The sequence below is a fragment of the Mesoplodon bidens genome (genome assembly GCF_964165515.1).
Source record: "Mesoplodon bidens genome assembly, chromosome: 4".
NCBI lineage: Eukaryota > Metazoa > Chordata > Mammalia > Artiodactyla > Ziphiidae > Mesoplodon > Mesoplodon bidens.
Window position 1 is genome coordinate 37,022,542 of NC_138160.1, and position 124,082 is coordinate 37,146,623.

Genomic DNA, 124,082 nt, shown 5'->3' on the forward strand with positions numbered 1-124,082 from the left:
GGTACGTCCATCGTTAGAGAAATATTCCCAGGATAAAGATAAAAATGATAAGAAAGATTCACTTGACTGCTGTCAGTATCTCAAGTCTATAAGTGTAACTTAAGAATGGCAATAGGTACAAAAAATTTTTTTTAATTAAAAAAAGAATGATAGTAGTTAAAGAAATGTTCCAAATATGGTTGGGGACACATTTCCCCTTCCAGTGAACTTCACACCTTAATGGAGCCACGTCACACTGTGGATGCCTACAGACAGCAGTGTCCACCGCTGTCACCATATAGGCAAGAAGGAGTCACGAAGATATGATGCATGAAACTGCTGTGCCCAAATAAAGTTCTCCCAGAGACTTCTTGGAGCCCTGAGATAATGTTTGTGTAATGGAGAGTGAATGAGGGTTTTTCTTTAGTTAATCTGAACAGATTTGGTCACCAGTACTTCGTACATCATGGACACTGGAGTGCTCAGGGGGTAGTCTTGAAGGGGGTTAGATAATTTTTTGCCACAGAGACATGCTGACAGGCATTACTGCGCAGTCATTGGGTGTGTGGAGACAGACTACCAGGTTCAAGCCCGGGCTCTGCCACTTACTAGCTGATGTTGGGTGAGTTACTTAATACTCTGTGTCTCAGTTTCTTTTCTTTTTTTTTTTTTTCTGTACGCGGGCCTCTCACTGTTGTGGCCTCTCCCGTTGCGGAGCACAGGCTCCGGACGCGCAGGCTCAGCGGCCATGGATCACGGGCCCAGCTGCTCTGCGGCATGTGGGATCTTCCCAGACCGGGGCACGAACCCATGTCCCCTGCATCGGCAGGCGGACTCTCAACCACTGCGCCACCAGGGAAGCCCTGTCTCAGTTTCTTTATCTGCAATATGGAGATGGTAATACACCTACCTCATAGGGTTGTGAGGATTGTATGAGTTTATACATTTAAGTGCTTAGAACAGAAGTGACAAATAGTAAACAATAAATGGAAACAAAGACATCATCTGGAGGTCAATATACAGCACAGTGCCAGCTCCATAGTAGGTATCCAGGTGTCTGAGTGTTTGTGGAATGTGTCCATTGTCAATGTATTGCCCCTTAGCTTCAGATTCACCCTTAATTGCCTATTCTGTGAAATTAAGATGGGCCCCTGTAGTGTAAGTGCCTGAAAGTCACCTTTTTTGATGTAATGTAAGTGCCTGACATTAAGCTTTTGATTGCCAAGGCATCCATTTCAAAGGCATCCACAGAATAAACATATTGTCAGCTGCACAACTACAGAGCCAGACTGCCCCATCCTTGGCCCCCTCTCCCTCCAGTGAGACACCTCCCTGTGAAGAACTTTGCCCTGCAAACTGGAGGGCAGACCTGGTGATTTTTTTTGCCATTCAGTGAGCATGGCTGTGCCCTCTCCAACAAGGTCTTGGTCTCAGCTGGGCAGGGAAGGGGTGCAGGATCTCTTCCTTGAGTACTCTATTTTGTCCTGGGAAAATCTGCTATTCCTGTATGCTTTAGTGTCCTCTTTCTAGCCTATCTCTTGTTATAGTTGATAATTTGTTGTATTAAACTTTTGCTGTTCAAATTATTGTCTGGTTTCTGTCTCTTGATAGGACTCTTGATAGATAATGAATGAATGAAACTTTAATGTTCCAAGAAGTTTGTTGTCTGTTAAGATGAATGATGCAAACTTTTAAGAATGACTGTGTGTGTTGTACAGATATGCTGTTACCTATGATTAAGTGGAAAAAGAATATAAAGCAGTATGTAGATTGTGTTCTGTGATTTATAAGAAATATTTATATTTGGACATTCAGACAACCAAAATATAGGTCATTCACATGACCAAAATATATTTCTCAGAAATATTTGATCTTCAAATAGACGTGAGTTCCTGACTCACAACTCCCAAAACGCTTGGAATTGCCTTGTAATAAGAGCAATGGGAGCACCTTTTGTTAAAATATTTGGTTTTCTTGTCCTCAGTTCCCAAAAACGCTTCAAACCATAAAGGTAAAATGAGTGTCTGGTCATTATTGATAATAAGCCCTTTCCACCACAACTGGGTTCATGTTAATGAAGGTAACTTTTGCAAAGCACCTAAGGACGTGGGCTGGTTAGGGTTGTTCCACCCCGATTTACAGGGAGGAGAGAGGGGCTGGGGGTTGAATCAATCACCAATGGCTGGGAATTCCCTGGCAGTCCAGTGGTTAGGACTCCTCGCTTTCACTGCTGAGGGCTTGGGTTCGATCCCAGGTCGGAGAACTAAGATACCACAAGCTGCACAGCATGGCCAAGAATAAATAAATAAAAATCACCAATGGCCAGTGAGTTAATCAATCATGCCTAGGTCATAAAGCCTCCATAAAAGCAAAAAAAAGGAGGGGGTTTGGAGAGCTATGTTGGGGAACCAAAATGCTTCCATGTGCCGCCATGCTGGGCCCAAAGCTCCACAAGGACAGAAGCTCCTTTGTTCGGGACCTCACCCTATGTATCTCTTCATCCAGCTGTTGATTTGTATCCTTTGATATCCTTTGTAATAAATCAGTAATCTGGTGAGTAACCAGGTTTTCCTAAGTTCTGTGAGCCCTCTAACAAATTAATCAAACCCAAGGAGGGAGATCATTGGAACCACCCATTTGTAGCCAGTTGGTCAGGAGCACAGGTAACAATGTGGGCTTGCGATTGGCACCTGAAGTGCAGGGCAGCCTTGTGGGGCTGACCCCTTTGCCTGTGGAATCTGATTCTATCTCTGGGTACATAGTGTCAGAATTGAGAGGAGTTCAGTGTTGTTTGTTGGTCTGGGGAAACCTACACACATGTTGGAATTGGGTACAGGAACGTTTTCATGGTCCTATTTAATGTTTTTTAAAATCTGTGTGGCTGTGCATGGTTAAGCAATTCCCCAAATTCATGTAGTTAGAATTCTGACCTGGCATTTTGGAGTCCAAAGCTCACACTCTTCCCAGTATGCCAGCATTTCTTAAACTGGGTTTCATAGACCTCTGGGGATGTGTTCTCAGGGTCCGTGAGCTCTCCAGACAATGCCTAAATTTAATATTTCATCTCAATGATAATCTTTAAATAGACATGTTCCGGACCTTCTGGAAGACCATCTTAAAGGAGCGCTTGCAGGACATTTGAATTTTGCTTTAAGTTTATGCTAGTGTTGTTACCAAGTCAGATACTATCTTAATTGTCCCAGGCCAATAAGAAGAGAACAGAGTGGAATTTCAAAATGGGTTCATGCTAAGGGAGGGGCAAATTATACCATCAGGGTTCAAACAGAAAAAGATGGTGGGGAAAAAAACACTTCTTATTCTGAACAGGGTAGTTTATGCACATGAAACTCAAAACCTGCACCTCGAGTATCAGTGCTATATTCATGTTTGGAATAGCGATTTTCGTTTTGGCCAAACATTAACTATTACGTTAAATTAATATTGTTACATTTAAATCTTCTTGGCTTTGTAGTTGTGTTTTTATTTAAATTTTAAATTTATTTTGGTTTTACAATTGCAGAAGATACATATATGTACACATATATATGGGGTTTATACCTAGTTATATGTTTATACATCAAGTGATGTAGTAAAATAATTTAAAAGTCATCATTGAGAATAAAGAGAATGTTTTTCTTTAAAGGGGCCCATATGTGACTGAAATTTGAGAAGACTGCTATTATAAGAAGCCAGTCTGCTTCTCTAGATATAGAAAAGGACATTAAAAAAAAAAACAAACAAACCTGAACTACATTATAAAGATGATGATTGGATTTTTTTTAACCAAATCTAGATGCTAAATCCAATAAAGTTATTGAACTCAGGGAAATCAGGACCTATTGTTTTAACTAAAGGGCACACTTGGAGAGAAACTGAAGGGCAGATTTACTGGGCACGTCCTGTCTGGCTTCTCAGGAACCACTCCTGGTGAAACAGTCCCAACTGTTCAGAACAACTTTCAAGCACAAATGTATATTCTTCCAACCCTCCTTAGTGAGTCTTCTATGATTAAAACAAACAAAAGATAAAGTTTTCCTTTAGGATGCAAGCAGCAAGTCCCTAGCAAGTATCTCTAATCAGGAGCCATCCTACACTGAGAAAGTAGGTTGTCACAGGAAATTGGAAGAAAGCCAATTTGGGACTTAAGCAAAATCCCCCAACTTGTGTCTGCTGGACAAAGTGGACCCTTAGTCTTTAACGCACAATAAAGGCCCACAAAGCCCTAGATTGTGGCTTTAAATAATCTGGCTCTTGGCCACTGGATGATAGACATTTTTATGGAGTCGGAATTGAGTTCTGGGAGCCGGCAGCCATGTCAGCAGGTGTGGAGTATGCCCATTCTTTTTTTTTTTTTTTTTTTTTTTTGCGGTACGCGGGCCTCTCACTGTTGTGGCCTCTCCCGTTGTGGAGCACAGGCTCCGGACGCGCAGGCTCAGAGGCCATGGCTCACGGGCCCAGCCGCTCCGCGGCATGTGGGATCTTCCCGGACCGGGGCACGAACCCATGTCCCCTGCATCGGCAGGCGGACTCTCAACCACTGCGCCACCAGGGAAGCCCTATGCCCTATCTTTGAGGAGAATCCAGGGCTTCTAATTATGGGTAAGTCAACTGCTCCCTGATTTATGCAGAATATTTTGGGGATGCCAGTTACTGAGCCATCACATCAAGATGGACACTTCAGGCACCATTAAGATGATGGAACATTTAATGCCTCAAAAAACAAAATGTATTTCCCAAAGTCCCACACTGGCACGGGCCACTTCCCTATCCCCTCCCTCAGCCTGAGACACTTGCCAGGGCCACGTATACCTCCTTCCCTGCGCTGCTCAGCATTCACTTTCCTCCCTCCCTCCCCGCCTCCCTCTCTCCCTCCCAGCCTGACCTTCCTCCCAGCCTGAATTCATTACAACCTCCCACAGGGCAACCTGAGACACACAGACACTTGAATGGACGTTTGGCACGGAAAGCAGTGGGCTTGCCCCTCAGTTCCACAACTGTTCTCAGGCCTACTCTCATGTATTTAAACCCCGACATCACTTATTTTTAAATTGCAGAAAGCTGGAGCTTCTCAGACAATGTGATTTTCCTGTGACCCAAACTGCCTTAGGAAAAAGCCCCAAGACTAACCCAGAAAGTTACCGTTGGGTCTCCTCAGCTCTTTCTTATCATCACCAACTGTTCCTTTTCAAACACCTCTGTGTTTTGTGGTCCCACCCTCTCTGCCAGAGCTCAGTCCCATGCAGACCTTGGCCTTGGGTCTGGCAGGGCTTCCCTCATTTACCCTGCCCCCTCCGCCGGCCCCTCCCTCCCTCCTCTCCTGGAGGAGGGCTGCTGCTGCTCCTGCGGCTGGGGGGAAGCTAGAAACAGGCCCGGAAGCCGAAGGGGGAGTTGTATACACTTTTATTTCAAAGCTTTATGTGAGAAAAAAAATTTGCATTGCCAAGACTAGGAATAAAGCCTTAGCTGGTAGACTTTTGTTTAACAATGGGGGTGAGTCCTAAAATTTCAATGGTGAAATTTTCTGAAAAACTAACAGAAACATATAAAGTGAAAACCTTTTTGTTTTGCTAAGATAAGCGACTAGAGATGAAGAACTGCTCAGTAATAAAGCTCAGTAGCTTGGGGCACTCTATTGGGCGTCCCTAAGCAAATGCCTCCAGGAACCAGGCAGTTAATAGAGTGATAGCCAACTCCAGAGTAGGACAGAGGCTGGTCTGCTCTAGCTAGTTCTTGCCGGGGAATGTGGAACCATTGTTGGCAGATCTGATTTTTCAAGAGAAGCTCTAAAATCTAATTCGTATGTGTGTATATATGAGTATGTGTATTTGAAATCTGTCGGTTTAAAAACGTTGGCTCGGGACTTCCCTGGTGGTCCAGGGGTTAAGACTCCGCGCTTCCACTGCAGGGGGCACCCGCTCATCCCTGGTCAGGGAACTAAGATCCCACAGGCCGCCCGGTGCGGCCAAAATAAATAAATAAACTTTTTTTAAATTAAAAAGAATAATAAAAATGTTGGCTTAATTTTTCAAAAAGCAGACCAAACAAAACTTACATTTCACCTCTTCTGAACTTAGAGACTATTCAGGGTAAAATTTCAGAAAAGAAGACAGTGGAAAAGAGTCAAATCAGTCAAGTATTAAATACCTATATTGAGGGTTTCCTAAATACAGTAGAAACGATTGCCTCCAGTCCCGACACAGTTATAATCTCCATATATATGCTAACAAATCACAATAGAAGTCCTCTTTGATATAATTTGTGTGGTTCAATCATCTCCTTTATCCTGTGTCCCTTTTTAAAGATCAGACTGAAGTTTTGGTTTTCAGTAACCACAGGGCTGACTTTGATCAGAAAGCTTGCCGCTTACCAAAACATAAACCAGAGGTCAAGTCTATCTTTCTTCCAGGAATATGCACACTTGTATTCAGACAGTTCAGCAGGTCAGGGTAAGGGGGAAGAAGGTTGAATAACAGGGGCTTTCCTCCACCCTCTACCCAGGAATTCTCTTAAGATACTATCATCAGAAAAGAAAGCACTGCTCAAAGTTGCACTGGTGACAAATTACTGATTTTTAAGTGCAAATAAGGTTCCTTCCTGAAATTGCCTCTTGGAGATGAGGAATTTAAACCTATGCCACTCTCAGGTAGATAATTGGAAATCCGACCCCTAATTGCAGGAATACCTCACTCCTTCCAGCTCCATCTTGGAAGGCAGCCCCCCTCCTTCCCCTGGAGGCTTCGATAGCCAGCCGGCGGCCACTCACCTTCCGAAGGCTGAAGAGCCACCCAGGCAGCCAAGGCCACGAGAGCGAGTCCTGTCTGCTGCATTCCTGCCTGCCCCAGCAGCTCGGCAGCACTGCAGGTGAGCCTGTTAAGATCAGGAAATGAGGCCAAAAGTGCCCTTGGGTGCAGAGAAAGAGCGTGGAGGAAAGCAAGCCAGAAAGCTCCACCCTGGTAGGTGCTAGGGTACCTCTTTCTCATGTTTCTTTGAAACCAGGCTCTTTCTTAAGACCAGACCTGTGTTCAGCCACCCGAGGGATCAGGTGATGTCTGTGATGATCTGACCTCTGGTGAGATTGCTGTGAATTTGGAGGTGTGCATCAGAATTTAGGGACCATTAAAACTAGCTACCTCCATGAATTCCTACACAGTTAGAAATCCGAATTCTGGAGTAGAGGGCCAGTTATTTGAAGTTTTAAAAAGCTCCGTAGGTGATTCTGATGGACACCTCTGTTGAGAACCATCGCAGAAAGGAATCAGTTGTTTAGTAGCTTACTGAAACTGAGTTTCTAGGGACAAAGGTGGCAAGTCATAAAAAACATTATCTGGTGGAAAGATGGGAAAATTCAACCCCATTCTGGTCTTGGTCTGCAGCCAAAGTGTTTCCAGTGAGGTTGTTAGTTGATTTAGGAGAAAGGTAATAAGACAGGTAGAGGGGCTGTGCCTGGTAAGAAAGAGCCCCAGAGCAGGTGTGAGCAGGCATGAGGAGGTGTGGACTCTAGTCCAGCTTTGTCACTAATCAGCTTTGTGAATAAAACTATAGGGTAGGCTGAGGGTAGTTGGGTTCTAATCCTGCCTTTTCTACTAACTGGTTACATAACCTTAGCAAATGTTCTTAACTTTAAATAAGAAGTCAGGCTGGATGACCTCCAAAGTCCTGCCATGCTTCCTCTAACTGCACTGCCTCATGCAGGAGCTTCTTGTCCATACGTGGTCCTTTAGCATTTGAAATGTGCTAGTCCAAATTCACATGTGCTAAAAGTGTAAAATACACACCGAATTTCAAAGACTTGGTACAAAGAAATATAAAATATCTCGTTAATAATTTTTGTATTGATTATATGCTGAAATGATAATATTTGGATATATTGAGTTTCATAAGCTATATTATTAAAATTATTCACCTGCTTTTTAACTTTTTTTAATGTGACTACTCAGAAAATTCTAAATTACTTATGTAGCTTACACTATACTTGCATTGGGCAGCGCTACTTTATAAGGTCAAGAGCTCGAGGTCAGAACTGTCCCCCAGCTGTCAAGTTGTGGTACTTAACCAAGCTCTAGTTTCACTATCAAGAACTGGAGTTATAATAAAATAGGAAACGGGAGCTTTGTGGGCACAGGGCTAGGCCAAGAATGGGAAGACCTAGTCATGCAGAGCAGCCGTTCCAGACTCTGCCACTAAGCAAAGGTCTTAAGACTCTTGCCGAAGGTCTCGGAAATAGAGCATAGAGAGCCTGCAGAGGTGACTGTCAAGGCCCATGAAGCTATATGCGCCCACCACAACTGCACAGCCTCCAGACCTAGCAGAGGACCAAGTGCTCTGAAGGTGAGTCAGGGAAGCTGCACAAAAGTTATGTTCTGAAACAGCCACAGTTAAGAAATTCTTTTGATTTACAGAAACAACACAGGTACATAAACATTCAGTCACCAGCCTGCCGCTGTGCCTGAAGTTCCTGCCCTAAGAGGCCTTCTTGAGGGTGGCTTCTGTGCAGTAGAAAAAATCCTCTGTTCAGATGAAATGAAGGATGACTATTGGGTAATAGGAGTGATTTTAATCAAACAGGAAGGCTGGGCTCGGTTTTGATGAACCTGGGATTAGACAGACCCTGTGTACTTTTTCGAGAACTCTTACTTGTTTCTCTGTTTAACAGGAAAGCTTCCCCTTCACTGTGTTCCTGTCTCCTCTGCTAGGAAATGTCACCATGGGCCTTCCAGGGAAAAGGCCTAGGGACAGAATCCAGACTTGGAGAGCACAGGGGCCCCTCCTTGAGTGTCACAGGTTATTAGTACTTTCCCTCTCCTTCCTGGGGGTCACTGCTGAGATGGTGGCTTGGGTAGTGGTAACCTGAAGACAGTTGGAGTGGCTTGTGGAACCAAAAGCATTAAAGCTTGCACTTGTGAAATTACCACGTTTAGAATGGCAGCCTTGGGGCAAGGCATTAAGTCAGCCTGGTGTTAAAAAGCAAACCTGACATCTACCAGCAGATCAGTTTGACTGGGGTGAGGGCAAAATTGGGATGGGACTTTGTCTGGAGAGAACATGGTGCAAGCTGTAATTATGGGGTGTGTATGTCTGTGTGTGACAGGGTGTTCACTAGGCAGATGTGGACCAGAATTAACTGTGAAGGAGCTTCAAGAGTGGTATCAGGGCTTCCCTGGTGGCGCAGTGGTTGAGAGTCCGCCTGCCGATGCAGGGGACACGGGTTCGTGCCCTGGTCCGGGAAGTTCCCACATGCCGCGGAGTGGCTGGGTCCGTGAGCCATGGCCGCTGAGCCTGCGCATCCGGAGCCTGTGCTCTGCAGCGGGAGAGGCCACAACGGTGAGAGGCCCGCGTACTGCAAAAACAAAAACAAAAAACCGAGTGGTATCAGAACAACTTTGATTATTTAAATATTGTTATTTGGGCTCAGGGCTTCTACAAAACCAAATGAGGAGGAGCCTGGGAAACGTATGCCTTTAGGACCTAGGGGAAGGATAGTTGGAGGGTAGAGCAATAGAATGAAACAGTTTGAGTACAGTCTAAAACTGTATGGTTTTGTGTTTTCCATTGTCCTTGGCAAAGAATACCAGGCTGCAAACTTAAAAAAAAAAATTATATATACACTCACACACACACACACACACACACGCACATACATATATTTTACTTTACCCGGAAAAACCAAATCGTTTTCACTTTAAAGAGAAGTAAAGTGTGAACCTCCGACTGTCATAAAAATACTTGATGCCATCCAGGCCCTAGGTAAAATGGCCAGTTTGGGTTAGGGGGATGAAAATTTCTAAACAGTAGCTTTCACAAAATAAAATTAATTTCCCTTGAAGATTTGTCTTGAAATAAGTATATAGATTGATATTTTGAAAATCATGTCAACTTTTATTTTTGTTTTGTTTTTTATTTTTATTTTTTGGCCACGTCACATGGCGTGCAGGATCTTAGTTCCCTGACCAGGGATCGAACCCCTGTCCCCTGCAGTAGAAGCGTGGAGTTCTAACCACTGGACTGCCAGAGAAGTCCCCATGTCAACTTTTAAATGTCCTAGAAGAATTTACAATTTAATGGGCTCCTCCATTAATCTTTTGGTGATGAGAATAATCACCTTTTAACTTCTGTGATGTGAAGAGCCAAACAGGGGTCTCTGTTTCAAAACTGAGCTTCAAATACTTTATGGTAGGCTCTGAGTTACCATTTTTGAATATAGTATGTTGTTGTCTTCTGATTATAAAATTATATTGGGTCCACTGTAAAAAATTGGAATATGTAAAAAAATATAAAGGAAAATGTTTAAATATCCAGAAATAAAGTTTCTTAACTTTTGGTGCATATTCCTCCAGTCTTATTTCTGTGCATACTCATTCACTGAATAAACCTTTATTAGGGATCTACTCTTTTTTTTTTTTTTTTTTTTGCGGTACGCGGGCCTCTCACTGTTGTGGCCTTTCCCGTTGCGGAGCACAGGCTCCGGACGCACAGGCTCAGCGGCCATGGCTCACGGGCCTAGCCGCTCCGCGGCATGTGGGATCTTCCCGGACCGGGGAACGAACCCGTGTCCCCCTGCATCGGCAGGCGGACTCTCAACCACTGCGCCACCAGGGAAGCCCAACATTTGGATGTTTATCTTTTTGCTTTTTTATCTGTAAGTATAGTTTATTCTTACAAAAGTAGAGTCATATAACACTTTCTGTTTTGTGACTTTTTAAAAAAATTGAAGTGTAGTTGATTTAGAATATTATAGTAGTTTCAGGTATACAGTATAGTGATTCAGCATTTTTACAGATTACTCTCCATTAAAAGTTATTACTAGATAATGGCTATAATTCCCTGTGCTATGCAATATTCCCTTGTTGCTTATCTATTTTATACATAGTAGTTTGTATCTATTAATCCCACACCCCTATTTTGCCCCTCCCCACTCTGTTTTGTGACTTTATATTAATCAGGAATAGCTCTCCATAGCCAAACCTATGGATCTGTATTGTTGTTTTTTTAAAAAATAAATTTATTTATTTATTTATGTCTAAGCTGGGTCTTTGTTGCTGCACGCGGGCTTTCTCTCGTTGCAGAGAAAGGGGGCTACTCTTCGTTTCGGTGCGCAGGCTTCTCATTGAGGTGGCTTCTCATTGCAGAGCGTGGGCTATAGGCCCACGGACTTCAGTAGTTGTGGCTCGCGGGCTCTAGAGCGCAGGCTCAGTAGTTGTGGTGCACGGGCTTACTTGCTCCCCGGCATGTGGGATCTTCCCAGACCAGGGCTCGAACCCGTGTCCCCTGCATTGGCAGGTGGACTCCCAAGCACTGCACCACCAGGGAAGCCCTGTATTGTTTTTTTATCTTGCAAGGGTTTAATAGTATTCAATCGCATGGTTTTGCCATAGTTTATTTACTAGATTCTACTCAGTTGCTGGATATTTAGGTAGTTTGGTTTTTTCCTTTTCTGGTATTTATTACTATTACAGAAATGCTATGATAATCAGTTCTATACACTTTCTTCATTCATCTCAAAATTTTCTTAAATAAGTTCTTAGAAATGGAACTTCTCAAAGGGTATGCCCATTTAAGTCACTTTTTAATGTATATTGCCAACTTATCTCACACTGTCGTATATACGTGTGTGCCTCTGCCCTCCAATAGAGTGGGGCTCAGTGAGGACAGGGCCTGTATCTTACTCATCATTATACCCCCAGTGCCTCACTCGGTGCTCAGCAAATACTAGAGGCTTAGTGTTGAATGAACAAGAAATTGGATTATTCGAACAAGCCTTCACTATATGGGCAAAATCTTGCCAATGTCGTCACAGATGTCCACGGTTGGTACTTGTGGCCTCTTCTGAATATCTATAGTCTAATTGGTAATAATATTTCAAATGTTCATTTCTCAGAAGGAGTTGTTTTCTGTACCACACAGAAAACAAAAAAATTATGCATTGAGTTTTCCTTAAAGCATGGAGGACGGTTAGTTGTAAAAATATATATCACCAGGGAATTTGTAGGCTTGAAACAAGGGTCAAGGGTGGGTGATTGAGTGAGTGAGAGAGTGAGTGTGTGATATTTCAGAAATTTGTATTCTTTAGAAATGAGTTAGAACATCTTTCAGCTGAGATGGCTTTTAGGAGAGCCATGCTAGGTCTCCTTCAGTGCCACAGTTTCTGATTTATACTCTTAACTAAATGTTTGATGGGGCTGGGTATCAGGTATGCCAAAGTAAACAGAGCAAAGAATGCAGGACTAACTGGAAACAGTATAACCTGAGAGCCTCAGTAGGGAATTTCCCTCTCACTGGATTTCTTATTCCTGGTTAACACTGTAGTTTCTGTTCCAGACTTAAATTTATAACTTTTCTTTTTTAGCATTCATGCTTTCCATATATATAAATAATCCAGATTCAGTCCAGTATCATCAGTCTTTTATGATGGTGAGGTACAGAAATATAGTGACTTGCCTAAGATTAGTCAATAAATTGGGAATCAAAGCAGAATAGTACCTCAAGCTAATAAAAACAAAAAGAATCTCCTCAGGAAAATCTGAAAAAGAAGAGCTGTGAGTGATGACTAGTCTTTCTGGATGTTAAAATATATTGTAAATCTACTATCATTAAAAGAGTTACAGTAGACACAAGACACCAGTGCATAAATCCAGAAAATATAATGTGTGAATTTACTACATAGTAAAGTTAGCATTTTACATCAGGAAAAACTGGATTATTCAATGAATTGTTTGAAACAACTGGTTAACCATGTGAAAAAAAAAGTTGAGGCTTTGAATTCCAGATGTATTACATATTTAATGTAAATAAAATATAAAGGTATCCAAAGGAAATATGAACTTTAAAAAATAGAGCAGGAAACAACTTTTTAAGCAAAAAACAAGACTCAGAAGTCATAAGGAAAAGAATGAAAAATTTGACTGAAATTCTGTCATGGAAAAATAAAACTCTATAAAAGACAAATGGCATAAAGTTGCGTGTGGAGGGGGGTGACATTGGTAAGACCACAGACAAAGGGCTATTATATAATAAAGAGATCTTGTATATCAATAAGGACGAGGCCAGTGACTTAGTGGAAAATTTGGCTATGGATATGAACATGTAGTTCACAAAAATAAGGCTTACAAACATTATTCAACATTATTCAACATTCAAAACTATGTAAATAAATAAAAAGAAAACAAAGTGAGATACATTTTTCACCTATGAGAGTGGCAAAGGTCAAAGTGTGTTAGCAAGTATCTATTTATCACAAGTGGTTAGAAGGAGTGTGATTTGGTGCAAAGTCTTAGGACATTAGTTTGACAATACCTATCAATTTAAAGTGAAGACGTGGGACTTCCCTGGTGGCACAGTGGTTGGGAATCTGCCTGCCAATGCAGGGGACACGTGTTCAAGCCCTTGTCCGGGAAGATCCCACATGCCGCGGAGTGACTAAGCCCACTAGCCACAACTACTGAAGCCTGCACACCTGGAGCCCGTGCTCCACAACAAGAGATGCCACCACAATGAGAAGCGCATGCACCGCAACGAAGAGTGGCCCCCACTCGCCACAAGTAGAGAAAGGCCCAACTCAGCCAAAAATAAATAAATAAATTTATTTAAAATAATAATAAAAATAAAATAAAGTAAAATGAAGATGTAAGAGTTTGACTATTGGAGTTTATACTACAGACACATGTATGCAAAGATGTAAGCATAAGAATCTCATTGTAGCATTTTTTAATAGCAAACTATTAAAGACAACCTGCATACCTATCAGTAGGGTGCTAGAAAATAAATCATGGCACACAACACGATGGATTTTACTGTAGCAGTAAAGATAAGGTGTTGTAAGAAAAGCTCTCTGGTCTGTAAGCGAAAGGAAAAAAAAAAAGTGGAAAGCAGTGGTAAAATAGTCTTTCTTCTCTACTTTGGCACACTAATGCCCAACCCCATCACACGTTTAACTACAGAGTGTAAATCATGAAACCACCTAAGCACTTAAGAGGACCTATCCTGTCTCTCCTAAAAGCCATTTCAGCTGGAAGATGTTCTATATTGTTTCTAAAGAATACAGATTTCTGAGATAACACACTCACTGCCCTTGGCCCATGTTTCAAGATATATATCCATATTTTATATATATATGTACACTATATATATATCCTTGTGTGTGTGTGTATGAAGGAAATACAGATGCATGTAAATGTTTTCATATGCATAGAAAATTTCTGGAATGATGGGACACAGGTTTTTCCTAGTGGTTGCCTCTGAGGAGGGTGAACGTCTAGGGTGGTAGAAAAATCTACTTTTCATTGTATATACTTTTTTATGGTTTGAATTTTTACTAATTATATTTGTTTTTATTGCTGAATAACATTAGCACAAACTTAGTGACTTAAAACAACATCTGTTTATTTATTGGCTCACAGTTTCCACGGGTCAGGAGTCAAGTATGATTTCTGACCTGGATCCTCTGCTCAGCATCTCACCAGCTGCAGTCAAAGTGTCAGCCAGGGTTGCAGTTTCTCCTGAGGCTGGGGGTCCTTTCCAAGTTCCTGTGGTAGTTAGCTTTCATTTCCTCACAGTTGTTGAACTCCTGGTGGCTGGCTTCTTCAGGCCAGCAAGAGAGTCTGATCTCTAGATCCTCTTTTAAAGAGCTCTTTTTAAAGAGCTTACCTGATTAGGTGAGGTCCACCCAGGATAATCTCCCTTTTGATTCACTTAAAGTTAGTTTTAGGGACTTTAATTACATCTATTGACTAGAAGCAAGTGACAGTATTCCATGAAGCAGGAGTCACTGGGGTTTTAGAATTCTGCCGACCACACCAAGATTACCAACTATAAGACCACCATCACCACCACAGCAATATCCAATCCTTATGTAGAGCTTATTTCGTAGTGGGCACAGTTCCAAACACTTTGCACCTATTAAGTCACTTAATGATTAGCACCATCCTATGAAGTAGGAACTATTGTTACCTTCATTTTATAGATAAGGAAACAGGCATGAGGTTAAGTGATTTACCCAAGGTTGAAAGCTAGTGAGTATTGGAGCTAGCACTGGAACCCAGGCATTCTATGTTCAGAGTTCTGTGTTCCTTACTACACTATGTATACATTTTTCAAATACAGTGGTAAAAAATTTTTTTTGACTGAGGCTGCATAACAAATATGCCAACACTTGTGGCTTAAACAACCACAGCATTGGGGAATTCCCTGGTGGACCAGTGGTCAGGACTCCATGCTTCCACTGCAGGGGCACGGGTTCGATCCCTGGTCGGGAAACTAAGATCTCCTGCATGCCACGTGGGGTGGAAAAAAAAATCAGCGTTTATTTTGCTCATGAATCTGCACTTGAGGCAGTGGATGACTCACATCTGCTCCACTCAGCATCACCTGGAGTAATTTGAAGGCTGGGAGCCTGAATCATCTGGAGAGCTTATTCCCATGTCTGGCAGTTCATGCTGGCTGTCAGCTGGGGACCTCGGCTGGTCTCTGCATGGGCCTCTCCATGTGACTAGTTTGTCTTCCTCACAGCCTGGTGGCTGGCTTCCAAGGAGTAACCCATGAGCGAGAGAGTGAGCTAGGTATATGGCCTCCTATGACTTGCTTTGGAAACTTACGCAGGTTCATTTCTATTGCATTCGATTAGCTGGGGCAGTCACAAAGTTCTACACAGGTTGAAAGGAAGGGGAAATAGACTTTACCTCTCAATGGAAAGTGGCAAGGCTCTGGAAAAGCATGAGAACCTGAAATATTGCTGTGAACTGCCTCTAAACGGGTGATTAATGTATTCCTCTATCTCAGAGCTAGCTTGTACCCAAAGCACCTCAATAATTTAGCAGTTCTTTAAAAGCATCAAAACAAAGGCCCCACAATCTTAAATAATAAAACATCAAAGTAATGTCCATCTTTCTTTTTCCTGTGTTTGTGCTCCCAGTTCACCTTTCCCCTTGCATTTCCCTTAGGGTGGAGAACAAATGAAATGTGAAGCTCCCACCAGGTCTTTGCTGCTGGCTTTGAACCTGGATAATTATATTTTCCCTTTTATGGCTGACATTTCAGGAAAGAGTCCTGAGTTAGGACTGTCAAGGACATGTCAGCGCTTATCTTCTAAGAAAATAGGGAAGGGTGGAATAGATATAACCATTCAGTCATTCATTCAACAAAAATGTACAGGCATACCTTGGAGACACTGTGGGTTCTGTTCCAGACTCCACAATAGAGCAAATACAACAATAAGGTGAGTCAAGCGAATTCTTTGGTTTCCCAGTGCATATAAAAGTTATGTTTAAACTATACTATAGTCTGTTAAGTGTGCAATAGCATTATGTCTAAAAAAACAATGTACATACCTTAATTTTAAAATACTTTATTGCTAAAAAATGCGAACCATTATCGGAGTATTCAGGGAGTCATAGTAACAACAAAGATCACAGATCACAGGCCACCATAACATATAATAATGATGAAAAAGTTTGAAATATTGCGAGAATTACCAAAATGTGGCATAGAGACACATAGAGTGAGCAAATGCTTGTGGGAAAATGGCACCAATGGACATGCTCAACGCAGGGTTGCCAAAATCTTCAATCTGTAAAAAACGCAGTACACGTCTGCAAAGTGCAATAAAGGGAGGTGTGCCTGTATTGAGTCCCCACCTTGTGTTGAGCACAGCTTTAGGGAAAGAGTAAGAGGTGCAGACAGTGTGTTTGCCCTCAAGGAATCCTTGCTGGTGGAGGGAGAGTGAAAGAAAATAAAAAATTACAGTGTTAATTCCTGTGATAGGTTCTGTCCTATTCTGTTCCTCAGGGTGAGCCCTAGGTTACTCTGAAGTGGGGAAAATCAAAACAAGCACCCTTACAGGTCTTCGGTGAATCTTTGTCTTGTCTGGGATTGATGCTTCCTAGAACCCAAGTCCTCAAAAAGGAGGCTGCTGTTGCATTGGTAATGTAGTTCCCAAACTGTGTGCTGAGGTCCCCCCAGGTGCTGAAATGAACTCTTAGAGGTGCTGTGGGATATTCTAAATGATTGAGAGACATACAAGGACAACTGTCGGATGCCACACAACTACCAGTGTTAAGTCAAATAACAGGCATTATTTAGTATCTCTTTTGGCCTACTGGTATGTTGAAAAAAATTACTGAGACATTAAGAACATCAACTGTAAACCAAGAAAGTTTGGGAACCTCGAGTACCTCATCTATCAATTTTCCTGATACTTCCTGATATTTTTCTCCACAGTGAACACATTGTTTGAGCCATTCCTTCTCAGGGGCAAGGCTTATCACCTGGGCCTCCTTCAGGGCCTTCTCCCTGGGCCTTCAGAGGGCATCCTCATTTCCCACCTCAGTGCCCCGTTTCCCTCCCAGCAGCCCTCTCCTCTCAGCGCTCTGCCATTTCACGGTCCTCCGCACAGGCGCTGGCACCTCCCTATGGAAATAATAAGTCTCTGTCCTCACCAGTGCCTTGAGACTTGCAGATTTTGCATCCCTGTCCTTTCCTCCTCTGCCCAGTTACTGCTGCCCAGCAAAGGTGAGTGTGGGGGAGAAGTTGTGTAGGGTTAGGGTTGGTTCAACACCCCAAGATTAATTCCCATGCGAACCCCTGGTGAGATGAGAAAGTCCTAACCCTTTCATTAACCTATCTCTGAACTGGTTTCTTGTCAATTAATATCCTGGGCTGCTATACTAAGATAGCATTCGCCTTGCCAAGCATCCTGCATTGGTAACAAAGGGTGCACATCCGGATGTGTTCTAGTTACAAGACTTCTCCTTTGGACTTTGTAGTGGTGGTGGTGAGGGGAGTAGCTGAATAAGGGTAGGACAAGAAAAGCATTTAGCCTGCATCATAGTGTGATGGCCACAAAACAGAGGGATGCAGAACACCTTACTGAAGTGGAGCCCTAGCTGAACCTTGGAGGCTGAATTGAGAGGATTTAAATGATTTACTGACAGGACACACTTGTGGTGAGTCTTGAAGGGAGAGTAGGAGCTACCCTGACGCCTAAGTGGGGAAGGAAATGGCTTCCAGTCCAGCATGTGCACAGAGGTGCTGTGGAGCACGGTTCATTCCAGGCACCGCAGAGAGTCCGGTGTGCCACGTAAAGGGGCCAGACCCGAACCAAACAGCTGCAATCAGCGGGAGAGGGACCACATCCTGGTTTGCTTAAGGTAAGGGTGATTTTGCTTACATAGTATTTCTAGTGTTTTATTCTTAGATTATGAGCGGCCGGATTCAGAGGCAAGTGGCAGTGAGAACACAGGCTTCTTATTGCTGCTGTGCCTCTAACCTCCAGAGTTCTTCACGGGAAGGCCGCATGATTACGTGACAGCAGTTACAACGCAGGAGCTCTTGGACTGAGCCCCCAGTTAGAGTCTCCAGGAAAAAAGGCAAACCTGATCATGCCAACCTCAGGCTTAAACCTTTCAATGCTTCCACATTGCCCTCAGCAGAAATTCCCAACTTCTTAACAGGTAAACAAGGTTTTCCAGGCCCTAGTCATGGTCAGCTGACTGCCATCAACCCTCACCACTCTCCCACTTCAAACACCCTGCTCCAGCAATGCTGAATTACCTACAATCTGGAGTCTCTCCAGGCTTTTGTAAACACTGTGCCCTCTGCCTGTGGGGATCTTCTCACTCACCTCCCATCACCTCATTCTCACCTTCACTGGAGCTCTCCTGCTTTTCTTTTAGTTTCAGGGAACCCCCCCCCCCCCCGCTTTCTTCCATAGTGGGACCTCAGAGGCCCTGCGCTTGCTTATTGCAGCACTTACACGCTGTACTGAAATGTGCTGTCTCTTGTATGTCTCCACTACTAGCCTAGCTGTTCTTTTAATGTAGAGATTGTCATTTTCACCATTAGAACATCAGTTTTTAATTGAAAGCCTGCAACACAGCAGGAATACATTAAACATTTGTTTCAGAGCTGACTGAACCGATGTTATGTGAGGGTAGGTATTGTGTTCATTTTCACCCAAAGGAATGCTGAGTGTTTTACTGGCTAAGAATTTTATGAATTTAAATCTTATTTTTTTCCCACGGAGAATAGAGAAAGGGTATGTATGAAGATTCAGTAGTTCCACATGTAAAAAATAAAGAGAAATAACAACCAAAGGTGTTAAAAGCGGGGGAGAAAAGGACATTATTATCCCAAGGTTAAACTTAACTCTGACAAGTTGGAGATCATTTCCTCAGAAACTGAGGATCCCCATTACTAGGACAAGGAGATGAAGATTATAGAAAGAGCAGGAAGGGAGTCTTGGAAAGCACCTGGCTTATTCCTGATTGGCTTAAAAGAGACGAATGACTTGTTCAAAGACACCAGGGCTAGAATCAAAGGGTAAGCAGAATAATGGCCCCAAAGATCTCTACATCCTAATCCCCAGAACCTGTGAATGTTACCTTACACAGTAAAAGAGGCTTTGCAAATGTGATTAAGAACCTTGAGATGAGAAGTTTATCCTGTATTATTCAGATGGACCCAATCTAATCACATGGGCCCTTAGAGCGGAGAATCTTCCCCAGCTGTGGTCAGAGGGAGACGTGACTATGGATGGAGGATCAGAAAGATGCAATGTGAAAAGGAAGCTGACCTGCCATTGCTGGCTTTGAAGATGGAATAAGGGCACCACGAACCAAGGAGTGCAGGTGGCAACTAGAAGCTGAAAGAGGCAAGGAAGCTGATCCTCCCCTAGAGTCTCCACGTGGAAGGCATCCCTGCTGATGTCTTGATTTTAGCCCAGTGAGACCTGTGTGGGATTTCTGACATACACAACAGTAAGATAATACATTTGTTTCAAACCACTGAGTTACAGTAATTTGTTACAGCATCAAGAGAAGAGTAATGTAGGCTACACACATCATAAGCAGGTCAAATAGGCAGGCTTCTCATCTCTTGTCCGTAATTTCTTCTCACTCTTCTGTAGTGTTCTTACCCTTTAGAGATCTTGTGGGGGTTATCTAATCCCATCTCACTTGGGTTGATGTGTCGAGGTGAGAGCAGAGGGCTTGCGGAGTGATTTGCTCTGGGTCTCACACCCTAGAAATGGCAGAGCCCTTTCCAGAAAGATTGGCCTGGGGCTCGTGCAACCTTTTGTGAGTCCAGATTGACCAAAGGCAGCCTTGTGCCAATCAGTTTAGAATCTAGAGAAACGACACAGTCTTTGCTGGCCATGGAACAGGCCTAACACTGAGAGACTATTGTTATTGACTCTGGGCAAGCAGCCACGGAGCTCCAGGAAGAGGGAAGTATGGTATTTACACATGGCTTTCCAAGAGCAGGGCCTCTGCCGCATACATTGTGGTCCCAATAGGATCTCTTATGAAACTTTAAAAAGCTCCAATTACTCCCTGCGATTGCATGAAATAGCTCAGGGTAGCATATGCCGCCCCTGTATGTGGTCTGTTATGTAACCACTATACCACATTTTTACACTTTATTTAACATCACCCAGACATTTATGGAAAATTTTCTCTGACTTCCACTTTATGTGCATGGTATCAATATTGCTAATCTGAGAACCTGGACAGTGCTTAAATTAAGTCAAATGAATATTGAATGAGTAAGGATGTGTGAATTCAGATGGGTGCTTTCCTTGCGAGCTCACACAGGTATTTAAGGAATATCAGAGTGTTAGAGCCCTAATCTGACATTCCCCTCCTGTTCAGGCAATCATGGGGCCGATGGAATTGGAAGGCTGCCCAAACCTTGAAGCAGCGTTAATTAGTGCTGCTGGGTATATAAGCCAACTCCTTGCAAGGTCAGTCAAAAGGGTAATATGCTTCAGAAACCCTTTGATTATTATCGTGATCCCTGGGAAGTAAAGAAATGCCAAGGGACGCATGTGGCAATGCTTTGGATTTATGCAAAGTGCAAGGTAACTGTGGAGATTGATTATTAACAAGAGTTTCTCAGGTCAGTGGAATGCTGTGAGCTTCCTGGCTTGTGGCTGGATCTAACATGGGCAGATATTCTGAGGCTCGGCTTGTCTAGTACAATATTTGGGAAAAAATTGTTTGGCAGCGAGCAAAGTATTATTAAGTACCCAGTCAAAGTTAGATAGTATGAATTGTAGTAGGCCAAGTCAGCATGGATCCATAACTACTTAAAAGACATGTGATCTAAAGGAGAACTGGGGAAAGCAGGCTAGGGATTATTCTGGGTTGGCTAATTGGATAGCACACAAGGAAGTCTGGGGTATTAGGGTATTGACATAGTAACTTAACGCACTGCATATGTGGAGCCAGGACAGAATTAAATGTACCCAGCAGTGGGCTGGTGGACCTGCTGACAAAGGAAGGTTAAGAAAAATTAAACCTGTCAGTAAGGCAAAGAGTTGGCTCGGTGAAGAGAAGGGAGGGGAGAAAAATGAAGTTAAACAGGATGGGTCTAGAGCAGTAGCTCTTAAAGGATGGTTCCTGAACAGCAGCATCAATATCAATTGGGACCTTGCTGGAAATGCAAATTCTCAGGACGTACCAAGTCAAAATTCTGGGGTGGGCCTCAAACAATCTCTGTTTTAACAAGACTTATAGGTGATTCTGATGTATGTCACTGTGAGAACTACTGGTTTAGAAAAAGGAAACAAAGTTGGAGCTCTCCCAGATGAGCAGTGTCATCTAAAAAGGAGGTACAGAGGCCTACTGTGCTGGTGGATGGCTGATATGATGTGATGAGAGTTAGTGGTACAGAAGAAGAGGGGATACTGAAGTCCTGATTTCAGGTGAGTCATCTGATGACTGAGGATAAAATCAAGGGTTAGAATAAAAGGAAAAAAGTGATCCAGTTGCTCATATCATCAAAGAAGGTGAAACTGAGTCTTAGAGGGTAGTAAGTGAGGGTGAGGAGGATTTGGAATGAATAATGAGATATCAAAGGAAGAAGACAGAATTGTGATGGATAAATGGTTTAGCTGTGACAGTGGTGAGCAAGTACCAGAATAGCCCCTATTCCTCTCCCCTTCAGTTGGGAAAAACCAAGTAATTGTTCCACCAGCCAAAAGAGAAAGGAGCCAAGAAGTATGTGTCTGATTGGGAGAAAGAGGGTGGCTGCCTGGGAGAAGAGAGGTCTAAGTTAAAGAAAAGAGGTGAGGGTAAATGGAAGTTTTAACCCATACACAACTGGGGTTCTTAGCCCACCACTAAAAGAAAGTAGGCTTGGGATGAGTAGAAAATAGTTCAGTGGTGGAAGTTCTCCTGAGTAGCCAGCATAATGAACGTGGCTCAAGAAAACAGTAGATCGGGAGGTCAGAGCAGTGAAACAGCCAAGAGAGAACACTAAGTGAAAGGAGGACGTCTGGAAAATGAAGAAAACACACACGTGCAAAGAAGATACAATCCAACTTTCAACATAAGTTGTATTGAAGCAAACTTTCTCTAAGAAAAGGGACAAAATGGCAGCATGGGAAGTTGGTTACTATATCTCTAGAGGTTACAACTACAGCTTTCAGAGACCACTTAGAGGACAAGGAACATTTCTGATGAGGTAGGAACAAAGATAAAGATAAACCCATACTTAAAATTTGCAGTTATTGTTTAAGCAAGGACTCATGGTCAAAGTGAGTTCCCATTCTAATAAAGTTAGGACAACCCCCAAAATGTCAATGTGACATTCTTAAATAAGGCCTTATATTTTTATGATATTCATTTGTTTAATACAGAGAAAGAAAAAAGGGGAGAGTTTTGTGATTTAGTCAGAAAGAGTTACACAACATATATGCTTTATTTCCAGGGATTTCTAAAATCATATGCTTTTTAAAAATCTCTACCTTAATCAAATTTACCCCCACTATATAATGTTTACTATTAAACCAACTAAATTGACAATAATTGCTCTCAAAAGACAATAACACATTGTAAGAGCTGATAAATTATAAAATATAACAGATTGCAATCAGTTGGTTAACAACAAAAAGTAAAGAGGCCGACCCTTTATAACAATTTACAGAATTCTGTTTAACTTAATGAGAAAAATCTGCTTTGGATAAGGCACTGTTTCGTCACTTCTCAGAGATTAAGGCACACAATCACCAGCATTACAAACACAAATGTGTAAGAAAATCTGAAGACAGCGGCTGGTACAAATGCTACAAAAAAACAGGTGCCTTTGGGGCACTGATTGTTATATCAAAGTATATTAAACTGTGCAAATGTAAAACTTACAGCAACTCAATTTTCCTTCTCTAATAAAGGTTAATCATTTTTAACAGAAGATCAACCTGAAAAAGGAAAAAGCCAATTTCCTAAAATTACTTTTTTGAAAAAAAATTGTTTTGTCTCTTAGTATCAGGGAAATTTTTTAAAAATGATTTAATTGGTATAATATTTTAGAATAGTATGTAAACAAATTGATAGCAACTAAAACAATTTTAATGGCACATTCAGGAGTTTACATTTGAAATGACATTATTGGTTAGGTCCTTTTTTGTGAATTTTATGGTTATGAGTCAAGTCTCAATATTTTGTTAATGTTAATTTTAAACAAATATTTTGTTAAATTTAGTTACGTTTTTCAAAACAGTTAAAACTCCAACACATGAGATTTGAGGGCAAAGATAATGAAAAAATACTACTTTGATAGAATGTTACTACAGTCAACATATTATAATAATTATTTCCTAAAGTTATTTCTGAAACAATAACCTAGGTCTAATGTTACTGTCTTTTAAGAATATTATAACATAAGTGCACGAAAGCAGTTTCTGCCAGTAATCACAACTCACTAAAGCACTTGGCAAATTAAACTTCAGTCAGGATCAAAATATATGAAATAAATAAATGTTAGCATTCATTATATATCTTATAATTAAGTACCTAACATGTTTTTAAAATTCACTTTAATGTTGGCTGTCATTTTCTCAACCATTGGTTCTTTAAGACTGCCATATGGTTATCTCAGACATCAATATGAATTCCATGTTTTGAAGACATCACTTGGCTGGTCCCTGTGAAATACATAACGAATGAACAGATGTGAGGTAAAGATGATGTGATTATTACATAAAGCCAAAATGGCAAAGGAGAAGTTTCTCCAAATGGGCATATCCACAAGCCATGGCGAATTCCATCTCGAACATGGTGTGATGTCCAGGATATAAATAACATCCAGGGAAGAAAGCACCATGAATCTTTGAGCTTGAAAAGGTGCATCATAAACTTCAGGGTCAGAAGCACAGCGGGTATCACAGTAGAACAGTGAAGGAAAGGTCTTCGTGGAAGAGTCATAGCAGCCTGCACAGGGAAAGCGGTAGCTAGTATTTCCTTCTTGGCAAACAAAATTTTATAGCTGCTTCCTAATATTGTAACCATCTGTTTTCCTGCAGGCTATTGGAAATGCAATTTTAATTTATTTTAATTTTATTTTAATTTATATTAGCCTTGAATACTTTCAGAATTTATTTATAACAACATTTAGAGGCAGTATATTATTTTAAACAATTATTTGAAAGTTGAGTTAAATAAACCAACAGCATTTCTAAACCATTGTAAAAAATGTAATCAATGTCTAAACAAATGAAAATTTCAGGCTTAACACCTGAATGATCCATGAGTAAGGTTTCATTCTCACACATTCTAAAGGCTAATTTCCAACTAGATAATTTCTAATAAAAATAAAGCTAAAGATAGAGAAGATTGCCTGATTTGGAATCTCCCCACACATCTTCAAAAACACTACAGAACAACGACAAATAAAACTATACCAAGCCCCACTTAGCATAGCCAGAAGTCAGAGAATGCCTAAACTTCAGTTACTCTAAAGTATTAAACACCCAAGTCAGTGAGCGCTCTCTCACACTCCCCCCTCAAGCCAGAAAAAAACTGCATTGAAGAAAGATGAGGGGAAATCTAAGATTGATCTAAAGTTACCACTAGAAAGAGAAAGTTCAACCCTAGTGTGGGGTCCTGGTACATAAGAGCACTAACTACACAGAAAGGACTTAAAAGTGGGCATGATTCAAGGCTCTGAAAGGCATTAGTTTTCCAGGAGAAGATGGTACAGAGGAAGGGAGAGATAGCCTTTGGAGACTGGGGTGGTAAAGGGAAAAAAGAAGTAGTAAAGGGAAAAAAGAAGTAGTAAAGACAAAAAGGTTCCTATTTTTTTAAAAATAGAGGACACAACCTTCCCACCACATTAAAAAAAAATCATCCATTAAAGAGACTGTACCTTGCAACACTGTCAAATCAGACCAACCTTAAACTGGGTATCTTGTAAAGCCACTCCTTAAACCAGTATTCTTTAATTCCCACCTATCCCCTGAACATCAAAGAGTTTATTTATTCTACATTCCTAATTTCCTCTCTGTACTCCTCCACATTTTTAGTTGTTTTATTTTTACTTTGTCAGAACACATAACATTTCTGTATTATGCCATTTTAACCTCCATCTTTGTTTTTAAGTTATATACCCACAATATATCATGCTCCTCAATAGCAGCTTGGGATGTGGGGTGGGATGGGCTACAGTAGTCAGTACTTGGAGGAGAGCAATAGCCTCATGTTGACATGATTAGTAGTTGTGCTCTGGATGTGTGGAGGGATACTGACTCTTCACAATTTCATTTGTGAAGTCTATTTATAATAATAGTTGCTAAGGAAAAAACAAGACGTTTCTGTTGCTTGCCTAATTTCTAAAATATTCATGCAAATTTTTCATTCATACATAAATAATAAAGACATACCATAAAATTATACAAGTAAAAATAGATATCTTAAAAATAGAAGTAGCAACCCACCACCAGTCCCTCCCATCAGGAAGCTTGCACAAGCCTCTTAGATAGCATCATCCACCAGAGGGCAGACAGCAGAAGCAAGGAGAACTACAATTCTGCAGCCTGTGGAAGGAAAGCCACATTCACAGAAAGACAGACAAAATGAAAAGGCAGAGAACTTTGTACCAGGTGAAGGAACAACATGAAATGGCAGAAAAACAACTAAATGATACGGAGATAGGCAAACTCCCAGAAAAAGAATTCAGAATAATGACACTGAAGATGATCCAGGACCTCAGAAAAAGAATGGAGGCAAAGATTGAGAGGGTGCAAGAAATGTTTAACAAAGATCTAGAAGAATTAAACAATAAACACCTAGAAGAATTAAAGAACAAACAGAGATGAACAATACAATAACTGAAGTGAAAGATACACTAGAAGGAATCAATAGCAGCATAACTGAGGCAGAAGAACGGATAAGTGACCTGGAAGACAGAATGGTAGAATTCACTGCCGCAGAACAGAATAAAGAAAATAAGAATGAAAAGAAATGAAGACAGCCTAAGAGACCTCTGGGACAACATTAAATGCAACAACATTCACATTATAGGGGTCCCAGAGGAGAAGAGAGAGAGAAAGGACTTGAGAAAATATTTGAAGAGATTATTGTCAAAAACTTCCCTAACATGGGAAAGGAAATAGCCACCCAAGTCCAAGAAGCACAGAGAGTCCCAGGCAATATAAACCCAAGGAGAAACATGCTGAGACACATAGTAATCAAACTGACAAAAATTATTAAAAGCAAAAAGGGAAAAATGACAAATAACATACAAGGGAACTCCCATAAAGTTAACAGCTGATTTCTCAGCAGAAACTCTACAAGCCAGAAGGGAGTGGCACAATATATTTAAAGTGATGAAAGGGAAGAACCTACAACCAACAATACTCTAACTGGCAAGGATCTCATTCAGATTTGACAGAGAAATCAAAAGCTTTACAGACAAGCAAGAGCTAAGAGAATTCAACACCACCAAACCAGCTCTACAACAAATGCTAAAGGAACTTCTCTAAGTGGGAAACACAAGAGAAGAAAAGGACCTACAAAAACAAACCCATGACAATTAAGAAAATGGTAAAAGGAACATACATATCAATAATTACCTTAAACGTAAATGGATTAAATGCTCCAACCAAAAGACACAGGCTCGCTGAATGGATACAAAAACAAGACCCATATATATGCTGTCTACAAGAGACCCACTTCAGACCTAGGGACACATACAAACTGAAAGTGAGGGGATGGAAAAAGATATTCCATGCAAATAGAAATCAAAGGAAAGCTGAGTACAATACTCATATCAGATAAAATAGACTTTAAAATAAAGGATGTTACAAGAGACAAAGAAGGACACTACATAATGATCAAGGGATCAATCCAAGAAGAAGATATAACAATTATAAATATATATGCACCCAACATAGAAGCACCTCAATACATAAGGTAACTACTAACAGCTATAAAAGAGGAAATAGACAGTAACACAATAATAGTGGGGGACTTCAACATCTCACTTACACCAATGGACAGATCATCCAGACAGAAAATTAATAAGAAAACACAAGCTTTAAATGACACAATAGACCAGATAGATTTAATTGATATTTATAGGACATTCCATCCAAAAACAGCAGATTACACTTTCTTCTCAAGTGCACACAGAACATTCTCCAGGATTGATCACATCTTGGGTCACGAATCAAGCCTCAGTATATTTAAGAAAATTGAAATCATATCACGCATCTTTCTGACTACAACGCTATGAGATTAGAAATCAATTACAGGGGAAAAAAACGTAAAAAACACACACATATGGAGGCTAAACAATACGTTACTAAATAACCAAGAGATTACTGAAGAAATCAAAGAGGAAATCAAAAAATACCTAGAGACAAATGACAATGAAAACACGAGGATCCAAAACCTATGGGGTGCAGCAAAAGCTGTTCTAAGAGGTAAGTTTATAGCAATACAAGCCTACCTCAAGAAACAAGAAAAATCTCAGCTAAACAATCTAACCTTACACCTAAAGGAACTAGAGAAGGAAGAACAAACAAACAAATACATAAATAAATAAAAGAAATGAAATAGAAACAAAGAAAACAATACCAAAGATAAATAAAACTAAAAGCTGGTTCTTTGAGAATATAAACAAAATTTAAAACTTTTAGCCAGACTCATCAAGAAAAAGAGGGAGAGGATTCAAATCAATAAAATGAGAAATGAAAAAGAATTTACAACAGACACCGCAGAAATACAAAGCAGCATAAGAGACTACTACAAGCAACTCTATGCCAATAAAATGGACAATGTGGAAAAAATGGACAAATCCTTAGAAAGGTAAAACCTTCTAAGACTGACCCAGGAAGAAATAGAAAATATGAACAGATCAATCACAAGTAATGAAATTGAAACCGTGATTAAAATTCTTCCAACAAACAACATTCCAGGACCAGATGGCTTCACTGGTGAATTCTATCAAACACTTAGAGAAGAGCTAACACCCATCCTTCTCAAACCTTCCAAAAAATTGCAGAGAAAGGAACACTCCCAAACTCATTCTATGAGGCCACCATCACCCTGATAGCAAAACCAGACAGAGATACTACAAAAAAAGAAAATTACAGACCAATATCACTGATGAATATAGATGCAAAAATCCTCAACAGAATACTAGCAAACAGAATCCAACAACACATTAAAAGGATCATACACCATGATCAAGTAGGGTTTATCCCAGGAGTGCAAGGATTCTTCAATACACGCAAATCAATCAGTGTGATACACCATATTAACAAACTGAAGGATAAAAACCATATGATCATCTCAATAGATGCAGAAAAAGCTTTTGACAAAATGGAACACCGATTTATGATAAAAACCCTCCAGAAAGTGGGCATGGAGGGAAACTACCTCAACATAATAAAGGCCATATATGACAAACCCACAGCCAACATCATTCTCAATGGTGAGAAACTGAAAGCATTTCCTCTAATATCAGGAACAAGACAAGGATGTCCACTCTTGCCACTCTTATTCAACATAGTTTTGGAAGTCCTAGCCACGGCAATCAGAGAAGAAAAAGAAACAAAAGGAATCCAAATTGGAAAAGAAGAAGTAAAACTGTCACTGTTTGCAGATGACATGAAACTGTACCTAGAGAATCCTACAGATGCCACTAGAAAACTACTAGAGCTAATCAATGAATCTGGTAAAGTTGCAGGATGCAAAATTAATGCACAGAAATCTGTTGCATTCCTATACACTAACAATGAAGGATCAGAAAAAGAAATTAAGGAAACAATCCATTCACCATTGCAACAAAAAGAATAAAATACCTAGGAATAAACCTACCTAAGGAGGTAAAAGACCTGTTCTCAGAAAACTATAAGACACTGATGAAAGAAATTAAAGATGACACAAACAGATGGAGAGTTATACCATATTCTTGGATTGGAAGAATCAATATTGTGAAAATGACTATACTACCCGAAGCAATCTACAGATCTAATGCAATCCCTATCAAGTTACCAATGGCATATTTTACAGAACTAGAACAAAAAATCTTAAAATTTGTATGGAGACACAAAAGACCCCGAACGGCCAAAGCAGTCTTGAGGGAAAAAAAACAGAGCTGGAGGAATCAGACTCCCTGACTTCAGACTATACTACAAAGCTACAGTAATCAAGACAGTATGGTACTGGCACAAGAACAGAAATATAGATCAATGGAACAGGATAGAAAGCCCAGAGATAAACCCACGCACCTATGGTCAACTAATCTATGACAAAGGAGGCAAGGATATGAAATGGAGAAAAGACAGTCTCTTCAATAAGTGGTGCTGGGAAAACTGGACAGCTACATGTAAAAAAATGAAATTAGAACATTCCCTAACACCACACTCAAAAATAAACTCAAAATGGATTAGAGACCTAAATGTAAGAGTGGACACTATGAAACTCTTAGAGGAAAATATAGGAAGAACACTCTTTGACATAAATCACCTCAGGCTCTTTTTTTTTATCCACCTCCTAGAGTAATGGAAATAAAAACAAAAATAAACAAATGGGACCTAATGAAACTTAAAAGCTTTTGCAAAGCAAAGGAAACTACAAACAAGGGAAAAAGACAACCCTCAGAATGAGAGAAAGTATTTGCAAATGAATCAACGGACAAAGGATTATTCTCCAAAATATATAAACAGCTCATGCAGCTCAATATTAAAAAAAAACAATCAAAAAATGGGCAGAAGACCTAAATAGACATTTCTCCAAAGAAGACACACAGATGGCCAAGAAGCACATGAATATCTGCTCAACAGCACTAATTATTAGAGAAATGCAAATCAAAACTACAATGAGGTATTACTTCACACTGATCAGAATGGCCATCATCAGAAAATCTACAAACAATAAATGCTGGAGAGGGTGTGGAGAAAAGGGAACCCTCTTGCACTGTTGGTGGGAATGTAAAGTGATACAGCCTCTATGGAAAACAGTATGGATGTTCCTTTAAAAACTAAAAATAGAACTACCATACGACCCAGCAATCCCACTACTGGGCATATACCCTGAGAAAACCATAATTCAAAAAGAGACAGTAGCACAATGTTCATTGCAGCTCTATCTACAATAGCCAGGACATGGAAGCAAGCTAAGTGTCCATCAACAAATGAATGGATCAAGAAGATGTGGCGTATATATACAATGGAATATTACTCAACCATAAAAAGAAATGAAATTCAGTTATTTGTAGTGGGGTGGATGGACCTAGAGTCTGTCATACAGAGTGAAGTAAGTCAGAAAGAGAGAAACACATACCGTATGCTAACATATATATTTTGAATCTAAAAAAAAAAAAGTTCTGAAGAACCCTGGGGCAGGACAGGAATAAAGACGCAGATGTAGAGAATGGACTTGAGGACATGGGTAAGCTGGGACGAAGTGAGAGAGTAGCATTGACATATATACACTACGAAATGTAAAATAGATACCTAGTGGGAAGCAGCTGCATAGCACAGGGAGATCAGCACAGTGCTTTGTGACCACCTAGAGGGGTGGGATAGGGAGGGTGGGAGGGAGACACAGGAGGGAGGGGATATGGGGATATGTGTATACATATAGCTGATTCATTTTGTAATGCAACAGAAACTAACACAACATTGTAAAGCAATTATACTCCAATAAAGATGTTAAAAGAAAATATAAGGATCAATACATGCACTATGCTATACTTTATGTACAGTATCTCATTTAATCCTAGAAATAGCCCTATGAGTTAGGGATTATTTTATAGAGGAGGAAACTGGGACTTAGAGAGACTAAATAACTTCCCCACAGTGTGCAGTTATCAAGTGGCAGAGGTGGAATCTAATACTGGATCTGCCTGACTCTATGGCTCATATTCTTAACACTATTGCTTATCAATGAATCAGGGAATAAATACAGTATACAGCCTAAATGTTTTTTTAAGAATTACAATAGAAATACTTAAATTCTAGATGAATGCATTTATAAATTACACTTTTTCTTTTTTGTTTTTGTTTCTAATTGAAGTACAGTTGACTTATAATGTTGTGTTAGCTTCAGGTATACAGGAAAGAGATTCAGTTATACACATATATTTATTCATTTTCAGATTATTTTCCATTATAGTTTATTACAAGATATTGGATATAGTTCCCTGTGCTATACAGTAGGTCTTTGTTGTCTGTTTAATATTTTCTATATAGTAGTGTGTATCTGTTAATCCCAAACTCCTAATTTACCCCTTCCTCCCCCACCTTTCCCCTTTGCTAACCATAAGTTGGTTTTCTATGTCTGAGTCTATTTCTGTTTTGTAAATAAGATCATATCATTTTTTTAAGATTCCACATATAAGTGATGTCATATATTTGCCTTTCGCTGACTTCACTTAGTATGATAATCTCTAGGTCCATCCATACTGCTGCAAATGACATATTCCATTGTGTATATATATATATATACACACACACATATACATACACTGCATCTTCTTTACCCATTTTTCTGTCGACGGACACTTAGGTTGCTTCCATGTCTTGGCTCTTGTAAATACTGCTACTATGAACACTGAGGTGCATATATCTTTTCAAATTAGAGTTTTCATCTTTTCTGGATATATGCCCAGGAGTGGGATTGAAGGATCATGTGGTAGCTCTATTTTTAGTTTTTAATGGAACCTTCATACTGTTCTCCATAGTGGCTACACAATTTACATTCTCACCAACAGTGTATGAGGGTTCCCTTTTCTCCACATCATCGCCAACATTTGTTATTCGTAATCTTTTTCATGATATTCATTCTAACAGGTGTGAGGTGATATCTCACTGTGGTTTTGATTTGCATTTCCCTGATGGTTAGCCATGTTGAGCATCTTTTCATGTGCCTGTTGGCCATCTGCATTTCCTCTTTGGAAAAGTGTCTATTCAGTTCTTCTGCTCATGTTTTGATTGGGTTGTTTGTTTTTTTGATATTGAGCTATATGAGCTATTTGTACATTTTGGAAATTAATCCCTTGTCAGTTGCATCCTTTGCAAATATTTTCTCTTATTCCATAGGTTGTTTTTTCATTTTGTTTACAATTTCCTTTGCTGTCTGAAAGTTTTTAAGTTTAATTAGGTCCAATTTGTTTATCTTTGCTTTTATTTCCACTACTCTAGGAGACAGATCCAAAAAAATAGTGGTGTGATTTAATGTCAAAGAGTGTTCTGCCTATGTTTCCCTCTAGGAGTTTTATAGTATTTGGTCTTATATTTAGGTCTTTGATCCATTTTGGATTTATTTTTGTATATGGTGTTAGAAAATGTTCTAATTTCATTGTTTCACATGTACCTGCCAAGTTTTCCCAGCACCACTTACTGAAAAGACTGCCTTTTCTCCACTGTATATTCTTGTCTCCTTTGTGGTGGATTAATTGAGCATAAGTGCATGGGTTTATTTCTGGGCTTGCTATCCTGTTCCATTGATCTATGTGTTTGTTTTTGTGCCAGTACCATACTCTTTTGATTACTGTAGTTTGTAGTATAGGCCAAAGTCATGGAGCCTGATGCCTCCAGCTCTGTTCTTTCTCAAGACTGTCTTGGCTAATTGGGGTCTTTTGTGTTTCCAGACAAATTTTAAAATTATTTGTTCTAGTTATGTGAAAAATGCCATTGGTATTTTATAGGGATTGCATTGAATCTGTAGATTGCCTTGGATAGTACGGTCATTTTAACAATATTGATTTTGTAATCCAAGAACACGGCATATCTTTCCATCTGTTTGTGTCATCTTCAGTTTATTTCATCAGGGTCTCATAATTTTCTGAGTACAGGTCTTTTGCCTCTTTAGGTAGGTTTATTCCTAGGTATTTTATTCTTTTTGATGTGATGGTAAATGGAATTTTTTCTTTTATTTCTCTTTTTTATATTTCACTGTTAGTGTATAGAAATGCAACATATATTAATATTAATATATTAATAATTAGTATATTAATTTTGTATCCTGCAACTTTACTGAATTCATTGAAGAGCTTTAGTAGTTTTCTGGTGGCATGTTTAGGAATTTCTATATATAGTATCATGTCATCTGAAAACACTGACAGTTTTACTTCTTTCCAATTTGGATTCATTTTATTTCCTTTTCTTATCTGATTGCTGTGGTTAGGATTTCCAAAACTATGTTGAATAAAAGTAGCAAGAGTGGACATCCTTGTCTTGTTCCTGATCTTAAAGGAAATGCTTTCAGCTTTTCAGCATTGACTATGATGTTAGCTGTGGGTTTGTCATATATGGCCTTTATTATGTTGAGGTATGTTCCCTCCCACTTTCTGGAGAATTTTTTTATAATATATATAGAATTTTATCAAAAGCTTATTCTGCATCTATTGAGATGATCATATGGTTTTTATTTTTCAGTTTGTTAATGTGGTGTATCATACTCATTGATTTGTGGATATTGAAAAATCATTGCATCCCTAGGATAAATCCACTTGATCATGGTGTATGGTCCTTCTAATGTATTGTTGGAGTCAGTTTGCTAGTATTTTGTTGAGGATTTTTGCATCTATGTTCATCAGTGATACTGGCCTGTAATTTTCTTTTTTTGTGATATCTTTGTCTGGTTTTGGTATCAGGGTGATGGTGTCCTCATAGAATGAGTTTGTAAGTATTCCTTCCTCTCCAATTTTTTGGAACAGTTTCAGAAGGATAGGTGTTAACTTTTCTCTATTTGTTTGGTAGAATTAACCTGTGAAGCCAACTAATCCTGGACTTTTGTTTGTTGGGAGTTTTTTTTAAATTAATTAATTAATTTATTTAGGCTGCGCTGGGTCATAATTGCAGCACATGCGATCTTTACTGCAGCATGCGGGATCTTTAGTTGCAGCATGTGGGATATTTTAGTTGCAGCATGCAGGCTCGGGCTTCTTAGTTGTGGCATGCGGCCTTATTAGTTGCAGCATGTGGCCTTCTTAGTTGCAGCACACGGACTCTTAGTTGTGGCATGCAGACTTAGTTGCAGCATGCGAACTTTTAGTTGTGGCATGCATGCGGGGATCTAGTTCCCCTACTAGGGATCGAACCTGGGCCCCCTGCATTGGGAGTATGGGGACTTACCCACTGGACCACCAGGGAAGTCCCTTGTTGGGAGTTTTTAAATTACTGATTAAATTTCGGTACTGGTAATTGGTCTGTTCATAATTTCTATTTCTTCCTGGTTCAGTCTTGGGAGACTGTACCTATCCAAGAATTTGTCCATCTCTTAGAGGTTGTCCATTTTATTTGCATATAGTTCCTCATAGTAGTGTCTTATGATCCTTTGTATTTCTCTGGTGTCGGTTGTAACTTCTCATTTTTCATTTCTAATTTTATTGATTTGGGCCCTCTCTCTTTTTTTCTTGATGAGTCTGGCTAAAGGTTTGTCAATTTTGTTTACCTTTTCAAAGAACCAGCTTTTAGTTTCATTGATCATTTCTATTGTTTTCTTCATGTCTATTTCATTGATTTCTGCTCTGATCTTTATGATTTTTTCCCTTCTACTAACTTTGGGTTTTGTTTTTTCTTCTTTCTCTAGTTCCTTTAGGTGTAAAGTTAGGTTATTTGAGATTTTTCTTGTTTCCGAAGTAAAGCTTATATCGCTATAAACGTCCCTCTTAGAACAGCTTTTACTGCATCCTATAAGTTTTGGCTCATCATGTTTTTATCATTTGTTTCTAGGTATTGTTTAATTTCCTCTATTTCTTCAGTGATTCATTTGTTGTTTAGTAGCATACTGTTTAGCCTCCACATGTTTGTGTTTCTTGCAGTTTTTTTCCTTGTAGTTGATTTCTAGTCTCACAGTGCTTTGGTTGGAAAAGATGCTTGATATGATTTCAGTTTTCTTAAATTTACTGAGGCTTGTTTTGTGGCCTAGCATGTGATCTGTCCTGGAGAATGTTCCAACTTGAAAAGAATGTGTATTCTGCTGCTTTAGGATGGAATGCTCTCTATATATCAATTAAGTTCATTTGGTCTAACGTGTTATTTAAGGCTTTTTTCCTTATTGATTTCTGTCTGGATGATTTGTCCATTGATGTAAGTGGGGTGTTAAAGTCCCCTACTATTATTGTGTTATTGTTGATTTCTCCTTTTGTAGCTGTTAATATTTGCCTTATATATTGAGGTGCTTCTAAATTGGGTGCATATATTTATAATTGTTATATCTTCTTCTTGGATTCATCCCTTGATCATTGTGTAGTGTCCTTCTTCGTCTCTGGTAACGGTCTTTATTTTAACGTCTATTTTGTTTGATATAAGTATTGCTATTCTGGCTTTCTTTTGATTTCTATTTGCATGGAATACCCTTTTCTATACTCTTGCTTTCAGTCTGTATGTGTCTCTGGATCTGAAGTGAGTCACTTGTAGGCAGAATATATATAGGTCTTATTTTTGTATCCATTCAGCCACTCTATGTCTTTTGTTTGGAGCATTTAGTCCATTTACATTTAAGGTAATTATCTATATGTATGTTCTTATTCTCATTTTGTTAATTGTTTTGGATTTGTTTTTGTATGTGTTTTCCCCCCTTTCTTCTTTTGTTCCCTTGTGATTTGATGACTATCTTTGGTGTTATATTTGGATTCCTTTTTCTTTTTGTGTGTATATCTATTAGAGGTTTTTGGTTTGCAATTACCATGAGGTTTTTGTAACAGAGTCTCTCTCTCTCTCTCTCTCTCTCTCTCTCTATATATATATATATATATATATACATACATACATACATATATATATATGTATGTATATATATATGTATGTATGTATGTATATATATGATTGTTTTAAGTTGTTGATCTCTTAATTTCAAATGCATTTTAGATACCCTGCATTTGTACTCTCCTGCCCTCACAATTACTGCTTTTGATGTCATATTTTACATCTAATTGTTCTGTGTATCTCTTAACCGCTTATTATGGATACAGATGATTTTTACTACTTTTGTCTTTTAACCTCCCTACTAGCTTTATGTTTGGATGATTTCCTACCTTTACTGTAGGTTTGCCTTTACCATGAGTTTTTCCTTTCATAATTTTCTTGTTGTTAGTTGCAGACTTTTCTTTTTGGCCTAGAGAATTTCCTTTAACATTTGTTGTAAAGCTGGGTTGGTGGTGCTGAATTCTTTTAGCTTTTGCTTGTCTATAAAGCTTTTGCTTTCTCCCTGAAATCTGAACAAGAGCCTTGCTGGGTGGAGTGTTCTTGGTTATAGGTTTTCCCCTTTCATCACTTTAAATATATCCTGCCACTCCCTTCTGGTCTGCAGAATTTTCTGCTGAAAAATCAGCTGATAGCCTTACGGGAGTTCCTGTGTATGTTATTTGTTGCTTTTCCCTTGCTACTTTTAGTATTCTCTCTTTATCTTTAATTTTTGTCATTTTGATTACAGTGTGTCTTGGTGTCTTCCTCTTTGGGTTAATCCTGCATGGGACTCTGCAACTCCTGGACTTGGGTAACTATTTCTTTTCCCACGTTAGGGAAGTTTTCAGCTGTTATCTCTTCAATATTTTCTCAGGCCCTTTGTCTCTCTCTTCCCCTTCTGGGACCACTACAATGTGAATATTAGTGCATTTGATGTTGTCCCAGAGGTCTCTTAAACTGTCCTTATTTCTTTTCATTCTTTTTTTCTGTTCAGCAGCAGTGATTTCCAGTACTCTGTCTTTCAGCTCACTGATCCATTCTTCTGTATCATTTAGTCTACTATTGATCCCTTCTAGTGCATTTTTCATTTGTTATTGTATTCTTCATTTCTGTTTGGTTTTTCTTTATATTTTCTAACTCTGTTAAAAACTTCTAACTTTTCACTCTGTGCCTCCATTCTCCTTCTGAGTTCTTTGATCATCTTTACAATCATTACTCTGAACTTTCTCAGGTAGATAGCCTACTCCACTTCACTTAGTTCTTCTGGGTTTTTATCTTGTTCCTTCATCTGAAACATATTCCTCTGCTGCTTCATTCTGTCATAGGTTGCTATTTGTATTTTTGTGTATGTGGCAGGTTAGTTACATCTCTCAACTTTGGAGAAGTAGCCTTTTGTAGGAGACATCCTATGCGTCCCAGCAGTGCACTCCCCTCTCATCACCCAAGCTATATGGTCTAGGGATCCCCCTAAGAGGGCTGTGTGTGTCCTTCTTTTGTGTTGGGCTATGTGGGTGGCCTGGTAGGCTTGGTTGGCTCTTAGTCCAGTTGGTTGCCAGGCCCTGTCTTGTGCAGATGCTGCTGGCTGCTGTTTAGTGGGGCCTGGTCATGAGGCAGCTGGTTACAGAACTCTGGGGCCCCGCAGCTAGTGTTGGCTTACTGCTGAGCGGAGTCAGGGTCCCAAAGACTCTGGGGCTATTGCCTACCCACTGGCAGGTGAAGCTAGATCCTGGGGTTAGTGCTGGACTACTGGCAGGCAGAGCTCATTCCTGGTCTGACTGCAGGGCCCAGGGATCCCAAAGCTCGTTTCACATCACTGGCTGGCGGGGGTGTGGGGGGCAGTTCCTGACACAGTTGGGTATAGTGTGTGGAGTGTCCCAAAGATTGCGTTGGCATGCTAGTGGGCAGGGCCAGGGCCCAGCTTGTCTCAGGGTCAGGTCTGGCTTGCTGTTGACAGGCTTGGTCTGCAGGCTGAAGGACTGTATTTTTCTGCTACTGGCGTCTGCCCCCTGGTGGGTGAGGCTACTCTAGAGACTAGTATAGGCTTCCTGGTGGGAAGGGCTGGTGCCTGCCCACTTGTGGCTAAAGGTGGGTCTTGGCTCTCTGGTGGGAAGGGCCATGTCTAGCAGTGTGTCTGGGTCAGAAATCTTTAGGCAGACTTTCTACTAATGGGTGGGGCTATTCCCCACCCAGTTAGTTGTTTGGCCTGAGGCATCATTGGCGCCTACAGGCTGTTGGGTGGGGCCAGGTTTGGGCACTAATGAGCTAAGATCGCAGCCCCCAGCAGCAGTATTTATGCATTTGAATATTTCCCAATATCTCTGCCACCAATGTCTATGTCTCCAGGTTGAGCCATAGCTGTCCCAGCTCTCCAGGAGACTCTCTAAGACCAGCAAGTAGGTCTGGCCCAGGCTCCTATCAAATTAACGTTTTTGCTCTGGGTCCCAGTGTACATGGGATTTTGTGTGCACCCTTTAAGCATGAAGTCTCTTTCTCCCAGTCTTGTGAGGCTTCTGCAATTAAACCCTGCTGGCGTCAAAGCCAAATGCTCCGGGGGCTTGTCTTCCTGGTGCCAGACCTCCAGGCTGGGAAGCCTGCCATGGCGTTCAGAACTCTTACTCCTGTGGGAGAACCTCTGCAGTATAACTATTCTCCAGTTTGTGGGTCACCCACCCAGTAGGTATGGGATTTGATTGTATCACGAGTCTGCCCCTCCTGCCCACCTCGTTGTGGTTCCTTCTATATGTCTTTAGCCGTAGAAGATCTTTTCTGGTAAGTTCCAGTCTTTTTCGCTGATGGTTGTTCTGCAGATAGTTGTGATTTTGGTGTGCTCGTGAGAGGAGGTGAGCTCGGGGTCTTTCTACTCCACCATCTTGGCAGCTCTCCTAAATCACACTTTTTACCAACTATTTGCCAGGGTGTGTCACTTAACATACTCATTTAATCCTCACAACCCTATGAGGGAAGTAACGTTACAATCCACATTTTAGAGATGACAAAATTGAGACTTAAGGAAGAAAAGTGCTCTGCTGAGACCATATACTAGGATTTAAACTCTGGTCTTCTGATTCCAATCTTAAACAGCAATGTTATGCTATCTCCACTTATAGCAAAAAAAAAAAAAAGTTAAAATTTGTCTTTAATCAGGAATTACTGATTCCTTACTGATTAAATTTCTAAATAAGTGAGACAACCTCTGAGAAGTACCTGGTGTGGGACTTGACACATACTAGGAAGAACAAAAGATCATTTCTTATTCATTCAACACATGTTTACTGAACACCTACTAGGTAAGCCAGACAGTGTTCTAGCCAGTGGTGAACAAAGCTAAGTCCTTGCTCTACAAGTTTGTATTTCTTTCCTGAAGTGTTTATAGATCATAACTACACAAACAGTAGGTAAATCTGTTGACACTTAGAAAATATTATCTGAACTGCCATTTTAGGCTTAGTGCATTTTCAATACTAATAGGTCACTGTATAAGCTATACCCCTAAAGCTGCAATGAAATTCCTCAATTTTTCCACCAGGGACTGTGTCCTGATCAGCCTGCTGAAATGCACACCTTGGCCTCAAGAGGGACTTGAGGAATGAATGAATCCATTACAGTCATTCCCCAGGCCTAGGAATCATCTTAAAGCTATTCAGCTGTTATGGAGCACATAGGAGCTCCATATTAACTGTAAAACATGAAGAATAGGGGAAAATTTTAAGTGTGGTCCTAAAGAAAGAACCTTGATACAAAAAGGACTAGGATGGCCTTGAGAATGACTCCCATTACTTTAGAGCAGTTAGCTAATCTTTCCTTCAAGACGTGGGTAATGGATAAACAACAATATCCTACTATATAGCACAGGGAACTCTATTCAATATCCTATGATAAACCATAATGGAAAAAAATATTAGAAAAAAGAATGTATATATACATGTAACTGAACCACTTTGCTGTACAGCAGAAATTAACACAACACTGTAAATTAACTATACTTCAATTAAAAAAAAAAAAAGACTTGGCTAAACACATCCTCTGTAAAGCCAGAATGGAACTCCTTAGGTACAGTTAGTGAGCCCTTGCTCTGGGTGCATCCACGGCACTTTGTGATGCCATATAATGTGGTCAGCAACATGTCTGTGCCCTCAGGGAAGTACTCAGTGCTCAAAAAAGTTGGAAGAATGGGCTTTCCTGTTTTAAAATAAGGCTAATCTTCTCTAGCTCTAAGTAGAATGATGCTGTGAAGAAAAATAAAATGATGTTAAAAAAATGAAAGACCAGAAAAATTAAACATATAGGTTTCTTACCTTTAAAGATAGGGATCCAGCTAGAAAAAAGTGGTCTATATCAATAACAGAGGCTAAAAATCCAGCTAAAATGATTTCTCCAATGTCAATCTTCTTCTTGATTCCAATGACTATTGCCCATGACCACATGCCAATCACACAATGTACTGAATTATCTGAGAGTGCACGAAGCCAGTCATTTTGTTGAATTATGGAAAACTGAAGAAGTCTGTCAGCTACTAGGCAGAAAATGCCCAGACCAAGGCTGGAAATAAGAGATTCAGTGCTACAAGACTGGAGTAAAGCATGGGTCTTCTCAGTCTCGGATGCCATCACAAATGGTATGTCAGTATATGCTAAAAGCCATCAGGAAACAAACAGCTTATTCTTGTTTACATTCCCAGTCACCCTAAAATAGAAAGCAGAGAAAATGAAGATGATGGGCTGCCATATAATATATAAACAAAACAATATCGAGAATAATTTTACAAGTATAAAACCAAGTTGTAAAAACTGGTATTTCTTTTTTTCTTTAACTGTTATCAGTAATTTCCTTTTATTTTTTCCAGCTTTATTGAGATATAACTGGTACATAGCACTGTGTAAGTTTATCTAACACAACATGATGATTTGATATACATATGTATTGTGAAATGATCACCACAATAAGGTTAGTTAACACAGTCATGACTTTACATGGTTACCTTTGTGTGAGTGTGATGAGAACATTTACGATATACTCTCTTAGCAACTTTTGTATTAAAAGAAATGGTATTTCTTACATTTATATATAACATGCCATGTGGCCCAAAGAGAACAGATTAGCTTTGTAGGAACAACAGTTTAGATGGTAGCATGTGTCAAGGGAAATTTAAGAAAGCCCACTGACTAATCTACTACTTTGAGGTCATCAAATAGTTCTTTCTTTCAGCAATGTGTACTACACAGTAGTGGGGATCCATTGTGTCTGTGTACCCAGCAACGGCTTTCCATACTTTTTCTGATAACAGCATCCACTTCCTTTGGGAAAACTGCTCATCAAAATACCCAAACTCTGGAGCTGACCAATTAGAATTCCCTGTATCCCTTATTAATAGTAGTGATTAACAAGCAATTACTAATAAGTAATAATTTTATAGTAGTGATTAGTAATGATTACTCTGCTTATGAAGGTGACCCCAGCTGGGCCAATCAGACTCCTTTCCAGAATTTTTCCTAGTGGAGCTGATGGGGAAAGTTCTTTTTCTTCTTACAGACCATGGACTCCACTACATGGAACAGCCTAGGAAAAAAGAATCATAAGGACATCAAGTCCTCAGGTCCAATCTCTAAGGTTCTCAGAGCTGCCCTGGTTCCTGCAGATCACCTTTCACCTTCCATGAGCTACCTCAGGATTTTCCCAATAAGTCCCCTTTTCCTTTCTGTTACCTCTAACCAAAGAACCTTAACTGACATAAAAAGGCAATCATAATTCTGAGTGCTTGCCTGGCACAGAATATTGAAATCACTTATCTAGTTAAAGTTATCAACATTGTGTGATACCTGAAGTTTTTGTATTGTTTTGTTTTAGTTCTGAGACTTAAAGAATAACTAAATGATTTATTGAGAATGATTCAACCTCCATTCTGTAATAAAAACTATACATAGCTCATTGTATATATTCTAAAATTTATAGGGAAATGCAAAAGACCTAGAAGAGGAAAACATCTTTAAAAAAGAACTAAGTTGAAGGACTTACACCATCTGATTTCAAGTCTTATTATAAAGCTACAGTAATGAAGAATGTGGTATCGTTATGAAGATGGACAAATATATCAATGCAACAGAATAGAGAGTGGGATCACAAATAGATCCACACATAATGGTCAATTGATTATTTGACAAACATGCAAAGGAAAGTCAATGGAGAAAAGATATTCCTTTCAACAAATGGTGCTGGAAATATTGGATAGCCATATGCAAAAATAATGAACCTCAATCCATACCTTCCTCCCTATACAAAAATTAACTCAAAATGGATCACAGACCTAAAAGTAAAACAAAACTATAAAACTTCTGGAAGAAAACACAGGAGAATATTTTTGTCCTTGGGTTATACCAAGAGTTCTTAGTGTCAGTATCAAAAGCTCCATCTGTTTTAAAAAGTTGATATACTGAACTTCATCAAAGTTAAGAACTTCTGCTCTTTGAAAGACAATGTTAAGAGAGTGAAAAGACAAGACACAGACTGGGAGAAAATATTTGCATATCTCATATTTGATAAAGGATTTGTACACAGAACAAAGAATTCTCAAAACATGATAACAGAAAAACAGACTGATACAAAGTTGGGTGAAAGATCTGAAAAGGTACTTTACAAAGATGATATACAGGTGGTCAAGAAGCACATGAAATATGTTCAACATCATTCATGATTAGGGAAATGGAAACTAAAACCACAATGAGACTCCAAACATAAGTATTAGAACTGCTAAAATTTAAGACTGACCATTCCAAATGTTGACAAGATGTGGAGCAACCAGAACTCTCATACACTGCTGGTGGAAATGTAAAATGATACAACTTTCCAGTTTCTGAAAAAGTTGAACATACTCCTACCGTATGACTCAGTCATTCCATTCCTAGGTATTTACCTATGAGAAATGAGAGCAAACATCTGCACAGAGACTTGCACATCAAAGACGTGCACATCAATGCTCATAGCAGCTTTCTTTACATTAGCTCCAAACTGGAAAGAAACCAACTGGATAAACAAAATGTGGAAAAAAAGAAATAAAAAGAAACCAAAACGTGAATCATACAAAAACATGAATGAACCTTAAAATAACACTAAACCAGACCAAAAAACAAAAAAGATTACATAGTCAAAACCCATAGAACTGTATAACACAAAGAACGAACCCTAATGTAAACTATGGACTTTAGTCAATAATAATGTACCAATATTGGTTCATTAGTTGTAACAAATGTGCCACACTCATGCAAAAAGTTAATAGGGAGAAATGTATGCAGAGGTAGAAGGAATATACGGGAACACTCTCTACTCTGCTCCATTTTTCCGTAAACCTAAAACTGCTATATTAAAAAAAAAAGTCTATTTTTTTTTTTTTTTTTTTTGCTGTACGTGGGCCTCTCACTGTTGTGGCCTCTCCCGTTGCGGAGCACAGGCTCCGGACGCGCAGGCTCAACGGCCATGGCTCACGGGCCCAACCGCTCCGCGGCATGTGGGATCTTCCCAGACCGGGGCACGAACCCGTGTCCCCTGCATCGGCAGGCGGACTCTCAACCACTGCGCCACCAGGGAAGCCCCAAAAAAGTCTATTTTTAAAAAGTAAATAATTGAAGCAAGTATGTGAAAATGTTATAATTGTTAAATTTAGGTAATGGATATACTTTAGTTCATTATACTCCTTTTATGTTTGAAATTTTCATTTAGAAATATTTTTTTAAAAGAATACATAGTATGATTCCATTTATATACAATTCTAGAAAATACAAACTAATCTAAGTGACAGAAAGCAGATCAGTGATTGCATGGAGACCGGAGGGGCAGGAAGGATTAAAAAGGAGCATAAGGAAACTGGAGGGACAGATACATTCATTATCTTGATTGTGGTAACAGTTTCACGGTTCAGTCTCATACCCACATCAAAACATATCAAATCACACATTTTAAATATGTACAGTTTATTACATGTCAATTATACTCCAATAAAGATGTTAAAAAGTTAGGGAAAATATTTTATTGTCAGTAACAGTAGCAGCCTTTCATGTAAAAGGAGCATCTGAAAACAAGAAAGAGATTATGAGGATAAAAAACCTGATGGCCCAAATAAAAGTCAATAGAAGCAATGTATAGTAAAATGAATGCTTCAAAAAACACAATTAGTGAGTAAAAATACTTTCAAAGAGTTTTCCCAAAGCTTGAGGGAGAAAAAAAGGACAAAGATTTGGGCATTGAAAGAAAAAACAAATTCAAAAAATAAAGAGAGTTTTGAAATAGGAAAGCTGGCGCAGCTGCAGGATCCGATTCTGGAGACCCACTGTTGGCTGGTATCGCATTGTCTTACAAAATGGTAGAGGATGAACTGGCACTATTCGATAAAAGCATAAATGAATTTTGGAAAAAATTCAAAAGCACTGTCAGTGACACCTCCTGTCAGATGGTAGGCCTAAGAGATACCTACAAGGATTCCATTAAAGCATTTGCAGAAAAGCTGTCTGTTAAATTAAAGGAAGAAGAACGAATGGTTGAGATGTTTCTGGAATATCAAAATCAGATCTGCAGGCAGAATAAGCTCATTCAAGAAAAGAAAGAGAATTTGTTGAAGTTGATTGCTAAAGTAAAAGACAAAAGGCAGGAATTGGACACACTGACTGCAAATATCCAGGATCTTAAGGAAGAATATGCTAGGAAGAGGGAAACTATTTCCACTACTAACAAAGCTAATGAAGAGAGGTTGAAAAGGCTACAGAAATCTGCAGACCTGTATACAGATCGACTTGGACTAGAAATTCGAAAAATTTATGGTGATAAGTTGCAGTTTATATTCACTAATATTGACCCTAAGCATCCTGAGAGCCCATTTATGTTTTCCCTGAGCCTAAATGAAGCAAGGGACTATGAAGTGTCAGATAGTGCTCCTCATCTTGAGTGCCTAGCAGAATTTCAAGAAAATGTAAGGAAGACCAATAATTTTTCGGCTTTTCTTGCCAATGTTCAGAAAGCTTTTACTGCTATTGTTTATAATTAATGTATAAATAGTATATAAAAACCGTTAAAAAATGAAAATAAAAATAAAGAGAAAATCCTTAAGAGTTTCCACGTCCAAAAATAAACATCATCATCAACAACAATGGTTATCTGCAAAAGAAAGAGAATGTGATTAACACCAGCACCAAATATTGTGGGACAACAATTACAGAGCTCTGGGAGAACAGGACTATGACAATAGGGTTCTAAACAACTAAATTGTGGCCCCTATGTGACAACTGCAAATTTTAAGATTTTTGCCTTAGAAATTATAACACTTTTTTATATATGATTTCTGGGGAAAAAATAAGGAGCAGCACTTCTAAATTTCTAGGGGAAGGAGAGGAATACAGAAAACTTGCTCAATATAGCAAAACAGAAAAGGAAAAAAATGAAGAAGAAAATTTTACTCCCACCCCCACCCACCAAAAAAATAAAAAAGGAAACAAACACATTAAACACAAATACTATAATACATGTGAATGTATTAAATTTCTCTATAAAGAGACAGATTGGAACAGAAGTAAACATCTCTCAAGTTACTGTTCATAAGAAAATATCTCAAACAAAAAGTCTCAGCAATATAGAAAATAAAGAGATGAGAAAATACATACCTAGAAAACACAAACAAAATTAAGCAGCTGTGGTAATACTACCATCAAACACAATTTATGGCAAAAGACTTAGTGGGACTAAAAGGGATAAAATATTCAAGTCATAGTAAAGTTATATAAGAAGATGCTTACATGTCAAATCGTGCTTACATGAATTAGGTCAAGTAGCAAAAAAAAAAGATATAGATAGTCTGAATAATTTAATTATAAATTTTATTTCATATACAGGTCTAAAACTGTATATTACATAGAATACACACTATTTCCAAATGTCTCTGGCTCATTTATAAAATTTAATTACACATTTACTCATCCACTAGAAAAACTTCAACAAAATCTAAAAAGTGGGAATGTTCAGGCCAAATTCTCTGACCTCAATGCAATATATAATTCATCACTTTTAAACTGCTTAAAAGAAAAATAGTGACCTAATTAGCTCGAAGAAACTAAGCTTAAATGGTGGTGCAAATAATTCTGTTAGAGCCAAAAGACTTGCTTACTTTTCAAGTGTTTATGCTCTGTAAACATTTCAGGAAAGGAAACAAAAGCTCAGAGAGCAGACTTTGTCTATCTGTTCACCACTATCTTTTAGCACACAGTGGATGCTCAACAAGTATTTATTGAATGAATTAAATAAAAATCATCATACACTGTATCTGTTATCCACCAGATATTGCCTATTAAATGATTAAATGGCATTTAGTAAAATGTGGCATGTGTTCCTGGAAATCTCCATTTTTAGCAAGTGCAAATACCAGGTAATTCTTATGTTCACTAAACATTAAGAACTGCTAGGTTATAAGAAACCAAAATGAATGAAAACCAAGAAACATTACCTTTAAAGTCAAAAATAGTACAGCTATTATAATATTGTTTTGGCAGTTTTTTGTTTTGTTTTGTTTTGATTTGTGGTACGCGGGCCTGTCACTGTTGCGGCCTCTCCCGTTGCGGAGCACAGGCTCCGGATGCACAGGCTCAGCGGCCATGGCTCACGGGCCCAGCGGCCCCGCGGCACGTGGGATCTTCCCGGACAGGGGCACGAACCCATTTACCCTGCATCGACAGGCGGACTCCCAACCACTGCGCCACCAGGGAAGCCCACCAAATCCAGTTTTGATGCTGTGGGTGATCTGCAGGAGAGGCTGGCACTCTTTGACCTTGGGGCTGCACTTGCAGGCCCAGGATTTGGAGAAGCTGAAGGAAGATATGGTGAAGGCTGAAGGAGCTGCAGGCCTAGTTGCTTGCTCATGCCAGCAAGGTGAGCTGACAGATCAGCAGCAAGACGTGCGAGCTCCATGGTACGTCCGGCACCAAACTTTAGAGTTAAAAAATGGGGCTGCGGGGCTTCCCTGGCGGCGCAGTGGTTGAGAGTCCACCTGCCGATGCAGGGGACACGGGTTCGTGCCCTGGTCCGGGAAGATCCCACATGCTGCGGAGCGGCTGGGCCCGTGAGCCATGGCCGCTGAGCCTGCACGTCCGGAGCCTGTGCTCCGCAACGGGAGAGGCCGCAGCAGTGAGAGGCCCGCGTACCGCAAAAAAAAAAAAAAAAAAATACTGATAGACATGACTATATAAAAATGTAGACTTCTGCCTGTCAAAATTAAAGACTAATAAATGGAGGAAATTTTGAACATTTATGACGGAGAAAGATTCGAAGCCCTACTTTACTAAGGGCTTTTAAAACTAACAAGAAGAAAAAATACATATCCCAATAATAACATGGCAATGTCTATGAAAAGGGAATTTGGAAAAGGAATAAATACAAACGGTCAAAGAAAACTATTAAAAGATTTCAACTTTATTGGTAATCAATTGAATTTAAAACAATGAGATTTCAACATAAGATCGACGAAAGACTGCTAATGATTTGTTTGTGGTGGGGAAACAATTAGAGTGTTAGCAGTTGTATAAATTGGTATAACTCTTCTAGCAGACAATTTGACAATATGTATCAAAAATGATTAATAAATGAGCAAACACTTGACTCAGGATTTCCAATTCTAGGAAATTATCTTAAGAAACGAATTAGATAAATACAAAGAGTTACACATGGATGTTCAGCACAGCATTGTTTATAATAAGGAAAAATTAGAAACTATGTGTCCAAAATACAGGACTAGTGAAATAAATTCCATACAATTATGCAGTCATTAAAAAAATACTTATTCCCATATTTGTTGACATAGGAAATGCTCAATAGATATTAAAATTTAAAAGGTAGCCTAAAAATAATATGTAAAATATTACATTTTTGTTAAAAATATGTGCATATGCATAAAAAATCTGGAAAGCTGTTCATTTGGCTTGTCTCTCACTGGTGGGCTTACATGTGATCATTACTTTTTTCCCTTTTCTTTGATTTCATAAAAATTTTTAATGTATTACTATCATGAAAACAAAACCAATGAAGCTCCTTTGAAAAGTTAGAAATAATTAATAACTCAGACCATGATGCTAAACTCAGCTTCTTAAAAGTATAATTTTTAAAAATGTAGAAACATATTTATAACATTATAAATATTAATAAAATATTAGAATATATAACATTAATAAACATTAATAAAATTGTATGCAAATCTCACAAGTCAAATTTATAGTATAATATAAAAATAATGTATTTACATTTATGTATTGGTTGGTACATGAAAAGCCTGTATGAAAGATTTCTGTATCTCCAGATGAAATAAACTTATGCAGGTTCCTTTAAGTTTTTTTATTAGTGTGAAGAATACTTGCTTTGCAGAGAACAACTATTTTGTTAATGACAATGGAATCTAAAACCATCCTCAAATTCTTAGTCATTTGGAAAAATGAAAATTGTTCTCTAAAGCACTAAGATTGAGTTATAGTCCACAGATTCTTCCAGGATTAGGAAATAATGATTTCAAGATACTTTCAACCAAGAGATATGACCAAAATGCAAAAGAAACCTCCAAGGTTATGAATCCTTTCCATATACCTTAGGATTTATAGTTCCACACATCATGAATCAGGTCTCTGCTTTGCAAAGTAAACATCTGACACCTGAATGGATAAAGAAGTCAATGTGTTTAAAGGCTCAGTGCATATAATTTTAAAGTTTATAAAATATTCCTTTGAACCAAAGATAATATCATTATCCACTTAGCTGGATGGGAACTGGGACACAGAAAGCTGGAATTAATGACCAAGCCAGAGAGGTATAACCGCAGAGCAATATCCCCCTCCTTCGGTGAGCCGTGGCCTGTAAATTAGCCCTAAGAAGAAAGAAGGCCAGTCAGGTGGATGAGTTGTGAGGAGAACGTAGGCTGGGCACAGTATACACAGAGGCCTAACAGAAAAGCTCTTCTGCCGCTCAAACTATGCTTCTATATGCATTTAATTGCAAATTTATTGTCAAGTCTCATCCTAGAAAGCAGACAAAAGGTCATTATACACCTAATTGCAAATTGCATGATGTCTCTATAAAGCCATTTCATTACATCCATCTTCTTTTACTCACTAAACAATTTTTGTCATCACTAAATATATTTAAATGTACTCACCTAATGTTTTACTCGATGAGTTCAGATACAAAAAGGATCGAGTAGCTAATGAAGTGTCATGAGCAAAGTGAAACATGAGAAGACCACTTAAAGTATTTAAATGATGATCCAAATTTAAAGCAACGTGAAAAAGAAAAACTTACTGTTTTCCAAATGTCTATATACTGTAGTACTTTATGAATAGGAACAGATACACATAATGGGGCAGCACAAAATGCATTTTAAATGGAAAGCTTAAACAGCTTGCTTGATGAGAGAGGAACAAAAAGCTCACCGGAGCGAACTCAGAAGCAGATCCTTTCAGCCCTAGTCAAGCCTGCAGATGCCTGCAGCACTGCCAACATCTGGACTACAACTTCATGAGACCCTGAGCAGAACCTTCCAGCTAAGTCTCTTCCAAAAGTTCTGGCCCAAAGGTACAGTGAGATAATAACTGTTTACTGTTTTAAGCCTCTAAGTTTTGGGGTACAGTAATTTGTTATGCAGCATGGATAGCTAAAACAGTAGTTTCTCTTTTCAAGAAAGGTATAATTATTGTCCCAGAAACACACAGTTCCGACATCTATTCCACTCCAACTACTGGTGCAGATATTTAGAGTAGATTCTGAGTATGAGAAAGTAATTTAATAGGTGTACTTCCTCTTATTTATTGTCTCTGACTAGAACACCTAAGTGTCCCATTTTTCTTCTCTCTGCTTCCTTTTTCTACTTCCTGTTCCTTCCTCATAAATAGAATGGACTCCAGAACATCTTAAACTGTAAAATACCTTTATTTTACATATTCACTTTTGTTGGCAAGTTCATTAAGAGCAGTAATTATAATTTTCTTAAACTTGTCACGCATGAAGTTAATGTGCTCAAGGTGTTTAATATTTCATTATACTAATACAGGGGGTGAGCAGGTTAGCAATCCTCAGCCTGTGAACTGAAGATATTATGTGGAATGATTTCTGCCATAACAGCCAGTTACCCAGATCATAAATGTCTCTCTATGACTTGCGGGAGCCATTTTCGGCAATGGCCAAACTCTGCCATGCACCATTCCCATAAGAGTACTATGCCATCAACTATGGGGTCTTCAAAGTATACCTAGTAGTAATCCTCCCTTTCCTTAACTCGACAAACACATACTTAGCCAGTTACTTTACACACTGTTGTGCATTGTTTGTTAATAATCTCTGACGTTATTTCTACCAAAAAAAAATAAGAGGTAGCAAATTCCCAACAGAAATGTCCTTTTCTGCTTCACCCCCTTCTCCCCCGCCGCAAACTCCATCACAAATATTTACAAAAACCTGAGGAAAAAGCACCGTCTAAAATCCGAAAACGACCTTTATTATGCTTTACAAATAAGTCCTCTTCAATGAACTGTAGTTGCTGTGAAACTTAATATATATTTACTTTCTTTAATGCTATAGTACTCAACGCAGACGCCAAATCTAATTCAGCTAATTTGCAAAGAAAGGAAACACAAATCTTGCTCACTTTCACGGATACTTTTCGTAACCTGCATATAAAATGTTTCTTTCCTATGACCATTACAAATACATACGATTCTGAATTTCAACATGTTTCAAGTCTTAGCAAATTCCCGAAGTCATTCTTTCCTAAGGTTGGCATGATTCAATAATTTTTAAAATGTCGATTAAGAAAATAGGTGGAAAGCCCTGGCGTCTGCAGGGAAGGGAACAAGTTACAATCTCCACAATCACGCCTCCCGGGAGCCTGGGCACCTTAAGGGCCCTCGTGGCTGGTAAGGTGGCAATGGGCAACTCTGGCAAGATCCCCGGCAACCTGCCCAGAGCCAGGGAAACGCCAGGGGCGCGAAGCCTGGGCGAGGGCTTGACGCCCATGGGATCTATAAGGCGCGACGAAGCTTGAGGGCCGTGCAGGGATCGCGCAGATCCCGGAGACACCGGCCAGTGTCTGTCGAGCACACCCCGCCTGCTCTCGGGTCCCACGCGACTGCCGCCCCTCCACGCCTTCCCCATCGGGAACCTGGATCTTCTAGACTTCAGGTTCAGGTGGTCCCCGCCTCCGGCCTGCCACCTCAGGGCGCAGTTTCGCGGCGTCCATACAGTCCCCCTCCCGCCCGGTCCCTCGCTGAGGGTCAGCCGCACCCACCGTCTGCTCCCCCGGCTGAAACAAGCCGGCCACGCGAACGGCGGCCCCGCCCCTCTACACCCTCTTCCGTCGGTACCATAGAGACGCCGGCCGCGGGCCTGAGCGGCTGCAGCCCGCGACGCCGGCCGAGAGGACGCCGGGATACTGGTTCCACTCTGAGCGGCCAGGAACGCGGCTTGAGGGCTCTTAAGCCGAGGGGTTGGGTACCTCGAGTTCCCGTACCGTCGTGCTCCCCAAAAGGACACATTTGGGACGACGGGTGGGAAGTGAAAAGTGCCTTGTTGGTTCCCCTCTCTCGACCCTGAGGATTTATTCTCTGCTTAGCCGGCGCCGTCCACAGCGCACCCACGCGGCGGCGGGAAGCCAGGGACGCGAATTAACCTCACCGAATATGGGACGCGCGGGTTTCTGCCCAGAGGTGCCGCCGGCTGTCCCGGAGATGTAGAGATGTTTCCGACTTCCTGCACAGGATCCTTTAGGGTGGGCGTAGGAGAGAGTTTTTCACTCCGCAAGACCGGGCGACTTTGCGGACCTGACGCTCCTCTGTGGCGCTCCACCGCCCCCTTGGGGAGCTCTTGATAATTACTCTTTGGCGCTGTGCGGTATACGTTGGGGGCAGCTTTTTCTTGTGGACAGCGGTGAGAAGGCTAGAACGCTTAATCACGACTACTGAATGCCCAAGAGTCGAAAAAAGAGACAACCTAGTGGTGGCTGCTCTGTGAGCACCAAGGAGACATCGAGCTTGACATGTGGCTCTAGTAAGCACTGGGCGAAAAGCGGGGGCTCAAAGAGGAAAATTTCTTTCTTCTTCCTACCTGGTTTCTCAAAACAAGTGTTGAATGTAATGCAGGGGCGGCAATGGGATTATATTAAGTACATAGTTGAAGGCGACCATAGAGAATCCGAATCTTCAATCCCAAGCAAACTTCTAGGTCTTTCACGGAACCTTAAAGTGTGGCTGAGTTTCTGTTACAGAACTTTTCATTGTTTGTCACACTCTTGGTTCTTAGCCAACGGGAAAGACTCAACTGAGGGAGGAAATTATACATATTTTACCTGCACAGCTTAAAAAGCTTAAAAGCTTATTAAAAATATTACTGAACACATTAACCACAATATTGGGTGCTTTTAGTCATGTTAAGAACAAATTTTTTCTGTCTGAATGCAGTAACAGTTTGGCATTACCCTTATGGCAGCATGGGTGCATTTCTTATAGTCTAGGCTTTCTAGAGTTATTTAGGGACAACATAGGTGGTTTCCTGCAACCAAAACAGAACTTAGTTATTTTCTCTGTGGGCAGTCTGCTGCCCAAAGGGACTGTTCATTACACAATACATACTGAGTGCTCTCAATATGCCAGGCACTATGCTTGGTAATAAGACTATAAAATAACTTTATGGAGCTCAAGTTCTAGTGGAGGATATAGACCACAAAGAAGTTGGATGATTGAAATATGTGCTCTAAAGGAAGTAAACATGGTGGTGTAATAGTAACTGGGGGAGGCCCCTCTGAGGCAGGGATATTTGTGCTGAGACCTGAAGGTGGCAGGGAGTCCACTGTGAGAGGAGCTAAAGAGAGCATTGTGCCCATTCAAACTGCTTACATTATCTCTCCTAACCTACTACACTCTGCTGGCTTTGCTCTATTTTTCTCGTTGTTTCCTCTGTTGCTTCTTCTCTTTTATGTGAAGAGACTGGTCTTTTCAAGAAATCATAAGTTAATTTGAACATTTCTGATTATGTCTGGTATAACCTTGAAGTCTTTTTAGAAGTATGGTTTTGTTCTTTCCCAAGAGACAGGTGTAATATATAGCACTTTTGGTGAGCTCATTTCTCTTTTGGTTTCATACACTTTGTAGCATAAATGTTTGGAGATGTTCAAAACAAATGAAAATATCTGGTACATGAGATAGTCCAGATAAAATTTAGTCTTAGCTAAAGTGCTCGATTCTTAGCTTGAAGCAATATTGCCCACCTTAAGGTTTTTCATTTTGTTTTTTTAAGATCTAATTCTCTTTTCATGGTTCTACTGAAAAATACTTGGAGAGACTAAATAGCAAATGATCAATGTATACAATTCTGCATAAGTAAAATGAAAAAAACTTGATTAATAGTGAATGCTCCACTAGACAAAACAGCAACTACAGTTTTATAAATTTTTTTCTCAAATCTGAGATAAGAAATTGTTCAAATTTTTAAAATAGTTCTTTATTAATAAAATACATATTTTAAAATTTACAAGTTAGGTAAAATACCTCCAAAGTTAAATGTCATTTCTCATATAATCATTGTACAGAAGTCATATATATAATTTCTAGTAATTTTCTACCAGTCACTTGAAATAACATCCTCAAGGTTTAATAATATATTGTAATAATTCCATATTTCACCTTTTAGAGTTTGATAGAAGACAGTCAATATCCTGAAGGATTTCAGAGGTTTTTTTCAATGCCACTGATACACTCTTTTCATTAACTTCCTTTAGCAAGGTTTCTGAAGATTCTGGTTTACAATGATCCAAAGACTGTTCATTTTTCTTGTTAGAAATCTGGCTTAGGACACCACTGTTCTCCAATAATACTAAGTTGCTTAGTTAAGGAGCTTTTTCCCCATATTTTTCATTGTAATTGTTTTTAATTCAGAAAGCCTAGCCTTCATATTAAAATATTATTTCTCCATTGGGAGGAAGGTCTCTTGGATTCATAATAGAGTTGGGACTTAAGAAGTTATCAAGTCTATCCCTTATAGATGAAGAAACAAGTTAAGACTATAAGAGGGGGAAAGGAAAAGAGAGTATGTATGTCCGTATTTGGATGGAAGTTTGGTGACAGGGAGGAAATAAAAGAATTAAAACCTCAGTAACATTTCTTTAAATGAAGAAGTGATATGGGAATAAAAGGGAACCAAAGTAGGGGTGAGAGGAATATAAACAATCTGTGTAGGGTATTTTTAACTTAAAACATCTAGAGTGAAAAGAATCTGTCCTCTGTTGCAGAGCTACTTTATTATTTGAATAGGATTATGGAAAAATAACAGGATAAAAGAAATTTAGATGAGTGGGATAGGAATGTACAGAACAAAAGGTTTAATAAGAAAAAGAAGTAAGAGTCCAGTCCAAGCTGGTGATGTAGGAGGTTCCTGAACTCACCTCCTCCCACAAATGTGACACTGAATCTACAGCTACACACGGAGAAATTCTTGCTGTCAGAAATCCAGGAACTACCAGAGTGACTCCTATACACTGAGTGAATAAGAAAATATCCACAATTAAATGGGTAAGAAAGGTTGAGACACACTTTAACTATAAACCCCACCCTTACCACAATAGGGGGGAACTCACAATTCCCAGCTTCTCCCTGAGGAGTAAACGGTTTGACCCAAGATGTAATGCTCCAACTTTTAAGACTTCTAAGTGTGGAAAAGGCCCCTAAAACTCCTAGCTCTGAGCAGACAGAAACACCCATCTCCCAGTCTTTCCCTCAAAGAGGGCTATTTGCATACTTTAAAAGCTGCTGCCTGAGGTATGCCTATTTGCATGTTTTAAAAGCTTCTAATTTAGCATGTGCCTCGGGGCTGAATGTGATCCTCCCTGGAGACTCAGGAGGCTGGCAGATGATATCTCCACATTCTTTCTCTGGCCTACTCAAGGTTGGTGCTATCTCCCTGGAAGGAGCTTATACACAAAAGAAAATATCAGTGAAACAAAGAGCTGGGGTGTTTTTGCAAAGATAAAATAGACAAACCTTTAGCTAGACTTATCAAGAAAAAAAGAGAACTCAAACAAATAAAATTAGAAATGAAAGAGGAGAAATCACAACCAATACCACACAATACAAAGGATCATAAGAGACTACTATGAACAATTATAGGCCAACATATTGGACAACCTAAAAGAAATGGTTAGATTCCTAGAAACATACTGAATCCAGGCTGATTACTAGTAAGGAAATTGAATCAGTAGTAATCAAATACCTCCCAACACAAATGGTTTCATTGGTGAATTCTACTAAGTATTTAAACAAGAATTAATACCAGGGCTTCCCTGGTGGCGCAGTGGTTGAGAGTCCACCTGCCGATGCAGGGGACACGGGTTCGTGCCCTGGTCTGGGAAGATCCCACATGCCGCGGAGCAGCTGGGCCCGTGAGCCATTGCCACTAAGCCTGCGTGTCCGGAGCCTGTGCTCCGCAATGGGAGAGGCCACAACAGTGAGAGGCCCGTGTACCGCAAAAAAAAAAAAAAAAAAAAAAGAATCCACCTGCCAATGCAGGGTATGTGGGTTTGAGCCCTGGTTCGGGAAGATCCCACATGCCATGGAGCAACTAAGCCCATGTACCACAACTACTGAGCCTGAGCTCTAGAGAACATGAACCACAACTACTGAGTGCACGTGCCACAACTACTGAAGCCTGCACGCCTAGAGCCCATGCTCTGCAACAAGAGAAGCCACTGCAGCGAGAAGCCCGCAAACCACAACGAAGAGCAACCCCCACTTGATGCAACTAGAGAAAGCCTGCATGCAGCAACGAAGACCCAACACAGCCAAAAATAAATAAATAAATAAAATAAATTTATAAAAATAAATAAATTATGAATTACCAGAAAAAGAAATTAGGAAAACAATTCAATTTACAATTACATCGAAAAGAATAAAATACCTAGGAATAAATTTAAGCAAAAAGGTGAAAGATCTGTACATTGAAAACTATAAGACATTAGATGAAACAGAATAAGACACAAATAAATGGAAAGATATTCTGTACTCATGAACTGGAAGAATTAATATTGTTAAAATGTCCATACTATGCAAAGCAATCTACAGATTCAATACAATATTCAATGTATTGAACAATACAAAATTCCAATGGCATTTTTCACAGAAATAGAACAAACTACTGAAATTTGTATGGAACCAAAAAAGACCTCAAATAGCCAAAGCAAACTTGAGAAAGAAGAACAATGCTGGAAGTTTTCTGATTTCAAACTATAGTAATCAAAACAGTATGACAAAACAGTATGGCAAAAACCAGAAATATAAATCAATGGAACAGCATAAAGAGTCCAGAAATAAAGTCACGTATGTCTGTAATGGTCAATTAATTTACAACAAACAGTCAAAAATATACAATGGAGAAAGGATAGACTCTTCAATAAACGATGTCAGGAAAACTGGACCTCTACCTTACACCATACACAAAAATCAACTCAAAATGGATTAAAGACTTGAATGTAAGACCTGAGACCATAAAACCCCTAGAAGAAAACATAGGGTGTAATAAACTCCTTGACATCAGTCTTGGCAATGACTTTTTGACACCAAAAGCAAAGAAAACAAAAGCAAAAATAAACAAGCGGTACTTGTCAAACTAAAAAGCTTTTGCACAGCCAAGGACACCTTCAACAAAATGAAAAGGCAACCTATGGAATGGAAGAAAATATTGCAAATTATACTTCTGATAAGAGGTTAATATCCAAGATATTCAAACAACTACTACAACTCAATAGCAAAAAAAAAAAAAAAAAAAAAATTAAAAATGAGCAGAGGAACTGAATAGGTACTTTTCCAAAGACATACAGATGGCCAACAGGTACATGAAAAGGTGCTCAACATCACTAATCATCATGGGAAATGCAAATCAAAACCAATGAGTTATCACCTCACACCTATTAGAATGGCTATCATCAAAAAAATAAGACAGGTTGGGGCTTCCCTGGTGGCGCAGTGGTTGAGAGTCCACCTGCCGATGCAGGGGGACACGGGTTCGTGCCCCGGTCTGGGAAGATCCTGCATGCCGCGGAGCGGCTAGGCCCGTGAGCCATGGCCACTGAGCCTGCGCGTCGGGAGCCTGTGCTCCGCAATGGGAGAGGCCACAACAGTGAGAGGCCCGCGTACAGAAAAAAAAAAAAAAGACAGGGCTTCCCTGGTGGCGCAGTGGTTGAGGGTCCGCCTGCCAATGCAGGGGACATGCGTTTGTGCCCTGGTCCGGGAAGATCCCACATGCCGCGGAGCGGCTGGACCCGTGAGCCATGGCCACTGAGCCTGCTGAGCCTGCGCGTCCAGAGCCTGTGCTCTGCAATGGAAGAGGCCACAGCAGTGAGAGGCCCGCGTACTGCAAAAAAAAAAAAAAGACATAGCAAGTGTTGGTAAGGATATGGAGAAAAGAGAACCCTTGTGTATGTACCTTGGTAGAAATATAAATTAGTACAGCCACTGTGGAAAACAGTATGGAAGTTTCCTCAAAAAATTACAAATAGAACTACCATAGGATCCAGCAATCTTACTTCTGGGTATATATCCAAAAGAAAAGAAAACAGTTGGGGCTTCCCTGGTGGCACAGTGGTTGAGACTCTGCCTGCCAATGCAGGGGACATGGGTTCACGCCCCGGTCCGGGAAGATCCCACATGCTGCGGAGTGGCTGGGCCGGTGAGCCATGGCCGCTGAACCTGCGTGTCCGGAGCCTGTGCTCCGCAACGGGAGAGGCCACAACAGTGAGAGGCCAACATACCGCAATAAAAACCAAACCAAACCAAAACAAAAGAAATGAAAACAGTCTGTTGAAGAGATAGCTGTACTCTTACGTTCACTGAAGCATTTTTCACAATAGCCAAGATATGGAGACAACCTAAGTGTCCACTGTTGGATGAATGGATAAAGAAGATGTGGTACATATACATACACACAATGGAATACTACTCAGCCATGAGAAAGAAGGAAATTCTGCCATTTGCAACAACACAGATGGACCTTGAGGGCATTTTGCTAAGTGAACTAAGCTAGACAGAGAAAGACAAATACTACGTGGTGTCACTCATATGTGGAATATTTTAAAAAGTCAAACTCATGGAAACAGAATGTAGACTGGTAGTTGCCAGGGGCTGGGGGTGGGGAAAGAGGGAGAGGTTGGTAAAAGCATATGAACTTTCAGCTATAAGATGAATAAGGTCTGAGGATCTAACGTATAACATGGTGACTGTAGTTGATAACACTGTGTTGTATGACTGAGGTTTGTTGGGAGGGTGGAAATCAGACCACCACCTCCCCCGGGAGGGGTGGTGAGATAGAGAGGAGGAAGATAGATATGTAAAGTGATATATGTGTTAATTAACAAGATAGGGTGATCCTTTCACAATGTGTATGTGTGTCAGGTCACTATGATATACTATTTAAGTATCTTATAATTTTTTCAATTATATCTCAATAAAGCTGAAATTTTTTACAAATAATAGTATATAAAAATCCTACAAATTTTACAAAAGAAAGAAGTCAGAGATAGTTCTCAGTTATAATTTAGAATATAATTATATAAGTGTGAAAGTCTCCATAGGATATCTTAACCCTAGTTCACTGTCCTTTGCTGAGTTAAACCCAATGAAAAGTACAAATGCTAACATGATGTACCTCCTATAAACAAGATACATCTTAAATTACAATCTTAAATATTATTCAATAAAGCTCTGTAATATATAAGTAATGGATTAATATAAAGTACAGAGTCATGAATTAAGCCTACAATGGAAAGGGAGAAATTACGCAGGACAATAGATTCTGTTTAAAGGATACAGTTAAACTTCTGTATCTTTTCAAGTTCAGAAGCCACAGACCTGTGCCAAAAAAAAAAAAACTCATGCTAGTTGTCTGATTCTTTTATATCCACAATATTTCAAAGGAGCATACTTAATTTTTTTTCATAAAGATTAGAATTTTTGACATAAGAACCTAGAGGTTAAGCATTCTCTTTATATTGGCTTTATTGAGCAACAAATCACCTTGACTCAACTGATGCTTACTGAGTGCCTTTCATGAGTAAGGCAAGTGAATAAAAGTCCTCCACCTCCAGGACTTTTGAATTAAGTATTGAGGTTTGAAGGTAATGGGCCTTCCTGCTACAACTCAGTACTGATGTGGCATATCTTCTACTTTCCTCCTCAAGGTTTACTAAAACTTTAAAAACCTACTAAAATCTCATCACTTCTATGAAAGAAATACTCTCTTCTTTGAATTCCTACAGCAGTATGTTAATTAATCATAAACTTCTTTGTAATGCTTTCTCTTGAACTATTTAATTTTCTGATCTTCATACCTAGATAGTTTCTTTGGAGGAGAAGGGATCTTACACATATAGTAAGACCTCATTTATATGGAACTCTTAGGGAATGGATGGTCTCCAGGGCCAACTTTTTATATGACTGAATTAGGTGTCAAAACATAATAACTACTTTCTATTAAATTTCTCTGGAATAGACTACCTAATCATTTCATTTGTTTGCTTAAGCACAGTATACTAAACATTCTCTTTTTGACTTGAAGGGTTAATATATGAACATTAGCCCTTACCATGTTCCACAGAAACAGATATTGGGGCAACTGGTGTGGGATAGAAGGCTAAATGTACACAAATCCAGCAGAACCTCTTATGTGTGTGTGTTCTTTGTGTTTTCCCTCATCACTAGATGAAATATGAGCAGTGGCACACAACTAGAAAATAGTGTAACTGGACTAGCTCTGCAAAAATAATGAGGACATTCATGCTAGAACATCTCTTTAGTCAAGTCACTAGAAAAGTCTTTTCACAGCTCACAATAGGGTATACGACTTGTCTGCTTTACTGGCAGACAATGGACCATACGCAATGGACCACATGCACCTCATCAGCCTGCACTCTTTCCTTGTACTCTAGCCTATGAACGGAGAATAAAAGAGATCTTTCATCATTTTAAGCATCTGTACTAAAAACCTGGATGTGACTTACTCCAAAACCCACCGACTCTTCATCATTGCAAAACACACTCCCCCTGCCTTTTTTAAACATGAGACACATTTTCTGGGTACACCCAGAACCATACAAACTACCTTTAATGCTGTCACTCATATGATAAACCAACGTCTTATGAAATATCTCCTGTACTATTTTTTGACAAGCATTCCTATTAAAAAGTTGAACGAGTAAGCTAATAATATAAGGTGAGTTGGAAATAAAATATTGAAATACAATTTAGGTAGCTGTATATTATGTTTATAGCTGAAATACAATTTAGGTAGCTGTTTAGTATGCGATCTCTTCTCTCCCTTCAACCTATCCACTTTGACAAGAAAACAAGAATCATCTGATTCTTGTGGAGATGTCTTAGGCTTTGAGAGGGGAATGGAGCTGTTCAAGTGCTGTATCTCTCCTCCCCACTCAATTTCTTTGTCTCCCCTCCGCTCCGCATTGCTTCCACCCATAGTTGCTTTCACCAATCTGTACTTCTCTTACCCCCTCACTTCTCAGTTTGTCTTGACAGTTATCCTCCTCTAAGCTTTCATATAAAAAGGCTAGCATTTTACAAACTTTGCCAGCTGAGCAATGATGAAGTAACCAGTTTTATAGCCATGTACAATTTCCCTTTCTTCCCAACTATGTTTTTTGCTAGCTATTAAGGCAACTTTTCTGCTCCCAAACTGTAGCTGAAGAGAGGGACCTGGAAAGCTGAATCCTTAAGATATCTGGATATTCAAATAACATCCACTGATTTGATTGTACCTCTTTCTCTGAGTAACTTAGGAAAAGGTGATAAGAATCAAGCTTACTGTTTATATATATTTTTCATCATGCACCATGCACTAAGACACCTTACAGCTTACTTTATTCTTTTTATTTATTTCTTTGGCTGTGCCAGGTCTTAGTTGCGGCACGCAGGATCTTTAGTTGCAGCATGTGGGCTCTTAGTTACGGCATGTGGGATCTAGTTCCCTGACCAGGGATCCAATCTGGGCCCCCTGCATTGAGAGTTCGGAGTCTTAACAGCTGGACCACCAGGTAAGTCCTCTTACAACTTACTTTAATTTAAAGCTTCCTAAATTGTTCCTGATATCCTTCTTTTCCAATATAATCAGATTATACTCTTGCAGTGACACTAACCTTCCTAAGGCTCTTTCTTCCTGTCATTTTTCCATATAGGAACTTGTAATTCTATGAAGTCTGAATTCCTCTGTTGATTACAAGGCCTATTCCTATCCATCAAAGTCACACTACACCCAAGCAGGTAAGTGTCTGCTGCATAAAAATTAACTTCTTACTATCTCCACAAGCCAAAATACCCTTTTTTACCTCTGCCCTTGCTTCCTCCCTAAAATGTCTTAATTTCCCTAAATATTCCTTCGGAGCCCAGTTCTAGTCCCCTACACACTGAAAGGAACACAGGAGGGACTGAAATCTTGCTTTATTTGTTGATTATCAATTAATTTGGGGGAGGCAATTAATATAATAGAAATTATTTAAAAATCAACTTTTTCTGAAAGCTTGTTATGTTAGTCAACATTTTATTTCCTTTAATATTACTAAGATAAAATATATATATATATACTCTAAATTTTTCCATAAAGTTTACAGGATGAATTTATTACACTAAAAGAGTCACCCATTTTGATATGAAGTTTTCAAATCTTCAGATGAAATATACTATGATGAAATGTAATAAATGAGATATCCAATTAAAGATAAATTACTTTCAAGATTTAAGCTATCAAAAGACCATGGGAGTTAAATATATTTAACTAAGAGAAAGTTTTTTTGGGAAAAAGAGTCAGTTTACCTTTTAACATTTTAATTTTTGAGGATTACTTGGCTCTTCTACACAGATTAAGTTTAAAATAAATACAAATACCAGTTTTCTTCCGGAACAGAAGATGAAGGCTGCGTAGGCATTTCTTTCTGACTAGTCTGGGTCAGTCTTCTGCACCATGATATTACTGTTGTCACATATCTAGATTGAATACATTAAGACAGATATTTGAAAAACAAACTTGTAGAATATTTATAAAAGCATTTAAAAATTGGAAAAATCATTAAGACGGTTTGGGAAAAAAGAATGAAGAAAAAATTCTAAAGTAGGGCAAGTTTTTAAATCGTTTTCATTGGAAAAAGAAAAAGCAAGTTTTTCTCATTCATCAGGAATAAAATGATTTACTCACATATATGATTAATAAAGATGAGATTTAAGAATCAGAACACAGGTTAACACTTGGATTTCATTCAAAGTTCTAATGTCTAAATTCTCCTTTTAGTTTTTCAAAGTAAAATGAATTTCATTAAATTTTATCATGAAAATGTCTTTACACACAAGACTAAGTGAGCATTTGCTTTCTAAAATTTAAACCAGAACACACCTATTAATGCACACACACACATCCAGAATTACATATAACTCATCAAACACACAAAACAAGTATCAAGTTCAGTAAAATGAATGATTTGGAGTGACTGGCTGAAATAAATAGTTAATGTTTGCTAAATAGACACTATCTTTTGAGGCAAATTATTCAAACTAGCAATGAATGTTAGAGCATTTAAACCAAAATGCAATAAATCCCAACAGAAAAATAAATTCAAGAGGTAAGAAAAGCAACTGTTTTGTGAACATCCTCAAGTAAAATCACTAACATGTCAAGAACATCACAAGGAGAATGATTATTATAACAAATTACATAAGCCAAAAGAGAAAAAGCATATTCATAAAAAGCTGACTTCAAGAATCTTCTCCATTTTAAGAAAAATCATTAGCTAGTTTGTTTTATTTCACTTTACAGAAATATACATAAATTTAGTTATTTGTGGCTGTAAGCCTTAGTTTAAATTGGTTAGGGGATTAATTAGTTAACTGGTTAACACAGCTGACCACAGTCCAACCTCCACGGCAAGCCAGTTATATCTATAACACATTTCTTTTGAAAAATCACTAGAATACAAATGGAAATGATTAAAGCTGACCTGATCTATTTAGTTATGCTAGAGACCAATATAACTATAAACGCTGAAAACTGCTGAGGAATTCCCTGGAGGTCCAGTGGTTAAGACTCTGCGCTTCCACTACAGGGGGGCGCGAGTTCGATCCCCAGTCGGGGAACTAAGATCCCACAAGCCACGCGGTGTGGCCAAAAAAACAAAAACACTGCAGCTACTAAAACCCACTGAAATGACTTTATGCACATTTTCCACATGGAAAAACTAAAAATATATACAACACTTAAATAATGTTTTTATTCTTCCTCTCTGTCTAAAAGGAAGTTGTTTACTAACATGAAATTATTTTTTTAATTGCTTTCCAGTACCTTTCATATGGTCCAGGGTGTTGAATCTGAATTAACTGATTTCGTCCATCAGGAAAAGTTAACTTACACCAACCTAAATTGAGACCTCGATTTACCTTAAGAAGCAAGGAGGAAAGGTAAGTTTTAGTATTCTAGAACTGAAAAACAACACCTTCTTTTTAATTAATTTTCAGTAAAAAAAAAAAAAGAAGTAGATGAATCATTAAAACTTTATTTTGACTAACTTAAAAGTTTTATTTTACATGGGATATGGGTATTATTCAACCACCACCCTTATATAGATAGTTATCAAAAGAACAAAAATACTAGTCCCTCTCTCTATAATGAGTTACCTTTATAAAAATGATGATTTGTCACACCTTTCTGATTTCTGCTAGGAAATCCAATGAGATCAGTAAAGCCTCTTGACGGATTTTATACTTCAAAAAATAGAGATACTGTGGTACTTCATTTTCTTTGTACTATTTCCACAGATTAAAAATAAATAAGTAAATAATAGATTTCAGTCTGAAGTATAATTACCTGTCTCTTTTCAATAAGAGAGCTGAAATTCCAATTCAGGGTTAGAGTAATGCCATCTAAAAAGACAGCATGTACTTTGTCATCAGAGTATGCAAGAAATCTTCCCACGTTGGGTATGAATGATTCTCTCAAAAGCAAAGGCAGTATATTGCTATCATTTATCCCAGGTACCTAAAACCAGAAAATATAAATAGCAGGAAAGAGAGTTATCCACTAATAAGACTGAAATGATTAATGAACACTGAGGCAACTTCAGATTCTCATTCAGAAGTCGAATATTGTAGAACCCTTATGGATGTTTTGACTTTTCCAGAAGTGGCTACCCAAAAGAGTCTATTGTAAGCAGATTAAGTACTAATACCTTTGGAAAGTCACCATTCTGCTGAACTTTACATAGAAAATAGACAAAGATTAGGAACTACAGCAACATATAGGTTTATAATCAAAGCAGTATAGATACAGAAATCAATGTCTGAGAATCACTTCCTCCAAGTCAGCATTAAAAAAAATTTACTTTTACAGTTATGGAAATAGAATGAATACTGTAATATGTTTCAAAATAACTATTTTTCACATACTTCAAATCCAATCAATTCCCCTGCCCTCCCCCTCTAAGAAAAAAGAAAAAACAAACTATATACAGTAAAAGTATAACATAAAAGCCCAATTTTTCAGTGTTTATCTATTAAATGGATTTTTTAAATAAACCAGTATTAATATTACAAAGACTTTCTCGCATGACTTAGATGAAAGTAATTTGAACTTATATGTATGTATACAAATAATAAAGCAATTAAAAATATCTTGCTTTAAAATAATTTAAGATACCATTTTCCAGCAGCATATATGATAGTTATGGCTTAAAGAAAGCTTCATCTTGGCACAATGCTGAAGAATTCTGTGAACAAGAAAAATACTACTTAACCATTTGCAAATAATGTCATTTTCCAATTCTAGCAACCCATTCTCACTGCTATACAACATTTTAGGCAAGTAACTCATTTCCACAAAAATACGTTTGGACCTCTTTCTTCCTTAAGCCCCTAGAAGGGAACTACTACTGTTGCTTCCCTTTGTGCTAATCTTACATAGTTGAGGTTATTCCTCTAATTTTTAGCAATGAAATGACTCCAAATGGAGAGGATTTTCAGAATTTGCTCCTTTTTAAGAAGTGACAGATTCACAGCACCTGAAAGGTTTAGCATAGTCTAAGAGTGGTGGGGATGTGAATCAACTGTCCCTAGAAAATCAAATGACCAGTTCTGCTCCTTCAAATCTACTTTAGAAGTTGCTTAGGGCTTCCCTGGTGGCACAGTGGTTGAGAATCTGCCTACTAATGCAGGGGACACGGGTTCGAGCCCTGGTCTGGGAGGATCCCACATGCCGTGGAGCAACTAGGCCCGTGAGCCACAACTACTGATCCTGCGCGTCTGGAGCCTGTGCTACTCAACAAGAGAGGCCGCGATAGTGAGAGGCCCGTGCACCGTGATGAAGAGTGGCCCCCGCTTGCCACAACTGGAGATAGCCCCCGCACAGAAACGAAGATCCAACACAGCAAAAATAAATAAATTAATTAATGAAACTCCTACCCCCAACATCTTAAAAAAAAACAAAAACAAAAAGAAGCACCTAAAACCAATCAATTTCTGGAGGTGAAATATAAACAAATACACGCAAAATATATTTAAAAAAGAGAAGTTGCTTAAACATAAGTTTATAAAACAAATAATTTAATTCAACAATCCACTTTCATTCCTCTCAGTGCCACAGACTGATTAATGAATTAAAAAACATATGAACCAAAGAACCAAACTACAGTTCAACCTCTGTTCATTCTCAGAAATTGTTATTACTCCTAGGATAATAAAGAAGTATGAAAATTCAAATGTATCATCAAATCTTCAACTTGATTACAAGGAACAATAATGATGCCACACATACCTAGAGAAAGGGCACTTCCTTCCTTCCAGCAGTTGCTTGCCATATGCGGATGTTTCTCCATATTTAACTTCAAATTTCAAAGCCAGAAGTACTTTTTTTTTTAAATAATTGGGATTTTGTTGTTGTTGTTTTAATCTTTATTTATTTATTTGGCTGTGCCGGGTCTTAGTTGTGGCACAAGGGATTTTCGTTGTGGTATGTGGGATCTTTAGCTGCGGCATGCAGGACCTTTTAGTTGTGGCATGTGAACTCTTAGTTGCAACACGTGGGATCTAGTTCCCTGACCAGGGATCGAACCTGGGCCCCCCTGCATTGGGAGTGTGGTAGCCACTGGACCACCAGGGAAGTGCCAAGAAGTACTCTTATAATGACATTGTGATCACTTTATTTTATAAATGATGAGACCAGAAAAGTTGACAGATTTTACTAAAGACATTTCCACTGTACCCGCCAATTCTTAATCTTATCCTAACCACTAGAAAATGTATCAAGTTTCTCAGACACATAACACTTGATTCAGTTGAACGTGAAGCACTTACCTGGTTGCCTGTTTAATTAGAGAACAAACAGAAAATGGACTTCCTGGTCTATCTGGAGGAAGGTTATTTACTGAATAAGTTTTCTCTTCTCTCTGAAAATTAGTTTAAAAATTTTAAAAAGATTCAATAATAAATTTTGGCCATTATTATTTAGCTACTTTTTTCCTTAAAATATGTATTTATACAGTGAAAAGGCAAGCAGTTATCTTAAGTTAATCAACAGCTCATAAAAGGTAACTTTAAAAGGTATTTTATGATGCTTTTCCATTTCCCCTTTTTTTTAAAAGTCTAGAATTCCTCCTATCAAAAGTTATCCTACTCAAAAATTACATTCTAATAGCCTATAACTTACTGCTCAATTTAAATCTTGGCTGTACTCAAATTAACAAACTAATTTCCCTGTGCATTAACAGGAAACCTACCATAAGCCCCTTTTTCCCTTTAGACAGAAAAAAAAAAAAAAAGAAGAAGGCAGCTAAATAGGCTTAAAAAACTGTTTTAATTACTATTTTAATTGAATGACTATATCATTTTGTTATATTTTATTAATGGAAGAACAATTGCTAGTTTGTGTAAGACATTATTATTTACAAGCTCAACTTCTTGAATTAGAAAAAAATGTTGTTTTGTTATTCCCTCTGAATTTCCTCTTTCTCAGACTCTTTCATGCTAGTGTTTACCAGGACTCTGTCTCCAGCCTTCTCTTCTTATTTCCTGGTTTCTTCCTGGGTAATCCCAGGAGGGTCCAAAACTGTGTTCATAATAAATATCAAAACAGCAACAACTAACATTTATTAAACAGATGATACTATGTGCTAGGTGCTATGCTATGTAGTTTACAAAGGATTATCTCATTTACTCCTCAAAATAATCCTGAGAGATATGAATTATTAATGTCTATTTTGTAGATAAGGAAGCTGAAGCTTGAGGGCTAAGTAGTAGTAGAGGTCTGAATTGAACCACAAGAGAGTGTTGCCCATACTCTACCATCAGTGAGAGAAAATAAGCTTCAAAGTCGGAGCTGGATTCAAATCACAGGTGTGCCTTTCACTACTATAATGATGGGCAGGTTATACAAACTTGTGTTAAGTTTCAGTGCCTACAACCTATGAAATGGGGATACTACCTACCATCCAGATTGTCCCGAGGATTAATGAAATAATACATATATAAAGCAGTTGGGACAGAATTTAGTCTATAGTATGGTACTCAAAAAATAGTCTCTCCTCTTTTATCCTGGACTGTAGACTTGAATATCTAAATCTCTACCGGATATCACAAAGACATTTCAACTTCAACATGTCAAAATGAAATTACCTCCCCTTCAAAATCTGCATTTTTTTCCCCTCTCTCCTACTTCATATTTACCTCTGGTATGTCAATCATTACATGTTATTCCCTCTTCCTAGAACTTAGCTCCCTCCCTCCATCACCTCCCTTTGTCTGACTAACTCCTACTTTTCCTTCAGCATCAGGGAAGTCATTAAGGAGGTCCCATACGCTAGGTGAAATCCCCTAGTTATGTCTACAAGCACAGAAAACCTCTATTCCTGCTTCTTGGTTTCCATTACAATTTCAATTTAATGTTTTATACTTAATGTTGGTCTTCTCTGCTAGAATGGAGCTTCGTGAAGGTAGGGGCTGAATCTGTTTTGCTGACCTCTGTATCCTCAGCATTTATTAGCACAGTGGGCTAAGTCACATGGTAGGCACTCAAAATATCGCACCTTAATTATTTATGTCTTTCTCTATTGGATACTGAGTCCCTCGAAGGTTCTTGTCTTTTTCCACTGCCTAATTTCATCAATTCTAAAATGCTTATTTTTCACAATTTAACCTCTCTGAAATAAAGATGCATCTTACAATTAAGAGTTTCTTTCAATTACTATCAGGCAGATGGGACTGAACTATAATAGAATTTAAATCTTTTCTGGAAATCTCTTGGTAAGTTAAAAAAATGCCATCATCAATACAGTTTAGGTTTAAAAAATTTTTGGTTTAATCCAGTGCCTGGTACCACCACTCACTGATTAATTCCATAACTTGGCATCATTTTCAACTCCTTCCTCATCCCCACTATCCCGTTCAGTCATTAGCTCTGTCTCCTTAATATTTCTTGGGTCCATTCTTATCTTTCCATTCTCATTACCACTGCCTGGCCCTCATACTTCCTTCTCTGCACTACTATACATGTCTTCTAACTGGTTCTACAGCTTGAAGTGCCACTGCTTCCCCATCTCAGTTCATCTTCCTCTGAAACGACCTAACAAAAATATGATGTCACTTCCCTACTTAGATCCTGCAGTGGCTCTCCAAAAGCAATAGGGTTTCTCATGCTCCATTAATGAACTGGCTCAACTTGGTCTAATCTCTTCTGTGGACATTTCCCCCACCATTCTACCTCTGTTTTAGTCTACTACAGCCTACCACAGCATTTTCATTTCCTTCAACATTCCATACTGGCCCCAGACTCTTGCCTCCAGTTAGATGACATTTATCTACTGTTCTATGCACTAGCAAAATAGTGTGTTGAACAAGACAAGGCTTACCTCTAGGTGGGTTAGTTAGTAAACAAACATTGATCAATATGAAAATGTCACAAAGTACTAAATGCCAAGAAGAAAAAAAGAGGAGGGTACCTTGATAGGGAGTGTCATGGGTAGCTTCTTTAATCTGGATAGTCAGGAAAAGCTTCCTTGAGGAGGTGACATTTAAATAGAAATTCTAATGACAAAAGGCCAGCCATGCAAAGAGTTGAGCAAGAACAGTGTTCCCTTAGCTATATGCTCCTCTAACATCCAACCCTCTCTTGCATAACTCCTCCTGCCATGTCTTTCTCCAGAAGGCTTTCCTGGAGCCTCCCAAACAGGGTCAGGTACCCTTCCTTATGTGGACCCAAAGCACCAAGTGTTTATCTCTATGGAAGCACTTACACTGTCAGTCCCTGTCAATCTTTCCTCTTTAAATTTTTAATTATACAAGCAATGATACATTACTACTTTTTTTTGGGGGGGAAGAGTTCAAAAATATAAGATTTCAGTCCCTTCCAACTCTTCCTCCCTCACAAAATCCCAGATTCCTCCCCAAAAGTAACCACTTCAGTTTAGTTTTTATCTGCCCAGATCTTTCCCTGTGCATTTACACATGTATTATATACAGTGATATAATTGGGTTTGGGGTTTGTTTTTTGTTCTTTACACAGAAGATATCACTGTACATCTTCTCATGCAACTATTTTTTCATTCAACAGCATTTTGGAGATCTTTCAATATCTGTCTTTCTATGCTTCTACATCTTCCTCATTCTTTTAAACTGCTTCTAACATTCCCACGACCCGGTCACCACAGCTTATTTCACCATTTTCTACTGATGAACATTTAGATTGCTTCCAGTTTTTCGCTACTACAAACAAGACCACAGTCCACATCCTTGGCCATGCTTCTTTGTATATGTGTGCTCATATTTTTCTAGGATAGATACCTTAGAAGCAGAATTTCTAGCCAATTTTACTTGATATTATCAAGTTGGCCTTCATGAATCAATTTACACTCCAATCAACACTATGAAAGCACCCCTTTTCCCCATACACTTGCTGGCAGTAGATATTATCAACCTTTTGACAATTTGATGAGTGAAAAATATTATATCATTGTTATTTTAATCTGCATTTCTTTGATGCAAGTAGTAAAGTTCAACATGTTTTCAAATACTATGGGTTACATGGCATACTCATTCTTATCCTTTGCTCATTTTTCTATTAGGTTTTTTTTTTGGTCTTTTTATTAATGATTTATAGTGTACAATATTTTCTTCCAGGCCTTTGTCTTTTTTACTTTATCTAATTTAACAGAAGTTAAATATTTAAACTTTAACATACATTTAAAAATTTCAAGCTGATCAAACTTTTCTTTATGCCTTCTGGTTTTTTGTATTGTACTTAAGAAGGCCTTCCCTATCACAACACTATAAACACTGTCCTTCTATTTTCTTTTAATACATATAAAGTTTGGTTTCTTACATTTAGCCCTTTAATCCACCTGGAATTTATTTTGGAATATGGGTTAAAGTAAGGAGCAAACAATTTTACTCCCAAAAGAAAGCCAATTGTTTCAAAATCTTTTCACTCAAGTAGACAGAGGAGAATGAATGTGTTGCTCACTGGGGTCTGAGTGTGTAAAGCCCAAAGCAGTCCACCACAAAGGCACAACTAACTTGTCTGGAAGTTTTGTTTTATCTCCAAAGCACATGTGATATGTTTGCTTCAGTATAAAAATTATCACCCCCTCCCGATGACACCTTTGAGTAAAACTGAAGCTCCAGGAAGATGTTCTGTATTTGCCTTATAGTTTTTTGAACTCTCGATACATAGCAGTCAGTAGTGTGGATGTATATGCATACCCACTCTATTTGCCTGTTTACTGAATCATCTCATGCACTACACATGTGCGTGCACGCGCACACACACACACACACACACTACTGGTCATGCTTTCATCTCATTTGCCTGTTTGCCTGCCTGACTGACTACTAGACTGTGAACTCTTGGCTGCAAGAACGCTTCATCTTTACCCAGTGCTTAACAGAGTGCCTGCCTACGAATGTTCAATTAATATTTATTGAATAAATACTTTCCTACAAATAGACTTCAGCAGGGAATCTGCTCTAATATATACTAAAATATTTATGAATAAAATGATACTTGGGACTTACTTAAAAATAAATAGGGAGTGGAGGGGGCAGTGGGAAGTATAGATGGAACAAGCTGGGTAATGGGTACATGAAGGTCTGTTACGCTAGTCTTTCTGCTTTTGCATATGTTTGAAATTTTCCCTAGTTAAAAAAAAACTGCTCTAGTTTTAAGTCTCCTTCCTAGCAACCCTGATAATCTTATCACTCAAATACTCTGTAATAGAGAAAAAAAAGTATTATGTTCCATCCTGCAAAGCAAAGCTGTGTGATACTATAGTAATCCCTATAAAAGGGTGGATTTCAAGTATCAGACTGGGAACAAGCAAATTTAGACTATTAACAAAATTTCCACATGATTACATTTTGGTCTGATATATTAAATAGATCATGTTATGTTTCACTGTTTTCAACAACAGAACGATCCTGTTCAGTGTTCTAATTGTATATGAAGATTTAGGAGTTAAGAGGTGTTTTAAATATGCAAGCAATTGTATGTGGAGAGAAAAGAATGTGCTTTTTAATATGCAAATATTAATTCAAAGAAGTATACTGATTCAAAATAATATTGCTGGTTTCAGTGTTTCCTATTGATAAATTCTATGACAGAAGAAATTTAACTTCTGATTTAAACACAAACTGCTTAGGCAAATGGATGACAGAATACTGGATGAGAATACAGCAAAAATAAGGCAGTTAGTAATTACTGTGCCAATGCTGGCAGTAAGATTATATTAATTCTCTAGACTAAGAAGTAGTAGCAAGAAATTTTATAAAAGATCAAATTTCCCATATATATATATATATTCAGAATTATTTAGAAACAGCTATGTACTAAAAATCTTCTTGAGCTGAGACCTCGTTGTCAACTTACCTCTTCTGATCCTTCTTGAATGGAATAATATGTAAAATAGTTTCCCAAATAAGCTCCTTCTGATTTGAAAACAGATCCATCTCCAGGATAAACCTCTATTGAGTTCATATTTTTGTGGGTAAGTCTAAGGAAAAGAAATAATCATTAAAAAAATATTTTTCTCATTGAGATTAACATATAGATGATGGCAATCATATTAAAAAAAAGGTAGTATGAGGGGTTTTTTTGCCTATCTAAAAAATGGATAATTTCATACTCTGCACATCAACCAGCTAAATTAATTTTTTTGCAAAAAATAAACAGAACACCCAGAATTGGTTAATGTATCTATTTCAACTAAGCTCAACATCTAGAAGTCAGGCATCTTGTCTTATCATCCTGGTATCCCACTGCCACTCACAGTGGCTGGTACATTATAGTCATCAAAGCAATGCCCACTGCATAGGAGTTAAATATGACAACTCCAGAACCTAAAAATAATATTATTCTGTAAAAATGAAACTAGTAGAATCAATACCTGATGGCTGAGGTTAGCCATGTGTAAGAGGAGCCACCCCTAAGAGAAGGTGACTGTACCTGGAGCAGCCAGGTACAGTCAAGGTATTGGGTATATAATTTATAAAAACTTAAGCCAATTTTATCGAAACGTATATGAAGAACATATTGTCAGAAGGGGGTGGGTTTAGGTCTCATTTGTTTATTTTTGTTTTTATTTCCATTAGTCTAGGAGACAGATCCAAAAAGATATTGCTGCAACTTATCTTTTGAACACTCTTTGGAGTGTTCTGCCCATATTTTCCTCTAGGAGTTTTATGGTTCCCAGTATTACATTTAAGTCTTTAATCCATTTTGAGTTTATTTTTGTATATAGTGTTAGAGAATGTTCTAATTTCATTCTTTTACATGTAGCTCTCCAGTCTTCCCAGCACCACTTATTGAAGAGACTGTTTTTTCTCCATTGTATAGTCTTGCCTCCTTTGTCATAGATTAATTGACCAGAGGTGCGTGGATTTATTTCTGCACTTTCTATCCTATTCCATTGATCTATATGTCTGTTTTTGTGCCAGTACCATACTACTCTGATTACTGTAGCTTTGTAGTATAGTCTGAAGTCAGGGAGCCTGATTCTTCCAGCTCCATTTTTCTTTCTCAAGATTACTTTGGCTATTTGGGGTCTTTTGTGTCTCCATACAAATTTTAAGATTTTTTTGTTCAAGTTCTATGAAAAATGCCATTGGTAATTTGATAGGGATTGCAATGAATCTGTAGATTGCCTTGGGTAGTATAGTCATTTTAACAATGTCGATGTTTCCAATCTAAGAACATGGTATATCTTTCCACCTGTTTGTGTCGTCTTCAATTTCTTTCATCAGTGTCTTACAGTTTTCAGAGTACAGGTCTTTTGTCTCCTTAGGTAGGTTTATTCCTAGGTATTTCATTCTTTTTGATGTGATGGTAAGTGGAATTGTTTCTTTAATTTCTCTAAGTTTCTCTAAACCTAATTAAACTTAAAAGCTTTTGCACAGCAAAGGAAACCATAAACAAAACGAAAAGGCAACCTATGGACCGGTAGAATATATCTGCAAATGATGCTACTGACCAGGGATTAATTTCCAAAATATATAAACAGCTCATACAGCTCAATATCAAAAAAACAAACAACCCAATTAAAAACTGGGCAGAAGATCTAAATAGACATTTCTCCAAAGAAGACATACAGATGGCCAACAGGAACATGAAAAACTGCTCAACGTTGCTAATTATTAGAGAAATGCAAATCAAAACTACGATGAGGTATCACCTCACACCAGTCAGAATGGCCATCATCAAAAAGATCACAAATAACAAATGTTGGTGAGGATGTGGAGAAAAGGGAACCCTCCTACACTGTTGGTGGGAATGTAAATTGGTGTAGCCACTATGGAGAAGAGTATGGAGGTTCCTTAAAAAACTAAAAATAGAGTTATCATATGATCCAGCAGTCCCACTCCTGGGTACATATCCAGAAAAGATGAAATCTCTAATTCGAAAAGATACATTCACCCCAATGTTCATAGCAGCACTATTTACAATAGCCAAGACACAGAAGCAACCTAAATGTCCATTGACAGATGAATGGATAAAGAAAATGTGGTATAATATACAATGGAATACCACTTGGCCTTAAAAAAGAATGAAATAATGCCATTTGCAGCAACATGGATGGACCCAGAGATTATCATACTAAGTGAAGTAAGCCAGACAGAGAAAGACAAGTATTGTATGATATCACTTACATGTGGAATCTTAAAAAACAAAACAAAACAAAACAAATGAACTTATTTGTAAAACGGAGATAGACCCACAGACATAGAAAACAAACTTGTGGTTACCAAAGGGGAAAGGGGAGGAGGGATAAATTGGGAGTTTGGGATTAACATATACACACTACTATATATAAAATAGATAACCAACAGGGACCTACTGTAGCACAGAGAACTATACTCAATATTGTGTAATAATCTATACGGGAAAAGAATCTGAAAAAGAACATATGTATATACATACACACACACATACATATATATGTATAACTGAATCACTTTGCTGTACACCTGAACCTAATACAACACTGTAAATCAACTATACTTCAACAAAAAATTTTTTAAAATAAAAGTAAACACTAGTCACTAGAGAGGTGTACTTTGTGGTAGAATAGGGATAATTCAATAGAATAGTTCAGACACAGAGGAGACATTCAGTGAATATTTGTGGCATGAATGGTGGCTGAAATCTCTCCTAGGCTAGCTAACTTCTCCTCTAATTCCATGATCAACAGGCATCCTTCTGATGTGACTAATTCAGATGACGAGATCCCCTATTGCTTGGAAGGGGTATCCTAAATAACTGGCAAAACACTTCATTCACAAGCAAAACTAATCCCTCATTGGCTTTGGAGTTGTCACAAAAATCTTGTGAATACGGTTAATGTGAATTAGTCACAAGACATCTATGTGGACTAATAAAATTATTAATTAAATTTTATTCAGTTTAAATTAAATTTAATTTAAATTAAATTTTATTAGTACACATAGAGATCTGTAAAACTCAGGGCCAAACACAGGAGAATGGTGGCCCCAGGCAAAACTGTACTCACGGGGGAGTCTATCCACAAGGCTAGTCCTATACCCTCTGTGACATTGCTAAATAGCTCCGAATGCAACACAAGTGCCTTACCTATAGGTAATACCCTTGTACCAAACCACTTTCACTAGTTCAGGATAGGAATATTCTTCTTCACCAAACTGTCTCTGTGAAAGTGAATCACAAAAATTCCACCTGTGAAGGACAAAATACAAGCTATTAATTCTGGTTGCCTAACATAATTACCTTTAGAAGTGAACAGAACAGTGCTACTGTAGTAAGATTTATTTCTCGAAGTCATTAGATCAAAGAAAAGTAAAAATTAATATGCAAGTGCATTAATGAAATTTAAAACTACAGTTGACCCTTGAACAACATGGGGGTTGGGGACACTAACCCCAGTGCAGTAGAAAACCGAGTACTGTTATCTCTGCCTCAAAAACAAAGGAGTTTATAAATGACTCACCCAAGGGCAGGAAGCTGAAACAGTTTGGATAAAATCAGGACTCAAACCCTAGTTCTGTTGATTCCCCAAATTGTGATCTCTAATCGAACACAAACTTTCCCCCTATACTTAGTTCATTTAAACATCTGAAAAATAAAAATACAAGCACTATATTTATTGAAAAAACCCTGCGTATAAGTGGACCCACACAGTTCAAATCCGTGTTGTCCAAGAGTCAACTGTAATCTTATTTTTCCATGTATTTTTCTTAGTATTTCTAATAATCTCATTATTGAATCTCAGCATAAATACATAAATTAAGTTTCACTAACCTTTAAAATTTAGGATTCAAACAATAAATATTTACTGAAATATCTGTGGTGAGCCAGGCACTGTGCAATACACACTATGGATATGACACCCAAGAAAGCAGACATGGTCCCTGCCCTCAATGGAGAGTCTATCTAGCAGGGACATAAAGTAGTAGATACTGAACATAAAGGAAAGAGAATTACTGTATGCTATGGGATTGTATAGAGCCTAATCTAATCTAGGGACTTCAGAATAATGACCCTAAGGAAGAAAGGCTTATTTATGCTAAGACCTTGAAATGAGCATAAGTTAGCGAGCTGAGAGAGATAAAGGGAGTGTTCCTGGCATGGAAAGAGTAGGTGCCGTGGTAAAAGAAAGCTTGGGCGAGAATTCTATGGACCGCAAGAAGTCCAGTTTAGCAAGAGTAGAGAAAGCAAGGGCAAGAGTGGTGAGGATTACAGACCCACGAAGAGACCATGTAACGGAAGGCCTGTTAAGCCATGCCTGAGGATAATGGATTTCAATCAAGGCCAGTGGCCAGTTATTGAAAAACTGTTAATTTAGAAGCATAAATCTCTTTTGATGTGTACTTTATAATACTGGAATTCCCAATTCTAACTACACAATCATGACAAGGCTAAAAATCATTCCCATTTTTTGTTTCCAATAACAAATATGTACTCAGACTACCTGGGATCATATCCCAATTCTACAAGCACTAGGTGTGAGACTGTGCTTGGGTTATTTAACATTTCTGTGTCTCAAGTTCCTCTACAAAATGGGGCTGATAATAGTACTTACCTCATGGGGTTACTATGAGGACAAAATAGGTAAAGTATAACCATGCCTGGCACAAAGTAAGTGCTCTGTGTTAGCTATTATCATTATTACTACACTACTTATACAGAGTTCATGTTACAAATCTATAACCATTAGGCTATTCATTTCTTAGTGAAGGTAAAAGGTTTGTACCTAGCCATCCAGAAGCTTCTCCATGTCTATCCCTGTTGAAGACGGACATATTTACAGTCAGTTAACCAAAGACAAGGGTGTCCTCTGAGGCTATGTATGAAAGAAAGAACCCAGGACCACACACTTGTCAGGTCCATGCTCCAGCAAAAGAGCTAACAGGTTCCACTAAGCAGCAGCGGATGCTTCCCAGGGCTCGCTCCCACAGAGCTCTGTGCCGTCACTTACCACACTTTAACAATCTTTTCAGTGATAGTGACCCTTACTAGACTCTAAGCTCCTAGAAAGCAGGGACTCTTAATCATCTCTACAGTCTCCATGCTTAACAAAGTACCTAGTGTAGTCAGCCTTCCACCAACATCCAATGCATGGATGTAAAGTAAGAAATACAAGCAACACATTAGCTGGGGACATTATTTACTATCCGTTACAAGCAAAGTTTTAGATCAACTGAACTTTCCTTATGCATGGTATCAGATGATTCAGAAAGAAAAATGATCCTTAGGTAAGGTCTGGTTCTGACAAAAGCATTAGGACAAATAAGTCATTCTTCCATTACCTGTGCAGGTGTGGGACAGGACAGCTTAGTAACAGGGCCCTGGGAAGAACAGAAACTTCTTTTCCTCTTTCCTCAGAAACGTCAGAAGTTAAAATTCTCTTCTGGGTGATATCTGCATCAGTTCCAGATATATTGCTGATTTTATTATGAAAACGAAGTGCTAAAGACAAAGGATATTCCCATTGCTCTGGACAGGAGGCCACAGACCAGCACTGCTTTACCCACGTGTATACACATGTGTCTTTTGTCCCAGGTGAAGACAGCGCCTCCCTCACTTCAGTTCCATTTACACAACTCTTCTCTAAAGGTTCTTTGGGTTTCGTGATCTGATAATAAAGGTCATTTTCTTTATTCTTCAGTCTCTGTCCTGATAAACTTCCATATGTACAGATTTTGCCAGCTTTTTCAACTAGTTTGTCCTTTTTGGCTTTATTAATTTTTTCTGACAGTACTATAGATGAGTCTGGCTTCTGGCTTACTTTACACAAAAAATGTACTGTAAATTCATGCTGAGATTTGGGCAGGCAAAGGTATGCGTGACCATCTAAAGATGATATCTTCACGGTGCCACTCTGCATACATATCATGCCATCATCAGTATCAAGACCGGGCCATCTGACTTCTGAGATGTCAGTGAATATATGCTGAGTTGAGGGGAGAAAAAGGGATGGTATTTTCTGTTAACAGTCCAATTTTTCCATACATTTGATACTTACATATTACTTAAGAAAGCTCTTAAAGTTGTGTGTTCTACTACCTAGAAAGAATGAAAAATGTCAGCCTATATATGGTTTTCCAGAGAACACTTGATACTGTTAAGATTATTTCTTAGAAAAGTAGACATAAAACACACACACACACTCTCTGACAAAAAGGACAGAAAAGAAGAAAAAGGAAAATCATCTTGGTTATATTTAATGTTAAACGTATTTTGATTTAAAGTGTACAATGAATCAGAGATAAATAGATTTGCAGCCCCTCCCCAAAAGTCTATTCTGAAAAATATAAATGAGGGAACACCAGCACTACTGTATGAAAAGCAATCATAACCTAAATGGTATGGAACCAGCATAAAAATCACTGACAGAACAATTTAGAGAACATAGAAACAGACTGAACCGTATCTCAAAATGTTACATATGATAACATAAGTTTTTCAAAACAAGGGGGGAAAGGGAGAATTACATATTTAATAAATGGTACAGAAATTATTGAACAGCATTTGGGAAATGCTATCTCAAAGGATTATCACATGGACTAAATAGGATAACATGTATAAGGTACTCTTCCTACATAGCACCAGGTACAGCACACACTAAAATAAATTCCGGGTGCCTTAAAGGGTAATATTTTTTAAAAAATCGAATTACTGGAGCTTCCCTGGTGGCGCAGTGGTTGAGAGTCCGCCTGCCAATGCAGGACACACGGGTTCGAGCCCTGGTCTGGGAAGATCCCACATGCCACGGAGCAGCTGGCCCCGTGAGCCACATTTACTGAGCCTGCGCCTCTGGAGCCTGTGCTCCGCAACAAGAGAGGCCGCGATAGTGAGAGGCCCGCGCACCGCGATGAGGAGTGGCCCCCACTTGCCACAACTAGAGAAAGCCCTCGCACAGAAACGAAGACCCAACACAGCCATAAAAAAAAAAAAAAAAAATCGAATTACTCAAAGGTAAACTGATCTGGACCAAAAGCAAACAGATTCATAATAGGTAACAGCGCCTGTTGCATCTTTTCATATAAGATAAAAATGGCAAGTGTCACATAACAGTCTTTTAATCAGTTAAGCTTGCCAAACTACACATTTCACCTTCCATTTATATAAAACCTTAGATTTACGAAAACTACTGTCAAGAAAGCCTCGTAAATTTACAGTGCTATCTGTGTACAGATATTAGTGTGCTAAAATTAAGGGAAGTATTCATACCATTTGCAGCAACATGGATACAACTAGAGATTACTGTACTAAGTGAAGTAAGTCAGAAAGGGAAAGACAAATACCATATGATATCACATATATGTGGAATCTAAAATGTGGCACAGGGCTTCCCAGGTGGCGCAGTGGTTAAGAATCCACCTGCCAACGCAGGGGACACGGGTTCGAGCCCTGGTCTGGAAAGATCCCACATGCCACGGAGCAACTAAGCCCGTACACCACAACTACTGAAGCCCGCATGCCTAGGGCCCATGCTCCGCAACAAGAGAAGCCACCACAATGAGACGCCCATGCACCACAACGAAGAGTAGCCCCTGCTCACTGCAACTAGAGAAAGCCCGTATGCAGCAATGAAGACCCAACGCAGCCAAAAATAAAACAAATAAATAAATAAATATAAATAAACAAAATGTGGCACAAATGAACCTATCTACAAAACAGAAACAGACTCACAGACATAGAGATCAGACTTGTGGTTGCCAAGGGGGTGGGGGGGGGAAGGGAGAGGGATGGACTGGGAATTTGGGGTTGGTAGATGCAAACTATTGCATTTAGAATGGATAAACAAGGTCTACTGTATAGCACAGGGAACTATATCCAATCTCCTGGGATAAACCGTAATGGAAAAGAATATTAAAAAAAAAGAATGTCGGGCTTCCCTGGTGGCGCAGTGGTTCAGAGTCCGCCTGCCAATGCAGGGGACAAGGGTTCGTGCCCCAGTCCGGGAAGATCCCACATGCCGCGGAGTGGCTGGGCCCGTGAGTCATGGCCGCTGAGCCTGCACGTTCGGAGCCTGTGCTCTGCAATGGGAGAGGCCACAACAGTGAGAGGCCCACGTACCGCAAAAAAAAAAAAAAAAGAATGTCTATATGTGTATAACTGAGTCACTTTGCTGTACAGCAGATTGGCATGACATTGTAAATCAACTATACTTCAATTAAAAAAATTATAAAAAAGTTAAGGGCAGTATTCATTGATGGCAAAGCTGCTTTATAAGGATGGTTCAGACAATTCTTTTTTCTAGAATTAGACAACCTAATGATCCTACTGCAGCATCAGCAGCGAGTTACGTAGTTTCAATGAATACTACGTAACCACTCAAAAGATACAGTGGATGGACTTCCTTGGTGGCTCAGTGGTTAAGAATCCACCTGCCAATACAGGGGACACAGGTTTGATCCCTGGTCTGGGAATATCCCACATGCCGTGGAGCAACTAAGCCTGTGCGCCACAACTATGGAGCCTGCGCTGTAGAGCCTGTGTGCAACAACTACTGAAGCCCGTGCGCCACAACTACTGTGCGCCACAACTACTGAAGCCCGCATGCCCTAGAGCCCATGCACTGCAAATACTGAGGCCACATGCCGCAACTACTGAAGCCCATGCGCCTAGAGCCCGTGATCCCCAACAAGAGAAGCCACTGCAATGAGAAGCCTGTGCACCTCAACAAACAGTAGCCCCCGCTCACCGCAACTACAGAAAGCCCGCGTGCAGCAACAAAGACCCAATGCAGACGGGGAAAAAAAAAAAAAAGATACAATGGAAAAAAACGGCCTTGTAAACTAAGTTATTAGCTTACAATTTTTCTTGACTCCTTTGCCATGAGACAATACAACAGAAAATTACTCAGTAAGCAGGCAAGCATCATGACTGTAGCAGAAAGTACTTAAGAGACACAGTCTTCAGAGTCAGATAGACTGGGTTCAGATCCTGACTTTTCCACTTAGAAAATTTTCATGGACATATTAGGTAAACTCTCTGAGATTTAGTTCCCTCACCTGTAAAAAGGGGTTTGGCAGGTAGCCAATACACCTGGTTTTGATTGTTTGGACATCCACTTTGATCAACAGGTACCCATGCCATACTGGTGTTGTTAAATATTTTTAATACTATTCCTAGTTCTTGGCACGTAGTAAACCCTCAAGAAATGATGGTTATTATTACTCCTAAAAGTTCAAAATAGAATGAAAGAATAAAATGTGTATACCCATAAGTAATTACACATCTCTACTACACATTAACAAATAACTACACATAAGCTACTTAAAACGGCCACAAAATTTGTTAATTTTGACACCTCTGAGAATCAAAAAGTCACCAATCTGTAAAGTTCTGAATATAATCCTCTTCTACAAAAAAAAAGGCAGAGAGTCATCAAAAAATCTACAAACAATAAATGCTGGAGAGGGTGTGGAGAAAAGGGAACCCTCTTGCACTGTTGGTGGGAATGTAAATTGATACAGCCACTATGGAGAACAGTATGGAGGTTCCTTAAAAAACTAAAAATACAACTACCATATGACCCAGCAATCCCACTACTGGGCATATACCCTGAGAAAACCATAATTCAAAAAGAGTCATGTGGGCTTCCCTGGTGGCGCAGTGGTTAAGAATCCGCCTGCCAACACAGGGGACACGGGTTCAAGCCCTGGTCCAGGAAGATCCCACATGCCGTGGAGCAACTAAGCCCGTGTGCCATAACTACTGAGCCTGTGCTCTAGAGCCCGTGAGCCACAACTACTGAGCCTGCATGCCACAACTACTGAAGCCCATGCACCTAGAGCCCGTGCTCCACAACAAGAGAAGCCACTGCAATGAGAAGCCTGCACACCGCAACAACAAGTAGCCCCCACTTGCCACAACTAGAGAAAGTCCGCACGCAGCAACGAAGACCCAATGCAGCCAAAAATAAAATAAATTAAATAAATTAATTAATTTTAAAAAAGAGTCATGTACCCCAAGGTTCATGGCAGCACTATTTACAATAGCCAGGACATGGAAGCAACCTAAATGTCCATCGACAGACGAATGGATAAAGAAGATGTGGTACATATATACAATGGAATATTACTCAGCCATAAAAAGAAACAAAATTGAGTTGTCTGTAGTGGGGTGGATGGACCTAGAGTCGGTCATATAGAGTGAAGTCAGAAAGAGAAAAATAAATACCATATGCTAACACATATATATGGAATATATATAGAATCTAACACATATATATGCTAACACATATAAATGGTTCTGAAGAACCTAGGGCAGGACAGGAATAAAGACGCAGACATAGAGAATGGACTTGAGGATGCAGGGAGGGGGAACGGTAAGCTGGGACGAAGTGAGAGAGCGGCATGGACATATATACACTACCAAACGTAAAACAGATAGCTACTGGGAAGCAGCCGCATAGCACAGGGAGATCAGCTCGGTGCTTTACGACCACCTAGAGGGGTGGGATAGGGAGGGTGGTAGGGAGACGCAAGAGGGAGGGGATATGGGGATATATGTATATGTATAGCTGATTCACTTTGTTATACGGCAGAAACTAACACAACATTGTAAAGCAATTATACTCAAATAAAGATGTTAAAGGAAAAAAAAAAGGCAGAGAGATAAACTATGTAACTTCTGTGTCTCAATGTACAAAATATCAAAACACCCTAGTCTGTGGAAATATATAGGCCTATGTGTTCTATAGCAACATGTCTATGCTCAAAGTGTCATGAAGAAAAAGACTAAATATTAAACTACCTGTTTGTAATTACTTGTCCTCAAATATTTGTTTTAAAAATGAAGTTTAAAAAATATTACCTTTTTCCTTTCAGAAGGTATGATGCTTTCAGATAAAAAAGGGCAAGTAGCAAAGGAGTTACGGAAATCCAGGGCTCGCTGTAGCTGCTCCTACAAAAAGAAATACAAAGTAATTTTAAAAAATGATTTGAAAATCAACTTAGAATGACACTAATCTGGAATACTAACTACTTTCCATATTCTGGCCACCTGAACAATATTTTAGTATTAAAAAGAGTAGTTTTTGTGTCATCTTTACTTACTCGGTATGTGCTAATAACAAAGTGTGTCCTTTGGCGAATTCTTTCTGGTTGTTGTAAAGGATGTGCTGAAATAGGAGGTGCTTTTTCAAATAAAAATTCAGAGCCACAGGGAGAAAGCTGCAATCTGGAACCATCAACATATTGTACTTGCACTGAGTCATCTTCATAAAGTACTATTTGCACTTCAGCCGCCATTATTGTGACTATGGCTAAAATGTCCTTCCAAGGCAAAGGCTGAGGAAATAAGAAATACAGTAGCACCAAATAGTTCTCTTCATGTACAAAAGTTCTATCAAAATAAATGGATGAACATAAGCAAAACACAAAATTGCCATTGCATTTACTTTTGGTGAATGAAAAGTGATTATCTTGCTATACACGCTTATGTGATCTGAATGCCTTCATTAACCCCAAGGGCTCTACTTCATTGTGGAAGATAACTGAGAGGGAGATGGCCCACCAAGTTATAAATGCTCTTATCATTTTAGTAGCTTTACTTCTGAAGTTTAACTTCTGAAAACTGTATGCTCAGTATCTCATTTCAAACAACAAGCAAATTCCATCTTTGCAAAAAGAATACAGCAAATCATTTGTAGGACATGTAAAAGGCAGGCCAAAAGTAACTATTAGGCCTAAGGGAAAAGAACACCTGGATTCTTGCCCCTAGCCTGGCATTAAGGAAGTAGATCCATGTCATGACTCAGAAAGCTAATTAACCACCTAGTGTCTTAGATTCATCCTTATTTCATTGAATTCAATTTCCTCTTCTTTACCTCTGAAATGTCTCTGTATTTTCACTTACGCTTTCCATATAGGTATGACGCAAGGGGAATGGAGGGCTGGGTTCCAAGTCCACTAGCTCATAGCTATAAACCACAGGTTGGCTGGGTTGGTTGTTTCCTTATTTGTAAAATGGGGGAAACAGGATCGTTGTGGGGATTAAATGAGACAACATGTATGACAGTGCCAGTAGTGTGAATGTTGCCTTGTAGGAGCTCAGTAAATTTTATGATTCTTTCTAAAACTAACTCCATCCCCTTCTAGGACATCATCTCCTTCTGTTACTCAGGTGATAAAGTTTCACCTGTCAGAAAAAAAAAACTTTCCAAAGATACCACTTTCCCTAGTTTACCTCTATTTCCTACCAATAAACTTCTCAGGTATAGTATCCACTCAGTGTCAGCTTTCTCTCCCAACAATCTTCGATGAATTGCAATCCAGCTTTCTCCTCCACCTTTCTACTGAAATTGTTTCACAACGGTCACCAGTATCTTCCTATACCCAATGACTTCAGTCTTCACCCTACTAAACTGGTCAACGTGTGACAATGTTGTCTATCTTCCCTTGCACCAAACTTCCTTTTCCTCTGCCTTTTATTTAAAAAAAAAAGGGTGGGGGGTGCGCCATGGTCCCTCCTCCACCACCCCCTCTATATCTATTGCTTTTTTTAGTTTAATCATTCCTTTTCTTCACCATTCTCTCAAATCAAGGATTCATCAGCACCTGACCTTATTTAGTCCCCATTTCATCTCCTCTTACTAGATACACTCATGTTGCTTTTATGCCCACCCTTGCTTTTTAAAAAAAATCGTACCCCTTTTCAATGTATATAATTAGCTACATATGATATAGCCTATAATCTTTTGCAGAATATGTCAGCATATAAGTAAATATTAAACCAATATTAAATGATCTCTCCTGAGGAGATTCACACAACTTTAATCATTTTCTTCCTCTAGAGAACTTCCAAATCTACCTGACCTCTCTCCAGAGCTTCCAGTTGCCTGCAGGACCTCTCTTAATGTCCCTGTTCCACAGATACATCAAACTCCACATGACTAAAATGGAACTTAATCACTCCCACCAAAAGCAGACTTCTGTAATACCCCCTGATTCACTTTCACTCTTAACTCCCTGGAGGCCAGTCTGCAAACAGTAGCTAGAGGGACCTTTTAAAATAAATGAGATCTTACCCTTCTTGACTTACAACCCAACATTTGCACTTAGATAAAACCCGAATTCTTTTTTTTTAAAATTAATTTATTTTATTTATTTATTTTTGGCTGCATTGGGTCTTCTTTGGTGTGCACGGGCTTTCTCTAGTTGCAGCGAGCGGGGGTTACTCTTCGTTGTGGTGCGCAGGCTTCTCATTGCGGTGGCTTCTCTTGTTGCAGAGCACAGGCTGTATGAGCACGGGCTTCAGCAGTTGTGGCACACCGGCTCAGTAATTGCGGCTCACGGGCTCTAGAGCACAGGCTCAGTAGTTGCAGTGCATGGGCTTAGTTGCTCCTTGGCATGTGGGATCTTCCCGAACCAGGGCTCGAACCCATGTCCCCTGCATTGGCAGGTGGATTCTTAACCACTGCACCACCAGGGAAGCCCAAAACTCAAATTCTTAACCACAGCCTATAAAAGCCATACAACCTGCCCCCATCTATCTCTCCAATGTCATCTCGTACCTCTCCAGTGTCATCTCCTACCTCTCCAGTGTCATCTCCTAACCCTCTCCTCCTTGTTCAGGACAACTTAGCTACATTGGCCTTTTTAATGTTTTTTTAAGGAAGCTGTATTGCATGTCAGAACCTTTGCACTGTTCCTTCCGCCTAGCATGTCCTTTCCCTGGCTCATCACATGGCTGGTTCTTTGGCACCATTAATATCTCAGCACAAATATCTAACTTCCTCAAAGGCCTAACTTGACCAGTTAAAGTTGTTCCCAACCATCTCCCAATCACTTTTTATCCATTTCATCGTTTTTCTTCATAATATCTATTACTATCAAAACTATTCTATTTATTTACTTGCTTTTAGTCTTTTCCCACTAGGACATAAACTCAATCAGAGCAGGGCCCTCATCTGTCTTATTCACAGTTCTATCCCTAGCATCTAAAACAATACTTGGCCAATAATAAGGATGCAATAAATTTTTTGAAATGATAAACATATAAGTAATGTATAAGAATATATAAGTGAATTTTAAAATTCTTGCTCCTCCTGAATTTGCAATTTGAGTTAATGGCATCTCAATGTTAGCAATATTTGATTTCTCAGTGTTTCCCTTTACATCCAAGTAACAAGTCCTGTTGATTTTGTCAGTCTCTCCCATAAATCTGGCTCCTCCTTTTCCTATTTCAGGCCTCAACTTTCCCCTCCATTCTTGTAAACTGTCTGGGAACTTTTTCCAATTTTTCCCCTCTCCAATCCATTTCCAGTACTGCCCTCACAAGTAACTTTACACAACCCGACCATACCAACCGCTTTACATCACTTGTCTACATACTTGTTAAACGGCAATAAATATTCATAGCAATAAATATATTTATATTGCAGCTATACGTATCATATATATGTATGATATCAACTTGCTATTTCTGAAAAAATCAAGCGCAGATACACAGTTGGAAAACATATTTTCTGATAACAATTGGAAAAAGGTCTTTATCTTTAGCCAAGTTTTCTTCTTTTTTTTTTAACAGCTTATTGGGGTATAATTGTTGTTTAGATTATTTAAACAATCAAGCACACACAAGAAACAGTAGAAATGTCTAAAGTTCCTGGCATCATAAAAAAAATAATCCAGCTCCAACCTAAATTTCCAGCCTCATCTCTACTGTCTTATTCCTGTTTGTGTTTTCACTACCCAGCACATTACGTCCGAGTATATTTAACGATCAAAAAGCCACAAGTTTGTTCTTGACATAAACGGGAACCTCATTTTTCAAAATGCGCTATCTAGTTACAGAAAAAGCCTCATCAAAACAACAACCAACGTCTTAAACTCACACAGCAAGCAGTTCTGAGCTGAAAAGTCGTGTTAATGAGGACAATCAACGGCCCTTGTGCTTTTAATTTGTCAAAATGGTCGGAGTAGAAACGTCTGCGCCTGCCCACGACTGCTTCTCGAGGAATTTGTCTTGAGTTTAACAAATTACCAGCAAGTTATGTTTCGCGATGAAAGAAAACAATCATAACCGAGAAGAGTAAGGCCACAGGGAGAGTATTTGGCGGTCTTTCGTCGAGTCCGAGGGGCGGAGGAGCAGCGGCAGCAGCAGCGACAGCTCTGACCCCGGAGAGAAAGCGAAGGCAAACAGCTGCGATTCAAACTTTCCCGCACCCTAGAAAAGCCGCCCCACTTTACAAATGAAGACCGGAAGTCCCGACCTGACCTCGCCCTCCGCTCGCATGGGGGGCGGGACCGGAAGTAGGGGAGGCGGGTGCTCCCAGTCCGGAAGCTGGTCTGCTCCTCTCCGGTTTTTACTTCCGGTACCCCACAAGGAACTGGTCTGACCTTGTTGTTTCAAACGTGGCTGGGACTCGCATTCTGATGGTCTATCCGAGATAGCTACAGAGGTGTAATTTAGTGGAGTAATGCTTATTTAAATAATCTAAGCAATTATACGTCAATAAAGCCGTTAAAAAAATTGGGCAAAGATAGAGACCTTCTTTTCCTAGTTTGGTATCAGAAAATGTCTTTCAACAGTTCTCTGCACCTTTTAAATCTTTTTCTACAATGGCAAGTGGATGCGTCTGCTATATTTATTTATTTCCATTAAAACAGGTATTTATGGAGAGCCTTTTATGTGCTGGGCGTGCTCAGGATAAAGCAGTGAATGAGACCCAGGGTTGAGGATGGGGTCTAGAGATTAACTGGAAAGAAACGACTGGACAATAATTTGATCACAGTTGTGATAAGTGTTCCTAAGATAAAATACAGAGGTCTGGGGGAGTATATAGTGGGCAGACCTAACCTAGACTGAAGAAATATTTTCACTGAAATCCAAAGGCTAGGTAGGTGTTAGCCAAGTAGAGGGGAAAAGTGTTTCAAGCAGAGGTAACAGCCTTGTGTTAAGGCTCTGAGGCCCAAAGGAAAGATCTGGCCCCTTAAAAGGGCTGAAAAAAAAAAAAGCCAGTTTGGTTTAAGAATGATTAAAGAGAAGAGAGAGGCTCTTCTTAGGGGAGAGAAGCCTGAAATTGGGCTATAGAGGTATACAGATTTATGAATTATGGACTTTATCTTAATAGCAGTGGTAAACTATTAAAAGGGCTTTAAGCAAAAGGTGGCAGCACTAAGGGATTGAAATATAGCTCCTTAAACTCATCTCCATTTTTAAAAGTCTGATATGCAAATTGACCTCAATCTTATGTAAAGTGTAATAAGGGCATCCTCAGACAGCTATGTTTTCACTGATCTGTAACATCAGTTTTATTACATAGTGCTAACTTAGGTCCTATCCAACTCCCACCTTTTCCCCCTCCAGTGTATAAGAACCTCCTATATATAAATTCTGTCTACTACAGAGGGGTTTTGTGATGCTTTTTGTACTTTAGAAAAATTCCTGGAACTGCTGAATAGAGTAGACTGTAGGATATGAGAACAGACGTGTGGAGTCCAGTAAAAGGCTTTTGAAAGAGCAACAGGAGAGATGACGGCAGTTCAGACTCAAGACTGGACGGTGAGAATGGAGAGCAGAGCTCCAAGAAATATTTAGGAGATCAACTCTTTGGTCTTGGGGATGATTTAAGAGTAGGAGTTAAAAACAATTCCAGGGGTTTCTGATTGGGGAAAGTGAGTAGGTGTCAGTGCCATCAATGAGAGGGGAATGTAAGAAGAGTAAATTTAGAGAATAGTATGACAAATTTTGTGAGACCTCCCAGTGGAAACAAGTTAGTAAAGGTCTAGAATCAGGAGATTAGAAATAAATATGGAGGTCAATGGTGATTGATAGATGCTAACTGAAGCTTCAGGAAAAGATGAAATAATCCAAGGATATTGTGACATGAGAAAAGAATGCTTAGGACTGAGCTTTGAGGAACACCAGTTCTTACAGATTAGGTAAGGGAAAAGAATCCCCCCAAACACTGAGAAACAGCACAAAAGCTAGAAAGCAAGCTATTGTATTCTAGATGCCTGGGTGTATTGAATTTTGGTGTCTTGCCTAGAGAACAAGCTAAAGAATGAAGTGTTTATTTAACTTAATGACATGGACGTCATTATTGACTAATGAGGTCTGTTGTATATAGTGGTGGCAGAAGCTATAGTGGGTTTGAAGAGCAAATGGGTAAGGAAATGGAAAAAAAAAATGGGAAAACACTTGAGAAGTCTGACTAGGAAGCAAAGATAGGACTGTAATTGGAGAGAAATGTAAGGGCCAGATTTCTTTTGATGAGAGGAATGGCATGTTCAACAGCTCATGCAAAGGGCCGATGGAGAAAGATTTTTAAAAAAATTACAGACCAAGTAACAATAGAGTTCATGAGAGTGAGAGGGCGTGGGATCCAAGTACATGTTGAATAACTGGTTTTTAATAGGTGGAGGGATACTTCATATACAGGAAGAGGAGGAATGATGTACATGCAGATGCATTTGTGTACATTTGTCTGGTGGCTTTTTTTTTTTCCAGTGAAGCAAGTCTTTAGGGAATAAAGGGGCAGGCAGAGTAGAGGGTTTGAATTAAACAAGAGAATGAAGAAATAGTATGATTACAGGCAGCACTGACAGCCTAAATGAACGTGGTGACTATGAATTTATAGCAGTACAAACCTACCAGAAACATGACCTCCAGATGCTTGGATGCAGCAGCAGTGTCCAGTTCATCCAGGGCTGGCATTTTGCTAGGCTTACACAATACAGCAGCAGCATACATGACCTTAAATTATTTACATCTGCTAAAGTCTGGTCAGCCAAAGACCACCAGGCTCAAGCCTGTAGTCTGACAAAACATTTGACATGTAAGCAAGGAAGCACACTTCAGAGGAAACACAAATGGTGCTCTCCACAGGGGGAGGAGGGCGACATCGTTGTAAGGTTTGGGTTCCTGCTGAAGAATTCTGAGGAAGCTCAAAGGGAAGAGAGACCACTTCCTGGTTGGATGCTGTTTCTGCACAGGATTCGAAGCAGGGTTTAACTGAGGGACTGGCTGTTATCAGGAGGTGAGTGCAGTTTAGCAACTGGGTATCCCCAGTAGACGATGGGTGAGGATAGCAAAGCAGGTCTGGAGGCATCATTGTTAACAGAGCAGTGGTCACACACAGAGGTGGTCATGACTTGGGGAAAAATGTTTCCTGTTAAATTTGCAGCTGGCTTTACCTGTGTCTGTCCTCCCAGACTGATTAATAGGCAGGGCTACTTCCTTCTTTTTCAGTATGAGCTAATTTTCAGTCCTTCAGTCCTGGACAGTTTTTACTCTTTTACACCAAGCATCCTCTCTCAATAAATGTGACGATTTTTTTATTAAACAAATTACAACTTAATCCATACTCTACTGTCCTCCCTATAGGTAAGATTGAATGAAATAACCTAATCATAGAATTGCCCCTGCTTTCTGACAGCATCCAAGCTAGAGTGTACCTCCAGTTTCTTAGGCTCTCTCCCAAATTATCCGACCAAAGCCCAAATGCTATGTTCTGTTGAACACCCTCTTACTGACATACCCCACAGTTCCCCATGGTATATTCTGCCTCAGGACAACAAGTATACTAAACCCAGCACATTCAGGTACAGGTGTGGTCCTGGTAGTCTTTGGCTGAAGAGCACTGACAATACAGAGGGTCTGAGTTGATGACACAACTGCCAGGTTCAGACTAATATTTGCACTTTGTTACCAGACACAAGACTAACATTCACTGGCACCTTTGTGTCCTTGCTCATTAAAGATTTGTACTAATAGTCCCTGTTACAAAAGACTTACTGATCCATATTTCTGTTGAAGATACGGCAGTCCTAAAGGCCAACTATCGTGGCACACGGCCAACTCTTCCTTTCAGTAGGTACCGTTGCAGTTTTAAAGCATGTCCACACATTCTTTGAAGGCCTCCTATCTGATACAGCTTTATAGCAAGCGTCTCACTTAGAACGAAGACACTGTAGCAGAAGTAATGCTGCATGCAGCTCCCAAGGCAGCTTCTTCCAGGTCCTTTGCAATGCCCCCTCAACACCCAGCTGCCATGTTTCAAGAAGCCCAAGCCATGTGGACAGGCCTTGTGTAGGTGGGTCTGGTCAAGGGATGGCTTCAAGTCATCTCAGCCCGGTCATCAGCCATGTGAGTGAAGACGACTCCAGATGATTAGAGCCACCAGCTGTTGGGGCCACCCCTCGTCCTTAGTTTTCCCAGCTGAGGCCTCGAAACACTGCAGGATAGAGAAAAGCCACCCCTATTGTACCCTGTCCAAATTCCTGAGTCACAGAAGCATGAGCATAATAAAACGCTTATTGTTTGAAGACACTAAGTTTGGGTGGTTACTTAAGTAGCACTAGTAATTGGAACATATTGATCCTGTTGGTAGCTGTTTTGAGTACAGCAGTAGTTGGTGACAATGAGCTAGCAGATAAAACTGGGTGGTTATGCACAGAGCAACTGGACAAAGTTTAAAGTATATTCAGTTAGCATATTCTTGGCCCCAGTCTAATGTCGGGCCCCTTCCCTACACCCCTCTCCCCTATCCCTCGGACTTACAGTGAGCACAATCTTTAGAGAACTGCAGATTAAAGTACTAGCCACCATGTTAGGAGCCATTCTGAAAAAAAGAATTCTGACTATTACAATTTCCAAAAACCCCAATTACATATATATTTCCCTTTTACAAAAAGGACGCTAAAGAGTTTTAATGTTTTATAATTGCTGTTTTTTTCCGAGTAGATGTATATGTTATTGAAACTCTTGTTCAAAGAATATCTTCTATCCTAGTATAGTTTCTCTGATTTCAAATCTGAACTTTATGATGTCATGTAAAAAAGTTCAACAGAAACTCTTTAAAATACCAGGATACCACTCCAAAAACTTAGAGGAAACAAAACTATTTAAATTTTATTTTTAAAGTCTAATTTTAATCCAGACCAAACAAACAGGCAGAAAAGTGAGAAAGCTGATTGTATAGGCAGACACAGATGTACCAAATGTAAAACAGTGGGTTATTAACAGAACTATTTACATGCATATTTACAAGCAATCCTTCTGTACATTAAGTTTTACTTTTAGTTAGTTGGAAAAAGATTTTTGACATTGGTAAAAATATTAATTAGGTAGGGCTGAGGTGGTACCACATTATAGTAATAAAAGTATTAGAAAAGTGATTCTCAAGGTATAGCAATTATAAAGCAGATGAAAACTTGAGTGACAAAGATCTAGTAAAATTCTCTAGTAAAAAAGTCAATGCAACTCATGCTACAAAACAAAAATGAGAAAGTCATATAAATAAAGCAGAATAATGTTCCAGGCTTTAGGGTAGTGAGGTTAGGTGGAAAAAACCAATTCTAGAATTGCAATAAATCCTCAGTGAAGAATCTTGGTTGTTTACTTGGGAGTTCTTAGTCTTTTTGTTTTATGCCATTTTAAAAGCCCTTGGTCTCAAATAGCATCTGGATATGTAAATCAGTTGTTAATGATATATTCTAAGACTTCAGTGCTAAAGATATTCATGATTCTGATTCATATTTGAAACTCAATTCATTGAGACACTAAATGTAAAACTAAGTGAAAGCTATAATACTCGTATCTAAAAAAGGATGCTACATTTTGCAGTAATATGTATTTCCAGACTAAGAATTTTTCCCTCAAGAAAAGTAGAATTTAAAGGATAAGCTTCTAACCAGCTAGCAAAATTTACTTTCGACATTTTTCATTTTTTTCAAAATTGATTTTATTGCAGCCAAAACAGTGGAATTAACTGTACATAATAAACTATTATATATATATACACATTTTAAGTTATAGGGAATAAAGTTTATTTTGGCAGAGAGTGTTAAACAAAATTAAAGTTGCATACATTAGTAACATAACTCAACATCCTTAATTTGGTATAAGTGTGACACATTTTCTTGCTTTCCTGTGTTCTGCTAAATCACCATAACCTAAACTGCTTTATAAAATTGATATGCTGAAATTTAATTTTACTGTTTTCGCTTACGCTCTGATTCCAAACAAAACTTTTCATAAGCTTCTTCTATCTCTGGGTCCATCTCATCATCAATATCATCCAAGTATCTGTGAAAGAAGCATATATGACAAGTTTAATGTTTTTTAATTCAGAAAATGTCTAAGATACTACGCCATGAAAGTAAGTATGTGTCTCCCCACCCACCATGACCCTTTCTACCAACATGTGACAAAACTCTCTTGCCAATCCTACCAATTGCTGATGGGTCTTTCTCCTTCTTCCCCCATTTCTAGTACAAGGCCATACGTTGAAATGCCACAAGTTCATTAAGGCAAAGAGAATATAATGCTTACCAAACAAAACTTTAGAGGATAACCTGAAATTCAATGCCAAGGACAACTTTAATTTCCAGTAGTATACTCTCGGCAGGGCTGAATCCTCCTAACTGTGCTTGGAAGCACATCCCTGTAATTTTTTTCTATTAAACTAGTACATAAAAGTATGTTAACATTAGAAAATCTTACACTGACTTATAATTAAAATGTTACTACTTAGAGACAGAATGAAGGTGGTTCATTTTTTTTTTAAACCTACAACACATGAGATGGGATAAGAAAAACTGAAATCACAGACTTAATTTATTTCCACCCTCCACTTATGAAGAGGAGAATCCAAGAAGCCTGTCCAAATTCACATGAATTGTGAACAGAACTGGAACTAAACCTCACAAGTTCTTGGTCCTTCCATATACAAAATGCAGTACAATCTAACGATAAATGAGTAATACAGTAAAAGTTTATTTTATTACAAAGAATGGCAGATGAAGATTGAGAGATGAGAACAGGACTATAATTTATAATTTATATATATCAGTCCAAACATTTTTATATAATTATCTGGTTTTAATTTTAATCGTTTAACAGCTAAGCTTTGAGCCTTCTTTACTACGTGCCAGGGGGCTGTTTCAAGTATTTATGTATCTCATTTAGTTCTCAAAAAAAACTCAAGGAGGGGTCTACTATTCCTATTTAATAGATGGAGAAACAGGCACAGAACTTACCTAAGATCTTACACCATTAGAGTTACTTATTTAAAGTCTTAGGTATAATAATAGTTTTTATTTTATAAAAACTAATTGTTTGAATATGCTACATTAATAGTTTTTCCACCTTAACTATATTTAATTTTCAGAACCATAGTGTTTTCTCTAATATGATTTTCTGAAAATTTTTGGTAAATAACTACTACATATATACCACTGTAACACCATTAAATCAAAATGCACATTCTTTCATCATCTTTTCTAGTCTAAACTCCATCTCCAAACTGTGGCCACAGAAATTTCACAAAGAAAACAGCTAAGATGAGAATTCCCTGGCAGTCCAGTGGTTAGGACTCCACACTTCCACTGCAGGGGGGCCGAGTTCAATCCCTGGTTGGGGAACTAAGATCATGCTGGCAAGCCACATGGCATGGCCAAACAAAGCAAAACAACCCCCTCCCCAAAAAACCAAAAAACCCCAAAAAACCCAAAAAAGAAAGCAGCTAAACAGAACTTACGGATCACCACCCCCTGATAAATCTGTTCCATTTTCTTCATAATCTGGAAAAAAGTCTTCTCTTTCAAGTAACTCTTGATATTTCTCTTGGTAATCTACAAAAAATAAAAAATTTTAATGCTGAAAAATATTCATATGAAATGGCCAGTTATCCCTAAATTTTTTTTAATATTATGGCTTTTCATTTAAGCAGATACATTTAAATAACAGTAAGGTTCCAATTACATATTTAAGAATATCTTTTACAAAACTTGTATTCTAATTGGCTTGCTTTATCTCTCCCCACCCCCAAAATATGCTCATAAATTATACAGTTGGCCCTTGAGGGTCACTGACCCTCCACACAATCGAAAATCCACATATAACTTAGTCCGCCCTCCTTACACACGTTTCCTTTGTATTTGCGATTCAACCAACCCTGTGTAAGTACTGTAGCACATATTTAGTGAAAAAATCCACATATAAACAGACCTGTGCAGTTCAAACCTGTGTTGTTCAGGGGTCAACTGGATATCTAATATTCCTCTAAATGTAAGATGGAAATCAAAGCCACTATGAACATAACAGAGTACATTTCACACCCAGTGTGCATGCTGTTTACATTCTCTGCTGCTTCTGTCCATCAGACAAGATATTGTCCTAACTTGTTGGGGAAGAACATGTTTCTTCCATACTACTGTTTTTCCTTCCACAAGGAGGGATTTCAATCAAACCTCCTAGTTTCTGGCTCCCCCATTAAGCCTTCCCAAGGAGCTAAAGTGAGCTACCTGGCTAGTAGGTAAGAGCCATCATTGCTTGAAGTTTCTCAATCAGAGGAGGCTAACCTAGCAAATGTTCTGAGCACAGGAGATTTTCTTTTCTTCTCTCTCCTTAGAGACAGCTGGAACGTAGATACCTGATAAATGTTTCAGCTATACTAGCTTTCCCTTGGTTGGGCTCTTCTAAGGCAATAACAGGTGATATTATAGCTCTCCATCGGCCAACTGTCTTAAGCAGAGTTACCGAGTATCTTTTAAGATTAGCATGTGTGTATGAAGTCCTTACCTCTGAATAATAAAATGGGTCAGTGTATATTAAAACTAGTTATCTTATAATTAGTTTCTTGTGAACAACAGCTACCTCAAATTTCGAGAGGATGATGTAATTACATTTAACTCGATAGAGACCATGTTTTTCCAAGATTGTCAGTCTCCATAAAACTCTAATTCTAGCTTAAAGGGCTAGTGATATTTTGATACCCAATCTTGGCAATTTGGAGACAATTTGAACTATAAAACCTTCCTGCAACAAATACTTAAGGCAACAGATAAAACATTCTTTTAAATGTACGAATGAGTTCACACACACACACACACAAAATCAACTCACCAGATGACAGAAACGAGAAGGGAACTGAAAGCCATACATAACTACTGCAGCTGGGAGGCTGACAGACCAGGTGGTCTTATGAACAAAGGGCTTCAATTTTAAAACCCACAGAAGGTCAGAAAGCAAGGCCTTGAGTCCATGTGAAACAGAGAGATGGAATTCATGCCCCAAGTCCATCTCACCAACACAAAGGCTGAACATTCAAAGAACTGGTATTGCAAGCAAAAGGCGAACCAAGGAAAAATGAAAAACACCTCGGTGGCAAAGGGAGATGGCAAAGAAGCTTGGTTGTCTCTGCCTGGGTTTGGAGTGAGGACAGAAGTACTCTGAAGAAACTGGTTCCCCAGAGAATTTTTAACAATGGGCCTGCACTTCAAATTCTATTATCCACGTAAAGAATCCCTACGACAAGAAAATAGAAACTTGTTCCAAGCCAGTATTACCCCTGTGGCTCCTGGCACAAGCAAATATAAACCCCCCATTTGGAGAGATGTTCCTACAATCCAAGCCACAAGTTTTCAAAAACAAAAACAAACAGGCAGTTAAAACGCTGGAGCAGTCGTGAAGGGCCATAGAATATGCAACTTAACTTCAAACGATTTAGAAAAAAAGTGAGTGTGGAGAGAACAAACGATGAATGGAGTAAACTGTTGAAGGTACATCTGAGTAAAAGGTAGATGGATGTTCTTTGCACCGTTTTTACTTTTATAACCTTACTGTAAGTTTGAAATCACTTCCACAAAAAAAGTTTAAGAAAGACAGTTAAATATGAGATTGAAAAAAAAGATCACAACATAAATCATTTTGTGTATGACAATTAGAAATAACAGTAGGGTTAGAATTAAAAGAAAACAAAAATATGAAGCAAAAATAAGCATGTTTAGAATGATGAGAAGAAAAGGACTCAAAACTTTAAGATCAAGATACTTTGAACAAAATTCAGAAACAAAATTCAGTTTGAAAACCAAACTGAATTTCTGTAAATAAAATAGTCACTAGAAATAAGTAGGGAAAACAGATTGAACAAAGATGAAGATTGAAGAACCAAAATGAGTCAAGGTAGCGTCAAAGAATAAGGGAAGAAGGAAAATTTGTCTCACCAGACATAGCAAGATTTACAGTAGGTAAGAATAATTAAGAATGCAGTATTGGTGTCAAGACAAACAAGAAGAAAGATCCACATTCATGGACACAGGAATAAGACACAAATCTATAGGGAGTTACATGGTACACAGAGGGATGTTTTGTCCAAGAGAGGAAGGATGACCTGTTGCTGAGATGAGTAACTACAGAATATTTAAGTCCTACCATTTACCACATATAAAAACTAGCCAGATGGATTAAACACCTAAATATAAAAAGCAACAAGGTTTAGAAGACAATGGAATTTGATCATAGTAAGGAAACTTAAGTCACAGAGAGCACAAACAAGACTTTAACACTCAAAGCTTCTATGTGACAACACATGAAATGGAAAGACAGCACATACTGGGAGAAACTAAGGATCACTTTCCAGGTCATGTAAGTAATTAACAAATCAGTAAGAAAGACAAATGATCCAACAGAAATACAGGCAAAGGACACAAACAGGTGATTCTCAAACAAAGAAATCAAGAGGTCAATAGAAACATGAAAAGAAATTCACTACCACTAGTAGGGAAATAAAAGTTTATAATTTCATACAATCAGACTGACAGAAAAATAGGTCTGGTAACAATAAGTGTTGCCAACAATGGGAAATAGGAACTTTCACATGTTGCTGGTGGGAATATTAAGTGGTATAATCATGATGGAAAGCAGTTTAGCAACATTTAGTGAAGCTGAAGATGCATATAGCCTATAATGTAACAATTCTACTTGGTTACCCTAAAGAAATTCCTGCATGTGCACAAAGATTCTTAAAGATGTTTGCACAGCACTGTGGGTAGTAACAAGTGTGAACCAACCAACCATCCACAAGTGGGAGGGGATCTATAAACTGTGGTCTACTCTGAGTAGATTATTATTTGGCATTTAAAATGAATGAACTAAAGCTACATATATATCAATCAACATGAATACGAAAAATACTGAATAAAAAATAAGTTGCAAAAAGATGTGCACAATAAGGCACCATTTAGGTTAATACTGCTGTGCATGGTAATACCTATCATTTACAGCCATATATGAAGTAAAAAGACAGCACAAGGACACCAATGTCAGGACAGTAATTACCTCAGGCGGGGTAAGTTATGGAAGGACTGGACTTGAAGGTGAGGTATCAATTATAGAAACAGAGAATGGTTATTACTATCTATAAAGGGTTTTATTTCTTTGAAAAGACCCAAAGTATACATTGATAAGTGAAATTGGTTCAATCTTGACAGTGAATCAATATGCCCTTTTCTGTGTGTGTTTTTATATTTTTGAATATTTCATAATTTAAAATTGAAAAGTTAAGCAGTTCTTCTTCCTACCCCTTTGTGCTAGAGGCATAGGACAGTCAGTGCCTGCTATCCAGAGGAAACAAATGGGAAAATTCTGATAAGCTGGTTGTAAGTTTGTTCAAAGTGGGGAAATGTTCTCTTGCTCACAGTGCAGTTCTGTTTATCACAATTAAAGCACTCATTCTATAAACGGCTCTTTTCTGGGAAGGGAAGTGTGCAGAGATTTAGATTTTAATTAACTGACCCACCAAATATTAATAAGATCCACAATTCTTAGTATCTGCAAGTATTAACCTGTACCAATGAAAGTTGCTGACTATATAGTGAACTACAACCATCTTTCCCTTCCGCTTTAACTACCTGAAAGTTTAGAGTATAAAAACAAAATATTAGAGGAAATATAAAATAAAAATACTTGCATTTAACTGAGGGATTCTTCCAATCCTTCATTGTTAGGGTGACAAGACACTATATACTGAATCAAATGTTCGACGTGAAATGGTTCCAAGTGGTAACTATAATATTCTAGTGAGACAAACCTTTACCCTATATTTTAGAATGATGTGAACTCTTCAAAAAGCTACAACTTGGGCTTCCCTGGTGGCGCAGTGGTTGAGAGTCCGTCTGCCGATGCAGGGGACATGGGTTCGTGCCCCGGTCCGGGAAGATCCTACATGCCGCGGAGCGGTTGGGCCCGTGAGCCATGGCCACTGGGCCTGCACGTCTGGAGCCTGTGCTCCGCAACAGGAGAGGCCACAACAGTGAAAGGCCCACATACCGCAAAAAAAAAAAAAAAAAAAAAAGCACACACACAAAAAAACTACAACTTTGTGCCAGTGAGGGTATGGTTTTCTGTAATTTACTATCTTACCAAAAAATGGTCGGAAAATGACTGAGACAACATACCTGGATCAGCTGCAGTGAAAGGAACACCATCAGATGTATAAAATGTTGGCTCATTCTAGGAGGAATCAGAGTGATTAAAACATGTTATCATTTCAGAATTGTTTTTTAAAGCACATTAATTGAGCATGGCTAATTTCATTCATCTGTACATTTGTTTTTTGATAATACAAAAACAAACAAAAAACTAAATTCCTAGCAGCCATTTTCATTTCACTGGGAAAGTCTATGGTCTTCAGATAACTATTCTATTATCTCAAGTTCTTGTGGGTCTAACCCCACCGTCTGCCGCCTGTCACACCCTTGGTGACTTGGTGCGTCGTGCACTGTGATTTAGTGTCAGCTGATTTTTAGTTGTGGTTCCCACCCCCTGCAACCATTTTTTTAAGTATTTCCAAGACTGGATTGTAAGAGCATTTCTCCATAGTTTCTTTCTGTTTGATCCTGTCGAGAGGTTCAGGGCATCACTGGCCTGGTAACCATTTTCATTTTCTTAATTTACTTTACTACAAAATGCCAAGTAAAAGTTTGAAATGCAGGCCTTTGATCATGAATTCTCTGGAAAAACTGCTTTGAGGAATCCCTACACTAACCCAAGTCCAAGTCAAGCCTTATTCATTTCCCTTGCCATTGAATGGCTCTTTGTCTAGTCTACCCTTTCACTGAGGATTCCTTCCACGGCTGCCATGTGACTCTAAGCCAGTGAAAAGAGTTATTAGGTATTACATTCTGAGATAAGTTTACGTAACTTATCTACAAATTGCCAAAATTGAATTCAAGCAATAACCAAATTTAAAATGCAAACACTGGCATACCATAAAATAATTAGGATCATTTTCAGGTGTTGCTTCCCTGTATGTTGAAGTTGCATGGACTCTACCCCAGTTACTTGACCGGAGTTCTACAAGCTTCAAGAGCATCTGTTTTACATCTCTGCAGACAAAAGTTGAAAATGAGTTAAAATGAGCAAGTGTTACTGTGCTCTAATATATCACAGATGCCTAAAACGTTGTTTCAAAAATTTAACATGCTTTGATATTCTAGACATTTCCTATAATAACACAAATTTATCTTTTTAAAAAAATGTACATCACTCCTTTACTATACTGATCTGAAAAAAAGGATTTAGTACAGTTATGCTCAAATGCGTACTGGGCCCAAGTGGCAGGCCAAGCAACTGGAACATGATTCAGAAATCTGGCACAGTGAAAGACACACTTGGACGTGATCAAGAGGCATTTCACTGCCATAAAATAATAAGGCAGCGGAGGGATTCTAACACACATGAGAGGATGAACTCCTACACCTTAGAAGTCAAGGAGCTTATCCCATGTTGGTGTAAGGAATGGCTTATTTTCTGATGACCACACGTGGGAATATTTCAACAGTCATCAGAAACCCCAGAAGGTTTTTTTTAAATTATATAATTTTTTAATCTACAAACAATAAATGCTGGAGAAGTGTGGAGAAAAAGGAACCCTCCTGCACTGCTGGTGGGAATGTAAATTGATACAGCCACTATGGAAAACAGTATGGAGGTTCCTTAAAAAACTAAAAATAGAACTACCATATGACCCAGCAATCCCACTACTGGGCATATACCCTAAGAAAACCATAATTCAAAAAAAGACACGTACCACAATGTTCACTGCAGCACTATTTACAATAGCCAGGACATGGAAGCAATCTAAGTGTCCGTCGACAGATGAATGGATAAAGAAGATGTGGCACATATATACAATGGAATATTACTCGGACATAAAAAGAAACGAAACTGAGTTATTTGTAGTGGGGTGGATGGACCTAGAGTCTGTCATACAGAGTGAAGTAAGTCAGAAAGAGAAAAACAAATACCATATGCTAACACATATATGTGGAACCTAAAAAAAAAAAAAAGAAAACAAAAGTTCTGATGAACCCAGGGGCAGGGCAGGAATAAAGACACAGACGTAGAGAATGGACTTGAGGACATGGGGAGGGGGGAGGGGGGGTAAGCTGGGATGAAGTGAGAAGTAACACTGACATATACACACTACTAAATGTAAAATAATAGATAGCTAGTGGGAAGCAGCTGCATAGCACAGGGAGATCAGCTCGGTGCTTTGTGACCACCTAGAGGGGTGGGATAGGGAGGGTGGGAGGGAGATGCAAGAGGGAGGGGTTATGGGGGTATATGTATACGTATAGCTGACTCACTTTGTAATACAGCAGAAACTAACACACCATTGTAAAGCAATTATACTCCAATAAAGATGCTAAAAAAATTATATACTTTTTTGTAAAAGTAAATACAACACATAAACATCCAGGATTGATCCCAATCTTCTGGAGCCGGGGAGGAAATATTTGTTTGAACTGCCACGCATATTACACTCATTCTCCACTGGAATGACTACAGCCACCCAGTCACCTGACCACAGAATAATACAGGACTGGCCCCTGGGAACATAAATAGGCCTCTTGTTTTCCCTCATTGGTCACGCCTTAACATGGTTCCCCCCCATCCCTTACTCAAGCAGGTCCTTAGTAATAGACAAAGCATTAGCAAACCCCCCTGAATTACTTCCTGTCCACCCTCTTGGACAAGTCTTCCCTTGCTTGGACTGACAACCCTGCCCCAGAGGTGCCATTCTGACTAGACTGCATGAAGGGAGTGGGTGCAAGAGAAAAAAATGGCTAATAGGAAATTGGGAGCCACTGGTCCCCATCTGGAGCTACAACTTACAGATGTGGTCAGTTTGATACGTGTAGGGGAGAAGTGCAGAGGAATGGGATGGGCAGGGAGGGTGTCCTTGGGAGTAGTTTGTCTGCTGCTCGCCCTCCCTCTTGGCCTTGCCCTGGGCAGCCACAGCGTCCATGGCTTTACACACAGTCTCCTCAGTCCCCCAGGAACTGCACAGGCTTGATGGGCTTCATGTTCTCGTCCAATTCATAGTCAGCAGGCTCAGCTCCATGACAACCTCTTCAGAGACTCCCTCTGCCTGACAATGCCCCTGGAGGCTGGTGCCATGGGCTACAGCTAATGGCCCTTTCCCCTCCTTGATCTGGAAAACTATTTCTTCCTTCCAAAAGGGCAGAGCTCTGGTAATAGTATCCTTCAGACTCTCACAGGAGGGTAGCCAATCTCCAGTGAGGTCTCCATGCCTTCGATTCTCACTGATGTTGCTGTGGAAGGGACGGCTGGGCTCCACTGGAGGCAGTGGGACTTCAGAGGAGCGCCTTCAGATCTGCACTGGGCCTCGCTGTGCTTGGCAGCGGTTTCTGCTTTACTGAGGCCAGACCCCTCACTGCCACCCACTGAGGAGCCAGTCCTCGCCTCTGAGAGCCACACTTGGTCAACGGCACCCAGCACTGTCCAGAGGGTCTGAAGTGCTCTCTTACGCACTGAGGTGAAGTCTACATGCTCGCGCCCCACTGCCTGGCTCCTGCTGTCTTTTTTTTTTTTTTTTTAAGACAGGCTTGAAATTTATTCCATGTAACTGTGGCTATATATGGTTCTTAAAGGCAGTGCGATCCTGCTAATAACACTTTTATACCCCCAACTGGACTTATAGTAGTATTTTACCCAAATATTTATTGAGCTTAAAAGTATTAATCATTTTATTTTTTAATGGGCTCATATTCCCACAGGAATATCTTAACTTCTTCCATTCATAAGCATAATTGAAGAAAAGTGCCTAGGTGAGCAGAAGCCATAGGTAAAAAAAAAAAATTTCTGTAGATCTATAAAGAGTATTCTGATGAAGCACAACAGATTAAAAACAAGCCCAAAGAAAAAGCAAGGAATTGAGATCTACTGGTTATCTATATTACTTCTTTTCTTACCTGCTGCAATTTGCATCTAGGACAACATTTTCAATTCTCTGAATAACTTCTTCCATATCAGTCTTTCCTTTTTCCTTCCAGGCATCTTCTAAAACTGACCCTGTCAACTAAAAAAGCAAGTATCAGTAAAATAAAGAATTCAATAAAGTACAGAAATTCTAAAAAGATATTAGTAGCAGTTCAAGCATTCTTTAAACAAGACAAATTTAGCAAGTTAAATATTCCTAATTATTTTCTACCATCTAATATTCAGGAATCGCTATACTTTTTCTTGACAGGGAAAAGGAATGAACTATAGCAGAAGTTTAATCATAGGCTTTATACACCAATGACTGTATGGCATGTTTGCTATATGACCAAGGCTATAAAATTTTAATCAACGTATCACTTTTTGAAATATGCAACATCCAACAAGTATAGAAACTCAGAATTTAAAAAACACAATCAGGAAAAAATGAGTTAAAGATATAAGCAGGTAATTCACAGACACTAAAAAAATGGCTTACAAACAAAAAAAGGCTTTAATTCACTAGTGATTTTAGTCACAGAAATGCAAATTAAAATGAGCTTTTTGTTTTTACTCATCACGATGAGAAAATAAAACCTAGGATTGATTCTATCCATCACTGATAAGGATATAGGAAAAGAGGTATACTCATTCACTGTTGGTGGGAACACACTCTGGTTCAGCATTTGGAAGGGAAATTTGGCATTACTTATCAAATTAAGGTATACATGCTCACTGAGCCACCAAATCTATAGGTAAGAATTTAAGTTACATAAACAACTGCATATATAAAGATACAGTGAAAGATTACTGACAGTGCCACAGTGGCTAAACTGAAAATAACTGTTCAAGGATGGAATGGATAAACAATGGAACACTGGGAAGCTACTGAAGAAAGCACCATGCAAAAATCCAAGATCTTCATTTGGTGGTAAAAAAGCAAGCCACAACGAGTAAGATCTTACGAGAGCACACATGCAGACAGAGGAAGGGAAGGAAAGGGACTTGACGTACGGGGTAGAGTGAAGGACTTCCATTTTTCACTTTTAAATTTTGCTTCTTATATTAAACAATAAGTATATATTGCCTTTCCAATATTAAATTCAAGAGTAAAGTAAAATGTCAATATTTAACTTAAATAACTTACTCTTGGATCTATTTGTGTATTATATGTACTTTCTTTCCTTTAAATTATACACTAAAGGGATGAAACAGTTACATTTTAAGAAAAAAATAATTAAAACCTACCTTCAGTAATTTTACTGCACAAATTAAGTTGTCATCCATAGGATTAGAAAAGAGGGCATTCAGCAACTCCCGAAGACCGACCTGAAGAATGTCTGCCCTTGTAACCTGTCCATTTGTTCCTTTGATCTTTTGGGGAAAAGAAAATGAAAAGCAACTATGCCAAAATATAACACAGATATACAAGTTGTCTAACAAAGTGCTGGCAAAATAAGTGTTTTAAGTTAAACAATACAAAACATATGGTCAGGGTCTTCCCTGGTGGCGCAGTGGTTAAGAATCTGCCTGCCAATGCAAGGGACACAGGTTCGAGCCCTGGCTGGGGAAGATCCCACATGCCGTGGAGCAACTAAGCTCGTGCTCCACAACTACTGAGCCTGTGCTCTAGAGCCCGCAAGCCACAACCACTGAGCCCACGTACCACAGCTACTGAAGCCCGCACGCCTAGAGCCTGTGCTCTGCAACAAGAGAAGCCACGACAATGAGAAGCCCACGCACCACAACGAAGACTAGCCCCCGCTCGCCGCAACTAGAGAAAGCCCACGCACGGCAACAAAGACCCAACACAGCCCAAAATAAATAAATAAATTTATATATATAAGAAAAACATATGGTCAGGATAATTTAAGCCTCCTTTAATATTACTGCTTCATAAAGCAGTCTCTAGCCTATTAACACCTTTTTGGAAACACAGAGCTTTTTTCTGCTTTTTATACTATTTAAAAATACTCTAACTTGCATCAGAATAGAATATGTATCTCAGCTCTCTGGCTTGAAGAACTGTAGGTTCAGGAGCCATGCCTTATCTTTATAACTCCCACCACACATATCATCATGACTTCTACATAGGAAGTTCAACAGCGTTCTTAAAGTGACAATTCATTTAAGGTACATTTTATATTGGTGCTCTTATTTGGCTTATACAAAAATAAACTGAGAAAGATTAAGGCATGAGATTTTTTTTAAAAATTAAGGCCATCTGTGGTAAAAAGGGATAGTAAATTAGGCACGAGACTGGACAAAGACCTTTTAGATGCACTGACTGAGATGTACATTTGACGGTGGATTCATGTGTCTTTTCAGTGGTATTTACAATACTAAGTCCTCAAATCAGAGTTTAAGAAGGTATACCGATATCTGGGACTAACTAGTCAAAAAAAAATCAAGTAAATCCATTACAAAGTAATATTCAGCACTTATGTTGCCTACCAACAAGCATATACTCAAGTATACCACCAATTTAGCTGTAGACTTTGCATAAATACATTCTATATAGAAGATTAATATATAAAATAGGACCAAAAAGAACTACTGTAGGTGAATTAGGTGAAAAACAAACAAACAAAAAACACAGAAACTCTAGTCTCTCCCCTCTTCAAAGTTTTATGCTCTGTAGGCAAGTTGCTTTTGGGTCACCATCTGAAAGTCAACATACTAAATGTGCTAATATTTATGACACAAGGATTCAAAAAGGTGTGATTGTCTGTACTCCAAAAGCTTGAAATCACATGTAAATCATGGCTTTCCAAAAGTACATAAGACTTTAAAATGCTTAGTAACTATCTCCCAACACTGCCCATGAACAGGAAGACAAAATGGTACATATGTTCCATTTGAGGACAGATACTACCATGAGTAGGTACTGAGACTATTTTCTTTATCTCCCATTTCACTCTTAATGTTATAAAAGAGTAAACACAAATCCCTTATTGAGATCAATTTATATTCTCAGGCATTGTCAGTACTAAGAAGAAAAATTTCTCCTCACCTCCAGGTTAAGATAAAGTTCTCCCAGAAAGAGTACAAATGCATGGAATCGTTTTCGAGTCACTTCATCCCCTTTTGCAGCTTGATCTTTAACTTCATATTCAGTCCGACATCTAATAAAGACATACCTTTTGTAATCTCACATTGCTTTGTTTTTTAAATAGTCAAACAAGATGACCATTTGTCAGTTTGGTTGTTCACAAGCAGTACAGAGGCAAGTACAATGCACCAACACTCTGATTTTCTGTAATAAAAAGTGTTCCTGTCTATTGTAGCGATCAGAATATGTATTATCTTTTCATACAAAGATTCCTAGTTTTAAGAAACTGATAAGAATAGTTGAAAATAAACCTATTACTAGAACAAATTGTAACAAGTTACAGCTACATAGATTTCATGAGGTTCGTGGTATATTGGCACTAAAAACAAAACAAAAAACCTCACTGCCTCACCTTATTTATTGTCTCATAGGCTTTTTAAGAGAGCACTGTTTTTATGTGAAGTATCTCTAAAATATTCTGCTCCTGCTGAAATACAAACTTTGAACAGAGCTTTAAAATATATATATATAAATACAGACGACATCCAACTAAGCTGAAAATGAATTCTTATTAAGCCCATTATTCTTAGAACTTCTATTATACAAATCAGGGAAGTGAAGTAAGAGAAGTCCCCAATTGAAACCACACAGAAACATAGAAGGCAATTAATCTGGTCTTTGTTTGGGTCTTTGTTTCTAATAGAGACTAAAGGAGTCAATTTATTTTCCCTTGTTTGATTTCTCCCTGACTTGGTGCATTCACCTTAGAGCTTACATAGTTCTTATTATCTAAAATAATCACAATAAGCCTGTCATTGTCTATACCAATGAATTATGGTGTCAGCTACTGTTACTAAAATGGATTTTTAAAATGTACTTTTAATGTTCACCATTTTGGTGTTGAAGATTTTAAAATTTTTATTGATAAGGTGTAAGAACATTCTAGAAAAGTCATGTGTTTTATAAAAATGATTTTGATAGTTCTCCTATTAAAGACCAAGGGAGCAGCTTATGAAGGCTTAATGGCTTTCATACCTGAGGTACCAATTTAAAAAAAAATTTCAAAAAGAACCTAAAGAAAAAAGTCATTTCTTGTCCAAGAATTTACCTTGGTTCAGTTTATGTATGTAAACCCAGCTTAGATTAATGTGCCAATGCTTACAAGCTATATTAAATGAGCAACATCTGCTGTTTGAGTCAGACATGGAAAGATACTGGTTACCTTCTCATACATATTAAGTTAATTCCTCATCAGAAAAAAAGTTGGGATATCTATAAATAGAACACTAGTTAATAATGGAAAGGATCAGTTAATTAATGCCAATGCAGTTATCCAGGCACCTTGTTGGCTGCTTTCCTTTCTGTCTTTCCTTTTATGACTTTTCAGGTAAGAGCTTCGATGAAATGACCTTTTTGTTTTATCAACGCCATTACTATTAGATTATATATTAATATATGTTAATGTATGTACAAATGCAAATCCCTACCCTTGTACAGGGTTGATTATCTAGGTGAGAGGAAAGACTCTAAAACTTTAAGTTAAAGATTTTCACTTATAAAAGCAATACATGGCTATCTCAAAAAGGTTAAAACAGAAAAATATAAAGAATAAAGACACTGCAGCCCAGAAATAACTGCTGTGAAGGTAACTTCTATCTGTTTCAAAGTATTCTACATTTTTAAGTTAACAGAATTATGACCTTTTCACTTGTTATATGATTAGTGTTTTTCCATGTTGATAGCTTTGACAGTATCCTAGTACTAGAGAAGCACACACAGGGGATACAGAGTCAAAAGAGCCAGAAGAGTGAGTCTCAACCATGACTACACAGTAGAATCACTTGGGGAGATTTATAAACCATGCCCACGCTCTCCTTCAGTCTAATTATATCAGAATTTCCAAGACTCGGGGCTTAGCCCCATTTTAAGTCTCCAGGTAACTGTAAGGCAGAGCCAGGGGTGAGCAGCACAAGGGAGGATAAGCAAGCCTTTCTACCATCCTACCTCCTCAAAGTGCCAACTTTCACGTCTTTCCAAAAGCTGTAATTTGTACTTTAATTATTAGGTAAGGTTAGATATTTCTGTAACTTTGTCATTTATATTTTTTCGAACTGCACCTATCCAGAGTCATTCCAAATACTTCTATTAAAAATAGAAATATTTCTGGCCTTTTTCTTACTCATTCCTAAGAGGCCCCTCTTTTCTTATTAAATAAATGAGCTCACTGCCATGTGTTACAAATGTCCCTATTTTTACTTCACTTCTTATAAATTTATGACCCCTCCAATATTATAATCTATATGAAATTAAGTTTAATCTCTTGTTTTAGGGCCTGTAGGTATCATGTCTTGCTTAAAAAGGCTTTACCAACCTAATATTTTTGTTTGTCATTTTTTCCCCTAGTATTTACTGTTTCAATTTTATATTTGAAATATATTTTGGTGTAAAGAATGAGACAGGAACCCATCTTTGTTCTTTTTCCCCCCAAACAACTAGCCAGTTATGTCAGCAGCACAATTTGTCTTTTATTTATGTATCTGAAGTGTCACCTTTGTTAAAAGCTTAATTTTCAAGTGTCTCTGGAGTGTACTTTTGGAGTCTTTATTCTGTTCCAGTGCAGTTTAACCACACGATGGAATACTTTGCAACCATTAAAAGTATCTTTAAAGAACTAACAGGCAAACTCTAATAAACTCAAAGACAAGCTTGTTATTGAATAAAAGAACTCAGATTATAAGAAAATTCACTTCCCTACATTAGCTCATTAATTCAATGTCATCCCATCCCAAAACATAAATAAATAACAACAACATTTGTGTAATTTCACATGCTGATTCTAAAGTTCAGAGAAAATAAGCATGCAAGAATAGCAAAGAAGACTACACACACACACACACACAAATGGGGAACTAACTAGACTAGTTGTGAAAAAATGAGAGAGTTTTTTAATAGCCTGGTAATAAAACAGGAAGAGAACAAGTAATGAATGGAATAGAATGAAAGTCCAGAATCAACGCAAATATAAGGATGTAGTGTGATAAAGGCACCAGTCCTAATAAGGAATGGATCATTCAAAAAAGTGGTATGGGAAAAGTTGGTTAAACATGTGGCAATAAATGAAATTAGATCCTTACTCAAGCCAAAAGTACTAAAAAATATGTAAAGTAACCATTTTTAAGATCTTGGAAAAGGAAAAGGCCTTTCTAGGCACAAAACAAAAGGCAGACACCATCATAAGAAAAAGGCATATATATGACTATAAACTTAATACTATACAAATAAGAATGGTCTGCCCTGGACTTCCCCGGTGGCGCAGCAGTTAAGAATCCACCTGCCGGGCTTCCCTGGTGGCACAGTGGTTAAGAATCCACCTGCCAATGCAAGGGACACGGGTTCGAGCCCTGGTCCAGGAAGATCCCACGTCACGGAGCAACTAAGCCTGTGCACCACAACTACTGAGCCTGTGCTCTAGAGCCCGCGAGCCACAACTACTGAAGCCTGCGTGCCTAGAGCCTGTGCTCCACAACAAAAGAAGCCACCGCAATGAGAAGCCTGTGCACCACAACAAAGAGTAGCCCCTGCTCACTGCAACTAGAGAAAGCCCCTGCACAGCAACAAAGACCCAATGCAGCCAAAAACAATAAATTAATTAATTAAAAAAAGACAGAAAAAAAGGAGAATGGTTTGCTCTATTCTCCCCTGCAACTTTCTATAAAGAAAGCAAAGAAGAATGGTCAAATTCTAGTACATTTAGAAGTAGTTCTCCTTTAATTTCATATACACACTAACCTTTGAAGTAGCAATTGGCGGAAGTTGCCACTCTGTGGGCTAATTGTCAGATGATGGGACAGGTAATTACAGAGGCGAGCTCCCATGTAAGAGAAATTTGGGATAGATGTGGCCTTTCAAAAAGAAAAAGGTTTATATGACACAGACACATCAAGTTATTAATGCAAACACTTAACAGCAATATTCTAAAGAGGAAAAACATTCCTGCCCCCAAAACTGTACAGAAAAATGTACAAGTCATTTGTAATTGTTAAGCATAAGGATATTAACTCTCCCTCCCAACCTTACACCAAGAACCAGAATAAGTACAAAGAAAAACATTAAGGTAAGCTCTCCCCACCATTTACCCGAGGTTAGCAGAAAGCAAAGAGATAAATCTCTCTTTACACCAACTAATTTTTGCACAAAATATGTACATGTACCCAGCTGCATAGTGCCAATTATGAAGTATATTTGCCAAACTAATGATCTGTGGCATTTCTCAGGAATAGGATGGCACCAACTTTGGCATCTAGCAGTCCAGAACAAGAATCCCAGGCCTGTTCTGTGACCCTGGTATCTCTAAACCTCCCTGAGCTTCAGTTTCTTGATTCCTAAAGGGATAATTAATGGTACCTGATGCAAAAGACTAACACTTCAACAACACTCCAAACACTTGGGGTAATAAAAGAGGAAATCAAAAGAAATAAGCTATTTTTAATAAGAAGATAGTGGAAAAACACTGAGTATCAAAGACTGTGTGACACAGCCAAAGAAGTACTCAGGAAGTTTAACTTTCACTGCAGTTTTTAAAGAACAATAGAACACACACATTACGAGGTTAAGGGACTTGGCCAATCTCACAAAGGTAGTAGTTAACCAGAGTCTAGATCTAACAAATGGCCTGATGCCCCTCCAATCCTATGTTGGGTCTAGTTACTCATGTGCAACCTTAGACAAGTCATTTAACCTCTGTTAAGCTACGTATAAAATGGGGATAAGAGCAATACCTTGCAACCACTGAGGATTAAATGAGTTAACTACAGGTCAAGTGTTTAGCATTGCCTGGCATGGCGTAAGTACTTTATAGTTAGAACTTTTTATTTCTAATTATTTCCTTGCTTACACAGGACCCTGTACATTTCTCAGCAAGGAAGAAAGACTGATTTCTCCTGACATTCATGTATGTGTATCTGGTACCCCAAAAGACTTGAAATTCAAAATTTATACTTTTCCCATTATTGGCATTGCCTGTTTTCCTTTACTTTTAAAATTTAAAGTAAATTTAAAGACAACAAGGCTGGTCATTAAAGTTTCCTGCTTCCCTGCTATACCACAATTTTACTTCCATAGACAACCACTTTCAATTCTTCCAGCTGAAAAGGTTTTAACCTCCGTATCTCCATGCTCCATGATTTGAGTTTAGCCATTTCTTACTAGCTCCCCACGAAGGAAGATGAGCATTTACTTTTCACCCTGTTTAACCTTACTTCATTCCACTATGGTATAACTGTAGATACACCGTGATTTTTAAAATTAGTTTTGTGTTCCCTTTACAGCTGTACCATGTATTATGCTGATTTCTCCTCTCTTGCACAACCTTGTTTTCCCTAGACTTAAATTTTCTACTTTTTAAATATATTTCTCACTGACTTCTCATTAGTTTGTTCTTCTTAATATCTTCAAACATAAGGGAGTGTGCTCCAGGGAAGTCTTTCCTGGAGCATTCTGCCCGATTCCAGTGAAGCCTTGTACATCTAGGCCTACTATGTGCATGGCTACTATCTTGGGATCTCCCTTCACCACCATCTGGATGATTCACTTAGCCCCTCCTGTAAAACTCCCTGTTTCCTAGTTCCCATGTCTTCATCCTTAAATCGTCCTTTTGGTGGAGTACCTCCTTCAATAACTTCAAGAAGGATTATGATAAAACTTCAAACTGGTTACTCAGTGCAAAAAGATCTAGACAGTCTAATTTTTTTAGATTTTCAAGCAGTCTTTTTAGCCTCATTCCATCCTTATCCTAGAACCTTTTTGGAGATGCTGCATCATAAATCAGGGCGATTCTCGACTTTCCCCACTGGCTTGGAATTCAACTTTTTAAAAAATCCGCCAGGTCAGTTACCACTCACCCATCTGCGTTCTAGTCTCCAAAATGGGTACTTCTATCTCCTTTCACCGTATAAGTCCTTATGGGCTTTTGGTGTTCTAAAATCCCCACACTGTCATTTTAGTAGTATTTGGTGAGGAATCAAAACTGAATATGTACGTTTAATCTGCCTTTTTTTTTTTTAAACAATAGGTCTCCTCTCGTTAGTTGCTATGATTAAACTCCCTCAATGAAACTTAAGAACTGTTGGTAAATCTATATCACTGACCATAGAATGTTAGAACTTAAAATAATACTAAGTACATATTTGAAGCATTGGCTTTGAGACAATCACAGAAATTGTAGTTTGTTAGGTTAGAGCCCTTCTAACCAACCCTGATACAATACGAGCATAATAAGAACTATAATAATATAATTCTGATATAAGAACTATAATCAAGCAGCCTATTGAAGAGCTGAAACTAAATAGAGCCAGAAAAGCAAAAAGAAAAAAGTAAAATTCTTCCATTTTCTTATCTAACATTCCTTTTTAATCCATTTAGATGGCAAAAGTAGGAATCAGGACAAATAGAGCAGATCTATCTTCTTAAAACCTCAGGCATTTTCAGAAATCTAAGAGTTGGCCAGGTAATACTGGGGTCCAGTAACAATCCAGAACAAACTGGAAAAGTAGTCAAATGAAACACTAGGTAGGATTAAGAAAACACACAAAAAAAAACAACCTGCTATCATAAGTCACCCTTACATATATTTCAAGTTTGAACTGCTCTTTCAGCAATGACTGAAACAGAAATACAACCTTTGGTGGCATTTATCTCCTACTCTGTTTTTGGCCAGTCTCCTCACTGACCTCAAATTTGTCTTCAGAATTGAGTGTTGTCTATTTTTTCCCCCTTAAAATAGCATTAATGTGTCAATGACCAATATGCTAGAACTAAAACTAAACTTTGTGTGAACAACCTAGATTGACATTAGATTTTTTAAAGGAATTGAGATGTAAATCCTTGAAATTTTTAAAGACAAGCAGAAATGTTAAGACTCAAATCAAGGTGTTTTGTGGTCCTTTTTTTTTTTTTTAAAAAAAATAAAGAATCATTTATGAGGCAAAAAAGTTCTCCCATGACTTTTTTTCTCCCCTACTCCAATAATGGCAGATCCTTATAAAACAGGGGTTTGGATAAAAGGCATAATACTCATGTAGTGTCCTCAGAAATGTCCAAAGCTCCTTCCAACTGCCTGTACAGAGCCTTGGCTACACAGGAAAATCTGCAGTCTGGCTCTAGTCCTGGATCCCTAACTACAGAAATTCTGTACAACAGAGACTTAAAAGCTCTCATGAACCATAAAGAGTCAAGGAGTGTGGAGGCTGGTGAACACGTACCTGGCCCCCCTCAAGGAGCAGCCACCACCTTCGGGCAGCAAGGAAGCTATCCAGTGATTGCCCCATGCTATTAGCCAACCTACCTGTTGATAGATGAGTTCCACAAGTTCTTGCAAAGCATCATCTGTTGTAACCCAGCCATTCAGTGTCTCTGCAAACTGTTCAATTTCAGTTTCAAAACTGCCAGGCTGCTCTGTAAGATGATTCAAAAAATCCTGAACATATTCTGACAAAGTGGGATAATCCTCACAACCATCCTCATAGGATTCCTATAGATCAAAAGGTTAAAAAAAAATTAATCCATGAAACTGGCTAAAAAAAAACATGAAGCAGCTTTGAGTTGGGATGTCTCTAGCTCAAATTATATTTTTAAGAATCCTTAACCTGATAAAATGTGTTATTTTCTTCAAAAAGTTAAGTCCACTTCTTCCTTGCCCAATAGCCAAAATGTTATAATAGAAGGGCTTCATCTAGCTGGGTAGAGAATTGTCTTCTCACCTCTGGTAGATTTACAAGATGGCTGAGAAATAAAGTTTAAACCAATATTTCATTATAATACCAAGATCAAAATTAATATTTATAGATACAGTAATATCCAGGATTTGTTTCAAAATGGGAGAGGGAGAGGGACCAGAGATATAGAAACAAGAATGGCCACCTGTAGCTAACTATTGAGGCCATGGGCATTCATTTCACCATTCTCTATCCTTGTAGACATTTGACAATTTCTATATTGAAAAAAGAAGTTTGTCATCTGTCAATCCCCAAGGACATGGAAATAAATATACAGTTAAGTGACTATAAAATATCATAGTGTACAGTGGTAGGAGACTTTCTATGTCCAAGTTTCCAGCCAATCTTGATAGTAGCAACAGTTTCCAATTAATATCTATCACTATCACCCCAATGTTCATAGCAACATTATTTACAATAGCCAAGGTACGGAAGCAACCTAAATGTCCATCGACAGATGAATGGATAAAGAAGATGTGGTACTTATATACAATGGAATATTACTCAGTCATAAAAAAGAATGAAATAATGCTATTTGCAGCAACATGGATGGACCTAGAGATTATCATACTAAGTGAAGTCAGTCAGACAGAGAAAGACAAAGATCATATGATATCACTTACATGTGGAATCTAAAAAAATGACACAAATGAACTTATTTACAAAACAGAAATGGAGTCACAAATGTAGAAAACAAACTTATGGCTACCAGGGGGGAAAGGAGGGAGAAGGGATAAACTGGGAGAATGGGACTGACATATACACACTACTGTATATAAAAAAGATAACTAACAAGGACCTACTGTATAGCAAAAGGAACTCTACTCAATACTCTGTAATGACCTATATGGGAAAAGAATCTAAAAAAGAGTGGATATATGTATAACTGATTTACTTTGCTGAAACTAACACAACATTTTAAATTAACTATACTCCAATAAAATTTTTTAAAAAATATACCACTATCACCTTTAAGTAGTTCCCAACCTTTTAATTAAAAGAACACAGAACCATATTTTAGTATTATTTAATTTTTAGAGAGACTTACAGCCAATAAAAATTTCTGGGAAGATAGACAAGGGATAATAGTAGTTACATCTGGAGTGAGGAAACATTTATGTTATAAATACAGACCCTTTATTATGAAATTGTGAAAGCAGTTAAGCATTATAAATGTGTGTATATTAAATAATTACTTAATGCTAACCACAAACATGGGTGAGTTTTACAATTAAAAACTAGTTTAAGTTTCTGATATACAGTTTAGAGTTTTACAGATTTGTAGTATCCTACTATTAATGACAATGAAAAGCAGGAAGTCTACAGGTCCCAGTTGATGGCACTGATTTCCTAACTGTTCCTATCAAACGTCATTCATTGTGGCAAAATGCAGTTTAGAACACTGATTTCAGTCTTTTTTTCCCCAAATAAGCATAACTCTTTTAAGAGAATCTGAAGTGTGAAAGTAAAAGAGGAAAGTAGAGCTGTTCTGAAAAAAGCTAAAAAGGGGATTCAGGGCCTGTTGTTTCAAGCAAAAAGGGAGACAGAGTATTCTGAACAGATGAGCACTCCAATGCGTTTGAATTAAAGCTTGTATTAGTTCTCTAGTAGCAGATTCTTTAAAGTATACATTTCTTCAGTCTTCAATGTGAAGTCAAGTGGCTTCCAAGCAGAGGAATATTTAAGTTTTATTTTTCTTAGAAAGAGTTCTGTGACAAGAGGTTAGGAGGGACAGCAACTAGAAAACTCACTTTGGGGGGAGGTGGTACATATGGGGGGATAGGGGTATATGGGAACTCTCTGTACTCTCCAATCAGCTGCGCTGTGAATCTAAAGCTGCTCTAAAAAATAGTCTATTAATTTAAAAAAACCCCAAAAAACAAAACAACAACAAAAAAGAAAACTCACTTCCCAGTAGGTACCTTTTTTTTTTTTTGCAGTACATGGGCCTCTCACTGTTGTGGCCTCTCCCTTTACGGAGCACAGGCTCCGGACGCACAGGCTCAGCGGCCATGGCTCACGGCCCAGGGGCTCCGCGGCATGTGGGATCTTCCCGGACCGGGGCACGAACCCGTGTCCCCTGCATTGGCAGGCGGACTCTCAGCCACTGCACCACCAGGGAAGCCCCCCAGTAGGTACTTTGAATACACTGTCAAGAGATGAGAACCTAATCCAAAGCAGTGGGGATAAAAGGAAATGAACACTTAGGTGGAACAGTCGAGACTATTTTAGTTAACTTGATTGAAAGCGGGCAAGAGTGTGAAAGAGGAAAGTGAGTCAATACACCACAAGCTTTTAGCCTGAGCAGCTAGTTAGAATATAAAAGTATAAGAAGAGGTTTGCAAAAGATAAATTCTTTTTCGTTCTTGAGTTTGAATGTGAGATCCTCAGAAGAGGTCAAGACAAATGGAAACACAAGCCTGGAGTTAAGAGGAAGAATTAGATTCCAGAGTTATCAACAGGCAGGTTGGTGATGGTCAGATTCTAGGGGATTCTATTATCACTAAGGGAGGTAATAAAACAGACAGAAGACAGAACCTCAGAGCCTGCAGTCTGAGGGAAGGAGGAATGGTCTCAGAGTCGGGAGGATGAAGTACTGCCACAGAAGCCAAAGGAAAAGGTAAATGAGGAGAGGTGCTCATAATAGCAAATGCTACAGAATAATTTCATTGGTTAAAATCTGAGAGAATGATGGTTGCAGAGTCTTAAGAATCAGAACTGTGCGCACAGAGAAAACAACTGAGAAAATTACTATCTTAAATATTCAGTTTTTATAAAAAGGAGGAAATCCTGAAAGACTGAAAAGGTACCCTTGGTACCTAGAACAGGACCCACACTGGGAATTAAACCTTACAGATCATACTGTGGTCGATAAAGTCTATTTAGATGAGGTTTAAGAGGACGATAGATTTTAAAACCCAAACAACATCAGCATCTGTCACAAAAATAGTATCAGTACAATTAAGAGGATCAGTCTGCAGAGGTCTGAACGGTCAGTGAGAAGTAAAGTAGTGCCAACAGTGAATAATTTTTCATTTTGGAGAACATCACTATTGAAAGGCAGAAGAAAAACTGGGCAGTAAGTTGAAGGAGGATGTTCTTAGCAAAAGCTGGGATTTTTTTGTGCACATGGGGGGGGGGTTGTCTCTTAATAAATGCTTTATCAACTCCTATGTGGAATTTTTGGTTCTCATAAGTGAACCGTGATTAAATATTCAAGATGTAATGGCTTACCTGAGAAGATGCAATGGCCAGGAATAGATGGATACAACAACTCATTGGTAAGAAGGCATGTTAAGCAGTAAAATCCTAGCAGTGGGATTAGAGGAAGGATTGAAGATAAAAGGGCTTGGAGTTTTAAAAGGGTTATGAAAACACAGCAAAAGACTATCAGAAAAAATTTAAAAAGCATGCATTCTTGAGAGCAGATACAGCTCAATGATACCAGGCAATAGCTTCTCATGTGTATAACAAAAGCAGACTCAAAGAATTTCTGGAAACCCAGCTAGAAGACCACTAGAATAGAGGCTCTACAAAGACAAGAATTTTTGTCCATTTTATCCACGGCTATATCCCCAGCCCTTGACTCGTGGCAAGCATTCGACTTTTTTAAATTTTATTTTATTTTATTTTTGGCTGCGTTGGGTCTTCATTGCTGCACGCAGGCTTTCTCTAGTTGCGGCGAGCGGGGATTACTTTTCGTTGCAGTGCGTGGGCTTCTCATTGTGGAGGCTTCTCTTTGTTTACCAGCACGGGCTCTAGGCACGCGGGCTCAGTAGTTGTGGCTCACGGGCTCTGGAGCGCAGGCTCAGTAGTTGTGGAGCACGGGCTTAGTTGCTCCGCGCATCTTCCCGGACCAGGGCTCAAACCCGCATCCCCTGCATTGGCAGGCAGATTCTTAACCACTGCGCCACAGGGAGGCCCTCAACTATTTCTTAATGAGTGAGTGACTTTGGATTATGGTTACTACAAGGAAAAGTTTCTCTCATAACCAGATTTTATCCCAAGACTCGGGAAAAACAAGGATTTTGCTGTTCTGTGACTAACTGGATTGAGAAAAACTCCTAGCTTTGACAGAGGGTAAAAGGGTAAGGCCCGAAAATATATCAGGGCAGGGGTAGCAAGCTTGAATGCCTAGAATCCAGGTGGATTACAGGCAAATGAAGTACGCCAGTGAGCAAATTAGAGCTTACACATTCCATGTAAAGGGGCTGCCTCTATTCAGCTCCAGCCAACTCTGCTCTATCAAAACAGCAGTGCAGTATGGCCACATCTTATGGATTTCAAGAGAAACCAAAAAATTCAGATCTGCAATATCTAATTTAAGTACTGGTAAATTATAAAGCCCCTTTTAAAAAAACTCAGGGCCAGAAAAGACACACCTGCAGGGTACACATGAGCCACAGGCTTCCAGTTTGCAATCTTTTCTGGCAAAATGAGTGCAGCAGGAGCTGAGGAGACCAAGGAGCACCTAAAAGACTGCCGTGGCTCAAAGGAGGTGGACTAACATGGCTCAACACACTGCTCTCAGGAATCACTTGAACTATGTATAAAACTAGCTGGTAAAGAACTGCAAAAAAAAAAAAAATTGCATCCCTCCCACCATAAGATAGCCCAAATCAATAGGAAGACAAACAAATGAGGAACCATTTGTGGTTCTTAAGGTAAGTATCCTTAAGAGTTAGTCAACTACTCACAGCTCTCCAATGGTTCCTGTCTTCTCTAAGCCAAATACAGTTTTGGGGCAAGAATCCAGCTGCTCTCATTTCTACTTTACCTGATTGATGGCCCATTCCACCCCAAATCAATTGCTCTTCCTACCATGCCTATATTTTCCCCTCTCCAGCCCCAAAGTTTTTCTTAATGCAGTCTAAGATGCATGAAGTTTCTAAAATATGGAATAAAGCTTTCCCATGCTTTCTATCAAATATGAAAGTCAAGTCGCCCCATTCTCGCCCCAAAAGTAACAAAAAAAGGTGTGCCACCATTAGTTGATCAGGTACATTCAAATTAAAAAACTAACACCCATCCACCAGAACGGTTAAACTTAAATAGCAAATACCTAGTGCTGACCAGGAATTAAAGCAACTGGAAACCAAACAGTACTCAACTCATACATTGGAACAGTCTCTTTGGAAAAATATTTGGCAGTCTCTACTAAAGCTGGCTAACTTAAGTCCCAACAACTCCACTCCTAGGTATATACCAAACAGAAACAAGGGCAAATGTTCACCAAGGCATGGACAAGAATAGCAGCCCTAATCGTAAAAGCCCAAACGTGAAAGCTACCCAAGTGCCCATCAACAGACAAATATTCACAATGGAATGTTATGAGAATTAGTCACCTCCAATTACATGCTACAATATGGATTAATTTTGATATTGAATGAAAGAAAAATATATTTTATATGACTCCATTTATATGAACTTTGAACAGAGGCAAAACTATTGTTCAAGCAAAATAGCGGTTACCTTTGGAGAGCAGTAATGATTAGAAGGGGACAGAGCGGGCTTTGGGGATGTTGATAACTTAATGTACACTATCCTGTATATTACATGTCAAAAAATGAAGCCAGGAAAAATAGGACTTATGCTGAAGTATTATCATTTCTTCAATCCAGAATGGTCCCTGCCCTACTGATCTACACTTAATTACTATGCATTTACATATCACAACAAATTCCTTTCTATATATCCCAATCGTGCTTGGCATTTTTTCCTGCCATTTAAGTGTGATCGATTTCTAAAATTCTTACATTATTGACAAAGATGACTCTGAAAGTTTAAAACACTTCATCGGAACTCCCTACATTTTTACATAACTGTTCATTGGAACCAGAAACACTTCTATTTTAACATAACAGAGCCCAGATGTGTATTTCTCAACATTCAAAAACCTACCTGAATTAGTCTGCAGCAAAACCACTGATAATTTACCCTAAAGCTACCAATGAGTATTCAGCTGTCCTACTAAAATCAAAAATTAACTTTGCCAGGCCACTATTCTATAGGTTGTCCATAAAGTCAGGACACGGACTTTAGTTTTATAGACTGAAGATGTCCTTGACCACCTTAAATTTATTAGCCTAGAGACAGTCTATAGATGCTGGAAATACAGCAGTGAACAAAATAGACAAGACTGTCTGCTCTCAAGCTTACATTATGATATCTTGAATTTAATAACTACGAAATACATTCTTGAATCAATTTTGTTTCATGATTTCAATAAATTCATAAAATGTTTTATGTGTGGTACAGAAAGCACACCAGTATACTGATAAATGATGCAATAACCATATTATTCCAATAATATTAACCTAGGGTTGCAATAAAAGTGTACTTACTGTATAATTAGAAGAATAACTTGATGGGTAAAATTCAGGGGCGTTCACAGACAGTTTAGACATTAACACAGGAGCTGCAACCACCTGGGGTTTAGCCATTGTTGACTCCGAATTCTGCTGTGGGCTATTATCCTGCGAACTAGGTGGAGCTCTCAGGGTCCTCGTTTGTTCTAAGAAAGGAAAAAAATATCGGTGTTAGATGCATTCATTCCCTTGTATAACAACTTACTGTACACTGAGAAGCCGTCTGAGCAGGGATGGTTTTTAAGTCAAACAAGAACCCTCACGAAATTTAAGGTTATCGCCAGGATATGCGCAGAGAGCCTACAAAAAGGAACAATAGACTTGCTTTAGCTCATTTATGAACAGACCTGTTTCCTGAATAAACACTTTTTAATTTTATTTTATTTTTTAAAGTCGGTTAAAAAGAGATGGTTGCCCGCCTAAGGCCTCCCTCTCGGGGACTGGGGAGGGGGAGGCGATTTTTACTTCCTCCCGGGACAACAGAACTCGGGAGACCGCGCACCGGACCCCTCCCCCAGCCCGGGCGCACAAAGGATTCCAGCGGCCACCTTCCAAACCCCGTTCCGGGCGCGTCCCCACCCCGTAACAACCGGGCCCCTCGGGGAATGCTTTCGGGGAACCGGGAGGAAAGAGGAGACAGAGCGCCGCCCGCGCGCGCGCGCGCGGAGGGCCGTGGGGAAGCGTTTGGCCCAGGAGGACGGGGTCCCCTAGAGCGGCTCCATACCTGGGAGCGCCCCGGGCCGGGGAGGCCTCTGGGGGCCGGCGGGGACCTCGCACTGGGCCCCTGGCGGCGGGGCCGTCCTGGGCTGGCGCAGCGGCGGCGGCTGCAGGAAGCCCGGGGCTTTGGGCTGCGGCGGCGGCGGGTGCCGCGGCCGCTCAGCAGGCCCAGCTCCGCTTGGGAAACCGCCGCCCTCAGGCCCGCCCCCTCCGCGGCCCAGGCCCAGGCCCCGGCTCCGGCCCCGACCAGCACCTGGGGCCCGATCGAAACCGTCCGACATGCTCCTCCTCCTCCTCCTGCGGGGGCCACCGCCGCTGCGCTCGGAAGAGGACGCCGGGAGAGGCGTCGCAGGCCGGCTCTCGCCGCCGAGCTCACTGGGGCCTCATGGAGGAGGAGGGCGGCGGGCCCCTGCTCGGCTCCTCCGCGCTTCGGCGGAGCGGACGGCAGCTGGAGCACCCGCCAAAGCCGCCGCACCGGAGCGCCCGGCCCCCACGGCTACCCTCCGCTTTCTGATTCTCCCCCAAAACCCAGCTCCCCCGCCTTCGGCGCGTCGGGGGCGAAGGCGGGTCACAGCGGCCCCCCGCGGCCCGGAGGCCCCGTTCGCGGCGGGCTGGCAGCTGCGGTCCTGCCGGCCGCCGGGAGAGGGGTAGCTAGAACGCTGGACAGCCCTGCTCGCCTCGGGTCGGGCGAGGGCATGTCGGTTCCCGGGGCCGGGCTCGGGGCAGAGGGGGGCGCTTACCCCTGGCGGGCCCGGCCTACACGAGGTTCTATGGAGAGAAGTCAGACAGTGATGGTTGATGCCAGGAAAATAAAAATACGAGAGGAGGGGGCGTGGAGCCAGAGCCAGAGTTCGCGGACGCGCACCTCCGTGGGCGCGCAGGTGTGTTCAATGACCCGGCGCCGGCGAGACCGGAGGACTGGTCGGGAAGGGGGCTCTGGAAGCTGCTCTGCCACCTGCTACGTTAGCCGCAGGGAGGGGAGTAGGAACAGAATCAAAAATGCCCCCCACCCCGGCCCATCTCAATTCACTGTAGATATTTATCACAGCAGGTCACACTGTGACCAAGCTTTACTCTCTTCCCTTTTCTCTTCCCCTCCAGAAATTTTAAGAAAATACCCTACCTTTCAATGAAACGCTCCTCCTTTTCATCTTCTACCAGTGCTGTCCAATCAAAATATAATGCGAACCACAAATGCAAGCCACTTATGTAATTATAAATTTTCTAGAAGGCACATTACGCGAGTGAAAAGAAACAGGTGAAATTAATTTTCATAATATAGTTTACTTAACCCAGTAGATCCCAAATGGTATCATTCCAACATGTAATTAATATAAAGATATTAATGAGAGTTTCTCTTTTTTCATACTAATCAAAATCCAAAGTGTATTTTACATTTTCTGCATATCTCACTTGGGATTAGGCACATTTCAGGTGCTCAGTAGCCCCCTGTGGCTAGTGGCTACCGCATTGCACAACAAAGTTCTAGACATTATTTACGTGTAAATTATTGTTTTAATCAGTCCTGACGGTGCTAAAGCCAAATGAAGGATGAATATAAGTAATGAAAAGGAGGGGGGGAAATGATTTCTTTACTGTTAGATTGAAACATCTCCACAAATTAATGGTAACCCTGTATTTTAAGCAAGCCTTAATGTTTTTCACCATTGTCATCTTGAGAATCATTTCAGTTAAGAAACTCTTTTTAACCATTTTCTCTTCTTGCTAATGAAGAAAACACTGACATCTTCACCCAAATGAAAGAGGAAAATGGCTCTAATGAAGGCAATCGTGAATAAATGATTCATGCTGTTGATTGTTGGCAAAAATAATGAAGTCAGGGAAGGAAGCCAGCAAAAAGTGTGGTTCCTTGGTGTTGAGAAAGAATGTAGGGTTCAAAGTAGGCCAGAGCTTTGGTTTGGATCCTGGCCTAGACCCTTAATGCCTGTGCGGTCTTGGGTAAGTAAGGGATTTAGCTTCTCTGGGCCTCAGTTTCCTCATGTATAAGGCAAGTATGTTGTAGCACTGAGCATATATTACAAAGACAAGACAAGATGACAATTTAAAAATTAGATGAGGTAATGCCAATAACAAAAAAATCCATTTTTTTAGGTAGTCGTCAGTCACTTCTTGCCCAGTCTTTTCTGTTGCATAGGAAAGCCCCACAAACTGTACGCTCAACAGCAGTTATCCTATATGTGCCAATAAAGCAGATGCTCCAGTCCTGTCCCAGGCTTTTGTTTGCATTCACCACCCTTTATTTCCCCTTAGAACTTTTATGATGGCTAACTCCTTTTCCTTACCTAAGACTTTCTTATCTGAGGATGAAGCTATTCTGCATCCATGGTGACATCAGGGTATCCTTACAGTCCCTTTTGTTAGATAAGTTAGATAATTGAGATCTTGTCCTTTTCCTCTCCCTATTAACTGTTATATAACTTTAGCCCTATTCTCATGACATATGAAAAGTGGACTTGCGGACAACATGGATGGATTTTTTTACACTGTTGCTCTGATTCTCAGGCCTTCAGATTCAGACTAGAACTACACTACTAGCTTTCCTGGGTTTCCAGCTTGCAGACATTAAATCATGGAACTTCGCAGCCTCCTTGAGCACATAAGCCAATTCCTCATAGTAAATCATATATATATATAATATATATAATATATATATATTATATATATTAGTTCTCTTTCTCTGAAGAACCCTAAGAAAGAATATGATACTCAGAAGTGGGGTGCAGCTGTAACAAATACCTTAAAAATGTGGAAGAGGCTTTTGAACTGGTTAATGGGTATAGGCTGGTAGTGGTTTTTGAGGCGTGCTAGAAAAAGTCGACATTGCCATGAAGGGGTTGTTAATGGTAATGCTGGTCAGGGCTGAGAAAGGGAAAGAGGAGAGCTGTAGAGAAAGCTTCCATCTTCTTAGAGTATACAAATAATCATGTACAGAATGTTGTTAGAAATATGGACACTAAAGCTGATTCTGATGAGGTATCAGACAGAAATGAAGATGTTTTTGGACCACGGAGAAAAGGCAATCCTTATTATAAAGTGGCGAAGATCCTCTCCAGCTGTGAACCTGTGAAACCAGCTAAGTGATGTGCTTCCACCCAGTCTGTGGTATTTTTGTTAAAGCAGCCCAAATTAGGCATTTATTTTAGAGAAATGAAGATTTATGTTCACACAAAAATCTGTACCCAAATTTTTATAACAGGTTTGTT

The 124,082-nt window shown here is 39.1% G+C and overlaps 5 protein-coding genes across 11 annotated transcripts in view; 1 reads left to right on the forward strand and 4 right to left on the reverse strand.

The window, feature by feature from the left end:
• CCL28 (C-C motif chemokine ligand 28) overlaps positions 1–6,807 on the reverse strand; it is a 21,704-nt gene extending 14,897 nt beyond the window's left edge. The window contains exon 1 of the mRNA XM_081233220.1: positions 6,743–6,807. Within this exon, the coding sequence (XP_081089346.1) occupies positions 6,743–6,806 (64 nt within the window). The 5' untranslated portion in view covers position 6,807. The remainder of the gene's footprint in view (positions 1–6,742) is intronic.
• A 16,456-nt stretch (positions 6,808–23,263) lies between these two features.
• TMEM267 (transmembrane protein 267) lies at positions 23,264–51,685 on the reverse strand. Of its 5 annotated transcripts, none has more exons than XM_081232857.1 (3): positions 51,560–51,685; positions 40,180–40,567; positions 23,264–24,176 (listed from the first exon to the last, which is right to left on the reverse strand). In XM_081232857.1, the coding sequence occupies exons 2-3, from the start codon at positions 40,489–40,491 to the stop codon at positions 23,841–23,843; spliced, it is 648 nt and encodes a 215-aa protein (XP_081088983.1). In that variant the 5' UTR covers positions 40,492–40,567; positions 51,560–51,685; the 3' UTR covers positions 23,264–23,840. The 5 variants fall into 5 exon arrangements, with proteins under 5 accessions (XP_081088983.1, XP_081088984.1, XP_081088986.1 ...); XM_081232858.1 differs by lacking the exon at positions 51,560–51,685 and adding an exon at positions 51,174–51,220; XM_081232860.1 differs by lacking the exon at positions 51,560–51,685 and adding an exon at positions 48,485–50,319.
• LOC308616459 (kinetochore protein Spc25-like) lies at positions 43,691–45,557 on the forward strand. The gene has a single exon (XM_081232692.1). The coding sequence runs from the start codon at positions 44,232–44,234 to the stop codon at positions 44,910–44,912; it is 681 nt and encodes a 226-aa protein (XP_081088818.1). The 5' UTR covers positions 43,691–44,231; the 3' UTR covers positions 44,913–45,557.
• A 1,748-nt stretch (positions 51,686–53,433) lies between the features above and the next one.
• On the reverse strand, positions 53,434–87,121 carry LOC308616817 (uncharacterized protein C5orf34 homolog). Of its 2 annotated transcripts, none has more exons than XM_081233217.1 (13): positions 86,921–87,121; positions 82,990–83,223; positions 82,748–82,837; positions 77,230–77,873; positions 75,038–75,139; positions 71,822–71,945; positions 66,262–66,353; positions 64,610–64,679; positions 63,782–63,952; positions 63,260–63,354; positions 61,816–61,914; positions 58,733–58,773; positions 53,434–53,752 (listed from the first exon to the last, which is right to left on the reverse strand). In XM_081233217.1, exons 2-13 carry the CDS (start codon positions 83,182–83,184, stop codon positions 53,559–53,561), a joined length of 1,917 nt encoding a protein of 638 aa, XP_081089343.1. In that variant the 5' UTR covers positions 83,185–83,223; positions 86,921–87,121; the 3' UTR covers positions 53,434–53,558. The 2 variants fall into 2 exon arrangements, with proteins under 2 accessions (XP_081089343.1, XP_081089342.1); XM_081233216.1 differs by having other exon boundaries at positions 86,772–87,121.
• A 5,430-nt stretch (positions 87,122–92,551) lies between these two features.
• PAIP1 (poly(A) binding protein interacting protein 1) lies at positions 92,552–121,278 on the reverse strand. 2 transcript variants are annotated; one of them, XM_081231267.1, is made up of 11 exons: positions 120,866–121,278; positions 120,118–120,287; positions 113,344–113,529; positions 109,791–109,903; positions 105,963–106,074; positions 104,198–104,323; positions 102,943–103,049; positions 99,933–100,050; positions 99,121–99,175; positions 94,422–94,515; positions 92,552–92,968 (listed from the first exon to the last, which is right to left on the reverse strand). In XM_081231267.1, the coding sequence occupies exons 1-11, from the start codon at positions 121,137–121,139 to the stop codon at positions 92,875–92,877; spliced, it is 1,449 nt and encodes a 482-aa protein (XP_081087393.1). In that variant the 5' UTR covers positions 121,140–121,278; the 3' UTR covers positions 92,552–92,874. The 2 variants fall into 2 exon arrangements, with proteins under 2 accessions (XP_081087393.1, XP_081087394.1); XM_081231268.1 differs by having other exon boundaries at positions 92,578–92,968; positions 121,112–121,278.
• Positions 121,279–124,082: the final 2,804 nt, after the last annotated feature.

What these genes read in the sequence shown, in the direction of transcription:
- TMEM267 (XM_081232857.1), bottom strand. Translation starts at nt 40,491, where the DNA reads ATGGCATCCGAGACTGAGAAGACCCATGCTTTACTCCAGTCTTGTAGC. An exon ending in CTGGATCCCTATCTTTAAAG is followed by an intron (nt 24,177 to 40,179) that starts GTAAGAAACCTA and finishes TTCCCTGTGCAG; the next exon opens with GCTGCTATGACTCTTCCACG.
- LOC308616459 (XM_081232692.1), top strand. Translation starts at nt 44,232, where the DNA reads ATGGTAGAGGATGAACTGGCACTATTCGATAAAAGCATAAATGAATTT.
- LOC308616817 (XM_081233217.1), bottom strand. Translation starts at nt 83,184, where the DNA reads ATGGCGGCTGAAGTGCAAATAGTACTTTATGAAGATGACTCAGTGCAA. An exon ending in TACCTTCTGAAAGGAAAAAG is followed by an intron (nt 77,874 to 82,747) that starts GTAATATTTTTT and finishes CCCTCAACTCAG; the next exon opens with CATATATTCACTGACATCTC. An exon ending in TCTGTTCCGGAAGAAAACTG is followed by an intron (nt 58,774 to 61,815) that starts GTATTTGTATTT and finishes TTTTTGGCACAG; the next exon opens with GTCTGTGGCTTCTGAACTTG.
- PAIP1 (XM_081231267.1), bottom strand. Translation starts at nt 121,139, where the DNA reads ATGTCGGACGGTTTCGATCGGGCCCCAGGTGCTGGTCGGGGCCGGAGC. An exon ending in CCGGCCCGGGGCGCTCCCAG is followed by an intron (nt 120,288 to 120,865) that starts GTATGGAGCCGC and finishes TTCCTTTCTTAG; the next exon opens with AACAAACGAGGACCCTGAGA. An exon ending in ATGATCCTAATTATTTTATG is followed by an intron (nt 99,176 to 99,932) that starts GTATGCCAGTGT and finishes GATTCCTCCTAG; the next exon opens with AATGAGCCAACATTTTATAC.